Below are 108,628 nucleotides of genomic sequence, written 5' to 3' on the forward strand. Positions count from 1 at the left end.
ATTTTCTGTTTCCTCTCTGAGGCATAACACATCTTTGGAAAGAAGCGTAAAGGAGACCTGGGGGCCAGGGCTGTGGTCTCTCTGGGATCTTGCCTTTTCCCCAACCTCTTCCTTCATCTGGTGGAGTTTAGCGGTAGGAGACCTAGGTGAGGACAAAGCTAAATGAAGAAGGAGGAGGAGGAAGAGGAGAAGAGGAACAACAACAAACTCATTTTTCCTGTGTCACTCACTGATTTGGAAACTAAGACAGTGATTTGCTCGAGGCCCTCGCATGAGTCAGTCGGAGCTTTTGATTCCGATGCCTCAGAGTCTCGTGCCCTTTACATGTGATCAGCAAAGGGTTGTGCAACAAATGACTGGGCTTCCATTCTGAGTGTCAATGACTCCCCAATAACAGGATTGACAGGCGTCCTGGTTGTGGGTGTTTGTTTGTCTCTGAATTGCCTTGTGTTTTGTTTTGTTTTGTTTTTTTAAATATATTTTATTGATTTTTTACAGAGAGGAAGGAAGAGGGATAGGGAGTTAGAAACATCGATCAGCTGCCTCTTGCACACCTCCTACTGGGGGTGTGCCCGCAACCAAGTTACGTGCCCTTGACCGGAATCGAACCTGGGACCCTTCAGTCCGCAGGCTGCCGCTCTATCCACTGAGCCAAACCGGTTTTGGCTGAATTGCCTTGTTTTTGACAGGCAAGGATGGATTCCACATTTAAGTTCTAGGCATGGGACATGCCTGCACATGAACACCCACACGGGGGCCCGCCCCTTTCCTGCAAAAGGTCTTGTGAGATTAAGACTTTCTTCTCCCACCCACTCTCATACCCATGCAAACCTTAGGAATTGATAGGCCGTGAGACCGGATGTTGCTCCTGTGTGTTGTAAAAAGTTGATTGTGACCATACCTAGTGTGCGAAGATGAAAGCAATAGGGCAGCCCTGACTGGTTTGGCTCAGTAGATAGAGCGTCAGCCTTCAGACTGGGGGGTCCCAGGTTCGATTCCAGTCAAGGGCATGTACCTTGGTTGCAGGCACATCCCCAGTGGTGGGTGTGCAGGAGGCAGCTGATCAATGTTTCTCTCTCATCGATGTTTCTAACGCAATATCCTCTCCCTTCCTCTCTGTAAAAAAAAAAAAAAAAAAAAAAAAAAAATCAATAAAATATATTTAAAGAAAAAAAGAAAGCAATAGGGCAGAAAGGCCATCACCTTCTCACACCACAGGATGCAGCCAAGCGATAAAAACACCCAGTGGAAGCTGACAAGTGCCCAAGCACATGACAGGAAGGTGGCGCCCAGCAGAAGGTACTGCCCAAGAGGGCTTGCAACTTAACAGTGCAATCACAAAGCTAGTTGGTTCCACTCTGGGTTAAATGGCTTCTCGGGAGCTGGGGTTGCATGCAACAGGTTGGGGCCTGTAGGCACCCTAACACAGGTGGAGTAGGAAGAAGCTATGAGACTGGTCATTCAAGCAAGCTTTCCTCCTTCTCTTCCTCCTCCTCTTCCTCCTCCTCACCACAAACACTTCAGACACCTGGCTATTTCTTTCTGCATTCTAAGTAACCTGTCCTCTGCTCTCCGCCTCTGCTCCACCTGTTCAGTAGCTGCAGCCTCCATCCCCACCTGTCATTCTGCTCCTGCCCGACTCCACTAGGCTCTCTCTTTATTTTTCTAAACTCAGTACTAATGAGAAAATGCCCTGGGTTTAGAGATCTTACTTCTTTCCCTAAAGGGTTAGACCGAAGGGGTTACCTCTAGAATAATATGAAGAAATGAAAAGGGATCTTTAGCTCAGAAAAGGATACAAATGGTTTCTGGGCTCCCCCATTTGCTGTATGGTTTCAGGCAAATTACCCCACCCCTCCCTGTCATCCGTGCAGGAACGCGGTGAGGATCCAGGAGACAAATGTGAGGCACTTCGTTCAGGGTGTGGTTCAAGTCAGCATCCAACACATCGTCTTCGTCATCATCGTTCCCATGAGCAGCTCTCACCCCGGACCGGACCGTGAGGTGGTGACAGAATGCAGCGAGCCCAGTTTCTCAAGTAGTTAGTTGTTCTCTTTCCTTTTCCTGACACACACTCGTTCCCTATTCAGTCACATCAAAACAAAACAACTCCCACCATCTTGGGTGTCCCCTGGAGAAACGGAGGGATGGGGAGGGGTCTTTGAGTGTGTATGGGGTCCAGGGGTGGTCCAGTCAAACTTTTTGACTCGAGGGCCACAATGGGTTCTTAAACTGGACCGGAGGGCCGGAACCAAAGCATGGATGGAGTGTTTGTGTGAACTAATATAAATTCAAAGTAAAGGAGCGGAGGGGAGAGCAAGAGAACCCTGCGCTCTTTCGGCTCCGCGGGCCAGACAGAACAGCCGAACGGGCCGGATCCGGCCCACAGGCCGTAGTTTGCCCATGGCTGGTAGGCCCATCTAGGACAGGGATGGGGAATGTCTGAGGGTAGGAGGGTGTTTTGGAGGTGGGAGGGGCAGCAAGCACCCGGGGCTGTATAAGGCCAGAGAAGTCATTTGGTCTGACCCTGCCAAGGGAACTGCAGGTGGAACTCGAAATTCAATAAATCTAGGAGCTTTTTTCATACCAACATCAATTCATATTAAGTGAATTATGTTACGCGGATGATGTTATAAATATCCAAATGGCCCTTGGCAGAAAAAAGGTTCCCCACCCTTTTTTTTCATGACTAGAATAAGCTGTAGAATCAGTGTTTCAGGTAGGTGCTAGGGTGACTAAGTGTGGGAGGCTTCGGGACAGGTAACCTGAGCAGAGAAGAAGAAAAACTGGGGAGCTGAAGTTGAGAAATGGGGTGTCTTAAGCATAAAGAGGGGAATGATCGTTTTGCAATATATACATATCTTTTGAATCGTGTTGCCTACCTGAAACTAATGTTATGTCAGCTATATCTAAATTTTTTGGAAGTGAAAAATAGAATGTATTTATTTGGGACCAAAGGAGTGAAGTGAGCCAGGTAGGAGAGTGGTGTGTGAGGGGTAGCAGTGCTGTGGGTTTCAGGGCTGAGGGAGTTGGCGCCCTCAGGGTGTGTGACCCTGAAGCGTTGGGACCCGCTGAGAGGAGGAAGGGCGCTGGGGCTGCCGGGGGTGGGGGGGGGGTGGGGGGGTAGAGAGTTAGAGAGTGTTTTGGAGGTGGGGAGGGGCACCAGGGACCTGAATGGCCTGAAAGTGTAGGACTGAGCGTGAGGGTAAGGAACTGAGGACTGGAGGGCCAGGGTGGCCAGTGAGGGCCAGAGGGCTGGGGACTGGGGGCAGGTCAAGGTGGCGGTGCTGGGGTCTCTAGGCTCCTCAGTGCCTGGGGCCTAGGTGGTCTGTGCACTGAGGGGGTCTGGAGGTCCCAGCATGGCAGCCGTCTCTGTGGCCCTGGCCAGCGAAGCATCAGCCTGCGCTGGGAAGGGTTCAATTCCCAGTCAAAGGCAGGTATCCGGGTTGCCGGTGGATCCCTGCCCCAGCCCCCCAGTTGGGGGCGCCTGCAGGAGGCAGCCATTGATGTGTCTTTCTCCCTGTGGGATTGATGTCTCCCTCCCTCCCTCCCTCCCTCCCTCCCACTCTTCCTAAAAATCAGTGGAAAAAATATCCCTGGGTGAGGATTAAAAAAAAGGATCAACCAATGAATGCATAAATAAGTGCAACAACAAATAGATGTTTCTCTTTCTCTCTAAAACCAATTAGTTAATAAATAAAAATGTTAAAAAAATTAGAAGAAAAGGAAGGGGAGGGTGTTTGCGGGGGGGCGGGGCCTGCGGGCTGAGGGAGCCTCCAGCGGGCGGGGCGGATAATGTGAGGGTCTCCGGGGTCCCCAGGGTCTCTGAGCTGATGGGAGTCTCAGGGTTCCCGGGGTCAGTGGACTGAGTGGGGTGTCAGGGGTTCGGGGTCAAGGAGTCTGCACGCTAATGGGAGTCTCAGGGTCCCCGGGGTCAGTGGACTGAGTGGGGTGTCGGGGGTTCGGGGTCAAGGAGTCTGCCCGCTGATGGGAGTCTCAGGGTCCCCGGGGTCAGTGGACTGAGTGGGGTGTCGGGGGTTCGGGGTCAAGGGGTCTGCGCGCTGATGGGAGTCTCAGGGTCCCGGGGGTCAGTGGACTGAGTGGGGTGTCGGGGGTTCGGGGTCAAGGGGTCTGCGCGCTGATGGGAGTCTCAGGGTCCCGGCCCCGGACGCGCCCGCCCCCAGGCGCCGCCCCGCTGACATCAGTTCCGCCGCCGCCGCCCCGCGGCCTCCTTCCCGCCGGCGCTCGGAGCCCGGGCCGCGGAGCGAGGGGCCGGGAGGCGAGGCCGGGCGGGCGCCGGGCCCGCGGCCGGCACGACGGAGCCCCCGCACGGCCGGCCGCAGCGGTTGGCGGCGGCCCCGGGCCCGCGGCGCGGGAAGCGGCGGCGGCGGGGCGGCGGCGGCGACATGGAGCCGCGGGAGGTGAAGGACCGGATCCTGGAGAACATCTCGCTGTCGGTGAAGAAGGTGAGCGCGGCCTGTGCGCCCGGCCGAGCCGTCAGCCCCGCCCTTCCCGGGCCGCTCGCCGGCCGGGTCCCCCCTGTCGCCCCGCTCGGGCCCCCGCCCTGCCCGCCGCGAGCCCGGCCGATGCGGCGCGCGGGGCGCTCACGTGAGCGCCGGGCTCCGGGCTATTTTTAAAGAGAGAGTTGAGGTCAGCATCCTCGGCGAAGCCCTGGGAGGACCCCGCGGCAGCATCGCCCGCATCCCTGCATCCTCGGCCTCCTCCGCGCATCGCACGGTCTGGGCAAAGGCCGCCCTCGCGGCCCGGGGCTCCAGGTTCTGCGGGCAGTGCCTCGGGTCCCGGGAAGTTTCCTGGTGATCGGCAGTTTGGAAGGGGCTCCTCGGAGCTTTGCTTGCGAGCCTGAGCACCTGGGGGTTGCATTTTGTTTGGTGACTCCCAGGACCTAGCGACACCACAGACACCGTGCTGTGTGGGGCTCCCTGCAGTTGAGACCATTGTCCCATTTCCAGGTGGAAAAAAATATTACCTATTGCGGGGCATGCGACTGTAAGCGGGGGACGTCAGCTTCTTTGAAAAAGGGCCCCGTTCTCGAAGGTAGAATGCACAGTCGCTTAAAACCAGGCTGGAACTGACAAGCATTTCAGGATGTCGTTGGATTTTATTTTTCACCGACTTGAATTCCTCGATCACCTGTCTGAGAAACTGGGGGGAGGGGGGGGTGAGGTGACTTGGGGTGGAGGGCTCATCCGAGTATTTTATCACTTCAACAAACCAAAGGAAGAAAGTTGATTAAATCAACCGTTATATTTAAATAACTTTTCCCCATTTAAATGCCTCGAAAGTAACATAGGCAAGCAATTTTACCTTTCATAAAGGTCCGTGTGGCTTAAAAAGAAGAATCGAAATGCTCTTACTAAAATACTCCTCTAAAAAGCACAACTGAAAGTTACATTGCAGGCATCCAACAAAAGTTTCATTTATTTCATTCCCCCCTGCTTTGCTAATGCAATTGGGGTGTAGGTTTTGCTTACCCAAGGAATGCAGAATGAGCCAATACTCTGTTAAAACGCAATACGTCTTTCGTAATGGAAGGGAAAGATTGCTGACTTGACTCTTCTGATCTGAGCTGGTTATGGCTTCAGGCAGGCCACGCGTTGTGTCTTTGGATTTCCAACAAACCAGTGGAGAAAGCCTGGGGTATCAAGGCGGGGGACATGGACACTTTGTCGTCCGTGTAAACGTGGATTTATTTGAAGGCAGAGACACGCTCTGTAAATCAGAGTAAATTATGAAGGCGTTGTCGAAGTTCTTATCATTGTGTGGGTTTGGACAGGCACATTTTATTGAGCTGTCACGAACGCCAGACGATGCAAGTCGCACACGAGAAACCAGAAACCCATCCCTGGGTGCATCGCAAGGGGAAGGCCTGACGGACTGGCATCGAGGTGAAGGGCAGGGATTCTGGAGTCTAGCTGCCTGGGTTGAACCCCTGCCCTGCCCGTTAATAACCCTGTAATCTTGGGTAGGTTCGTCAGCCTCTCCACACCTCAGTTTGTTCCCCTGTGAAGCGGGGATAAAATTAGGGTTGCTTTGAAGACTTAAGGAGAGTGTGTATGTAGAGTGTTCGGCATGATGCTTGGACCCAGTCTCAATAAGTAAGTTGTCTTAGTCTGTTTGGGCTGCTATAAAACAACACGCACGTACTGGTCACAGTTCCCCTCCTCCAGGCGGAAGACCGCTGATCTCTCCCTGTGTCTTCACATGGGGGGAGGGGCGTGGGAACTCTCCTGGTTTCTTTGGTAAGGCTGCCACCCTCATGACCTAGCACCTCCCAAAGGCCCAACTCCTAATACCACCCCATTGGGGGTCCGGATTTCAGCCTCTGAATCTGGGGGACACATGTTCAGTCTGTAGCTAAGGGGTCGTTATTTCTGTTGGTTTGTCATGGAGTTAGTAATTCCTGACTTTTGTAAGATCTGAAGACGGCCAAGTGCCTCGCCACCTGAAGGTTGTTATACAACAACCCTCGGGACGTGTCGCCTGCTTCCTTTGTGTGCCGTGTCTCAGAGAACTATTTGATGATTCTTGCACCATGAGGTGCATCTGGTTTCCTGAGGATCTGCTTCTCGTAGGAATCGGTTGGTTCGGTTGCAGCAGGAGGCGGTGTGGGCCGGCGGTCTTGGGGGCAGATCTGCCCTGGAACACCAGTGTCACTTCAGTTTGTTATCCAGCCCGTGAGAGTGGCTCCACCTTTTTCTTCCATCCACCACTGGTAAAATGGTCACAAAGACAATGAGATGTGGGCCTGCTGGTGTGGCTCAGTCTACAGCATAAGTGGTTGTCAATCTATGAATCAGGAGGTCCCAGTTAGATTCCTGGTTAGGGCACATGCCCAGGTTGCAGGGTCCATCCCCAGTGTGGGGTGTGCAGGAGACAGCTGACCAATGATTCTCTCTCATCTTCCTCTCTGAAATCCATAAAAACATATAGTTGTTAAACATTTTTTTAAAAAGAAAAAATGAGATGTGTATTTCTGCAAAAAAAAATTGTAAGGATCCACTATGTATTACTGTGTTTGGAGAGGGTAGTTTAGAGCTTTTTATTGAAGTAGAATATACCTACATCCTGTATATCTGGGTGAGTCCTCACAGCGTGAAAACATTCACCTATGCAGCACCTAGATCAAGAAACAGAACATAGCCCCCCTCCCCGGTTCCAGGTTCCCCGCCCAGCCACTTCACCCCCAAGTGTAGGTAACCCCTCTCCCCAAGCACTGTTGTCGAGTTCAGCTATTTTCCCACCTGGATTCTGGGATGGTGAACATGCACTGTAACACCAGAGAGGTGAAACAGCTGTTATCCACCGGGATCCGAGGGAGCCTGTGTTCTCGGAGGCAGGATTCCCGGGGGTTAAAGAGAGAGACGAGTTGAATAGGGAGCGCAGGTAAATGAAAATGGTCACCATGAAAGCAAGTTCCACGTGTTCTCAGAAGGGAGAGAGTAGCAGAAACATCCCAGGCGCAGATAACAGAGCTTGTGGTTGCTGATTTGTTCATAGTTCAAGAGAAACATCCAAATCAAAGACAGTTTGCGTCGGCATGTGGTGCTAACTAAATAGCATCCCCTCCAGGGGGAAGGCAGTGGTTTCCATCGCAGTTTTGCTGTGGTGTTGAGGACCGTGTCTGCTGATGCACGTGCCGTATGAGGAAAGGCTTTGTGCTGTGAGAGGCAGCCTCTTCCCCCACCCCCACCCCCCGACAGTTTGCCCATTGGTTGGAGGGAGAATTTTAAAAATCACTAGGGCAGCCAAAACCGGTTTGGCTCAGTGGATGGAGCGTCGGCCTGCAGACTGAGGGGTCCCGGGTTCGATTCCGGTCAAGGGCACGTACCTTGGTTGTGGGCACATCCCCAGTAGGGGGTGTGCGGGAGGCAGCTGATCGATGTTTCTCTCTCATCGATGTTTCTGACTTTCTATCCCTCTCCCTTCCTCTCTGTAAAATATCAATAAAATATATTTAAAAAAAAAAAATCACTAGGGCAAGGAGAAGCCTCAGAGGAAGAGGCCTTAACTGAGTTGACAAATTGGTGGAATTCAGAGAAAGAGAAGAAGCTGGCATTCAAGGTAGAAGGAGCAGCCTAAGTACCCCCAAGGAAGCGGGGGTGTCTGGTGGACTTCTGAGGACAGCGAGGAGGCGGACCAGTGTCCGAGGGCGCGGCTTGCTGTGGCTGGAAAGTGCTCTCCCTGGAAGCTGTACAGCACAGTGGATACCAGCCAGGTGTCAGAGGGCACAGACCTGGATCTGGGTTTGTCACTGACCATGTTGACCTTGGCCAGTGGACCTCAGTTGGCCTCAGCAGTCACAACTTCCTCGTGGTGTTGTAATGGGAATGAAATCACTGGAGGTAACGCACTGAACGCATTCAGCAAAAGCCTAGCACGTAACAGGGCCTCAATAAAATGCAGCTGCCATCTTCACCTGCGAGTGTCTGTGTGAACTCTGCATGTGCTCTCATGCAGTTTTCAGGAAAACTCTTTTTTTAAAAAAAATGTTTTTAATGAGTTTAGAGAGAGAGGAAGGGAGGGGGGAGAGAGAGAGAAACATCAATGTGAGAACGGAACATTGATCCATTTCCTTCCCTCTGCACCATGACTGGGGACCCCAAACCCACAACCCGGGCACATGCCCAACCGGTAATTGAACTGGTGACCTTTTGGTGCACAGGACAACGCTCAACCAACTGAGCCACACCAGCTGGGCAGGCAAAGTCGTAACACTACACTTTTCTATTTTTTGCAAGCTCAGGGTTTGTCAAACTTCTTAAAAGCCCAGATGGTAAATATTTTCAGCACATACGATTGTTGGCGCAACTACTCAGGTCTGCCCTGGTAGGAAAAAAAGCAGCCTCAGACAGCCCATACATGTCTGCGTTCCAGTGAAGCTTCGTTACAGCTCCAGGCAGCAGGCTGGGATGGGCAGGCCGTCCTTTGTATGTGTACATGTGTGTTCACATGGAAAAAGCCTCGCCGGGGTAGGTTAGGGATCCCGTTCAGAGACATTGGTGCGACCGGTCCAGTTAACCAACCTCTGTTGTAACTGTGTTTGAGCACCTTTTGTGAGGCTTGTGGGATGAATGTGGACACTTGTCAATCCCGTCATACGTCGTGTATTTAGGTTTTCAAAAAGACATACTGATCACTTCCATATGTCCCCACTGTCCTGGGCCCTAGGAGGGAGGGTCGTAGCAAGCGAGGCAAGTAAGATCCCTGGGCCTCATGGAGTGGATATTCCAGGAGGAGGAGAAATGAGTAGACAAACCTCTACAAAGATGGTTTCAGCCTGGCCGGCGTGGCTCAGTGGTTGAGCATCAGCCTATGAACCAGGAGGTCACCGTTCAATTCCCGTCAGGGCACATGCTGGGTTGCAGGCTCTATGTGGGCCATGTGGGAGGCAGCCAATCAATGATTCTCTCTCATCATTGATGTTTCTCTCACACACACCCCCGCGCCCCGACCCCCGGTCCTCTCTGAAATCAATTAAAAAAAAAAAAAAAACTTATAGCCCTAACCGGTTTGGCTCAGTGGATAGAGCGTCGGCCTGCGGACTGCAGGGTCCCAGGTTCGATTCCGGTCAAGGGCATGTACCTCGGTTGCGGGCACATCCCCAGTGGGGGGTGTTGCAGGAGGCGGCTGATCAATGTTGCTCTCTCATCGATGTTTCTGGCTCTCTGTCCCTCTCCCTTCCTCTCTGTAAAAAATCAATAAAATATATTAAAAAAAAAAAAAAACTTATAGCCATAACCACTTTGGCTCAGTGGATAGAGCTTCGGCCTGTGGACTGAAAAGTCCCAGGTTCGATTCCAGTCAAGGGCATGTACCTTGGTTGCGGGCACATCCCCAGCAGGAGGTGTGCAGGAGGCAGCTGATCGATGTTTCTCACTCATCGATGTTTCTAACTCTCTATCCCTCTCCCTTCCTCTCTGTAAAAAATAAGTAAAATATATATATTTTAAAAACACACACAAAAAAACTTATAAAAAATGATAGTTTCAGACCGTGACAAGTCTTTAGCAGGAGAATGTGATCAGTAATTGGCCAGGGAGTTTGCTGTGGATGAGGTGTCAGTTAAGACCTGCCTAAGGAGGTGGCATTGCATCCAGCAAGGGGCACTGCCGAGGACAAGAGAATGAGCAGCTGTTTTAAAAAGCACACAAAGAGCTCGGAAGTGTATAAAAGGAAAAGTAAGCCACCCCTGACCTCCGTCTCCTCAGCCCCAAGTCTGCTCCCCTGGAACAGGGTAAATAGATGAATTTTGATAAAGTCACTGCCCTTCCGGGAATGTTACTGGCCTGTGACAACCTTCCCTCGCCCAGGGCAGCCAGTGTCCCGCCCACCTCAGTGTGACTGCCCCTCCCGCCCAGAGCGAGGTTGTTTCTGACCTGGCACAGCCTTTGTTGGGCAGGGGGTCTCCGGTCGGGTCAGCTGGTGAATGAGCAGCAGCTCACCCATCTAGCCTGTCAGTGCAGTGTAGCGGGGGGGGGGGGGGGGGGGGGGGGGGAGGGGAGGCTTTCCCCATTCCCATTTTTCCACTCCTTCAGACAGCTTAGGTCTGCCAGAAATTAACAATTAGTCAGGGCAGCTCATTCTTAGACAAGGCCTGGTAGTCAGATAAATGTGGGAGTTATATTGACCATTTGGTTTCAATCAATAGTTCTGTGCTCTCTGGTTTCATGGAAAAACTCTTAAGAGTTTTAAGAATCTTAAAAAGTCACTGGACCAAGCTCTAAAGAAAATGAAATCTACACACGCATTTTATAAACTGAAGGCGAAGGGTCGGGCTGCTTCTCCCCACTTCCTCTTTCCCTGCCCGAATCCTGGCATTGGCAGCCGCTACCTCTCCATGCCTCTCCTCTCGCTGAATAGAGGCTGTCTAGTGAGGGGTGTGAGGGGCCAGAGACCCCCAACCAGGCAGCACAGGCGTGTGCACCTGACCCCAGGTGACCCCACCCAGGCCTGGCGTTAGATGCCAGGGGAGAAGTGTGAACGGCCCTGCCCATTCCATTTTAAGATGGTTCTCCTTTTACAAAGTGCTTCTCTAACATTAGGTTTCTGTTTGAAGCCTTGTGACTGTGGTCCTCCCTCTTTCTTTCTTCCTTCCTTTCTTCCTTTCTTTTTTTTAATATATCTTTATTGATTTCAGAGAGGAAGGGAGAGGGAGAAAGAGAGAGAAACATCAATGATGAGAGAATCATTGATCAGCTGCCTCCTGCAGGCCCCCTATTGGGGACCGAGCCCACAACCCAGGCATGTGCCCTTGACCGGAACCGAATCCAGGACCCTTCAGTCTGCAGGCCAGTGTTCTGTCCACTGAGCCAAACCAGCCAGGGCTCTTCCTTTCTTTTTAAATATATTTTTATTGATTTCAGAGAGGAAGGGAGAGGGAGAGATAGAAGGATCAATGGTGAGAGAGAATCATTGATCAGCTGCTTCCTGCACACCCCTACTGGGGATTGAGCCCACAACATGGGCATGTGCCCTTGATCAGAATCAAACCCGAGACCCTTCAGTCTGCAGGCCAACGCTCTATCCACTGAGCCAAACAGGCTAGGGTGGTCCTCCCTCTTTCTCTGTTGCCTGGCTCTGGCGTGAGGCCCATCCAGATGATTGGGGGCCTGGCAGAAACTCACCTGCCCTTGGGGTTGGACATAGACAGGTGGCCCCTGTCAGTCAGGGTGGGCTACAGCTGTCTCTCTGTAGTCACAGTTACCACTCGGAGTTCCAGGTGGAGCAGTGGCGAGTCCCACAGGCTCCCCCACCCCCCCAAAAGAAAACCAAACTCATCCAGGTGCAGCCCATCCTATATACTAAAAGCCTAATATGCTAAGTGTCCAGTCAACTGGTTGGCCGTTCAACCAATCAAAGCATAATATGCTAATGATATGCTAAGGCTGCTCAACCGCTCGATATGATGTGTACTGACCACCAGGGGGCAGATGCTTCGACCGGTAGGTTAGCTTGCTGCTGGTGTCTGGCCAATTGGGACTGAGCAAGACGGGCTGGACACGCCCTCGAGCCCTCCCTCGATGCTTCCCCTGCTGGCTAACATCCCCCATCCCTCCCTGGCCCCAATTGTGCAGGGAGGGGTGTGGTCCCTCCGTCTGGCCTGTGCCTTCTCATAATACGGGAGCCCTTGGGGGATGTTGGAGAGCCAGTTTTGGCCCCATCCTACAGGCCAGGCCGAGGGACCCCACTGGTGCACGAATCTGTGCACCAGGCCTCTAGTTATGAAAATAAATTCCCAGCAAAACTGGAAATCTGTTGCTGGTGGACAAAAATGTTAGGCCTGGAAACTAATGTTGAGTAAGGGGTGGAGGGCAAAGTCCTGTTTTTATGTGGAGAGAAAGGAGCTGGTATGGGGAGTGAGCACTGTGGGAAGAAGGAGGCTGGCATTTGTAGTCACTGTGGGCTCCTGGGTGGGTCATTCTCCCCCCTTGAGTCTTTGGTGCTCCTCTCAGGCATGAGGACTTTCCACCTTGGCACCGGAGTGGTGCCACTGCAGCTGGCAGAAGGCAGTGGGTCTCTGCTCCCTTTGGATAAACAGCTCTCCTGGTGGCCTTGCTGCTGCCAACGCCGGGTGTCACTTGGGACCTGGAGCCCCACGTGCAAGGTGGAGTGACCGCCGCTGGGTCCAGGGCTCTCATCCTTGGTTTGGGTGGACTTTCCTTCCCAGCCCCATTCTCCTCCTCCTGCTGCTCACTGCTGGTGCGAGCATCCTAGAATGTCCTAGAACGTCCTAGAACTGTGAGTGGAGAGTAAGGACAGCTTCTGGGCGAGTCCATTTGGCTGGAGCTGAAAGGTCGGTCATCCATCTGTCAGTTATTATAACCACCCGGGGTCCTGGGAGCCTCCTCTCTCTCCCTGGCACAGTGGCTGGCCCGGCCACACGGACATTCTCCCCGTGTTATGTATTTGCAGTTTATCTTTTCCCCCGTTGCTTTGAAGTGTTGACAACATTGTAGAAATACACAAGGAAGAAAGTGTTCATTTCCTATAATCTCCCTTCCTCCCTGGGTCATTGTAGTTGGAACTAAGATTCTGAGAAACCCCGTAATGTTTGAGAACAAGGAAGAGACTATTGTAGAGTTGAAATCCACAAAAATCTCAAACCTTAATTTTTGTAAGTTGTCAACCTCCATTTACACTTCACCCTAAGTTCTTTAGTTTTGGTCTTAAACTACCATTGGAGGCTGAAATGTCCAAACACACTGGGGGTCGGGGAGTAATAATGCCAGAGCATCCTTCACTTGAACTTGCTGCTTATGCACCTGCTGTTCATACCCATTTCCTCCATCCGGCTCACGGCACACTTCCCGGATGAGGCATGATCCCTGTTTAATACTGAGGGAAAGGAGCTTCGGAGCTGTAACCTGCCCAAGGTCATAGCCTTCATGACGGGCGGACCTGGGCTTGAACCATGTTTCTGGCTCTTGCCCTTCCCGTGTCTCTGACCCTTTTCCATCTCCATGATGTTTGTCTTGAAATCATAACCGTAGGCCAGTCTTGTAGGTAGGCCTCCATATTCATCGAACAGATACTTGGTTGAGTGATTGTGCTGTGCTGAGCTCTCTTCGAGTCCCAGGGATCAGCAGCGAACAGAACCCACCACGTCCCTGCCCCCTTGGGGCTCACACTCTGGAAGGAGAGACTGACCTTAAACAGATCACAATGTCTTCGGCGTAAACCGCAGGCCCTCCTCATGTCCTGTAACGACCGCGATGGCCTGGCAACCCTGGGGGTTTCGTGTGCTTCCTGACTCCGTGCTTACATTTTCAACCTCTGAAGTCTCGGGCTGCATCGCACAGGCCTTGATGGAGGCCAGGGTCCCCCGTGTCCATGGGGTAGCTCTGACCACACCCATCTAAGCTTGTGCTTTAGACAGAGTCTGGGTGGGGAAGCACGCATACGGTCATGCAGTAGATGCAGCAGGGGAAGGGGGAAGTGAAAGATGAACACAGAACCAGTGAAGGCTCCAGGCTTCGAAAGACTGATTAAAACGAGGCTTTGAGAACCCCGCACCTCCCTCCCCCCAGTGCCAAGGGTACACTGAATATGGAGCGCTCGGAAAGCACTGCAGGGTTTCTGCCAGCCCCTGCTTCCACCCCAGCGGCCAAAGCATAGAGTGGAACCGGAATAGAGCCGGGCATGCGTGTTCTTTCAGGCCTTGGGTTGGCCGCTGGCCCCTGGTGTTTGCCTCTTGGCAGAGCCTCCTGCCATTCCCTCCCCACTCTGAAGGGAGTCCTGGTTCCTCCTCAAGAGGTCAAGGCCCTTGCGGAGTTCAGAGGCAGAGCAATCCTAGAACCTGGGGCCGGACACGCCCCTTCCAGGAAGGAGAAGCATTCGTCTCCTTTTGGACTCCAAATTCTGCCAAATGACCCAAGAGATCTGTGCCCAGCCAGCCAGCCCCCTTCTGCTGTCATTGTTCCAGCGCCCCAAAGGAAGCATAGAAAAACGAAATCCAAGTACCTGCTTTTCTCGGCCTTTCCCCTGCGTGTCTTTCCACAGAGCTGCCAGTAAGAGAGCTGCCAGCTCCCCAGCCAAAGGCTCATGCGCCGTGACCGGGGAGGCTGGGAAGAAAGCTGGACTCAGGTGTATGAGGGGCGAAGGAGGGCTCATGAGCAGTGACTGGGGAGGCCGGAAAGAAAGCTGGACACGGGGGTATGAGTGGCGAAGGAATGGTTAAGATGCACTGATTTCACCCGACTTACTTGAAGAACAAAGCGGGCCCATGGTAAACAACAGCACATGCTTCGTGACGGCTCCGCGTGTGGGGGTGCCAGCCAGCCCAGGATGTCACCCAGCCTGGGCACCAGTCCATCCTGGGCAGGGGCATTGGCCGAAGGGCCGTGTTTTTCATGACCAGGACCTCTGATTGGCTCTCATGCAGGGGTGGTTTCTGAGTTCTCTAGTTCTAATCACTGTAATTGATTGTCACTGGGCGTGAAATACTTTCCAGGCTAACGTGGGTGGGCTCTCAGGGATGGTAACGTTAGGACAGTAAGTCAGGAGCACTGTGGTTGCCTGGGTTGGTGGGGCAGTGGGCACCCAGCAGCCAAAGCCTCTCACACTCATGTTGTCTAGGAAGGAAGCGATTAGGACACTCTGGCATTGTCCCTCACCCCCCAGCTCCCATTTTACAGAGCCCTGGGGATGGCCCACGGCCGCACTGCTCCGCCCTCCTCAGGAAGGTGTGGGATGTGCACTCTGCAGATGGTTCCAGCAGGTGCCCTGGCCTTGCTTCGTCCCCAGGTGGGATGGAAGCAGAGAAGCTCCCTCTGTGGCGTCTGCGCACACCTGGCCAAGACTGCAGTGAAACAGAAGGACCCAGAGGCCAAGCCAGGAGCTGTGAGAAGTCGCTTCACCGCCCTGGGCCCCGATCTCCCGCCTGCAAAATGCGGGTCTGGCTAAGCTTCTCAGCACTTTCAGAAGTCAGAGTTTCATTCACTGATAGCCCGTCTCTGCTCACACCCTGCGGCTCAGGGCATTCTCACTGAATCAGTTTCCTCGGGGAAACTCCGCTTAGCAACTCAGTGGTTTCTCCGGGCTCTTCTGCTCTTAGATCCTGAAAGTCTTCAGCGCGGCCAGCACCGGCCTTGTCTTAGATTCCAGTGGAGAATCTTCACAGAAACGCTGTTGGCATTGGCCTTCCAGCCCTCGGATCGTGGGAAAGAGGCATTGTTGCTCTTAGAAGCTTTGCTGGAAGACTCCAGCCTGCCCGCCTTATTTGTTTATGTATTTGTTCACTTGTGTCCGTTGATGTGGTGGCCACCTGAAGGGGACATTGGGGAGCTCCAACCACACCAACCCTCCTGCAGCTGCCACGGACATGGGTGGGCCCTCTTAGGGTCCTTCTCCCTGAGGGAGTCCAGGCATCAAGGTTTGGGGACATCCCAACCTGAAAGGTACCGCAACAGCATCCCGTGGAGGCAGCCTCGGGGATTAGGTGGCCTAGAACACGCATGTCAAACTCAGGGCCGCATGCCTTGTTTATTTGGCCCGTGTTAGCCTTTGAGTGACATGCTTGGCCTAGAGGGTCCTGCAGCTCAGGGTGGCTCTGCGTTTGAGCTGAGCTCATGCAACAGGGCCATCATGGATTTAATTTTTAAAAGAGCTGATTTCCAACCTGGATGGTATGGCTCAGTGGTTGAGCGTCGACCTATGAACCAAGAGATCATAGTTCGATTCCCAATCAGGGCACATGCCCAGCTGCAGTGGAAATCCAAAAGCAAAAAAGACCCCAAATGAAGGAAGGGTGGACTCGATCCCAGGTAGGGGCCGTGCAGGAGGCAGCTGATCAATAATTCTCTCTCATCATTTATGTTTCTTTCTTTTTTAAAAAATATTTTTGTTGATTTCAGAGAGGAAGGGAGAGGGAGAGAAAGACAGAAACATCAATGGTAAGAGAGAAGCATTGATTGGCTGCCTCCTCGTGCCCCACACTGGGGATTGAGCCCACAACCAGTCATGTGCCCTGACTGGGAATCGAACCGTGACCTCCTGGTTCATAGGTTGATGCTCAACCACTGAGCCATGCCGGCCAGGCCGTTTATGTTTCTATCTCTCCCTTCCGCTCTGAAATCAATTAAATATGTGTGTGTGTATGTGTGTGTGTGTGTGTGTGTGTGTGTGTGTGTGTGTGTGTATAATATTATGTGTGTGTGTGTGTGTGTGTGTGTGTGTGTATTTTTTTTAAGAGCTGATTTCTGGTCAGGTGGCAGCCCACCCTTCCTTCATTTGGGGTCTTTTCTGCTTTTGGATTTCCACCGCCTAGACTCGGCCTGCTGCAGCTGTCCTAAACTTCCTATTGTTTAAATACATCCGATGGCGTGGAGCCACTAGGGAGGCCGCTGCTCCTGGCAATGCCTCCCCGGCAGCTTCCAGAGGTCCGAGCCCTCTGTGTACTGCGCTGCGTAGTGGTCGGCCAGTGCTGGGTGGGCCTTTGCAGCCCTATGTCCTCCAGCCGAGCAGACTCTCCTGTCGTTGGGGCGGGGACTTAATCCTGCTCTGTGAATGAGGGGGACGCCCCACAGTGCAGCCACTGAGTAGGTAGCAGAGTTAGATTCCAGGTCTCCCATCTGGAATCTTACTGGGCAGCCCCACAGCCTCTTTAGTCTTCCCTGGGAGGGAGAAAGGAAGTAGGGCACCTGTAGTGTCTTATTTTCATGTGGCCGCTTCCACTCTTGGAGTTCTCGATTAGGGACGCGTTCTGGAAGGGTTTCTTAGTACCAGCCTAGGCCTAGAAATGGACTTGTGGTTGTGTGTCTGTAAGAAAGAGGCAGGGGGACCTAGCGGGCTGGGCGGTGGCGGCTCAGAGCACAGAGTGGGACTCGCCCTGATTAACATGCTCTGAGTCAAGCACTTCTGGCTGGAGCTGCCACCCACATTTCCCCGCAGCACGGGGTCTGGCACAGTCGTGCCGGCCAGTCCTCCCAGCGTGGGCCAGTCCTCCCAGCGTGGGCCAGTGCTCCCAGCGTGGGCCAGTCCTCCCAGCGTGCTGGGCAGGGAGCACCGTCCTCCTGGCTCTGAGTCGGGTGGGCTGGCCCAGCTCCCCTCCTGGTGCCCAGTGCACCCAGAGCATCAGGGGCGGGGAGAGAGGAGCAGCTGGGCCAGCCCAGGGTGTGGTCTGAGAACAGGCCTGGGTTAGGGAAATCACAGCTCCTTTTTTTGTTACCACTTTACATCTTAATCCTTCTTTTCATCAGCTGACCTTGCTTATTTTTATTTTTTTATATATTTCTATTGGTTTCAGCAAGGAAGGGAGAGGAGGAAGAGAGGGAGATAGAACCATCAATGATGAGAGAGAATCATTGACTGGCTGCCTCCTGCACGCCCCCTACTGGGGATCAAGCCCGCAACCCGGGCATGTGCCCTTGACCGGAATGGAACCTGGGACCCTTCAGTCCGCAGGCCGACTGAGCCAGGCTGGCTGAGGCTGACCTTGATTATTTTTAGATGCTCCTCGGCTGAGAGCCTTTTCATGCTCCCACCACCAAGCACACCAGCCCCCCTGCATCTGGGCTCTCATGGGGGCCATCCTGTCTTTCCCGCCCAAGGACTTGACTTTCTCACTCCACCCCCATTTTCTTGCCATCTTTTTGGCAAAACTGCTCAGAGGGCCGTCTCCTCTTCGTCCTTCCTCCCTTCTTCCTCTCTGCCCCCCCCCCCCCAACCCAAAGGCAGTACTTGATAATTTACGGACGTCCCGCGGGCAGCTCCTCTCATCTCAGGGACCGTCTTGTGTCTGCTACACCCCCATCCCTTCGCTGTTTTGAAGCAGAGGCACCCATAACATCTTCAGTCAACGCTGCTCAAAGATGAGGATGTTTTCCTCCCCTAACCCAGCCCCACAGTCACACCTTAAAAACTTTAATACTAATCTTTCCTCGATACCATCAAATATCTACTAAGTTTTCAGCTTCCAATTGCCTCATGGATCTCACTTTAAAAATACCTCCTGTGCTGGAAGCAGGATCCGAGTAAGCTCCGCCCCTTCTCGACAACCCCTCCAGGCTTTCATCCCTGCCCTTCGCTCACATTGCTTCGCCAGGGTTCCCAGGCCCTCCCTCTGTCACCTCCCTCTGTGACCTCCCTTTCTGGGAATGTGACCCCGATGGACTGATCATCCCACCCTTTGGAACCTTCCTTCACTTGTAAAGGCCAGGTAGCACATGTTAGTTCTTCAGGCCATACAGTATCTGCTGCTGCATCTGCTCCACTCGCCGGGCACGGCTCGAAAGCAGCTGAAGAAAATACAAAACCAGTGGGCGTGGCTGTGTTCCAATAAAACTATTTACAATCATAGGAGGTGGACCCCTGGCCACAGTTTGCGGACCCTGCTCTGAAATTCTCTGGACGGGAAGGAAACACTCAGAACCACTTGGCAGTCTGGTCAGCAGCATGAACTCCTTCCCAGAGTGGGGAAGCTCCTCCCGGGGCCACTGCGGCTTGCATTAGCCAAACCACACTCACCCGCCCTGGGAAGGGGCCCGTGTGGGGCAGGAGGAGGGAGCGGGTAATGGGAAAGCTGTCTTTTTAAAAATATAGGTGTATTTTTAATTGGTGTCAGAGGGGAAGGGAGAGGGGGGGAGAGAGAGAAACATCAATGATGAGAGAGAATCATCGATCGGCTGCCTCCTGCACACCCCACACTGGGGATCGAGCCCGCAACCTGGGCATGTGCCCTGACTGGGAATTGAACCTCGACCTCCTGGTTCATAGGTCGATGCTCAACCGCTGAGCCACACCGGTGGGGCCAAGTTGTCTTCTTAAAGATGCCGCCCTGGCTTTTCTCCTTGTTCCATCTTCCAAGAAGCAGAGCTGCAGGACAGTGAGCTCATCCACCTCGGCGCTTTTTAGTTCCTGCGACTGTGAGAGAGGGGACTGCGTCTCCCTTTACCACACATGAGAGCAGACCATAACATTTTATATATATTATTCATTTAGGGGGTCTTTGACCCGGCATAGGTGAAAACAATTTAAAATCAGGCTCTGCCACTTACTAGCTCTGTGACCTGTTTTATGGGGGTGCTGTGATGATTACAGTAAATAGTCTTTGTAAAGTGAGTCATCGTTGCTGCTACATTTATGAAGTGTTTGCAAGGAGTCATGCACTTTGCTATGATATAAGGAGTATCTGAAACCTCACAACAACCTAGGGGAGGGTCCTATTACTAAGCCCATGTTACAGAAGAGGGAACCGAGTTTGGAGAGGTTAGCTAACTTGCCCAAGGTCACACAGTGAGTGGGTAGCAGAGCCACATTCAAATCCAAGTTGTCTGACCCCGGAATCCACGCTCTTAACCATCTGCCTCCTTCCTAGTGCATCTAATAAGCACTCAGTAAGTGATGGTGGTAATTCTAGCCGGTTTCAGCTCTACCAGGAGGCGGTGTATGTAACCGCAGAGTAATTTGGAATAGAGGTGGTAATTGTACTTCCCCGCGGAGTCGTGTTCATTCTCCTCATTCCATTCCTCCTGTTGCTCAGGAGCCCTCATTCATTCCATCTTGCTCTCCTCCCACTCCTGGCTTTCTCAGAGCCTGCTGGTCTGACTGGTGCAGTGAGTGGCCACCTGCTGAATACCTCTGCTGTTTGCCTTGATGTCATGCATCGCCGACCAGCTCTCCAAACAGGAGCTCGGGCTGTTGACCCTGATCCGTAGACGTCCCCCTTCTTCTTCCTGCTCCTCTCTAGGACTCTGCTGAGTTGCAGCATTGATTCAGACTCTCCTCGTCCCCTGAGATCATGGGAAATCTTTATCAACCTGCGGTGAGAGCGGCTGAAGGACAGGCCTTGGAGCCGCCTGCTCGAGGACGGAGAGCAGATCAGTCCTGAGAGCAGAGCCACCATCCTGTCTTCTTACCTGAGCTTACGTTTGGCCAAGTGCTGTCTTCTTAGTTTGACGAAGACTGTGGGTTCATTATTCCTCATGATCTTGGTTCCTGTCTGTTGAGCACTGGCTGTTTGCCGGGACCTGTGCTAAGCCTTTTCCATACTTTATACCGTTCTCTCCTCCACACCAGCGCTGCTCAGTGCTTTCTGCAGTGATGGGACGTCTGTGTCTGCTCCGTCCAACAGAGTACCCACCAGCCACACGTGGTCTCTGAGCATTTGAAATGTGAATAGTGCAACTGAAGAACTGAATTTTCTTTTTCTTTAATTTTAATTAATTTAAATAGTTACATGTAACTAGTATGGAGAGCTTCTTTTAACCCGTTTTACAGGAGAGGGTTAGAGGGTTAACCCATTTTTAAAATGAGGGTTAGAGCCCAGCCAGCGTGGCTCGATGGTTGAGCGTCAACCTATGAATTAGGAGATCACAGTTTGATTCCGGGTCAGGGCACATGCCCCGGTTGTGGGCTAGATCCCCAGTGGGGGGTAGGGAGGGGGCAGCTGATCAATGATTCTCATCATTGACGTTTCTTTTTTCTTTTTTCTTTTTTTTTAAAATATATTTTATTGATATTTCACAGAGAGGAAGGGAGAGGGATAGAGAGCTAGAAACATCGATGAGAGAGAAACATCGATCAGCTGCCTCCTGCACACCTCCCACTGAGGATGTGCCCGCAACCAAGGTACATGCCCTTGACCGGAATCGAACCCGGGACCCTTCAGTCCGCAGGCCGACGCTCTATCCACTGAGCCAAACTGGTTTCGGCTCTTTTTTTTAAATAAAAAATATATTTTAGTGATTTTCCACATAGAGGAAGGGAGAGGGATAGCTAGAAACATCGATCAGCTGCCTCTTGCACACCCCCTACTGGGGATGTGCCCGCAACCAAGGTCCATGCCCTTGACCGGAATCGAACCTGGGCCCCTTCAGTCCGCAGGCCAACCCTCTATCCACTGAGCCAAATCAGTTAGGGCTCATCAGTGACATTTCTATCCCGCTCTCCCTCTCCCTTCCTCTCTGAAATCAATAAAAATATATTTAAAAAATAAATAAATAAAATGAGGGGTAGAGAGTTCAGTAATTTGCTGCAGGAACTCAACTAGCGTGGACCCAGGATTCCTGCCCAGAGCCCTGCTCTTCACCACCATGTCACACCCCCTTCCCATTAGACTTTTTGCAGAAATTGTTTTCTGGTTACAGACTGTCCCCTAATTCATAAGACTCTGTGTGTGTGTTGTGTGTGTGTGTGTGTGTGTGTGTGTGTGTACGCGCAACCCACCTGGAAATAAATGTGCAAGACCTGTGTACAGGAAGCTGTAAGACTTACCAAAGGAGAGGGAAGAAAAGCTGTATAAATGGGGGGAATTCCACGTTCTTGGATAGGAAGACTCAGTACCTTTTCTCCCACAAATAACCTCTGGATTCAATGTAGTTCTACTCCATATTCAAAGGGGATTGTAATGAAATTTGATTCTAAAGAATGTGCCCGAATAGTGTAAACAGTTTTGAAAATGAGTAATTTTGGTGGGGGCGGGGGAGATGGACTTGTTCTGCACACATCAAAATAATGAGTAAAGTGAAAATAATTAAAAGCAGGGACTGCCACAGGAGTAGACAATGGACCAGGTGAGCAAAACAGCCTAGAAAGCTGGCGTATTAAATCGCAGATCAGTAAGGGGCTGTTAATAAAGGTGGAAAGTGGCCCTAACCGGTTTGGCTCAGTGGATAGAGCATCGGCCTGGGGACTCAAGGGTCCCAGGTTCGATTCCGGCCAAGGGCATGTACCTTGGTTGCGGGCACATCCCCAGTAGGGGGTGTGTAGGAGGCAGCTGATTGATGTTTCTCTCTCATCGATGTTTCTAACTCTCCCTCTCCCTTCCTCTCTGTAAAAAGTCAATAAAATATATAAAAAAAAAAAAAAAATAAAAAAATAAAGGTGGAAAGTGGGTTATCCATCCAAAAAACAAAGCTGGATCCTCACCTCATGTCATAGATAGAGAGCTAAGCATTTTTTTAAAATCCTAAAACTATAGAAGGATAAAGATACTTTTGTGATATTAGACTGGGGGAAATGGGAAACTATTAAGGAAAATATTGACAGATTTGACTACATAAAAAAATTAAAATTTCTCTATAGGAGAAAACACACCAAAAGCAAAGTTTAAGTGTCAGTTGAGACTGGGCAGAAACAAACAAACAAAACACCCCAAAACAAGAAACAGTGCAACAAACAGGGTTAAATTCTTAACGAGTAAAGAGCTGCAGCAGATGGGGGCAAAGGGGACATGTAATACTTTCAACAATAATGATTTTTTTAAAAAAAGAGCTGCAGCAGATAAGCAAAGACCAGCAGCCAGGAGATTGGGCGGAGGTTATGAATAGGCACTTCACAGAAATGTGAAATACAAATGGCTAATAAAGCTGTCCGACTGCATTAGTGAGCAGAGAGATACAATTTAAAGCAGTTAAGTACTGTTTTTCACCGATTAGAGCGGCAGAAATTAGACTGATTTCATCCTGTGTTGGCCAACTTGGTTGGGGTGGAAACTGACCCACCTTTTAGACAGGCGAGTGGCCGGCTCCAGCCACACTGTGAATGTGCGTGTTCTTCAGCTCCGCACTTCCACACGCAGCACTCACCGGGCAGAATCACCCACACAGGGATCCACCCATGCTCGTCGCAATATTTTGTGTAATCTCGGAGAATTGGAGCCAGTAGCCATGTCTAACCATGGTTAAAGCATGCTACCTCCCATGGTAGAATACAGTGTGGCTATGAGGAAGAATACAGTGGGTGTGGATGTAGTGATATGGAAACATACACCTGCTGTATGGTTAAGAAAAAGCAGCTTTCAGAACAATGAGTACAGTATCATCCTATTTCACTTTTTAAAATCTGTGCATGGCCCTGGCTGGTTTGTCTCAGTGGATAGAGCATCGGCCTGCAGACTGAAGGGTCCCCGGTTCAGTTCTGGTCAAGGGCACATGCCCGGGTTGCAGGCTCCATCCCCAGTAGGGGATGTGCAGGAGGCAGCTGATCAATGATTCTCTCTCATCCCTCTCTCCTCCCTTCCTCTCTGAAATCAATAAAAATATATTTAAAAAATAATAATAAAAAATAAAATCTGTGTATGCAGGGAAAGGGTTGGGCGGACACACACACACAAACTGTTGACAGTGAGGAACAGGGAGCAGGTGGCTTTCATATTTATATCCACTTCCATGTCACTTGCATTTTTAGGGTGAGCAAATATTGTTTCCAGAATTTTTTTTTTTTTTTTACTGTGAAGAGACTACTTTAGTGGAATAAAACATGCCGAGCTCCGCCAGGACACAGCCCATGCTAATGCGGGAGCCAAGGAGTCTTTTCTTGCTTTAGTAGAAAAATAATAATCTGCACATCACCAGCATCTGTGGTTGGCTTGATTTGAAATGCACATAAAAAAGGAAATCGTTGTGTTTATAGCTTACCCACATTAGTCAGCGGAAGGCCTTTGCTGCTCCCAAAATAACACTCAGCTCGGCCTGTTCCTAGTGCCTTCCCTAAAGCAAAGGCATGGTTCTCACCGCTGTTCCTTCCATGGGTCCCGGGTCTCGCACTTCCAGGGAGGGAGCCAGGGAAGCAGACCGGCCCCTCTGGCACCACCCCCCACCCCCCTGCAGCCCAGCCCACAGCAGCTGGCTCAGAAATAATTTTGTTTAAGAAGATAATTTATTTCAGAGGAAGGAAGAGGTAGAGAGAGATAGAAACATCAATGATGAAAGAGAGTCATTGATCGGCTGCCTTCTGCACGCCCCACACTGGGGATCGAGCCCATCACCCGGGCATGTGCCCTGACCGGAATGTGACCTCCTGGTTCATAAGTCAACACTCAACCACTGAGTCATGCCGGCCAGGCAGGAATAATTTTTTTTAAGGTATTTTAACCTGAGAAAGGAGTCTGCGTTCTAGCCATGGCTCCCTCATTCAGCTAAACATCATAGTGCAGGTGGCTTCAGTCACCTTCTCTGTTTAAAAATAAATAAGTAAAAATTTAAATCGTGCCCAAACCGGTTTGGCTCAGTGGATAGAGCGTCGGCCTGCGGACTCAAGGGTCCCAGGTTCAATTCCGGTCAAGGGCATGTACCTTGGTTGCGGGCACATCCCCAGTAGGGGGAGTGCAAGAGGCAGCTGATCGATGTTTCTCTCTCATCGATGTTTCTAACTATCCCTCTCCCTTCCTCTCTGTAACAAATCAATAAAATGTATTTTAAAAAATAAATAAATAAAAAATAAATAAATAAAACGTGTCCATGTTTTCAAGTGGGAGAGTGAGTGTGGCTGCTTTCACAGCGAAGAAGACGAATCAGCCGGTTTTGTTCTTTAAGGTAGGGAGTTGCACTAGATCTCAGAGGATGCTTCTAGCTCTAACGTCTAGCCCCTGGCCTCAGATCTCCTTGGATTTTGAAATAAAATGAAAACAACCCCCGAGGCGGTGTGGTTCTCGGTAGTCAGGTGCACGGAAGACTTGGGCCATTGCCTCCAGGTTGTCCTGTGGTTTTCACGGGCTCACTGCTCTTCCCATTCCTTCTGGAAACCTCTCCTCCTGGGCTTGGTTTGCCTGCCTCTCGGGACGCAGGGCAGACCCGAAGGACTGAGCCTCCCCGGCCAGCAGGGCTGCGGGCTCACTCGGGGCCACGGAGAAGAGACTTTCTGCGGCGCAGCTGGCCGGTGGCCTCTCTCCAGGAGCGCGTGCTTGCTGGTGTGGTTGATGCATCTCGCCTGCCGCCGCTGCCTCCACTGCGGCTCCAGAAACACTTGAGAGCACGTTTGTCCAGCGCCAAGAGCTTAAACCTGAGCTGCGCGAATGGGGTGGTGCTCCTCCATCGTGTCCTTCCCCCTGGCCACGCCAAGGGCAACAGCAGGCGAGAGAATGGCTGAAGGGAAGGCGCCAAGACGGCTCCTGGGCTTTACTGGGAAGGGGCTCCTGCCTCCTGACTGGTTGCAGAGACTCAGTCCAAATGCCTGGGCTTTCGCCCGGCTGGTGTGGCTCAGTGGTTGAGCGTCAGCCCGTGAACCAAGAGGCCGCTGGTTCGATTCCCGGTCAGGGCACATGCCTGGGTTGCAGGCTCAACCCCCAGTAGGGGGCATGCAGGAGGCATCTGATCAATGATGTTTCTCTTTCATCGATGTTTCTATCGCTCTCGCTCTCTCCGTTTCTTTCTCTCTAAAAATCAATAAAGACATGGTTCTTAAACCCACAAATTAAAAAAATAAATAACCCCCACAAATATCTGGGCTTTCTTCACCTTAACTAAGCGGGTCGAGCTGCCCTCCCCTTCGCCCGCCGGGTGGCGTTTGCTCAGAGCGGCACTTCATCCCGCCCGCTGTCCACATCTCGTATCAGTCCACCTGAGGACAGTGTCCTTCTTGGTTTAGGGCTTGCATGAGCCTGGCATGTTCCCAGGTCCATGTCCAGCCTCGTCAGGCTCCTCAGGCACATCCTTGCCAGAGACTGGCACGGAGACCGTGGCAGCCGGTGCCCCAGCCCATCAGCCCTGCGTTTTTCCAGAGGAGCAGCTTGGAGCAAGGCCTCCGGGTGGCACAATCCAGGGGTGGGGGCATTTACACTGGGCACGGGGGTTCGTTTAAGTGGGTGATAACATCCTAGGTAGCAACCCTGGGGCTGTGTAGCTCGGTGACCCAGGCTCAGACCCTGGTCCCACCTGAGACCTCTGCATGGACAGTGACCACCTCGCCTGTTGTCATTGTGCAAAGCCCCTGGTAGTGCCTGTGGGGCCTGAGCTGCAAGGACACAGCCTTGGTCTCTGGGCCCTGCATTGCAGGACGGCAGCAGTGCAGGCAGACCGAGGCGGGCCCCTCTCTCGGTCACCACGAAGACGCCATTCGACTGGTTTTCTCAGCCACCGTGTCGGTTCCCGGACTTCTGTGGCCTCCTCTGTACCCATCTCCAGTTAAGATGGTTGTTCCCCCTTCAGTTGCAGAGCTACTTCGCTGCGTGTGAAGATGAGACCCCTGCCATCCGGAACCACGATAAGGTGCTGCAGCGCCTGTGTGAGCACTTGGACCACGCCCTGCTGTACGGGTAAGCTGGGCAGCTTCTGGGAAGGCGGTGGGCACCACAGGGCACGGCCGGGCCACGCGCGGCCTCCGGAGAGAAGTCCCCAGCCTCGTCCGCCTTCTGTGTCTCCTTTCCCTTGGCGGAGAGCAATTTGTCCCGCTCTGGGGGCCGCAGGCTGTGGTTATCCGGGCAGATTGTCCCTGAGCAGGCAGATGGAGGGGGAGAGAACGAGTAGGTGAAATGGGAAGGCACGTTGCCTGTGGGTCCCGCCGGGAAGCCATTGCTCTTGGCCTTGAGCTCAGGACTGACACAGCTGGTGGGCCCGCCGGCGGCACCTCCCCGGGAGCCCGGCCCAGGTCCACAGCTCCTGTCCTGTTCCTCAGGCTGCAGGACCTCTCCTCGGGCTACTGGGTGCTCGTGGTGCACTTCACCCGGAGGGAGGCCGTCAAGCAGATCGAGGTGCTGCAGCACGTGGCCACCAACCTGGGGCGCAGTGAGTAGTACAGGTGGATGCTGGGAAGGGCCAGCTCCGCTCTGCCTGTGGGTGGCCCGGGGCTTTGGTGCGGCCTCCTGGTCAGCCCTGGGAGCCAATTACCATGTGATGTCCAGAGGCAGTGGGGCCCCCAATGCCAGTGCCCTCCAGAGGCCCCTCCTCCTGCGAATGTCAGTCTGTGGGCGCGTGGAGGGCGGGTGAAGGAGAGTGGGATGCTGGAGAGAATCCCAGCTGAGCACAAGATGGTCCCGCTCCCCTGCTCGGGTGAGGCTCAGTGTTAGCCTGCAGGGTCGTGCAGGATCCTTGCATTTATCAACCCCCTGGAGTTTAAAATCTGCCCGCTTTGTCCAGCTTCCTGGGCAGCCACAAGCTAGGGGCTCACCGGGAAAGTAAAGATTTCGGGGTCGTGGCCCTCCAGGAGGAGGCGAGGCTTGCGTGGTCCCCTCCCCCGCTCTGTCTCTCCTTCCTGCCCATGCCTGGCAAATGCACGGCGCCCTGGCAGACCTTCCTCCCAGTGACTCCTGCCCTTGTTTGCAGGCCGGGCCTGGCTGTACCTGGCCCTCAACGAGAACTCCCTGGAGAGCTACCTGCGGCTGTTCCAGGAGAACCTGGGCCTGCTGCACAAGTACTACGTCAAGTGAGTGTCTGGTCTGTCCACGTAGCCCCCGAGCTGCCCTGGCGCCTCGTCCCACAGGCTCTTGTCACATGCAGACACCGTGGTGTGCCACCTCAGAGGCCCGGCCTGGCACTGCCCGCTGAGGACACGTCAGTGACGGCCACAGGGCCCTCCGAGCCCGGCCTGTGCGGCTTTGGCCAGGAGCTCTGGGGGCTCCTGTGTTTGGTGCTCGGCCTCCGCCTGGTCCTTTCCCCGGGCCTCAGACAGGACTAGAATGTGCAGCCTTTGCTGGGGTGGCTGCGGGATCAGAGTATTTATAGCAGCTGCTGCGAGCCAGGTGGGCCTCATGCCACAGGCCCGTATCTGAAGACACTGGCGGGAACTTGCTGTGTGGCCCAAACCCAGCAGGAGAGTGCTGGAAAGGGGTGGGAAGCTGCCTCCAGCCGGGCGCCCTCAGGGAGAGGGGTGTCACATGTCACATTTCAACACAGCGGGCTTGTTGGCGAGGGAGGGCCGAGCTGGAAAGCAGACCAGCACCCCCACTGTCCGCTCCGTGTCTCACAGGAATGCCCTGGTCTGCAGCCACGATCACCTGACTCTCTTCCTGACCTTGGTGTCTGGGCTGGAGTTCATTCGCTTCAACTTGGACCTGGTGAGACCCCGTGGCTCTCCCGGCTTTCGGGGCAGAGGAGTGGGCGGGTGGGCACGTGGTATCCATTTTCAGGCCCCTCTGGGGAGTCTCCCGGTGTGACCGGGCCTGGGCCACGCCTTGTTTATGCAGGTGAGGGCCGGGGTCAGGGTCTGCAGTGCGAGTGAGAGGATGGGTGTGATTCTCTCTTGGCCCGAGGCCAGATTTCCTGGTTTGGCCGACTCCTTCCGATCTCTGTCCCGCCTGGGAGAACAGCCACGCTGCCTGGATGTGTAGGACATGCGTGTTTGAGGGGGACATGGCCGACTCATCCCTGTGCCTCCTGGGGTCCTGGAATTGCCACCGGCTCCAGCTCCCGGCCTCTCTCCTACATTCACACACTAGAGATGTTCGGTGCCCGCCCAGATCGAGTCAAAGGGACCCATGGCGCCTCGGACGCAGCTGCCCCGTCCGAACCCAATCCCCTTCCTGGGTCCCTGCCCAATTGGCACAGACTGAAGAGGAGGAGGAATTAGGGGAAACGAGCAATTCGAATAGTGAGAGGTCAGAGATGGGCTAGAAGGCCTCGCTGGTTCCTGTCCTCTGGGGCCTCAGGTCCAGCTCTCAGGGCCACACCCATCACATTGCTCTTTAGCAGCTGGTTTCTGCATTTAGTACCTTAAGCCCACTGGTTTCCCACAGAAAAGCTAGCACGGGGGCGGGTGTGACAGGCAGGCCCATGGCTCGCGAGCCTGGCCCCAGCGGAGGCCGCCACCCAGACCTGCCTTTCTCCTCTCGCCTCAGGACGCCCCCTACTTAGACCTGGCCCCCTACATGCCCGACTACTACAAGCCTCAGCACCTGCTGGACTTCGAGGACCGCCTTCCCAGCTCGGCCCACGGCTCCGACAGCCTGTCCCTCAACTCCTTCAACTCCGTCACCTCCACCAACCTGGAGTGGGACGACAGTGCAATCGCCCCGTCCAGCGAGGGTAGGTGGCCGGGCAGACAGGAGCCAGGCCTCCGCGCTAAAACCCATTCTAGAGCCACTTGCGCCTGGCAGGGTGGCGTCTCTCTCGGCTCCTCCTGGTCTCTAGTCCTGGTCCAGTGGCTGAAGTGAAAGTTAAACAGGGTCAGCCATCTCTCAGAGTCAGCCTATCTCCGAGTCCCTGTGGAGGCTAAGAAACTAACTCTGGGGGGAAAAGAAACTAACTCTGGGGGAAAAAGAAACTAACTCTGGAGACAAAAAGTCTAACAGTCTTGGGACCGATCTTGGGAATGTTAGACCCTTTTCTAGAAGTCTATAGCCCCGTGCCCCGGGGCAGTTTTCCGAGTGAGGAGGGATTAGCATGTGACCAGGAGACTTCCTCTCATCGCAGGGGTGAGGTCACCCGCCCCAGGTTTTAGGCAGAAAGAGGCTAAGGAACCACTGGAAGGAGAAGAAAGCCAGGTGGATGCCAAGTTTAGGGGAGAACCTGCCAGCATGTCTCAGGAGTCCCTCCTGCACTGTTAGTGTGTCCGCGAGGATCGCACGCGTCGCATCAGAGACTGAAAAAGGTCACCGCCTCTGGAGGTCATCTTGTTGTCTAGATCCAAAAGCTTACCGAACAGCCTGGCTCCTCTCAAGCCTTAGGGTTCATGTATTTTTTTTTATTTATTTTAAAATATATATATTTTTACTGATTTCAGAGAGGAAGGGAGGGGGAGAGATAGTGTGAGAGAGAGATAGAAACAACAATGATGAGAGAGACTCATTGCCCCTCACTGGGGATCGAGCCCGCAACCCAGGCCATGTGCCCTGACCGTGGATTGAACCGTGACCTCCTGGTTCATAGGTCGATGCTCAACCACTGAACCACGCTGGCTGGGCTGTGTTCATTTATAAAACTGGCTGTTTCCTCGCCTCCAGGGAGGGGATCCAAGCCCCTGGGACTCACTAGAATTGCATCAGCATTGAGGCCTTGACCTTTTCTTTATTGCTAATTGTGCCATGAGCCATGCATGCCCAGGGAGAGGGCAGTTACTGTCAGACTGGCTGTTAGCAAGACTTGCATTGCTCCTTGTACAAGTGGACGGAGGGTCAGGCTCACGGGCTGCCTCAGAGAAGGCAGAGGGGCACCCCAAAGGAGCAGCCCCGCCTTGTCTCAGCTGCTGGTGTGGAGGGAAGGAAGGCTCAGGATAGAAAAGACGGTCAGGAGCAGGTGGTCCCACCTTCTCTGCTGGAACCAGGTTCCTGGCCCCGGACGTCTTCCCAGCTCATCAGAGGTCACTGGGGTCCGAATAAGTCCCCTGAGGTTGGCTGTTAGATAAAATGTAGAAAGTTTAACTTTTCCTCTTGTCTTCTCCCATGTCCCTGCCCTGTTGCCCCCACCCGCCCTGTCCTCCCACTTCCTGCTTCTAATCGTCAGTTTTGTCCCCGTTTTTGTAGATTATGATTTTGGAGATGTGTTTCCAGCAGTGCCGTCTGTACCCAGCACAGACTGGGAAGGTGGGCAGAGTCTTACCCTCGTTTCCTGTTGTTGCCACGTTTCCATGCCAAGCTTGCTGCATGATTCAAAATCAGCTCGATACTTATAATCATGTCAATGATCGTACTAAAGCCGAGCCTGGTGTCCTGATAGATGGAATTCTGCAGGAGGAGAGCTCCACCTCTAGCCCAGGCCCACGCCTCCTCCCAGGGCAGGCCTCCTGCCTGCGCTGACCTGCCGCAGCTGCCTTGTGGAGTCACCACATGACTGCCTCAGGGACACAGATCTCCCTTCCTGCCTCCAGCGCCGCTCCATGCACTGGAAGTGCGCGGGGAACTGCCGGCCTTGGGCACTCACTGGGTGCACACTTGTTCTAGAAAGAGATGCCTTTGAACGTGTGGGTTGTAAGTTCCTGTAGGTCAGACGCATTCCTGTGTCAGAAGCATCAAGAAGCAGAGGCAGAGGGCTTGATTCCTTCAGTCCGTTCTTAGTGGCTTCCTCTCGGACATTTTTGAAGGAGATTGAGGGAAATTGCCCACATACAGATGAAACTTCCTATGGAGAGATTCTCTTAAATTTCAAGGCAGATTTAAATACTCACTCAGCCCACCCTCCCACCGTGTCCACTAGGTGGCAGTAACACTCAGCATTTTCCTGCAGCCGGGAGGCAGGTGGAGGCCCACTTCTGGGCTTGTGAAAATTTATGAAGCTATTCTTTACATTCCCCTGATTGCTCAGAGCGCAGGGCATGTTCCTGACGTTAATGCGTCCTCTTTAAATCTGAGGCCATAACCAGACCCCGTATTAAAGACCCTCTTGCCCTGTGGGTCACTTCCGTCCAGGGTGGGGTGGGGCAGCCTCTGAGGGGGAGGGGCAGGCGCTCTCCCACTGCTCCGGAGCTGGCCCCTCGTTAGTAGAGCCGTGATCTCGGAGTAATGGATGACAGACGATCTTTTCCCCAGTAACGTGCGGATGAAATCGCTGAAGTTCGAGGGAAATAAGGTGGCACTGGGAAAAATACATTACATCATCTGCCAAGAGCGTAGCATCAGAGTCCCACTCACAGTAAGAGTAGCGTGAAGTCCAGAATTCCATCCTGACAGCACCTGTCCTCTCAGCCTCTCTTCTTGCAGCAGGCGTGCTGGGCATCGACGTTCCCCTCTGGTTCTAACAGCTAACCCTCCTGACCCGCTACTTGTTGCCTGTTGCAATGCTTGACCAGCGGGGCCTGCCCGCCCTCTGCAGCCCTGCAGAGCCCTGTGGGCCCTGGGTGGGGGTTGGGCGCTGTCCCATGGTCCGTGGCTCATTTACAGGATTGGTCGGTACCTCAGCCTTGACACCCACCGCGTCCGGTGGTCTGCTTGCTCACCTCTTGGGCTTTTCCCAGGAGCAGCTGCAGATCTCCAGGGCCTGGAACAAGACGCGGGGCTTTGCAGGAACCTTCTTTGAAACCGAAGGGCAAGGTTTTCTGCATTGAGAACTAGGGCACTGTGGTCCCAGGACGTCAGGAGAAAGTCTCATCTATTGCTGGTGGTTTGGGGGTTTTTAAATATATTTTTATTGATTTCATGGATGGGGAGAGAAACATCCATGATGAGAGAGAATCATTGATCGGCTGCCTCCTTCACGCCCCCTATTGGGGATCGAGCCCGCAACCCAGGCATGTGCCCTGACCGTGAATCCAACCGTGACCTCCTGGTTCATGGATCGGTGCTCAACCAGTGAGCCACACCTGCCAGGCTATTGCTGGTGTTTTTTCTGGCACGGCTGGCAATTGCTTTTAGCTGCCTCCTTTGCCCTTATATTAAAAGACAATGTACTTTTCGGAAAATATGGGTGGCGTGCTGTGTCAGCAGGCAGCGGCCAGCGGTCTCCGAGATCCACTAGGAAGCTGACGGCAGCCTGGCCCTTCGGGTGAGGCTGAGGGTGGGCAGCATGCTTGCCCGTCTCCGGGGCAGATAATGGCCAGGAAGATGTGTACAAGGTGGCTAATGGAGCGTGAACGGCCCGTGTCGCCTGCCATTAACCTCCACCAGCCAGGCCTCGGTCTCTGCTTGGGCAGCTCCCATCTGCCACCAGATGAATGTCCCGTGTGCTTTTCCTCGCCATGTCCTGTTCTGGTGACCCGGGGTGGATGGGTGGGTGGGGTAGACCAGGTCCGCTCTGGAGGGGCAGCAGCCTCCCCTCCCGTCTTCTCCCGGGGGCGGAGGCTGGGTGACAATGGACCCATATGCAAGCTGAGGCTTGAGTGAAATCGAGTTCTCAGCACCCCCCTTACAGGAGCCCCTGGTCCTGCCCCTGGAGCATGTGGGTCGTCAGGGAGAGAAGCAGCCACTGAAGGGCCCACGAGGCATCTGTGGGGGCAACCACTCGACACACCTTTCTTGTCCCCTCCACATCTCCTCTCCTGGGCTCTGGCTCCTTCCCTCTGCCCTTCCCCCTGCCCCTCACCCCTCAGCCTTTGCCCTTCACTCTGCACCCCGCATTTTCTCTGATCTCTGTTCTCTCTTTTGTTCCTTCTTATCTGCCTCTGTGGGGGATCCTCAGAGGACTTTGGCTATCTCAGCTCTGCCAGTGCCTTGTGGTGCTAAAGAGGCTGCCAGGCACCCCTCTAACCTCTGATGAAGGATTAAACTGAGAGGCGTGCAGCCCGTTCCTCTGCGGGCACCAGGGTCACCATCCTCGAGGGCTTCAGCTTGGAGCTCTTCCCTCCAATTTGGCCACGTTGCCGTGGCTCTCAAGGGCTCCTGCTGGTGGTGATGGTGGTGGTTCCTCTAAGTTGCTCTTAAAGCACAGATCCCATGTCCTGTTGGGTCTGGGCTTCTACGCTTGGAACAGGGCCACCCCAATCAGATTTCCCTGGGAGGAACTCGCCCGCCTTCCACATGAGGAAAGGCATGCTTTGGGGGCCCCAGAGGGTGTCTGACGGGCTGTGTCCTGTTTCCTGTTCTTCCTCCTCGCAGATGGGGACCTCACAGACACTGTCAGTGGCCCCCGCTCCACTGCCTCCGACCTGACCAGCAGCAAAGCTTCCACCAAGAGTCCCACCCAGCGCCACAACCCCTTCAATGAAGAGCAGGCAGAGGCCGTCTCTTCCTCCGACACCACCCCTGTGCACACCTCCTCTCAGGGGCAGGAGCCGCACCCCCCGGAGCTGCTGGACGCCGGCTCGGAGCTCGAAGTCATCAGGTCAGCGGGGAGGGGGTGAGCATCACTCTTTAGTCCAGAGAGACAGTTGGGCATCTTCTTAGAGACGAAGTACCCTCTCTTTCCTTGGTGGTGCTTTCAGCAAGAGGAATAGCAGGCCCGGAAGACCAGAGGCACTGGCTGGTTCGAGTCCAGAGCAGCTTGAGCCGCTCAGACCTGGGGTCCCCTAGCCAGGCCCACTGCAGCCAACGTGGGACCAAAGAGTGGGTGCCAGGAGTTTGAGCCCAAAGACTTAGAGTACATTTCTGGTTGAATTGTCCGTGATGGGAAGTGAGGTCAGCGCAGGGCCCACTGCCCACATCCTAAGGGAAGGGCTCAGTAGCGGGACCATCGGCCTGACCAACCATGGCCTGTTGTTCCCTAGAGCACAGCTAGCTGCCCTGCAGGACCTGCTCAGGGGCCTCTGGCTGCTGCCATCTGTGCCTCCTCGGGCTGGCCCCTGCCTCTGCCAGCCATGGGGGAGACCTCAGGGGCCGAGCCGCTGCTGCCCCCAGCCAGGACCCTGCACCCAGCACTGCCCGGGACCACTGAAGCTCTGGCCATGCCCTCAGAGGTCACACACCCAGGATCACCTCTTTTGGCCCCACCCATCAACGTCCCTCAGTGCCTGGTGCTCAGATGCTAATTTCTCCCCTCGCCTCTCTCCCAGGGTCACCAAGAAGAAGAAAACTGGCAAGAAGAAGAAGACCAGATCAGACGAGGAAGCCAGTCCACTTCGCCCAGCCTCTGCCCAGCACACTGGTGCCAGGAGGGGGGATGGCGACAGCCGGGTCAGCAGCCCAGGCCTTGGGCGGGGCTCACCAGACACCACCTTGGCTGCCCCCCAGGAGAAGGGAGAGGGCCCCAGCAGCGCAGCTGAGAGCAGCGAGCGCTCGGAGCCCAGCCAGATGGGCCTGCTCATCCCTGAAATGAAGGACACCTCTATGGAGCGTGTGGGGCAGCCCCTGAGTAAAGTCATCGACCAGCTCAACGGGCAGCTGGACCCTCGCACCTGGTGCTCCCACGTCGAGCCTCCAGACCAGCCCTTTCGGACCGGCTCTCCGGGGGACACCCCGGAGAGACCGCCATTTTGTGACTTTAGTGAGGGGCTTCCGGCCCCAATGGACTTCTACCGCTTTACCGTCGAGAGTCCAAGCGCTGTTACATCAGGTGGCGGCCACCATGACCCTGCAGGGCCTAGCCAACCGCTGCATGTTCCTGGTGGCCCTGCGGCTGCTGGCCAAGAAGAAGAGGGAGGAGGAGGAGGAGAGGGACAGGCGCCTCCGCCCCTAGGGGCCACCCTGGGGGAGTCTCAGGAACCAGAGACCCGGGCACCAGAGACCCAGGTACCCCCCGTCAGGGAGGGGCCTGGGCCTGAGCCAGAGTCTGGGACCCAGGAGGCTCTTTGCCAGCTCAAGCGAGACCAGCCCAGCCCATGTCTGAGCAGCGCGGAGGACTCTGGGGTGGAGGAGGGGCAGGGGAGCCCTTCTGAGATGTCCCACTCGGCGGAGTTCAGGTGAGCAAGGCAGTGTGCGCTGGGGAGAGACTCTCCCAGTCCTTGAAGCAGGGGCCCGGGGTCTGTCTCCCAATCAACTAATAACTCCTGGAAGACCCAACCCCGGCTGGGAGGTAGGAGGGGTGTGGTCCTCCGCTCCTTCATTTGGCTCCTGGGTGGGGCAGAGCCACTACAGCTACACGCCTCTGAGGGCACCGTCTCTGGGTGTCTATATGCCCTCTGGGTACCTGTACGCCCTCTGGGTGCCTGTACGCCCTCTGGGTACCTGTACGCCCTCTGGGTGCCTGTATGTCCTCTGGGTACCTGTGTGCCCTCTGGGTACCTGTATGCCCTCTGGGTGCCTCTATGCCCTCTGGATGCCCTCTGGGTGCCTGTACGCCCTCTGGGTGCCTTTATGCCCTCTGGGTGCCTGTACGCCCTCTGGGTGCCTTTATGCCCTCTGGGTGCCTGTATGTCCTCTGGGGGCACCATCTCTGGGTGTCTATATGCCCTCTGGGTACCTGTATGTCCTCCGGGTGCCTGTACGCCCTCTGGGTGCCTGTATGCCCTCTGGGTGCCTGTATGTCCTCTGGGTGCCTGTATGCCCTCTGGGTGCCTGTATGCCCTCTGGGTGCCTGTACCACCTCTCTGTACATGTATCTCCTCTCTGGGCCTGTTTCACCTCTCCTGCCCCTGCCCCTGCCCCAGCCTGACACCGCGCCCTCCCCACACTTGTCCCTCTCACAGAGTAGACAACAATCACTTACTCCTGCTGATGATCCATGTGTTTCGAGAAAACGAAGAGCAGCTCTTCAAAGTAAGTCCCAGCACAGCCCGGGCAGGGTGGGGTGGGCCACCGAGCAGTCAGAAGGGGAAGCGTGCTGCCCGGGGCTGGCGGGCAGGAGCCACCGTGCCTGAGCAGTTTCTGCTTCACCCGCAGATGATCCGGATGAGCACAGGGCACATGGAGGGCACCCTGCAGCTGCTGTACGTGCTGCTTACAGACTGTTATGTCTACCTGCTCCGGAAAGGTGCCTGCCGCCCCCCTTCCCCAAGCCTCCCCCCCCCCCCGCCGTGTCCCTCAGCTGCCTGGTGTGTGGTGATGAAAATACACTCCACGGAAGGTGTTGCCAGCAGGCCCAGCAGCCCCAAGACATGAGCCTGGGCCTCCTCTTCATCCACACCCATGTTATTCTCCATCATTTCAGATCCCGGGGCCCAGGCGGGTCTCCTGGAGAGAAGGGCCAGGTCTTAGAAGATGGGCAGGAGGAGGGAAGAGAGGCCACTGTGGGTAATAAGCATTGGCATTCCTCTCTCAGGGGCCACAGAGAAGCCATACCTGGTGGAAGAGGCCGTTTCGTACAATGAGCTTGACTACGTGTCGGTGAGTTCAGGGTCCGCAGCTGCTGTTTGCTGAAGGCCCAGCCATACGCAGAGCAGAGCACGCCCCGGGGTTGGGCGCCAGCTCCTCTCTCAGAGCAGCTTCTGTCCATGGTGCTGGGGATAGGAGCCAAGCTTGAGGGTGCCTCTCCATCCATCCCTCCCTAGCTCGGGCCAGGGTCCCAGGCCTCTGGAGCTTTACCTCGTGGCGACCCCAGGGTGCGCTTCCTCCCCGCCCCCCAGGCTGGCCCTCAGTCTGGCTGTGGCTGCCTCTTCTGGCAGCAGCCAGGCCCGTGTGCATGGGAGGTGTGGTCTCTGGCAGGTGGGCCTGGACCAGCAGGCGGTGAGGCTGGTGTGCACCAACCGCAGGAAGCAGTTTCTGCTGGACACGGCCGACGCGGCGCTGGCTGAGTGAGTGACACCCTGCCTTCCGCTGAGCTGGAGGATCGGCCTCGGCCACTGGGGTGGCCGTGCCCTGGACTCCTGCCCTCGGATGGAGGGTGGGAAGTGGCATAGGAAGAAGTGGGGACAGAGGTATATTCCCTCTGGACCCTGCAGTCTGGTCAGAGAGGCAAGGAAATAGACAGACATGGCGACTGGTTGATTCGTGGTCAACCCAGGCGACTACAGAGAGGAAGGGTGGCATGAGTTTCAGCAGGAAGAAAGCATAGCCACTGCTGGGCCGCGGCGTGCCCCCAGACTTCCACACGGAGCCTGCGTGTAACCGGGTGGCACTGGTGTTCGAGTCCTGCTGCAGCCCCTTGCCAGTCTCCCTCGCTGTCAGAACCCGAGGCCCCTTGGCCATTGGGAATGGGTAGGCCTTTTCTAAGTCGCCACTAGGTGACTGGCCTGCTGTCCCGTCACTGCCCCGCCCGCTGCCCTGAGCTCTGGTTCCAGCCAGGTCCCTCCCCCAAGTGTCTGTGAGCCCGGCGGGGGCGGGGGGGGCACGTGCCTCTGACGGCAAACCCCACTCCCTGTGCAGGTTCTTCTTGGCTTCTTTGAAGTCGGCCATGATCAAAGGCTGTCGGGAACCCCCGTACCCCAGCATCCTGACCGATGCCACCATGGAGAAGCTGGCGCTGGCCAAGTTCGTGGCTCAGGAATCTAAGTGTGAGGTAAGAAGCTGGGGAGGCGGGGGCAGGGGCTGAGGGCCTGGGCCTGGGGCATGTCCTTGCTCTCAGTGGGCCCCCAGGTGCTGGCCGGGACCTCACCGCTCTGTCTACCGCCCCCGCCCCAGGCAGCCGCTGTGACCGTGCGCTTCTATGGGCTCGTGCACTGGGAGGACCCCACTGACGAGTCCCTGGGCCCTGTCCCCTGCCACTGCTCACCCCCCGAGGGCGCCATCACCAAAGAAGGCATGCTGCACTACAAGGCGGGCACCTCCTACCTGGGCAAGGAGCTCTGGAAGACGTGCTTCGTGGTGCTCAGGTGGGAGCCCGCAGCTCTGGGCAGGCTCGCCCTGAGGTTGTGGGTTGACAGGTTGTGAGCTCTTTGCAGCAAGTCACTGAAGGGAACCGAGGGGGAAACTCCCCACAGGGCTTAGGAGGAGACATACCCAGGACAGTAGGGCTTCTCTGTAAAGCCAGCCTCCTTGGGGGCCACCCAGGGCTCCCACCCCGGCCACCCCAAAGAAGCCCGCCTGGAATGCTGCAGGCAAAGACCTGGGCAGGGCTGCACCGAGCTCCCAGGTTGCTGTCCCTCTGCAGTCCTTTCTTCACCCTCCCCGCCACAGAAGACAGGGCCCCCCCCCTTCCGCTTGGCCTCTGGGGTTCAGGGCTCCACCCTGTGGGAGTCCCTGGAATCTGGGCTCCACCTGGTCCCGGGCTGGGACAGGCCTCAGCCCTGCCCTGTGTGTCCCTGCAGCAACGGGATCCTCTACCAGTACCCCGACCGCACCGATGTCATCCCCCTGCTCTCGGTGAACATGGGGTGAGTGTCCTGGCGACGGGGCTGGGGAGGTGGGGTCTGGCATCGCAGCCTGAAGGTCAAGGCTCTGGCTGAGCTTGGGGCCCGCGCTCCTCTTCTCCCTGAGACAGCTCCTGGCTCTCCCTCTTGTCAGCTTCGCCTGCCCCTCACCCCGCTGCATCCAGCAGCCCTGACCCTGTGCCCTGGGTCCTGCGGAGCTCTGAGAACGGCTGGGACCCAGGGAGGGGAGGAGGGAAAGCTCCTCTCGGGGAAGCAAGAGCTTCTTGCCTGGAAAGGGTCTGGTCTGATAGGGGCAGCCCCCCAGCCTGATAGGGGGCACTCCGTTCCCTGGGAAGCGCCTGCCCTGATGGGGACGATGGATGCACACATACTTGGAGGAAGCGTCAGGCCTAACAGGGAACATGAGAATCTGCACTGATTCTGAAGGCCGGAGCTAAGAGCTGATTCTCACCCCTCACGTGGCCATGTTTAGGTTCTAGAAGGATCTTGGTGATTCTGGACATAAAAGGTGTCCACAGGATGGAGTGGGGCTGCCCAGCAGCTTTAAGCCTCTCCTGAAAGCCAGAGGGGTCTGGACTTCTTCCGGTGTCCTCCGCCCTAAGACTGGGCAGGCCCTGTACCCACAGGCTTGAGCCACACCCAGGGGCTCCCACCCCGAGCCACCCCTGCCTCCTCGCTCCTGTTTCACCCCTCCTCCTCTGGCCCAGGGGGGAGCAGTGCGGTGGCTGTCGGAGGTCCAACACCACGGATCGGCCCCACGCCTTCCAGGTCATCCTTGCCGACCGGCCCTGCCTGGAGCTGAGCGCCGAGAGCGAGGCTGAGATGGCCGACTGGATGCAACACCTCTGCCAGGCCGTGTCCAAAGGGGTGAGCTGCCCCTGCCTCCACCATTCACCTGGCCTCCCGACCCCGCTCTGTGTCCCTTCCCTAAACCCACACCAGTCATGGAGCAACCTGTGGGGACCAAGACAGGTTCCTCCAGGGACAGCCCAGGAGCAGACCCTGGTACTCTCATGGTCACCCCATCCCCACCTATAGCCCTGAGTGGGCGGAGCCTGCCTGACTTCTGGAGGCGGGGCTAGGGCTGGCTGGACCCCTGGATGGGGAGACCAGCTGCAGGAGCTCCAGCTTGCTTCCTGCCCCTCTGTCAACGCCCTTCAGGTCATCCCCCAGGGGGTACCTCCCAGCCCCTGCATCCCCTGCTGCCTGGTGATCACCGATGACCGCCTTTTCACATGCCACGAGGATTGCCAGACCAGCTTCTTCCGCTCTCTGGGGACAGCCGCGCTGGCCGACATCAGCGCCGTCTCCACGGAACCGGGCAGGGAGTACTGTGTCTTGGTGAGTCCGGTGTGGGGTGCTGGAGGCAGGCCCTGCAGAAGGAGCCCTGTGTCTGCTGACCGGGGCCCCGCTCTCCCCAGGAGTTCTCCCGGGACGGCCAGCAGCCCCTCCCACCCTGGGTCATCTACCTGAGCTGCACATCTGAACTGGACCGATTCCTGTCTGCACTGAACTCTGGGTGGAGAACCATCTACCAGGTACCCAGCTGCCCGGGGCCCTGTGGAGCGAACCGTTCCCCACGGAGAGGAGCCCTGTGTGGCACAGACCGAGGCAGGGGTTGGGGGCCTGGACAGACACGAACATTAGGACCAAAGGCTACCCTGCCTCCCAGGGAGTCTGGCACTTAGCGCCCTCCCTGGCCTTCTTGGTTCCAATAAAACAGCACAAATTGAGTGCTGACGGTGGGGCTGAGGCTGAGCTGTTCCAGGTAAGGTAAGAGGACACTCAGGTGCGCAGCCAGCTAGAGCACAGGGCCTGCCAGGTGGGCGCCCACCCCAGAGCCGGGCCTCCCCCGGTGGAGGCTCGGGGCGTTACCTGGTCTCAGCTTCAGCCCCTCCTGAAGGGCACAATTTAGCTGGGCGGACGAGGCTACCCTGGTGTGGGGGCTCCGTGGCCCTCATGCTCCCTGCCGCCCGGCACAGGTGGACCTCCCCCACAAGGCCATCCAGGAAGCCTCCAACAAGAAGTTCGAGGACGCCCTGAGCCTCATCCACAGCGCATGGCAGCGCAGCGACAGCCTCTGCCGCGGCAGAGCCTCCCGGGACCCCTGGTGCTGAGGCGGAGCTGGCCGGTGTCCTGGGGGGCAAGTTCAGGGAGGTGCACGGGGCACACACACGGTCACCATGGCGGCGGCGCGCTGCTCAGGGCCAGGCCTCCACCCGTTCCACAGCCCACTTCCACCCTGGGCGGCAGAACCAGCGGGCGGGGCCTGAGACAGGGTCTGTCCCTCCCTGTGATCCAGAGTGGGTGCGCAACACCCTGGGCACCCTGCCCAGCAGGTGGGCACTGGAAATGCGAGGGGCAGAGGTCTGAGCCCTATGGGCTCTGTAGTTGCATAGCCTCCTCCCAGGGCCACGCCTCCGCCCACGCCGTCTCTTTAGGATGGCGATGGGAATAATGTCGACCCTGAGGGAGCAGAAGGATGGGGAGGGGAGGGGAGGATCCCCTCTTCCTCTCGGCCCGGGCAGAGGCTCAGGCGCCCTGGGGGCCCGAGTGTCTGGCCATCCTGTTCATTTTTGAACATATTCCTGGCCGTGCAGGGAAGCGGAACACGGAGTTCTTAGTGCATGTCATCTCCTCACTAACCCGTCCCACGCGCACTGCTACCTGCCTTCCAGGGCGGGGCCGGGCGGACTGGCCCTCCCTGGCTGCCAGGAGGCCCTGCATGTCCGTGGGCCCCTGCCCTTGCCTCTCCCTGAACCTGGCAGTGCCGTGGACCCAGGAATCGGGCTGTGTCCTTGCACCGGGAGCAGAGGGGAGGGAGGCGGGCGTGGAGAGGGGCAGAGCCCACCAGCCTGGCATCCACGTTGGAGCCTCCTGACTGTTCTGCTTGGCTAGAGCCAGGCCCTTCCCGAGAGCTTGTCAAGGGCCCTCTTGGGGAAGGAGTCGGGTCCGGGTTTTGTTTTTTAAAATAAAATAGATATGTTATATTGCCAAGACTTGTCACTGGCCCTTTTTGACCAGGATGGAGGTGGGGGACCTCCAATCCCTCTTCCCAGGCCCCTCGACCCTTCGTTCTTCATTCCACAGTGTTCCATCAGACATCGGTGCCAGCAGTGGGAACCAGACCCCCTGGGGCCCTGGGGCACTGGAGTCTGGAGGAGCCCAGGCCTGGGAGTTTCACGGCCTGACCTTTGCCCTCGCTCCCGTTTCCTGCAGGGGCCAGGGGTGGGGTGGCCCCAGTCCCAGGCAGGTCTCCACAACCAGAAAGGCACGCCTGCCCGCCCCCTGGCCTCCCAGCCACGGGGGTAGATGCCAGCCACTCCGGGTAAACCCGGGAGAGTTCACACTGTTCCCGAGGCCTCTTGTCGAGCTGCTGCCCCAGGGGCTGGCTAGAGGATGCCAAGCCTACCAGGCTGGGGAGCCATTCACCACTGCCACCTGCAGGGCCTCACACACACCGGGAGGAAAGGGGTAGGCTCGGGAGGGGGTGGGGTGGCAGCCACCGAGGCAGGGTTCCAGGCAGGGCGGCTCTGCCTCCGGTTTTGACACTGACACCAGCGCCTAGGGTGATGCAGGGTGGCCCTGGCAGGAGAGAACTGCTCTGAGGGCAGAGGTCAAGTTGAGCAGCCTGGCACCTGGCAGCAGGGCCGGGGGTGGGGGGGTGGGGGGTCCCTTCTCACCAGGCACAAAGAGCCATTTCCTGCAGGGGCTCCTCCAGAAGCCACAACCCAGGAGGGGCTCCACTGGGAGGAGGGTGGGCTGAGGGACAAGTCCCTACCAGGTAAGCGGCCAAAGCCACTGGTCACTCCTTGAGGTCTCCTACCCACCCAGGGACCCCGGCAGGGGCAGTGTGGACCACCTTTGCTGGGTGCTTTTCACACATCGCTGATCCTCCAGAGAAGCCCTGCCGTGGGCATGGGTGCCCCCCTTTTACAAATGGAGAGCTGAAGCTCAGCGGGGAAGTGATTTGCCCAGGTCACGTTCTAGCACAGCTGGGAGTCCGGCCAGTCCCCTCCTCGGCTCTCACTGACAGTGGGACCGCAGACTGCAGGAGCCAGACTGGAAGGCTGAGGCCCGGAAAGGGGACCTCACACAGCGGCAGGGGTAGGAGTGGGGCTGTTGCTGAGTTGCCCAGGCAGACTGTGGCCAGGAGTCCCCGGGGCAGTTCCCCGTGCCCAGGGCTCTGCTGCAGCAGGACTGGCTAAGCCAAAGGTGGGGCAGCAGCACCAGCCCTTTGCCCCAGGGACCACAGGGAGGGCTGGAGGACAAGGGGCAGGAGAAGGAGTCTCAGCTGATTGGCACCTTCTCCCCGCCCCCAATCTCTTTCTGATCCAGGTGACCTTTGCCCCAGATCCCAGTGTTTAGGTCCGCCCCAAGCCAGGAGGTGTGGAGAACAAAGGCAGCTGGGATTGGTCAGAACCCAGCAGGGGTGTGTCCCAGGCACCCACAGCCCAGGCGCTGAGCGTAGCAAGTGGACTCCCGAGATAGATCAGCAACCGCCTGGCAGCTGCAGGCCTGTCCCACCGGTCCCTGCCCTCCAGACATGGCCCCAGGGCCCCTCGATCCCTAGCCCTGTGACCCTCCAGGGGTACAGGCAGCCTAAGCGCCACCATCCCAGGGTCTGTGCCATGCCCCTGACCCGGGCACAGCCGGCTGCTGGCACAGAAGACTCGGGAGCGGTGGCCCCGGCTGTGGACCTGGTGCTGGGCGCCTCGGCCTGTTGCCTGGCCTGCGTCTTCACCAACCCCCTGGAGGTGGTGAAGACTCGGCTGCAGCTGCAGGGGGAGCTGCAGGCCCCGGGCACCTACCCTCAGCCCTACCGGGGCTTTGTGGCCTCCATAGCCGCCGTGGCCAGAGCAGATGGGCTGAGTGGCCTGCAGAAGGGGCTGGCCGCCAGCCTGCTCTACCAGGGCCTCATGAACAGCGTCCGCTTCTATTGCTACAGCCTGGCCTGCCAGGCTGGCCTCACCCAGCAGCCAGGTGGCACCGTGGTCGCAGGTGCGGTGGCTGGGGCACTGGGAGCCTTCGTGGGGAGCCCTGCTTACCTGGTGAGTGCCTCCATCCTCCATCATCCCGTGACCCAACTCCCGCCAGGGCTCTGAAGCTTCCCAGGCTGGCCTCCATGGGTGGGGCAGGCTGGGTGGGGCTGCTCCCTGGAACATCCCTTCCCAGGACTGAAATCTGCCCCAGGACCTTACCCCATCCTCTGTCCCCTGGAGTCCCCACCCGCAGGTCCTGAGCCAGGGCAGGGGCGGAGGGTAGCAGGTGTGCTGGAGGTAAGCAGGAGTTGTGCACTTACGTGGCTTGTAAAGTTAAGAATAAAGCTTCTAGCCCGGTCAGTATGGTTTAGTGGTCAAGCATCCATCCATGAACCAAGAGGTCCTTGGTTCGATTCCCAGTCAGGGCACATGCCCAGGTTGCAGGCTTGACCCCCAGTGGGGGACATGCGGAAGGCAGCCTTTCAATGTTTCTCATCTCTCTATCCCTCTCCCTCCTTCTCTCTCTCTTAAAAAAGTCAATAAAAGCCCTGCCCTAACCGGTTTGGCTCAGTGGATAGAGCGTCGGCCTGCGGACTCAAGGGTCCCAGGTTCTATTCCAGTCAAGGGCATGTACCTTGGTTGCGGGCACATCCCCAGTGGGGAGTGTGCAGGAGGCAGCTGATCGATGTTTCTCTCTCATCGATGTTTCTAGCTCTCTATCCCTCTCCCTTCCTTTCTGTAAAAAATAAATAAATAAATTTTTAAGTCAATAAAAACATATTAAAAAATAAAAAAGAATAAAGCTTCCATACCCGTCTGGTATAGCTCAGTGGTTGAGCATCAGCCATGATCTAAGAGGTCACCTATTCTATTCCTGGACAGGGCACGTGCCCAGGTTGTGGGCTCCATCCCCAGTCAGGGGCGGGAAGGAAGCAGCTGATCGATGATGATTCTCTCTCATCCATGTTTCTATCTCTCTATCCCTCTCCCTTTCTCTCTCTCTAAAAATCAATAAAAAACATTTAAAAATAAAAAATGAATAAGTACTCTCTCTATAAAAAAGACTTAAAAAAAGAATGAAGCTTCCTGGAGCCAGGGCCGGCACTAGGCTGGATGTGGTACCACGGTCATCTCCCCCCGCCCTCAGAACAGCTTTTCAAAGGTAAGCAGACACAGGAGGTGGTGCAGACCCAGGCCAACTCTGGAGACCCCCCAACCGTTTCACATGCCCCCTAAGCTGCAGGTGTGGGCTCCTGGAGGTCCAGGTACCCGGTGGGACTGCTCCCTGGAACATCGCTGCCGGGCCTGCACTCTGCCCTGGGCGACCAGGAAAGGGTGCCCTCCACCCACACAGCTCAGCCAGGCTCCCAAGACTGGGCCCTGAGCCCTCCATCACCTCTCCTCTCACAGGTCAAAACGCAGCTGCAGGCCCAGACGGTGGCCGAGATGGCCGTGGGGCACCAGCACCACCACCAGGTGGGACTGTCACTCCCCAGAGCTCCCTGGGCTGGGTGGGCTCCTGGGCGGGCAGGGGCTGCCCAGTGACCCTGTGCCCTCTCCCCACAGAGCGTCCTGGGCGCCGTGGAGACCATCTGGCGGCAGCAGGGCCTGGCAGGTCTGTGGCGGGGTGTGGGCGGGGCTGTGCCCCGAGTCATGGTTGGCTCAGCTGCCCAGCTGGCCACCTTCGCCTCTGCCAAGGCCTGGGTGCAGGAGCGACAGGTGAGGGGCCAGGGACACAGACACACAGGAGTGAGGAGCCACCTGCCTCCTTTCTCTCTCTCTGCCTGGGCCCAAGTCACACCTCAACATCTCCAGCTGGACTCTCACAGGGAATCCCAGCGAGTGGTGACAGACAGGGCCCCGTAGGACCCCTGGGCCCAGCAGAAATGGGGGGCCAGCAGTGAGCCCTGAAGGTGTGAGGGACCTTGTGGGGGAGATGTGGGTGGGGAATGGCTGGAGGGGCCCTGTCTTCTCCCTTCCCCCAGGCGGAGGGAGGCTGGTGGGAGCAGCGGCAGGTGTCAGCACCTGTGCTATCCCCACAGTGGCTCCCGGAGGACAGCTGGCTGGTGGCCCTGGCCGGAGGCATGATCAGCAGTGTAGCGGTGGTGGCAGTCATGACCCCCTTCGATGTGGTCAGCACTCGGCTGTACAATCAGCCCGTGGATGGAGCTGGCAGGGTGAGCAGGGGACCAGGTGGCGAGGACACACACACACACACACACACACACACACAGCCGAGACACACAGACATGTGACATACATGCAAACGCATTCATTCAGCTTGTGTGCGGAGCACCTGTGACCCAGGCATGTGCTACGCAGTCTCACATCTGGATTTTATTCCATCCTCACACCCACCTTCATTTTCCTGATGAGGAAACTGAGGCTCAGCGATATCAAGTGACTTGCCTGAGGTCACCCAGCTGGCACGTGGAGGACCCTGCATTGGAATCCAGGCCCGACCCCACGGCCTGGACAGGTGCCCGCCATCGTGTACGCTGGCACAGCTGTGCCCAACACACAGGTGCCCTCCACAGGCTGAGTTAGGGACGAAACCCACCTGTGTGCCACTAGCCAAACTGAGCCCCTGGCTGGGGCTGGGGCTGCCTGAAGGAAGAAACTCCTTTTAAAATGTTGCCACCTAAAGGTCCTTCATTGTGTAATTTCCCTAGCTTGCAGGGGGGGGGGGCCTTTTCTGAGGTGCCACAGAAGCCCTTCCACACAGACATACTCTGGTGTGCCAGCCAGGGCCCCACGGCCCCTGTAGTGACACCCACCCTGTGTCTGTCCCCAGGGCCGGCTGTACCGGGGCCTGGCTGACTGCCTGGTGAAGATCTGGCGGCAGGAGGGACCCCTGGCGCTCTACAAGGGTCTGGGCCCCGCCTACCTGCGCCTGGGCCCCCACACCATCCTCAGCATGCTCTTCTGGGATGAGCTCCGGAAACTGGCCCGTTAGGGCGGGGCCAGGGCACCTAGGGCATCCCTCACCCCACATCCTGACAGCCCGTCACCCCGCTCCAGCTGGGAATGGCCATCTCTCATCAGTGACAGGCCCAGGCTCTGCCCCAGGTCTGGGGAGAGTGGACAGCTGGTCAACCCAGCCCCGGGACCCACCAGCCTGCTGCGAATCACCACCTCTGCTCTCCAGAAAGTCCTCTTCCCTTCCTTCTCTGCTTGGGGGGCCTTGTCCCAGGGCCGTACTCACCATTATCATGACTGCCCCGAGCGAGCGCAACCAGGAGCTGGGTCACGCACCTGCATCAGCTGCTTCAGCCTGAAACAACAGTGGGAGGTGACAAAGCTCTCACCAAGGAGCAAGCCGAGGCTCAGAAGGGTGGAGAGCTTTGATCAAAGCCACACAGCGTTGAGATGGCAGAGCCAGGACTGGAGCAGCCCTGCCCAGCCCAGAACTGTGCCCCCTTGGCAAGGACCAGGACGTGGGGCGGAGTGTCCCCAAGGGATCACTGCACACAGGAGGAGACCCTGGCTGCCCCGGAGGCGTGTCATCTCCCGTGGCAGTCGGCCAGGGCCGCCGGAACAAAGTGCCTCAGACCGGGCGGCTATAACCACCAACAGTGATTTCTCCCAGTTCTGGAAGCTAGAAGTCTAAGATCCAGGGGTCGGCAGGGTTGGTTTCTTCTCAGGCCCCACTCCTTGGCTTGAGATGGCTGACTTCTGTGTGTGTCCTTCTGTGTGTGGCTGTGCCCAATCTCATAGGACCAGTCATATGGGACTAGGGCCACCCTAGTGACTGCATGTTAACTGAATCACCTCTGTAAAGACCCTTCTCCAACTACAGCCACACTCTGAGGTCCTGGGGGAGGGCGGCGTAGGACTTCATTATAATGAATTGGGGTGCAGGGGGGGACACAATTCAGCCTGTCACATCAACTATGGCTCTACTGAGGCCCTCCCAGTGCCCAGCATTGCGGGCATTTGCACAGATCCTCATGGCGACCCTGGAAAGGAGCCCTCAGGATGCCTGTGTTTCGATGGGGAGACTGAGGCCAGGCTGGGGGAGTGACTGGCCCAAGTGGAGTAGCAGAGCCAGGCATCCTCCTCTGGCGCTTCTCCCAAGCTGCAGCCACACTCCCCGCGTGGGTGTCCATAAGGCCGCGCTGACCTCTGTGCTTCAGAGGTGGACACCAGGCCCCTGAAGGGGAGGCCTGGCTCAGGCCCAGCAGCCTGAACTGCCTTCCCTGCCAACACTCGAGTCTTGGAAAAGCTGCTCCCCGGGGCCCGCCTACCAACACTCCAATAAAGTTTTCTATTTTCTTTACTTCATTGAGTCTCCTCTGCAGCAGCCTCTGTCTCCCCGACCCCTGAACCCGAACCCCCCCCCCCCCATTTGGCTCTCTACCTCAGTCTCCCCAACCCCTGGCTACTTCAGTCTGGGAAAGGAGGATCCAAAAGCCTTGGGCAGTCCAGCCCCACCCCGTCTGGCCCCCCGGGAAGCCTGCCACCTAGTGGACACAGAGAGGATAGTCAAGGCGGCTGCCAGTGGCTGAGGGGGTGGGGCCCAGAGCTGGATCCCAACCTCAGGCCTTGTGGGGGGATATATGCCCCCCTCCAGACTTGGGCTGAGAGTAGAGCCTGACCTCAGGAATGTAGGGGAATACGGTAGATGCCCCCTTCCAGATTCTGGGCTGAGAGGACAGAGCCCAGACCGAAGGCTGGGGACAACAGATGACAGGACAGAGAGGCCTGGGCTTCAGGAAGCCACTGTGTGGCAAGCCCTAAGGGAGAGTGAGAAAAGCGGGCACCAGACTTGAGCAGGGACAGAGACCAACCCCAGAGATGCCCCTTCGCACTCCCGCTCCACTCCCTGCCCTCCAGCCCTGGGCCTTTGACCCCTCCCACCTCCCTCGCCTCCACCGGCACCTTTGCCCTGTGACGTCAGCCCCTCCGGAGCAGACCTGGCCCGAGGCTGGGCTGGATCTGGCTGCCATGTTCTCCCTGCCGGCCCTCCCCTCCTGGCTCCCTGGCCTCTCCTCCCTCGAGTGGGGCTCCAGCCTCCTCCTCGATTCTGTCCTGAAAGGTGAGCGCCTCCTCCCGCCCGCTCCAGGGCCTGCTCCGGGCACCCCACCCCTAGGTCTCCCAGCCCTAGGCTGCCCCTCCTCTAACCCTACAAGCACGCCCACTCTCCCTCCCTCCCCTCAGGCCTCATCGGGGCCTGCGGAGTCTCCGTCCTGAACAGCCTCCTGAAGGTTTACTTCTTCGTGGGCTGTGCCAAGTGAGTGCCCACCTGCCCGGCCCACTCCCAGCCCCTTTCAGGCCCCTGGACCCCCAGCTGTGACTCTGGTCTCTGAGGGAGGACTGGGGGCAAGAGACCACCCTTCCGGCCAGGGAGTGTGGCCAGGGACCTGGGCCCCCCTCCAGGGCCCAGGCTGGTGGTTCAGCCACTCTGCCTACACCCCCTCCGCCCCCACAGCAACCCGGAATGGCGGCTGGAAAAGGAGCGGCTGCAGGCCCGGTGGGCCTTGCTGGAGACCGCGCACCTGCCCGGGCTGGCCCTGATCCTGACCCTCGTGGGGCCCCGGGTGGCCTCCCTGGTGGTGCTGGAGTTCTCCCTCAGGGCTGTCTCCACGCTGCTGTCCCTGGGCAAGGTGAGGCCCAGGGAGGTGGTGGGTGCGCACTGCTGGCCCGCATGCTAGATCGTTTGAGTGCCTCATCCCATGATCCTCCCAACCACAGGGGGACGGTCTGTGGCAGCCCCATGTCACAGGGGGGCAAACTAAGGCTCAGAGAGGGTAACCCACAGGAAGGGGAGTCAGGCTTTAAACCCAGGTCTCCAAGGCTCCGAGCCACCACCGTGCTTCAGCAAGCACATGGGTCCCAAGTGACAACCAGGATGGAAATTAGGCCGGAAGAGATGATCCCACGAGGCAGTGTTCCCTCTTGGGGAATGATCCCAGGGGTTCCTTTGGGGCCCAGCCTCCTCTAGACTGAAGCATTTGTACCCTGCCAGCCCTCGGTGTCCCGGTGGTGAGGGGACCCACCGTCGCGGCCCCTCTCCTGCCCCCTCCCCCCCAGGGCTCCGGGAGCGCCGAGAGGCTGCAGCTGTACTTGCTGGGCCAGTACTCGCTGGGCTGTGGGCTGACCTGCGGCCTGAGCTTCCTGCAGGAGGGCGCCCCTCACCGCACGCTGAACCTGCTGCTGGGCCTCGGGCTGGCTGCACTGCTGAGCGGGCTGGCCCAGCGCCTCCTCCGCCACGCCTGCCGCCTCTATGAGCTGCACAGCAGCCAGCACTACTGCGGGGTCTGCCTGGGTCTGCTGGCCGGGGCGTGTGACCTGCCCTGCCTGCTGGGCCGCGCCCTGGTCGTGGCTTTTGCTGTAGGCGACCTGGCGGCCGTGGCCCTCATCAACCAGGACTTCCTGACCACCTCGGAGGCTGTGCGCTTCTGGACGCCGCTCACCATCTGCTACACCCTGCTGGTCATCTACATGCAAGGTGAGGGCTGCAGGGGGGCCCGGGCATCGCTGGGCATCCACATCCTGCTGTCTGACAGCCCAGCACTGTCCTAGATCCCCGGAGGCTGACAAGCTAGCCCCCACCCCTGCCACCCCAGGGCGCCTAGCCTGTGGCAGAGGCTACGTGCCGTGTGTGGTGGGGCAACTCAGAGAGGGGTGCAGCGTGCCCTGAGGAGATGGTGCTGGAATTGGACCTTGAAGGGTAGGCAGGAGCCCCTGAGAGAGGTGAGGGGGACATGACCTTGTGCGCCAAGGCTCAGAGGTGAGAGAGCATGGCAGCCTCAAACAAATGGAAGAAGCTGAGTGTAGCTGTCACCCCAACAGGGGCTGAGGCCGATGAGGTTCACTGGGGCCTGATGGAGAGTCCTCGTGAGCCAGGCCGGGCAGGGTTTGGGCCGGGGGGGGGGGGGGGGGGCGGGGTCTGGTCAGATCTGGGCTCTAGGAAGAGGCTCCTGGCTGCAGAGTGGGGATGGGCTGGACAGAGTGAGGGTGGCCGGAAAAGGAAGGTCCGTTGGGCCGAGAGCAGCAGGTGCAAAGGCACTGGGGTGGGAGTGAGCTTGGCGTGCTCGCTGAACAGCAAAGAAACCCAGGTAGCTGCGGGTTTGAGTAAAGGGGAGCGAGTCAGGGATGAGATGAGGTTGGGCGCGGGCACCGGTCCCATCCATCCAGCAGGGCCTCACAGACAAGATGAGGAGTGTGCAGCTTATTCCAAATGCGGTGGGAAGTGCTGGCGGGTTGCAAGCAGAGGAAGGGCTTCTCTCACTGATGCGTTCGCAAGGTCATGAGCTGTTGAGTAGACACTTGAATTGTTGGGTCAAGAACAGAAGCCAGGAGCCCAGTGAGGAGGCTGCTTGGAGAGACGAAGGTGGCCGGGACCGGGGTGGGCAGTGGAGTGGCGAGGCGACTTGGGTGGGAATCTGCTTGGCAGAGTGGACAGGCTTCCTAAGGGGTGAGACGTAGACGTGCAGGAGAGGAGTCGGGTGCTCTGTCCTGAGCGCAGGAGGGGCACACCAGCAGGAGACACAGGCGAGCAGAGAGGCCTGGGAGGCAGAGGGCCTGGTGCCTTGGGGGGCTCTGAGAGTGGGGGTGGGGCCAGCAAGGGAGAGGGGCTGCAGGGGGAGGGAGGGGGAGACTCGCACTGGGAGGGGGGAGCAGGGAGGTCCAGCCCTGATCCAGCTGCACCTGGTTGGGGTGCCAGTTGCGGCAGGTGCGCTGACAGGCGGTGTGTCCCACAGAGGAGCAGCGGCAGCACCCTGGCCTGCAGAGCCAGGTCCAGACGGTGCTGGTGCGCATGGGCGGCCTCTTTGTGCTGCTGCTGACGGTGGGCCGCTGGCTGGACCTCCTGGGGGTCCTCATCTCCCTGCTGGGCGAGCTCTGGTGCCTGGTGGGCGTCCGCACTCTGCTTGACCTCTGCCAGATACAGGTGGGCACCCCACCCCTGCGTCCCCTACACAGGGACACCCTACCCTGCTCCAGACAGCCTGGAGCCTCCACAGGCCCAAGCTTAAGAGGAGCTGGGCCCTCGCTGGTTTGCTCAGTGCTTAGAGTGTCGGCCTGTGGACTGAAGGGTCTTGGGTCCGATTCCAGTCAGGGGCACGAACCTCGGTTGCAGGCTTGACCCCCTGTCCTGGCTGAGGCATGTGCGGGAGGCAACCAATCGATGTGTCTCTCTCACATGGATGTTTCTCTCTCTCTGTCTCCCCGCTCCCTTCTACTCTCTCTAAACATCAATGAAAAAAATATCCTCGGGTGAGCTGGGGTGGGGGCAGGAGCTCGGATCCCCTCTCTCACCTGGTGTTAACCTATGACCTGTGCCCCAGAGGCCCTGAATAGGAGGAAGGCCTTGGATAAACAGAGGCCTGAAGTCCCCCCAGGGCACGGGGCATTGGTGGGGTATCCCCCATCCTTTCCTCCCCACCTTCCCTCAGGAGTTTCCATCCCAGAGGCCTTCCGTGTCAGCTCCAAGCCAGCCCCAGCCCTCAGCACCTGCCCAGACCCAGGGGACGGCCCCTTCCTGACCTGCCCCACAGAGGACTCTCGGGCCCACCCAGGCTCACCTGGAGGCCTGACACAGCACGGTGCCTGGAGGCAGGGGGACAGGGTTGGCCCCACCTGGAACTCAAACTGGAGCCCCCTGAGAGGGAGGGGAGGGTTTGGGGTTAGGAGGGGGCACCCCGGGGGCCACCGGGTTAATCCTTTACTCAGGGTGGGCAGTGGGCACACAGCCCTGAGACTGCCCCAGGGGCTTCCCCCACCACCTCCCCCCTCCTCTCCTCAGACAATAAAGATGTTTTTCTCACCCTGTGGCTGGAATCAGGAGCGGGCAGCGGGGAAAGGCTTCTCCCACCACACAGCTTCCTGGCCGGGGCGGGCTCCTGGGATGTGTGTCAGGAGTCGACTATCGAGGTGGCTGAGGAGGTGGTGGGTGGCGGCGGATGGACACATGCACTAGCACCCACTCGCATCTTGGGTGGACAGTGCTGTCCTGTCCCATCCTGGGCTGAGGCACAGCTGGAGGGGACACAGTACTGAAAAGGCCTCTCGGTGCCCTTGGGTCCCCACCAGCACCTGGCTTGTCTAAGACCATGAGGATGCTTCCCGTCCCAGCTCTGTTCGGCCTCGTGTCCCCTGCTTTTCCAGCATGTACAGAAGAAAGGTTGAATACCGACTCCTCTGCTGGCCAGCTGTGTACCCTTGGGTAGGCTGCTGTCCCCCTCTGAGCCTATTAGAGCAACTACCATGGGTTGTGTGCTTTCTTAATAACCTCATTTCATTCTGAGATCAGCCCCAAGGGGTTGGTACTGTTACCCCTTTCTACAGATTCAGAAACTGAGGCTCAGAGAGGTTAAATAACTTCCTCAAGGGCACACAGCTAATTAGTGGCAAAGTGGCCCACCCCCAGAGCTCAAGGGCTTTGCATGCTTCCTGCTACCCTCTTCTTGTTGAAGAATTGGAGCCAGAAAAACTAACAGGTGGGCATGAAAAATATGGCAGGTCCATTCCTGGCAGGTTCTGGAATGTGGTTCTGGCCACCTTTTGTCCGGGGTAGCCGGAGGCTCCATCAACAGTCCTGTTCTCCTGGCCCAGACTCCCAGCCCCACGGGGCAGCTTGGTCCCCTGGGGACTGAGCTGGGGCTCTTTCCCAGCAGGGGCCTCATGGGGCAAAGGAGACGGCCAGCCAGGGCTTCCAAGGGGTTGCGAGGCAGCTCTGGGGCAGCTGGGATTGAAGGCTGGGGAGGGTTCTTGGAGGATTCCAGGCTCCGACCGGTCTGACTTCTCAGCAAAGGCCGCCATGGTCAACCAAAGGCTGCACTGGAGCAGAGAGTCCAGCCTAGGATTTTTCACTCTCCACCTTGGGGCACCCCTAGGACACAGGGCAGGCTGGCCCAGGCTGGATGGGGGGGTTCCAGCTGACTCCTCCAGGAGTGGCCACCTAACTCACAGCTTGAGCCCCATCTCTGACTCCTTGCTTTGTCCTGCCCCAGGAGAGGCCTCTCGGCCCCAGAGTAGCTGAGGTGGGGACAAACCTATGGGTCCCTCCACCGCCAATATAGGACCCAGCCCCCCTCGGCCTGGGAGGGCACTCAGCTCCCTCTGGGCAGGAAACTTGCCCCAGTCTAGGAGGAAATGGCTCAGTTCGGTGGGCACAGGGCCAGCCCCTTGCTGGACCCAGACTGGGCACCAGCTTCCAACTGTTCTGATGTTTTTTCTGGGAGGTTCCCTGACCTTCTGGCCCCATATAGCCTAGCACCCAGTGGGGAAGGGCTGGGAGGGATTGGACTCGAGGTCCTTTCCTTTTTATGGGCACAGGGACCATTTTCCAAACAAAACCTGGGCCACATGGACTGGAATGGGATTCTTTTCTTATCTACTCAATTATTTTTGTGAAAAGTCCAACAAGGGTATAAACATTAGATCACTCTAAGAGAGGCATTTAGCAAATCTACATTCCAGACTCAGAGAAATAGGGCCTAAGTCTAGAGGGCAGCGGAGATGCCAAAGGGATGGCCTGGAGCAGGGGCATGACTCTCGGACTTGATCCCACAGAGACCACGAGAGCCCAGACCCGGGCCCTGACCAGCATCCTAAAGAGGTGGGAGACCAGAGCGCCCACTCCCTGCTACGTGGGCATGATGGTAACCCCTGGGGCAGCTGGGATTGGGGCGAGCCAGCCACCTCCCTCCTGAGCCCCCTCACACACACACACACACACACACACACACACACACACACACTCTTCTGGCTTTTCTGAGCTGTAGCACTGTCCCTCAGGGTGTCCCGCATTCCTTTCTCTATTTATTCATTCACAAGTAATTACTGAACATCTGGTAAGGGGATAGAGTGATGGGGGCTACAGGGCTAGGGAGGGTGTTTTGTTATTTGCAGCTGCACAACAAATGACCCCAAAATCAAGCAGCTTAAAATAACAGACATTTATTGTCTCACTTTCTGTGTGTGTTGGGAACCTGGGTGCAGCTTGACTGGGTCCTCTGGCTTAGAGTCTCTCACAGGCCACGGTCAAGATGTTGGTGGTGCCCTAACCAGTTTGGCTCAGTGGATAGAGCGTCAGCCTGCGGACTGAAGGGTCCCAGGTTTGATTCCAGTCAAGGGCATGTACCTTGGTTGTGGGCACATCCTCATTGGGGGGTGTGCAGGCGGCAGCTGATCGATGTTTCTAACTCTCTATCCCTCTCCCTTCGTCTCTGTAAAAAATCAATAAAATATATATTAAAAAAAAAAAAAAAAAAGATGTTGGGGAGGCTGTGATGTCATCCTAAGGCTAGATTGGGGAAGGATCCAATCCCAACCTCACTCCCATGGTTGTTAGCAGGATTCACTTTTTTCCTGGGCTGCTGGGCCTCGGGCCTCGGTTTCCCCTGTGGCTGTTGGGCTGGGGGCTCCCTCAGTTCTTGCCACATGAGCCTCTCTATAGGGCAGCTCACACCCTGATGGCTGACTTCCCTCCAACAACCAAGCAAGTGAGGGGGAGAGAGAAGAACAGCAGGACAAAAGTCACCGTCTTTCTGTAACCCAGTGTTAAAAGCAACCTCCCACTGTTTTTGCTGTGTTCCATTGGTTAGAAGCAAGTCACCCTTGAGAGGAGGGGGTTAGACAAGGGTTTGGCAGAAAGTGGGGATCCCCGGGAGCCACCCTAGAAGCTGCCTTCGACAGAGGGCTTCATTGAGGAGGCCTGAATGGACCGAGGGAGCCAGCCAAGCAAAATCTATCGCTGAGGCTATCACTGTGGCTGAGTTAGGCCCCCCGGGGTTTCTGAACATTTCTCTATAAACTCGACCTGTTCGGTGAAGGGGTTTGGAGGCGGACCACCTGGGTTTGAATGAAGCTTACGAATGGACGTGACCTTGAGCAAGTTACTCTCTGTACCTAGGTTTCCCCATTTGTTGAGAGGACTAAACAAGATGGTGGACGTAGGGCACTTAACCCAGAGCCTGTCTGTGGCCTCTAGTGCCCCTCACCCAGAAGGGACTGGAACTCCGCCTCAACCACACCTTTCTGATGTGAGTAAGGAGACAGGGAAGGAGGCACTGGCTCAGGCAATGGAGCAGGAACCGATGGGGCGGGGGGGGTGGGGGCGGGTTTCCCACCCAGGCAGAGAAAGATGAGCACATTGGCATTTCACCTGCAGAGAGCTGTCAATAGCCAACTCTCCTTGAGGAGTGACAACCCCGTGCTGTGCATTTTTCTTTCATTATCTACCCCCCGCCCCCACCGCCCCCCCGCCCCCACCCCAGCCTTCAGAGCAACCTTGTGAGGAGTTGATTATTGTTTTCTCCCAGGAGAAAACTCAAGGTTCAGAGAGATTCGTGACTTGCTCAAGGTCACAGCACTAATAAGTGAGGGAGCCAAGATCCAAATTTAAGTGGGTCTGACCCCAAAACCCAGCTCACTACACTTTACAGCCTTCTCACGTGATTTGCATTATCAGCTGCTTAAGACCTACTTGTGCATTTTGTAGGAATTACTGAGCCCCTCCCATATGCCAAGCACTGAGCTGGGTGCTGGAGAGTAATCAGACACGCAGCCCTGTCCCCCTTCTGTGGGGAAAGCGTGTTAGTACAACCCCGCAGCCTGGGGACATAGCCATGGGGTGGAGATGACTCCTAAGCCCACCTAGAGGCATCAGGGCAGGCTTCTCAAAGGCGGTGATAAAGGTGCAGAGTTTGCCAGAAGGAGGTGATCCAGACCCATAGGTCTCACCCGTCTTCATCACGATTCCACTGTAAGCAAAAGAAACACACTTTTCACTGGTTGGGGAGAGACGAGGGCGGGGGGGGGGGGGGGGGCGCGCGGGGCGTGGTGGGGGAGGAATCAAGGAAAAAGAGAATGCACTGGCTCCAGACATCCACGGGAGGATTTCAGGCATGGCTGAATCCAGCAGCTTCAGTGATAAAATCTGTTCCTCTCTCCTTTTTCTCTCATCTTTGCTCTCCTGTCCTCCAAACTGGTCCCAGTGTTGACAAAAAATGGTGTCAAGCTTGCATCCTGACAGCCTGGAAAAACATTGCTTCTTCCCCCAATAGTCCCAGCCAGGCACTGAGAGTGGGGGTGAGGTTCCCCACATGGAAATGGGATGCTGTTATCAGAATCCGGGAACGTGATGCTGGCTGGCAGAGACCACGCCATCCCTTAGATGCTCTAGCAGGACCAAGTCTCCTCCTTGCCTTCAGCACATCTCTCCATCTCCCCATAATGTCCTGAAAACTCTCCTTCCTGTATGATGGGAGAAGGAAAGGAACTCAGCCCTGAACAAACACCAGGCATATCTATCCGCATTCATCCTATCAAATCCTTACCATGGAGCCACAGGGCGGTACTGCTACCCCCAGGTTCCAAGAGGAAACCGAGGCTCAGAGAGAAGTGCCTTGCCCAAGGGCACAGGCTGGGGGATGGGCACAAGGCAGAGCTGAAGTCACTCACAGATACTGATGTTACTCATGTCTGTGCTTGGCCACCCTGCCCCTGCCACAGCATGTGTGTGAGCGTTGCTCCCATTTCTCTGTACTGATGCACCCCTAGCCAGCTCCCCCTTCCCCCCCACCCTGTAGGTGCTCAGGAAATAAGTATTGAACTGACCTGACTCCCAGCAAGCCGAGTGGAGGATGAAGGGAGGGGCAGGGGCAGAGCCAGGGCTGGGAGGCCCGGGGAGGGGCTGTTTGCTAACGAGTGGGTAACCCCCACCCGACCTGGATGTGTAGCTTCCTGCAGCTGCACACCTGGGCCGCGCCAGGCTGGGCTTGGCAGCCTGCTCTGACCTGGCCCCGGCGGAGCCTGTCAGGGGAAGGGCAGCTAGACAGATGCTTCCCTTCCTCAGCCTCTGGGCCCCGAGGACTTAAGCTCAGGGAACCCTGTCCCTGTCCTGGCATCTAGCTGCAGAGCCTATGGACCTGAGAGCTCCGGAGACCTGGCGAGGGTGATGGGAGAGAGCCAGTGCTACATTCATGGAGTGCGACTCCCACCATGGGTGAGGCCTCTGTGCCCGGGGGTTCTGCTAAGGCACCGAGAGGGAGCCTTGGAGTGGCAAGGACTTGGCCAAGGTCACAGCCAGCACCAGAGAGCTGGGAGCGAAGCCCAAGTCTGACCTCAGAGCCCATGTTTTCCCTACTGCCTCCCCTTCCCCGATCTTCTCAAGGCTCCTCCTCGTCTGGTTTAAATGTCAGCTGCCCCCTCCCCCCGGAGGCCTGCCCTACCCTCACCTGCACCTTGTTCATTCCCTCAGAGCACACCTCACCATTGGTAATTACACGGATGGTATTATGTGTTGATGGCCCCCGCCTCTCTGTAAGCTCCATGGGGACAGGATGGATTGTGTCTGACCCGAGTCCCGCGAGCTCCCCGCCTCCTGCCTAGCTCATAGTCGGAGCCCATCAGTGTTTGTTGCATCAAAGCCCTCCTCCTACTGTCAGCAGCAGGTGCGTGCTCCCCGCAGACTGGGCAGCAGCCAGGGTCCCCCCTGCTTTGGGTCTTGCCCCCACACCTCTCTCCTACCCTTCCCTGCCACCCACGGTCTCAGCTGCCTGAGCCCTAATAGAAGATGGAGCCCCTTCATCAACCGCTTGGAAGGAAGCTGGTCCGAGGCTGGCAGGCCAGGAGGAGGGGAGGGGCCTCTGAGCCGCAGACAAAGGGCGTGTGTTCTCATTCAGCGCACTTCCTGGGTTTCCATTGCAGGAAGCTTGGCACCTGCCGAGGTGACATTGACACCTGGGGTGGGGCGGGGGACCCTTGGCCAGGACGCTCCTCCACCTGGGAGTTGCAGCGGCAGAGGTGAGACAGGTGGCCAGGGGTGCTGGGTGGCAGGTAAGTGGTGGCAGCTGGACCCCCACATCCCCCTATGACCTTTCCTCAAGGTGAGGATGCCTGGGTCCCAGAGTCTGTGTGACCTTGGACAAGGCCTCACATCAACCTTTTGGTGCCTTATGGTCCCCCAGAGGGTGCAGTGAGGTGGCTTGAGGATATCGTGGAGATGAAGGAGGGCAGCTGCATTTTCTGTTTTAAAAGCTTTTGGGCCCCAGAGCACTTGGAAAGGGGGTTCTACAGCCAAAAATGTCTGAACACCCCTGGGTCTCACCTTCCTCCAACGGTCATTCCCATTCCGGTGCCCCGGAGGGAAGCTGTTTTCTTCTTTGTTTGTTTGGTGGTTAATTCTCACGGGAGGATATTTTTCCATTGATTTTTAGATGGGAAGGGAGGGGGAGAGACAAAGAGAGAGAAGCACCAATGTGAGAGAGCTACATCGATTGGTTGCCTCCCACATGCTCCCTGGCCAGGGCCAGGGACCGAGCCTGCAATCCAGGTGTGTGCCCTTGACTGGAAGCAAACCCACGACCCTTCGGTGTGTGGGCCGGCACGCGAGGGTCTTGAGGACTCTGATCATTGGAAACACCAGCCGGGCAGGGAATCTTACTCCGAAGCGGGAGGCATCGTTGCTCAGCCCGGAAGGAGCTGGCCAGGGGCTCAGGCTCGTGCGGGCTGACTCGCCCTCCGCGTCCAGAGCTCTCTGGTCGCCTCTCCAAGCCTCCGCTCCCCAGTCTGAAGGGTGGCAGCCTCAAAGCCCTGGGACCAGCAGAGCAGTGCACCCCGGGCTACTGGTCTGGGTTTGAATCCAGCTCTGCCACTTGCCCCTGGTGTAGCCTGGAGCCTCTTTGAGCCTCGGTTTCCTCGTCTGTGAAGCATGAATAAAGCAGTCCCGCCGCACAGGGCTTTCCCGGGGATCCAACGGAAAGGAGGCCTGGAGGCCAGGCACCCGCTGATGGGAGCCCCACAAACGGCAGCTGCTGTTTCTGCTCTGGGATCGCAGAGTGGCTCTGTTACCGGAACCCCCGTGTTTTCTCCTCGAGTCGGCCTGCCTGCCTGCACTGGCCCAGAAAAACACATGAGCAGGAGTTTGCAGTATAGAAAGAAAAATAGTTAATACTGAATTGGCCAAGGCGGAGACGGGAGCTTATGCTTTAAAAACCTGACTCCCCAATGGTGTGTAGGTTCCAGGCTATCTGGGGCAACATCACAAGACCCTGTGGGTTGTGGTTTTGGGGGTGTGCTGGGAGCTGGTTGGTGGGAAGTGAGGGCAGGGTAATAAGTCATCTCTTCAGGTCTTGAGGACAGTTCCGAGATCTTTCGCTGTGTTTCTCTGTCTCGTGGGAAAGGGGCTAGAGGGGTCGGTTCACCTTAGTGCTCAGGAGCTGAAACATAACTTAGGTCAAGATGAAACCTAACTTTCGCCTGTGTCCTGGCTGTGTGAGCATTAGTCAGGTCCCGGCTACTGTCTTCTGCTGCCGGGAGGTTGCTGATTGTGAGGGCGTGAGGAAGGGGGGCTAGGTCTCTGATCGGTGTGTGATTTCTAGAGCTAGGGTTTAAAACTAAATGTGATCCATGTCATGGGGACCTTCAGTTTCAGCTGTGAGGATCAAATGAAAAAAGGATGACAAAAAGTGGATGAGGGATCTAGGGAGGTGGTAGCGGGGGTGGAGAGTATGGGCCAGTGTTATGGGCACCCCCTATGAGCATGAACCCCTCACGAGCAGCCCAAGAGCCATCCGGGCCAGGCTGACGGTAGCTCCAGGCCGCATAGGAGAGCCAGCCCTGCCTGGCCTCCCCCCAGATGGCGCTGGGTCCAAGTGCTCCTCTGGCCTCAGCCACTGTGGCTTTAATCAAAAGAACAATCTGTTTGCCTCTGAATCAGACCCAGATTCCTTTTCCCAGAGGCCTCCAGGGACCCGGGCAGCCCATCCCGGCCCCATCTCCTGCCCCAGGGCCCCGGGCTCAGCTTCCCTTCCCCACTCCATTATCTACCCGCTCCACTTTGGGGGAAGGTGTGTTGTCAACTGGGCCCTGCCTACCAGGTCTCCTAGAGGGGCCTGTCCCCAGGACCTTGGGGCCCACCTGCTTAAGGGTCCCGACAGGTTGTGCCAGCTCAGGACAGCACGTCCAGGCGGCCCGCTCTGGGGGCCCCCTGTAAAGAAGCGCACGCCCAGCATATAGTACCCACTCTCTGTGTTCTCACTGCCACTGGCACTGGCATCTTTTGTCCTCAGCCTGACCCTGAGAGAAAGGCAGCCATACCCCGGCTTTACAAAGAAACTGAGCCTCAGGAAGATGGAGTGACTGCCCAGGGCCACTGGGGTGAGCGAATGGCCCTGGGATCCCGCTCACCTGACTCTTGGGACCTTGGGAAATTCCAGGCCACACCGAGGCGTAAGCACCCCCTCACCTTACTGGGCAGGTAGGGCCACCAGCCCAAGGGATCTAGGGAGGGGGAGGGTAGAGACCACTCGGGGTGCACACGGGACACGGGGGTGGGCAGAAGGGGAGGCCCCCACCCTCCAGGCCTGGGCCCGGGGATAGGAGGAGGGGTCGCGGGAACAAAGGGAAGGGGAGAGGGCGGCGCGGGGCGAGGCCAGCCAGGTGGGGGGGCAGGTAGGGGGCTGCTTCCGCCCTGCGGGAACCCCGGGCCCCCGCCCCCAAGCCTCACCTTTTATGGTAAAGCGGCCGGGGCGCGGGGCGGAGGGAGCCAGGGGGCGGGGAGGGCGGAGGGGCGGGCGGCCCGCGCTGCTCCGGGCTCGGTGGCTCCGGCGTCGGATCGGAGCCGAGCCGGCGGGACGCAGTGGCCCAGGTAAGCTGGGCGGGGGTGGGGGTCCCGTCCCGCCGTCCTTCCGCCCTGGCCCCGCTACACACTGGTGACAGCGGGCAGCCCCGGGCCGGAGCGCACCCGCCCCCAGCCGGGACCCCAGCTCCCGCTCCTGGGGGGCCTGCGGGACGGGGTGGGGGGCTTGTTCTTCCCTCTCCGTCCCTCGGTCACTGTCCCGGGTGGGGGAAGGGCTGGTGTCCTTGCCGGGAGCCGGCGCCAGAGGCGGGTGGGAGGCGGAAGCTCCCGCACAAAGGACCGCGTCCCGCACATGGATCGAATTAAAGTCCCCGGCGGCGCCCGCGGTGACCCGCCAGCTCCCTCCCGGCTGCCTGCGGGAGGGCGTCGGGTTTCCGCAGCTCCGGGACCTCCGAGCGCCTCTACTCTGCCGGGTCTGGCGAGGGAGGGAAGGGCGCAGGGCTGCCCGTCTCGGGGCCTTGGTCCCCGCCCGGGGCTGGGAAGGGGCGATCCTGGGCGGTCCCCAAGGTGTGTGCTTGTGGGCCTGGGTCCCCCCCAGCCCAGACCTGAGGACCCCGGGAAGAGGCTGGGCAGCGCCTGGATTCCTGCTCTTCGTCAGCTGGGAAGCTAAGTCCTGGTCCCCCCCCACACCCTCCCCAGGAGCCCAGCCCCCAGGGGCCCCCTCCCCTTCCAGGGCTGAATAGCCAGCTGTCCTTCTTGCCCTCAGTACCAGGGACCAAGATCTTGAGCACCCTCTCTCTCATCCGCCCAGCCAGCCGCCCTTTAGGCAGACCTCATTATTCTCACTTTATGAAAATACCGAGGCCCAGAGAGGTTCAGTGACCTGCTCAGGGTCACCCAGCAGGAAAGAGGTGGAGCCCTTGTGAACCCAGCGCTGTGTTCGTCCTTCCCTTTCTTGGGGTGGGAGAGAGGGAGGGGGAACCCCTATCCAAGGCTGCTAGGACCCCTGCAGGGGCTGAGGGGTGCAGTACCTGCCCCGCCTCCAGCTGAGTTTAATTCTGAACCAAGCATAGAACAAAGCTCAGAGGGGGTTCCAGAGTTCTGGGAGGGGGGTTAGCAGGAGCACACAGGAGGGGCCACTACCTGGAGGGCCTGCATCCCCCAGCGGCCCTGCCCCGGGCTGCAGCCTCGCCCCAGCTGGGAGGGTGGCTGGCTGGATCTCAGCCTCCTTCCTTCCTCTTGACAGGAAATGACTTTCCTTCCCTTTGTTCCCACTTTCTCCGCTTACCCAACTGGATCTCAGATCCTGCCGCGAGGGGGGATGGGGTGGAGGGTCTCGGGGCAGCTGGCTGGGACGCTGCCCACAGGGAGCTTTCGCACAGGTACCGCCCCACCCCCCCTCCGCCACCACCACCACCAGGGCGAGCTGGGGGCAGAGGGACTGGAGGAGAGGGAGCCTTCTGCTGGGGCCTGGCTGGCCCCGTGGCCCAGGCTTTGCAATTCCCCAGCTGGGCCCCTTCCCCTAGGGCCTGAAGTCCCTGCAGAAACCGCAGAGTGTGTGTGTATGTTGTGGGGGGGGGGGGGGGCGGTGCAGTGCCCAGCTGTGAACATCTGGCCTCAGCACTGGGACGTATGCCTTGGATGTTTTCTGAGAAACCAGCAGATCCAACTTCCTGGGGTGGAATGGGGGTCAGAGCAGGGTGGGAAGGAGGCAGAGGGCATCCACAGCAGACTCTGGGGACAGCCCAGAATGCACTGGCCTCAAGATAATTGGTCTGGATAGGGCCATTCCGGGGTGAGAACGGGCCTGAGAATTTGGGGGCCCCCATGACGTCCAGGAAAGAAAAGGGTGTGTCAGGTCCAAGGACTCACATCGGATGGTGCGCCGTTGGAATTCCAAGTCTGCCACTGATGCTTGGAAAAGTCACTTACCCTCTTGGGGCCTCGCTGGCCCATCTGCAAAGCGGGGGCGGACGGGCTGTGTGAGAACTGGGTGAGTTGAGGCACAGAAAGCACTGGGCACAGTGGCTGGCACACAGCGGGCGCTTTATCCGCCGGTGCCCTTGTTGTCATTTCTTGGATTGAAATCTCAGATGCCCTCTGAAATTTGTTTATAAAAATAGATAATGAATTTGTAGAAAAGTATAAAACCAAAGACCATGGCAGCCAATATAAGCATATATACTTCCCAGCAGCACATACAAAGCGAGAAGCAAAAGAGAAGCACTTTAAAGAACTTTTGAAGATTTCTTCATATACTGGTTTCTTTTTTGGAACAGATATTTTATTATCAGACTGATCGATACATTTTAACCAAACACATAAACCAACTTACGAGGAATTTGCGAGCATATGGTGTTGTTTTCATTATTATTATTATTCTACGTCAGTCGCCAAGATTGCCCACGGTGGCCAGTTGGACTTTATGTGGAGGGAGGCCTTTGGGTGGCCACTTGGGCTCCAAGGCCACCATTAGGGTCCCTCGATGCACATGCCCTGCCCACCCAGCCCCACTTCTTGAGGTTTGCTCTCTGGGTCCCTATTTTCTCTCCTCCCCACGAACCTGTGGGCTGGGCTTTGAGGCCTTGTCAGGGTGACCCAGCTGGAGAGAGAGAGAAAGGGCACATTCCCCCACGGGTGCCAAGTACAGCCCCGGAGCTGAGTGTGGTTGATTTGCCAGCCTAGGGCCTCAGCTCAGCCTTGGCCGTGGAGACTACGGTCTGCAGAAACCACCTGAGAAATGAAAAGTAAGCTCTCCCCGGTGGGGGTGCCGCCCTGCTCCCAGGTCCATGCTTTGGTGCCTATACCGGGCGCCGGACTGGGGTCACACAGAAATCCCGACACTGCTGATGGCACATGCGGTCACGTAGGGAAGGGGAGGGACAGGCATGGTGACAGTGAGCCAGCGTGCCCTGTGATGGCCTGTCATCGCTCTATGGAAGCAGACAGCTGCCCAGGGAGGAGGTGATGTTTGAGCTGGGCCTCTAAGGAAAACTGAGATGCACCTCGTGGTGGGAAACACTGCCAGGCAGGTAAGGGAGAAAGAGTCGAGGAGGGGTCAGGGGTCCAGGTGGTCAAAAAAGAGGTTGAGGCCAGGGGAATTGGGGACTTTATCTTCAAGGTGGTAGGGAGCCATGGAAGGCTTTTGAGTAGAGGAGAAACAGCCTCACACTCTAGAAAGATTACTCCAGGGAGGGGATTGGAGCCCATTGGGGCACCTGCCGTTTTGGAAATGGCACAGGGTGCTATGCTTCCAGCAATAGAATCAAGCTTTGATGGAATGTGGAGGCTGATGGTCGGGAAGAGGATGCTGGCTTGTGGGTTGGGCCAGAGAGGGCAGCAGAGCCAAGTGGCCAAGAACATGGGCTCTGGGTTCAAATCCAAGTTCTGCTGCTGCATGTCCCTGAACAAGTGACAGTGACGTTCTTCACCTCCTGGTGGAAGGTGGGGCTCCTTGTCTGTAAGGTGGGGATCGCAGCAGTGCCTCTCCCCCAGCAGCGTTGGGGGGATTGATGAGTTACTGGGCAGAAAGCGCTTAAGGCACAGAGTCGGTCTCGGTCTGATGGTTCGGTCCCTGCCCTCTGGAGGCCAGCCCTGATGCTCTGAGCAGGTCAGGCTGTCTCCCTCCCACAGAGGAGCTGGCCTGAACCTTGGGGACTTCAGCTCTCCCAGGAATCGGCACCCCAGGTGAGGGAGGTAACCTGGGGTGTGGCCCCGGGCTGGGAGGGCAGTCAGCTTGCTCGGTGGGAGCCGGAGGAGCTGCTGCTCCCTCACTTCGCAGTGGAGGAAAATTAATCATCATGAGGTGAGCAGGGCAGGGCTGCCCTTTGCCCCCCCAGATGTGTAGGTTCGGGGGAGGGGCATTCGAGACTGTTGGGTCCCACCCTGTAGCCAAGTCACCTGGTGAACTCCTGCCCTCCCCCAGGGACATCGCAGCCCCTTCCTAGCTGGGCTGGGCTGTGTGGTGCGGTGGGGTGGCCGCTCCATCTTGTTAGGAGGAGAAAGGCCCCCAGGGAGGGGTTTGTGTGCAGGTGGAGTGTACCTGTGCCCTGAGCCCACGTTCCACTCCGCCCCCAGCCCTGCCCCCGGAGCGAGGCAATGGCCTCACAGCCTGAGAAGCGGGTCGCCTCGTCCGTCTTTATCACCCTGGCACCCCCACGTCGAGATGAGGCTGTGGCTGAGGAAGTGAGGCGGGCAGCTTGCGAGGCCCGGCCTGGCCGCCCCTGGGAATCTCCTGCCCCCACGAAGGCACCTGGAGCTGGCTCGGCGGCGAGGCCCAGCCCCTGGACACCATCTGGCAGGGCTGCAGCCACGGCGCCAGCTGCCCCCTCTCAGCTGTCCAATGGAGGTAAGACGGTGAGGCCTGGGCTGGAGGGAGACCCGGTCAGAGGTGCACTGAGGTGTGGGAGAGGTCAGGCTCTGAGAATGATCATTCATTTATTCATTCATTCATTCATCGAGCACCTACTATGTGCCAGGCAGACTCTGAAACCCATCTGCCTGGGTTTGAACCCTGGCTCCTCCACTTCTTGAGATGTGAAGTTGACAAGCCACTTAATCTCTCTTCCTCAGCTTCCTACCTGTAAAACAGGGATATGACAGTGCCTCCGTCAAAGGTTTGTTGTGAGGAGTAGATGAGCTGATACATATGTTTAGCCCAGCATCTGTCACAGAGAAAGTGTCAAATATTAAAAGAGTGTTAGCTCTTGTTACTATTCTGGGCCAGACACTTGGGGACATGAATAAAGAGACAAAGTTGTCTGCTTGCATGAAACTCTTTATGCCCTAGTGGGGAAAACAGATAATAGAAACACAAGTGCTGTAAAGGAATAAAACACGGTGAAGAGGTGAGGAAGTGTAACTTTATGGGGTGGTCAGAATGGTGTCTCCACGGAGGTGGTATTAAGCTAAGGCCTGAGTGACAGGGTGGAGCTGGGGGGTGGGGGCGGGGGAGGAGAGCTTGAAGGACAGTGGGGACAGCAAGTGCAAAGACCCTGGGCAGGGATGGGTTTGGCAGGCAGAAGGATCTGAAAGGTGAGGATGTTCTCTGGGGCTCTGCTGTTCTCTTGCTGCATGATCTTAGACAAGCTGTCTCCTCGCTTGGTGTCCTCCTCTGGAAAATGAAAATGTGGTTGTGTATGTGACGCGTCCATTGCAGAACGGATGCTTGGTAAATGACTGTCTTTTTTTACCGTGCTTGGTCTGAGCTGGCCCTGGTAGCAGCGACAAAGGATGACAAGCCGGGGACCCAAGGCAGGGGGGCGGCTCCTTCGCTGTCAGGGCACCAGCTGGAACAAGGAGGTGTCATTTCCATTTCCCAGGGTGGCAGCTGAACCCCTCAGGATCCCCCGGTGCCTAGTCAGGCATCCTGCTAGCCTAGGGCAGCCCTGGGCAGCCATCACCATGGAAACCACACGGAGACCAATAGGCAGTGCCAATTACAGGAGGCCAGAAAGGGGCGAGAGAAGGGGCCACAGGAGCACACACATAGGAGTACGTGGACATCCATGTAGCATGTGTATTCATTAGGATGCAACCGCCTGCATTGATCTTTCCATCCCAACCACACGTCCTAACCACACAGCCTTGTTCAGCTGCTTCTCCTAATAGCAGAACCAGGACCTTGGTGACCCAGATTCACACATCAGGACACGTGATCCAATGGGAAAAAATATATCCCTTATGGGTAGGAGTGGGAGCTCAAGAAATATCATTTATAAAACACTGGCCTGCAGACTGAAGGGTCCTGGGTTTGATTCCAGTCAAGGGCACGTACCTCGGTCGCAGGCTCGATCCCCAGCCCTGGTCTGGGCACATGTGGGAAGCAACCACTCGATGTGTCTTTCTCACATCAGTGTTCCTCTCTGTCTCTCCCCCTCCCTTCCACTCTCTAAAAATCAATGGAAAAATATCCTCGGTGAGGATTAAGAAAGACAGAAAAATCACTTAGGGGCCAAATTTTCCTGGACATTCCCGTGGGTTATGGGAATTATAGGCAGAAGATCCCGGGAGTGTGACAACAAAACCAGACCTTCCTCAGGAAGGGGGGAGTTGGTTGTGGGGAGGGGGTTCCCAGAGACTGCTCAGCCACCTTGTTTGCTGGTTGGGCGACCTGGGGGTTCAGCCTGGCAGGTGTGAGGTAAGTTCTAAGTGAGCAGCTTGGTCATGGGGTCTGACTACGGGCCCTGGGGCCCTGCGAGCTGCTTCAAGCCACCTCCACAGCAGGCTGTCATCTGGTGTCCCCGCAGGAATCCGCCCGCATTTCTGTAGCCCTTTCATCCTGACAAAGCCCCACCCTTCCCCTTTCCTCCCCGCCTCCACACTGGATCGGCCCACCGGTCTCCTATGCCTAAGTCCATTTTTCTCTGGGCTTCTCTTAAAAAGGCTGCTGCCCCTCCTCCTGCTCTCTGGCCCCCTTCCTGCACTCCTGCCCTGAGCCTCGGGGCCCTCTCCTGCATTCCTGCCCTGGCCAGGACCTGTCCATCTTCCGGCCTATTGTCTAGAACCTAAGGCAGGTCCTGGGAGGGACTTCGGCATTCCTGCTGGGTCTCCCGATCCAGCTCCCACTCCTGACTCACGTCAGGTCAGCTCAAGGTTCTCACACTTTAGCAACCTCAGCATCCCTGGGGGCCTGTTCAAACAGCCGCCTGGGCCCCACCCGGGTGTCTCTGATTCAGCAGGTCTGCGGTGGGGCCCAAGAATTTACATTGCTTACGCGTTTCCAGGTAATGCTGACACTCTGGTCAGGGGGCCACACTTTGAGAACTATGGTTTGAAGCAGGTGAGACGTGGAGGCTGGAAGAGCAGTTCTGAGGGTGGCCTTTGAACCGGCAGCCTGGGGAGCTTTGCAGGAGACGTAAATTCTGGGAACGGACCCCTCACCTGCTGGGTCAGGAGCTCCAGGGTGACGCCCAGCCCCCGGCAGTTGAACAAGCCCCCCTGAGTCTGTGGTGGGGTGCTCACAGGGCTGGAACAAGCTTCCCATCTGTACAGTCCCCTCAGCCCTTGGGACAAAGGAGAGGGCTTCGTTATCTGTATCCAGTGGATGGGATCCTGGAGCCTGGAGGGGAGCCAGTGAATTAGCAGAGAATGGACCAGGCCCAGGGCTTTATGGGCAGGGCCCAGGCGCTTTCCCTCTTTTCCATGAGTGTCTCAGGCAGGACACGGGGCGGCCCGCCTCGCTGGGGCTGGCCTATCGTGTGCCTCTGAGACAGGAGGTGGGTGGAGTGCCTCCACATCCCTTCTCCCAGGACACTTTTTAAATAAATATATATATATATATATATATATTTTTTTTATTGATTTCAGAGAGGGAGAGAGAAACATCAGTGATGAGAGAGAATCATTGATCAGCTGCCTCCTGCACGCCCCCTACTGGGCAGTAGAGCCCACAACACGGGCATGTGCCCTTAACTGGAATCGAACCCACGACCCATCAGTCCACAGGTCGATGCTCTATGCAGCCGTGGGCAAACTACGGCCCGTGGGCCGGATCCAGCTGTTCTATGTGGTTCTCTTGCTCTCCCCTCCGTTCCTTTACTTTGAATTTATATTAGTTCACACAAACACTCCATCCATGCTTTTGTTCCGGCCCTCCGGTCCAGTTTAAGAACCCATTGTGGCCCTTGAGTCAAAAAGTTTGCCCACCCATGGTCCACTGAGCCAAACCAGCTAGGGCATTAAAAAAATATTTTTATTGATTTCGGAGAGGAAGGGGGAGAGAGAGAGAAACATCAATGATGAGAGAGAATCATTGATCAGCTGCCTCCTACACATCCCCATTGGGGATCAAGCCACAACCCAGGCATGTGCCCTTGGCCAGAATCGAAGCCGGGACCCTTCAGTCTGCAGGCCAACACTCTATCCACTGAGCCAAACCAGCTAGGGCCACTTTTTTTTTTTTTTTTTAAGAGAGAAGAAGAGAGACAGAGAGAGAGAGAGAGATGGATTGGTTGCCTTTGCACCCCGACTGGGGACTGAACAGCAACCTGGGTATGCGCCCTGATCGGGAATTGAACCTGCCACTTTTTGGTCTACGAGATGATGCTCCAACCGACTGAGCCACAGGGGTCAGGGCCGGGACATTGTTCCTAGTTCTCACCCTGTAGGGCAGTGGCAGGATTTTCATGGGCATGTCCAGCAGCCCCACACCACAGCTTCTCTCCTGGCCCCGGTCCCCTCTTCAGGGATGGCTTGGAGGGTGGGAGTTCCTGGGAGTCAGTATTGCTGGATCAGGAGGGCCTGGGGCTGAGACAGGAGCTCCGTGATTTGCCAGCGCCCTCCTCCCTCCCTGCCAGGAGCCCCGGAAAGGCTGTGCGCATGGACTGAGGACCACGCCCTCGATGCCACTCCTGTGCCGTGTGTCCGCATGTTTGCTGTTGGATCAGGGTGTGCGTGTGTGTTTAATGAGACTTCCAAACATACACCGAGGTGGAGAGAGCAGTACAAGGAACCCCGTGTACTCCACGTCCTGTTTCAGCAGTTGCTAAGACTTCGCCACTTTTGTTATATCGATCCCTTTCTTTCCTTTTTGAAGTATTTTAGCGGAAACTCCAGTTACCAGGTCATTTCAGCCCCTACTCTTCAGGATGCATCTCTAAATGCAGCTTTTTTTTTTTTTTTTTTTTAAATCATAACCACGAAGCCAAACAAAATCAGCAAGAATGCCTTCTGATTACCAGTACACCATCCATCACTAATTTGCCCTGGGTTGTCATAGAATGCCCTTTAGCTGTTGGGCTGTAGTGGAATGAATGCGTTCCACGGGGTCTTGCCTTTCTTTTGAGCTGTATCGTCTAGTGGGATTTTTAGCTTTTCCTCGCCTGCAAAATGAGACCTAAATGAGATGATTCATGCTTTGAATCAGGATCCAACAAGGTCTGTACAAATGCTGTCCAATAAAAGTAACGTGTGCCCGGCCAGTGTGGCTCAGGGGATGAGCTTCAACCTGTGAACCTGGAGGTCACGGTTTGATTTCTGGTCAGGGCACATGCCCCGGTTGTGGGTTCAATCCCCAATGTGGGGCATGCAGGGGGCAGCCGATCAATAATTCTCATCATTGATGTTTCCATCTCTCCCTCTCCCTTCCTCTGTGAAATCAATAAAAATATATTTATATATATATATATATATACATATATATATGTATATATACACACATATATATATATATATATATATATATATATATATATAGTGAATCACAAATGTAAGCATCTTATGTAATTTAAATTTTTCTAGGATCCACGTTGAAAAAAAGTAAAAGAATTAAGTGATATTACTTTTCATAATAGATGTTATGCCACCCAATATAGAAAGACTGTCATTTCAGCTTGTGATCCTCATAAAGGTGGTTATGAGGTAGTTTACATTCTGTCCTGAGTCCCCCAGCCCATCTCGGTGTGGGCTTTTCACGTGCTCCATCGCCACCTGTGGCAGGAGGCAACTTTATAGGACAGGACAAGTGTAAACACTGTATGTGGTCCTTTCCTCTAAAGTCTCTTGATTCTAAAGATCTCTCCCTCTTTCTCCCCGCCCCCGCAACTGACTGGAGGGTCAGGAGGGAAGCTGTAGTGTGGGTCAGAGTCTCGCTGCCCCAGGTGCTGCTGGTCCAGGAGCCAGTCTTTGATTTTTTTTTTAATATTTTTCATTGATTTTTTTTTACAGAGAGGAAGGGAGAGGGCTAGAGAGTTAGAAACATCGATGAGAGAGAAACATCGATCAGCTGCCTCCTGCACACCCCCCACTGGGGATGTGCCCGCAACCAAGGTACATGCCCTTGACCGGAATCGAACCTAGGACCCTTGAGTCCACAGGCCGACGCTCTATCCACTGAGCCAAACCGGTTAGGGCAGGAGCCAGTCTTTGAGAACCACGGCCTTCGTGGTTGGTGTTGCTTGTATCCCCACAAGGGCCTTCTAACAGGGATTTGTGGCACACTAGCACCCAGGTTGCGGGAGGAGGCTGCTTTGACAGATACTGTTCTCTGAGCCTGTGCCACGTGCCAAGGCCTTGCCTGCATCATCGCATCGTTTTCATAACAACCCTAGGCAACTGATACCCATTTCCCAGCTGAGCAAACTGAGACCCGGAGAGACTAAGTCTTCTGCCGGAGGACATGTTGCATCAAGCCAGTGGCAGAGTCAGAGATGGACCCCAGGCCTGGGTGCCCCTGGACCTGAGTCCTCAGCCACCACGCTGTATAACGCCCTCTTCCGCTTGCAGGCCGTTCTCTTCCGCCTCCTTCCCAGGATGGCGAGGATGCTCTCCCGGACCTGGACCTCCTCCCACCTCCGCCGCCCCCACCTGCTTACCTGCCTCCCCCTGATGACGAGCCCCCAGCCCCGGTGGGGGCTGAGCTCATTTCTGACTTAGAGCAGCTACACCTGCCCCCACCACCACCACCATCACAGGTATGCCAACCCCTGATCGCTGGCGGAGCCCCGTGGGCCAGGGGAGGGTGGGTCTGAGTTTTCTGGGCCTTTAGGGATTTTTTTTTTTTTTTTAAATATATTTTATTGATATTTCACAGAGAGGAAGGGAGAGGGATAGAGAGTTAGAAACATCGATGAGAGAGAAACATCGACCAGCTGCCTCCTGCACACCTCCCACTGAGGATGTGCCCGCAACCAAGGTACATGCCCTTGACCGGAATCGAACCTGGGACCTTTCAGTCCGCAGGCCGACGCTCTATCCACTGAGCCAAACCGGTTTCGGCGGCCTTTAGGGATTTTAAGCCTGGAGATGGTTTGGTCCGTTCTCCTGTTTGAGGACAGTCCCTCTTTGAAGCTGTTTGAGGCTGTAAAAATGATTGTGCACCCCTTTTCCCCATCAGGCCCCCCTTCAGCTCTGAGAAGACGTTCCCCTGGGTCTAAACCCACATCATCCCTTATGCTACATATGAAGCCCATTTAAAAAATATGTATTATATATATAAATAATTTCAGAGAGGAAGGGAGAAGGAGAGAGGTAGAAACATCAATGATGAGTGATAGTCATTGATTGGCTGCCTCCTGCACACCCCCCACTGGGGACAGACCCTACAACCTAGGCATATGCCCCAACTGGGAATCGACCGGTGACCTGGTTCCTGGGTGGACACTCACCGCTGAGCCACATGTGGCTGGGCTGAAGCCCATTTTTATTTTTTTATAATTCTTTATTGTTGAAAGTATTACATATGTCCCTCTCCTCCCCCGCCCATTGACCCCCTCCAGCCCGCCCCCGTCCCCCTGGGGACCACCCAGAACCCATCCCAGGCCCTCAGCACCCTACTGTCTGTGTCCATGGGTTGTGCATATGTGCATACAAGGCCTTTGGTTGATTACCTCCCACCCACCCACCCTCCCCCACCTTCCCTTGAGGTTCTGCACTCTGTTACATGTGAAACCCATTTTTAATCCTCCGCCTTTAACAGAGGCCACTATAGAAATGGGAGGGGCTCCGGACCAAGGAAAACCCTGATTCTAGGAGCTTCCTTAGAAGGGGAAGGGAGTGGCTTTACTGGTCAGGGGAACCTGGGCTCCCGCCACCACTGTAACCTTCCTGCCGAGTGACCTGAGCTGGGTCACTTGCTCCTCTGGGCCTCGGTTTCCTGCTCTGTTCCATGGGGCTCCTTGTGCCGGGTGCCACCAGATCAGGAGCGAAACTGAGAGGGCGTGTGGGGTCCCCCCTGGATGACTTCTCTCCTACCCCCCACCTCCTGTGTCCCCACAGTCCCTGGCAGAGGGGCCTCCATCCCAGCCTGGGCCCAGTCGACTCAGGCCCGCAGAGGAGGAGCTGCCGCCTCCCCCAGAGGAGCCTGTTGGCTTCCCGGAGAGAGAGGCGTCCACAGGTAAGGGCCCAGGGCTGGGGGTCCTGGGGGGGTCCCCGGGGGCCCTCAGGGGGCTGGCCTGGGCTTCCATGTGGGAACTAGGACAGCAGGGACCACCAGTGTCTTCCCCAGCTCACGGTTTAGTGACAGGCCTTATAGTTGTACATCAACTTTTTTTTTATTTTTATTTTTTTAATATATTTTATTGATATTTTACAGAGAAGAAGGGAGAGGGATAGAGAGTTAGAAACATCGTGATCAGCTGCCTCCTGCACACCCCCTACTGGGGATGTGCCCGCAACCAAGGTACATGCCCTTGACCGGAATCGAACCCGGGACCTTTCAGTCCGCAGGCCGACGCTCTATCCACTGAGCCAAACCGGTTTCGGCTTGGCAACTTTTTTTTAAACTGTTTCTCCTTTAGCACTAAAACCCACTTAATGATCACCAGATTTGCTCTGATAGCAAAAACACCTTGAATTTTTTTCACCATGTAATTTTTGCGTACAGAAGACCCTCACCTAGGACAAAATAGAAAGCATGGAGGGTACACGGTGTGCCCTTCCCTCTGCCCGATCCCCGCATCACCCTGTTTCCTTCCCGACAGCCTCTGCTGTTAACATCTGTATAGTCTCCCAGATGTCTTTTATGTGTATGTGAGCAAACACAAATATGGATCCACTCCCCCCCGCCCCCATTTTTCCACAAATAGGAGCAAACTCCATGCTGCTCTGCACATCCTTTCCTTCGGGCATCTTCGAGCTCGTTCCACAGCAGAACATAAAGTGGCTCCTTGCTCCTTTTCTCAGCTGCATAGTATTCCTCAGCGTGGCCCTACCATGTGCATGGAACCATGCGCCGATGAACAGGCGCTGAGGTGCTTCTTGCTGTGGAGAATAAGGCCGAGGTCTTGCACGTGGATCATTTTGCCTGTGTGCAAGTTCGTTAAATAAATTCCTGGAAGAGAAAGTGCTGTGGCCAGAGGGGGGTGCATTTGTGACTTAGATAATTTTTGCCAAATTGCCCTTCATGATCGGCCCGATCTACACTCCTGCCAGCAGGTCTGCGTGACCGCTTGCCCGCAGCCTCTCCAGCACTGCGTGTAATTCACTTTATAAACAGTATTAAGTGCTTGCCATGACCCAAAGGCCTTCGCCACGCCAAGGTTCTAAACTGCTTCTCCTCTGGTTTCTTCTAGTGTTCTTAGGTTTCATTTCCCACATCTTCCACACGTTTGGAATGAGCTGGGTGTAATGTGTTATGAGGGAGGCCTCCCCCCACTTTCATTTTTTTGCTGATGATAACCCAGTTGGCCTGACACTGCATCTCTTTCCAAAGGCCGTTCACATTGCTTTCTATTGATCCTCATGACCCTCCCCAGGAGACCAGGTCACACGAGGGCCCCCAGGGGCTCCAGGCAGAGACCTGGCACTCTGGGCATGTGCTGGGTGGTGACCAGGTACAGTGCTCCCAGGCTGGGCAGGTCATGGCCTGTGTCCCTTCTACCCCAGACGTCTGTGCCTTCTGCCACAAGACTGTGTCCCCCCGAGAGCTGGCCGTGGAAGCCATGAAGAGGCAGTACCACGCCCAGTGCTTCACGTGCCGCACCTGCCGCCGCCAGCTGGCCGGGCAGAGCTTCTACCAGAAGGACGGGAGGCCCCTCTGCGAACCCTGCTACCAGGTAACCCCCCCCCGCCCCCCGCAGCAGCTCCCCGGGTGCCAGGCACTGAGCTGGGCGCTTGGGAGATGTTACATTATTTCATTCACAACAACCCTGGGTGGTAGGCACCACTGACCCATTTCACAGATAAGGAAGCTGAGGCTCGGAGGGGGAGGAGCTCAGCCAAGGTGTATTACTCTCCTGTGACTAACGTAACATTACCACAAACTTGGTGACGCCAAACAGCAGACACTTCACCCTCTTATAGTTCCAGAGGTCAGAAGTCCAAAATCAGTTTTACTGAGCCAAATCAAAGTGTTGAGCTCTACCCCCACACCCACCCCAAACTCTAGGGGAGAATCCATTTCCTGGCCCTTTCCCACTCGGCATTCCTTGCATTCCTCGGTTCCTTTGTCCACTTTCAAAGTCAGCAGGGAGGCATCTTCCTTCAGGATCATATTTCCCGTGTCAAGTCTCCCCCGGGCTCCCTCTCACAGGGACTTCCGATGACATTTAGGGTCCACCTGGATAACGCCGATGCTCTCCCCATCTCAGGGGCCTTAACTCGATCACATTGCCATTCGAGGTAGTCACAGGTTCCGGGGCGAGGACCTGGATATCTTTGGGGTTGTCACTCACCTCTCACACCAGGTCACACTCGCGACGCTGATGGAGCTCGGGTTCTACCCCAGGCCCATCTGGTTCTGGGGCCTGCCTGTGGTCTTGCCGCTCTTACCTAGAGCCATGAGGTTCTGATGCATGATGTAAAGGGGGAGTCGGGGTCACCTCTGGGTTCCCGATACAGTCTGGGAGCACTGGTTTGGGTGCCAAGGTATTGGAACTGCTGACTCTGCGGTGGGGTGTGGTGTGCACACCACGCACAGACGCATCACCTGGATATGCAGAGGCCTCCCTTGTCCTCCTGAATTGGCAGCATATATGCATAAAAGGCCCCTACAGCTGTTCTTAAAAGTAGAGCGTGGAATTTGACCTGGTAATCTGCATCTATGCATAAAAGACCCCTACAGCTGTTCCTAAAAGTGGAGCGTGGAATTTGACTCTGAGCTTCCAGGTGGCCAAAGGGAAAAGGGAAAGAGTTTCAAGGTTTATTGTCCATAAGAAACAAAAGCACCAGTTTCTCTCGGCACTCCTTTTCCTGACTCTGAGATTGAAGAGAAGTTTCTTCTGTGGGTCCTCGTGGACACTGGCCTCAGCATTTCCTAGCAACAAAACATGCAGCCATCACTTCGTGGCAGGATTCCTCACTGTCAGCCAGACACAAGGCCAAGCGTGGTCCATTTTAGGGAGCAATGGAGGTTTGGGGCAGTAGTTACAGGTCACTTGCGTGGATTTGAGCTCCTCCCCTGTACCCCTGGCCTTCTGGGTCAGCCTCAGAGCTGGTGTGAAGCCCCTGTGCATGGAGTGGGCACATGGGGGGAATGGCTCTGAGGCACGGGCCCTCTCTCCCAGGACACCCTGGAGAAGTGTGGCAAGTGTGGCGAGGTGGTCCGAGAACACATCATCAGGGCCCTGGGCCGGGCCTTCCACCCAACCTGCTTCACGTGTGTGACCTGTGCCCGGTGCATCGGGGATGAGAACTTTGCCCTGGACAGCCAGAATGAGGTGTACTGCCTGGACGACTTCTATCGGTACGTACGAGGGGGTTCTGGGCTCTGGGCTCTGGGTAGGGCAGGGAGGACAGGGTGGGACTGAGCCTAAGTTCTGGGTTTCCTGCAGAAACCGGGTCTGCCTGTTCCACACCCTCTATCTGGCCAGGTACCTGATTGCAGCTACCTTTTTTTTTTTTTTTTAAATATATTTTTATTGATTTTTAGAGAGGAAGGGAGAGAGAAAGAGAGAGAGAAACATCATGGATGAGAGAGAATCATCGATTGGCTGCCTCCCACATGCCCCCCACTGGGGATCGAGCCCACAACCCGGGCACTTGCCCTGACCGGAATCGAACCCGGGACCCTTCAGTCTGCAGGCCGATGCTCTATCCACTGAGCAACACCAGCCAGGGCTGCAGCTACCTTTTTGAGCACCTACACTGTGCCAGGCAGTGTACTGGGTTAGGCCATTTCATCCTCAAAACTAATCCTAATAAAAGAGCAATATGCAAATTAACGGTCATTCCGCTACACCCACAAAGCCACGCCCACCAGCCAATCAGGAGCAAATATGCAAATAAACCAAACCAAGATGGCTACGGCCACAGAGAGCAGGAGGGAGGCTTGGGTTTCCCTGGCGATAGAGGAAGCCAAGCTTTCCCCCTGCCCTTGCCAGCCTAGGCCTCCACTCAAGGCTACAAAGTTTCAATGATAGAAGATACATAAATCCAAACAGAAATGGCAGCAACCACGGAGCTGGAAAAAGCAGGAGGCTAGGGTTGCCCGCGGTGATGGAGGAAGCCAAGCTTCTGCAGCCCTGGCTGGCCCAGGCCTCCGCTAAAGGCTACAAAGTTTCAATTATAGAAGATACATAAATCCCAACAGAAATGGCTGCTGCCACGGAGCAAGCAGAAGGCTTGGCTGCGCTCCAGGCTACAAAGTTTCAATTGTAGAAGATAAATAAAACCCCAGATACCAGGGGCTCCACTTGGGTCGCCGGTGGGCGTGGCCGGCCTGCAAACCACCACAGCTCCTCGTCCAGGCCGCCCCACGCCCCAAGGGAACTCCCACCCTGATCCAGGACACCTTTCAGGGCAAACCAGCTGGCCCCCACCCATGCACCATGCCTCTATCCTATCTAATAAAAGAGTAATGTGCAGATTGACCATCACTCCAACACACAAGATGGCTGCCCCAATGTGGACACAAGATGGCCAGCAAGGGAGGGCAGTTGGGAGGGACCAGGCCTGCAAGGGAGGGCAGTTGTGGGCGATCAAGCCTGCAGGGGAGGGCAGTTAGGGGTGACCAAGCTGGTAGAGGAGGGAAGTTTGGGGCAACCAGGCCTGCAGGGAAAGGCAGTTGGGAGGGACCCAGGCCTGCAGGGGAGAGCAGTTGTGGGGGGGACCAGGCCTGCAGGGGAGGGCAGTTAGGGGCAAACAGGCTGGCAGGGGAGCAGTTAGGCATCAATCAGGCTGGCAGGGGAGTGGTTAGGGCAGGGGTGGGCAAACTTTTTGACTCGAGGGCTACAATAGGTTCTTAAACTGGACCGGAGGGCCAGAACAAAAGCATGGATGGAGTGTTTGTGTGAACTAATATAAATTCAAAGTAAAGGAGCGGAGGGGAGAGCAAGAGAACCGGATAGAACAGCCGGATCCAGCCTGTGGGCCGTAGTTTGCCCAAGGCTGGGGTAGGGGCTGATCAGGCTGGCAGGCAGAAGCGGTTAGGGGCAACAGGAAGGCAGGCAGGCGAGCAGTTGGGAGCCAGCAGTCCTGGATTGTGAGAGGAATGTCCGACTGCCCATTTAGGCCCGACCCTGGTGGGCAGTCAGACATCCCTCGAGGGGTCCCAGATTGGAGAGGGTGCAGGCTGGGCTGAGGGACACACCCCTTCCCCCCGTGCACGAATTTCGTGCACCGGGCCTCTAGTATAGTAATAAATTAAGAAAGCTTAATTGAGTCAGGCCACGAAGTACACATACATCACTTCCTGTAGGGCAGGTACTATTCAGGGTTCCATTTTACCAAATGTGGAAACTGAGGCATGCTACAGGTAAGTGCCCAAGGTCTCCCAGCTGGTGAGTATGGAAGCTGCAGCAAACTCCTGTCAACCTGAATTTGGGGCCTTGCCCTCAACCTCCAGATTACAGTGCCTCCCTCAGAGCTGGAGCCTTCAGAAGCAGTGGCGAGCCCCAGTGGCATGGCTCAGTGGTTGAGTGTCAACCTATAAACCAGGAGGTCAGAGTTCGATTCCCGGTCAGGGCACATGCCGGGCCTGCAGGCTCCATCTCCAGTAGAGGGCGTGCAGGAGGCAGCCGATGAGTGATTCTCAAAATTGATGTTTCTATCTCTCCCTCTCCCTTCTTCTCTCTGATATCAATAATAACATTAAAAAATAATAATAAGCCGAAACCGGTTTGGCTCAGTGGATAGAGCGTCGCCCTGCGGACTGAAGGGTCCCGGGTTCGATTCCGGTCAAGGGCATGTACCTTGGTTGCGGGCACATCCCCAGTGGGAGGTGTGCAGGAGGCAGCTGATCGATGTTTCTCTCCCATCGATGTTTCTAGCTCTCTATCCCTCTCCCTTCCTCTCTCTGTAAAATATCAATAAAATATATTTTAAAAAATAAATAAATAAAAATAATAAAAAATAATAATAAGAAGAAGAGCCCTGGCCGCTTTGGCTCAGTGGATAGAGCGTCGGCCTGCAGACTGAAAGGTCCCAGGTTTGATTCCGGTCAAGGGCATGTGCTTTGGTTGCGGGCACATCTCCAGTAGGAGGTGTGCAGGAAGCAGCTGATGTTTCTCTCTCATTGATGTTTCTGACTCTCTATCCCTCTCTCTTCCTCTCTGTAAAAAAATCAATAAATAAAATATATTTTTTAAAAAAAGAAAAGAGAAGAAAAAGTAGCATCCTATAATACAAGACAAATGAAATGGGCCCTGGCCGGCCCCCCACCCCACACCCCCAACTCACATGAGAAGTCTCTGCTTTCTCAAACGCTGACGTTCCCCAGCCACTTCCTTGCCTCGAGCTAATGATACCCTGGGAAGCCGGGTCTAATTACACACGTCTCTCCACCCGCTCCTGCCGGGAAGAAATCGGCATTTGCGGTTGTACTCCAGGTGCAGTCACATAGCAACAGGTCTGAAATAGCACTGGGTGCTGAATGAGAGCCAGCCCCCGTCCTGACAGCTAATTTCTGTGGTTGGCGCGAGCTCCTCCCCAGCGTGGGTTCCTTTCCCTCTAGGAAATTCGCCCCTGTGTGCAGCATCTGTGAGAATCCCATCATCCCCCGAGACGGGAAGGATGCCTTCAAGATCGAGTGCATGGGAAGAAACTTCCATGAAAATTGCTACAGGTGCGAGGTGAGTAGAGCAGTGATTTAATGATGCTGCGGGTTCTGTTCGCCACCGCCTGGGCCCTGGGCTGGGACAGGTTAGGTCGGGCTCGGCTCTCAAATTGCCCCCTGCCCAATAGCAGAAATAAATAACAATGGAAATAAGCCCTAGCTGGTTTGGCTCAGTGGATAGAGTGCTGGCCTGTGGACTAAAGGGTCCCCGTGTTTGATTCCAACCTGGATTCAATCCCCAGGAGGGGGCGTGGAGGAGGCAGCTGATCAATGATTCTCTCTCATCATTGATGTTTCTAACTCTCCCTCTCCCTTCCTCTCTGAAATCAATAATATATATATATATATAATTTTAAATGGAAGTAGTTACAAATAGAGTCTATTAATCAAAACTCCTTGGATTAATGATAGAAACGAAACCTGCTTTCCGCAAGAAAGGGAACCAGGGGCCCAGCTGTGGTGGCTCAGTGGTTGAGTTTTGACCCATGAACCAAGAGGTCATAGGTTCAATTTCTGGTCAGGGCACATGCCCGGGTTGCAGGCTTGATCCCCAATAGGGGGCCCGTAAGAGGCTGCCAACCGATGTTTCTCTCTCACAAATGTTTCTGTCTCTCTATCCCTCTCCCTTCCCCTCTCTCTAAAATCAATAAAAACAGCCCAGCCAGTGTTGCTCAGTGGTTGAGCTTTGACCCATGAACCAAGAGGTCACTAGTTCATTTCCTGGTCAGGGAACATGCCCGGGTTTTTGGCTTGATCCCCACTAGGGGTTGTGCAGGAGGCAGCTGATCGATTGATGATTCTCTCTCATCATTGATGTTTCTCTCTCTCCTTCTCCCTACAAATCAATAAAAAACATATTGGAAGGAAGGAAGGAAGGAAGGAAGGAAGGAAGGAAGGAAGGAAGGAAGGGAACCATGGGGAGGCTCGTGGTGACATCATTAGTGATATCGTTAGGGAGCTCTCTCTCCATTTCTCGGTTCTGCCTTTTTTTATGTGTTTCCTTCATCTTCTCTTCCTGTGGGCTGGCATCCTCTGTAAGGACGGGGATGCAGTGCATGGGAAGGTTTATGTCCTTTTAACTTAGAAACCACATCCAGGATCGATCCCATTCAACCCCAAGAAGGCCTCTGATTGGCCCAGTGTGAGTCACATGCCTATTCTGGACCAGTTGTAACTGGACAACCAGGGGGTCCAGGCTGCCTGTCACTACTTGAGCCAATTAAGCAGAGACAGGGTTGAATCGTATATGAGCATTTACTCCAGTACTGCCGGCAGTACGGGAGAGCAGCGGGTCATCCACAAACATCTGCTCTGTGCCCCCCCATAAGCCAGCTGCTTGGTAGGACAAGGATTACATGGGAGAGTAAGAAATACAGGCATTGCCCTAACTGGTTTGGCTCAGTGGATAGAGCGTCGGCCTGCGGACTCAAGGGTCCCGGGTTCAATTCCGGTCAAGGGCATGTACCTTCGTTGTGGGCACATACCCGGTAGGGAGTGTGCAGGAGGCAGCTGATCGATGTTTCTCTCTCATCGATGTTTCTAACTCTCCCTCTCCCTTCCTCTCTGTAAAAAATCAATAAAATATATTTTTTTAAAAAAAGAAATACAGGCATGGGGAAGTAGGCAAGGTATAATGGTTACAGGTACCTGGCAATGTGGGCTGGGGGGGGAGGGGGGGTCACAGAGGGCGGGTGCTTCTGGGCACCTCAAAGACAGGAATACAGGCAATAGGGGCTGGGGGTTGCAAAAAGAGAATAGACTGCATTCCGATGTGAGCTCCCAGGTCCCAGGGCGCACAACTCTCAGCCAGGTGAGAATGTGCTTTCTCTAATCAGAACAATCACGGTTACCAGATTTATATTTCTTACAATTATAGCGAGTCCCCAATATTCTATTTCTGCCCCTAACACAGTCACTGGCCAGGGGCTATGGGGCCAGCGAGGCAGAACCATATGAAACAGGAGTTGATACCACTGTAGGAAGGCAGAAGAAAGGGATGCAGGGCAGACCCACACCACAGATGTCCCTACTGGGTGCTGGGAAAGAGCCCGGTTAAATCAGCGTTGGGACTTCCCTAGCCGCTTTGGCTCAGTAGATAGAGCGTCGGCCTGCGGACTGAAGGGTCCTGGGTTGGATGCCGGTCAAGGGCACATGCCCAGGTTTCGGGCTCAATCCCCAGTAGGGGATGTGCAGGAGGCAGCTGATCAATGATTCTCTCTCATCATTGATGTTTCTCTCTCTCTCTTCCTCTCCCTTCCTCTCTGAAATCAATAAAAATGTATTTTAAAAAAATTAAAAACACATAAATAAATAAATAAATAAATAAATAAATAAATAAATCAGCGTGGGGACTAAAAAGGCAGCGATGGACTCTAACCAGGGTGGTGGTAGAGGAGGTGATGCTTACGGTGGGTCTTGCAGGATAAGAGTTTGTCAGATATTCAGAGAGGGGAAAGGACGTCCAGAAAGAGACCAGGCCTGTAAACACCCACTTGGGCATGAGCAAGCCTGAAGGATCCGAGCAAGTGTCTGGAATGCTGCATGTGGGAGGGTGTGGTCCGGGAGAAGGAAAGGACCCCATGTTCCATGCTAAGGAGTCTGGGCCTCAGGCTGCAGGCAGGGATGAGGCTGAGACGGAAGGCTGGCTAGAAGCTAGTGCAGGCGTCCCAGCGAGACGTGCCCAGGGACTCGCACGGGTCCCCACACTCAGAGACGTTGAAGCTCTGCTGTTACCATCATTTCATCCTTCACGTTTGAACAAGGGCTGTGAATTTTCATTCCCTTCCCCCCTCCCCCCCGGGCCCTGCAAATTATATAGTCAGTCCTGTTGGGGAGGCCCTAGGAGTCCTCCCCTACCTCCCACATCACCTCCATGTCCCCGAGGTGTCTGTCTGCTCTGGTGATGGCGAAAATGGTAGCAACTTCTATGGGTGTCACCTAAGTGGGAGCTCCCAGGGCAAACCTCTTATCAGCCAGTGAGTAATTCTTATTCATGCAGGAGCTTGGTCGGAAGTTGACAGATTGCTCCATAATCATGTTGTCTTTGCTGCTTAGAGTCCAAAGCCCCACTGATAATGCATCTTGAAAGAACGATGAGGAAAGTCGAGAGCTGTTATCACCCCCACAGCCCTCCTAAGGTCCAGGGCGGATTCGCATTTCCCTGAGCTGGTTAGTGAGCAAATAACCCCTCCCTGCATGTCCTTGGTCAGCGTGGCCAAGGCTGCCGGCCGTCCCGGGCTGCCGTCAGTTTGGACTCTAGCAGTTACGTTTCCGACGGGAAGGCTCAGACCACGGCGGCCTGGAGCTGATCGGGGTGCTGTTGTTTCTCTGTCCACATTCCTCTCGTCAGCCCTGTTCAGTGTGGTCCCCGTTACTGATTTCCATTGCTGGGAGGGGAACAATACTCTTGTGCCTGGGTCATGTTTTTTAATTCATAAACTGTTTTCGTGGACATCGCCTTATTTAATCAACTATGACGTTCTTGCGAGATGGAAGTTATTGTCTCCATTTAAGATGGGGAAACCGAGGCTGAGAAAAGTGGTTCTAATCCTTGTTCGCCTGGACCAGGTCTAGCCAGCTGTCCGCCACCCCACAGCTCCTTCCCAGGCCGGGTGACTCGGTCCCAGTGGAGATGTTTCCTCACTTGATTCTAATTTAGAAGAGGTCACATGTGCCCCTTTGGGACGGTACGTTTGGCGCTGATGCTCTCAGAATGCCAAGCAAGCGGCCGGCGGGAATAACAGGGCTCCCGGCACTGAATAGTCCTTGAGAGACTCCAGGTGCAGTTGCAGAAAAGAGACGCACGAGGGCGCCCTCTGCTGGCCTTGCTGGGTCCCAATGGCACCCATGTGCCCAAAGTTGTCTCTGTGGGGACCAACTGATCAATGCAGCTTCCTGAGGATGCCAGCCATGCCCTGACCCGAGGCCGCGGGCATTCCTCGTCCCCATTACTGCTCCCCAGCATGTGCCCTGGTGCAGCTCAGGTGAGGTAGGGGCTTACGAGAGGGGTGGGCTGAGCAGGCTGGGCTCCAAACCCCCATCTTCCTGGTCTGACATCCTTCGGTGATTTGAAAAATGGGGATTTTAAAGTGTGTGCCATTGTTGAAGCTGTGCAGGAAGTGGAGCGATGAAAAGCCCTCTGGACCCTGAGTCTGGGACCTGGGGCAAGCCCCACCCCTCCCTGGGCCTCAGTTTCCCCACCTGTGAGGTGAAGGCCGGGACTGGGTATCGTTATTCATTCAGCAGCTGTTTATAGTGAGCCCGCGGTGCGCCAGCTCTGGTCTGGGCAGGATCCAGCAGGAAGTAGGATTACTACCTCGCAAAGGTTACATCCTAAGGGGCTGCTGGGTGGTGGCTAAGCCTCTTCTAGCTCTTTCCATAACCCCTCAAGGGACGTCTCCCAGTGTCCTCAGCTGTCCCCTCAACTGATGCTGCTCTCATCACTCACAGCCCCCCATGGGGGGGAGCCCCGTGTAGCCTTGTCTTCCCTGATGGAGACCTGGCCCAGGTGAGCTGGGGGGACAGGAGTGAGGAGCCGCCTTCCTCACCCTCAGGGAGGCTGTTCACTCAGTTCATCTCATCGGCAGATGCCGGGTGAGCCGCTCCCTGGGGAGGCTGCGTGCTGCCTCCGGCCTGGGGCCCACCGGAATGTCTCTTGTCCCCACAGGACTGCAGGGTCCTCCTGTCTGTGGAGCCCACGGACCAAGGCTGCTACCCGCTGAACAACCGTCTCTTCTGCAAGCCGTGCCACGTGAAGCGGAGCGCTGCGGGGTGCTGCTGAGAGCACCCACCGCTAGCCCCGGTCGGGGTCCCTTCCCTGACTCAGTTTCCCTTCCTGGCCTGCTCTTGCACAATTTCCTTCTGAGCCCCTACAGGGACCAGCCCATCACGTCTGGGATGCAGAGCTGAGCCGCCCCAGCCCCAGCCTCCTCCCAGCTCGGCGGTGGGTGGCTGTAGATGGTGCCCCTCGGACTGTCACCTCTTCCTTCCATCCTCTGGGCGCGGGGCGTCTCTACACCATGAGCATCGCACCTGGGTGCTCATGTCCGAGGCTCTGGTCGCTCTTGTGTGCTGGCCTTGACCTCCCCCATTTCCAGGAGTGAGTTGGGTCGAGTTTTGGGTGGCACCCTGGGTCCCTAGCAATGACACTTTAGCTGTCCCATAAGGGTGCTGAGATCAGCCCTGGTTTGCAGGACTGAGCCGTTTGAGTAAAACTCCAAGGTTCCTTAAAAAGCGCTTTTTAAAAAATTTAAATGATGGGAAACATTCTTTGGATTTTTTTTGGGGGGGGAGGGGTGTTGTATCTTAATAGGAAATGTCTCCCATTTGTTCATAAATGTACGAGAATGGGACCCGGTGGTGCATGGCCATGGACTTCTCACCCGGGGGACATGGGGCCCAGGCCCAGCTGTGAACCTAGGACAGGGACAGGAGGAAAGGGTGACATGTGCTGACACCCAGGGACGTGGGCCACGCTCCACCCTGCCGCCTGGTGCTCCTGTGGGCGAGGCTGCTGACCTTGACCGGGTGCCTGTTTGCCGGGGAACAGGGTGCAGGTGCTCTGGGCGCTGTGCACACCCCCCCACACCCACACTCCTCAGGACAGTGCCGGGGGGGGGGGGGCATGCCCCTTCAGCCCCTTGGTTATCTCCCCAAGTCCCACTTGGACCCTCCCACCCAGGCTGTCCTGTGACCACTGCCTCTTCAAGGCCGCACCTAGAAGATCCTGCTTCCCTCTTAAGGAAAATCACTTTTGTTGCTTTGTGACGTCTGAGGCATTGTAGGACGTGAACAGGTTAAGATGTGCTTTGCTCCCTGGGGTCTTGAGGCACCACAGGCTCCTATGAGGCTGTCCCGGGCTCCTGGCTCCAAGAGCTTGTCTGCAGAACCCCCTGGGGGCTTCAGAGCGGAGCACAGCTTCTTTCCTGAAGCTTGGAGGAGGGGGGGTCCCAAACTCCAGGGCTTCACACACCACCTCCACAACGGTCATAATCAAAGACCTCACGTCCTCTCATGTCCTTAATATTCTCTTTAAATCAACATACTTTTTTTTTTTTTACTCCCAACTTTAATCTCATGCTAAACAATATATCCACGCAGTCACCTGTTGATGTGCTAGTTCTATTTTTTTTCCTATTATACATGGAAATAAATGCATAACTATTAGAAGTCCGTCTGTGTTCCGTCTAAGATCTCGCCTAGCACCGAAACCGGTTTGGCTCAGTGGATAGAGCGTCGGCCTGTGGACTGAAGGGTCCCGGGTTCGATTCCGGTCAAGGGCACGTACCTTGGTTGCGGGCACATCCCCAGTGGGGGGTGTGCAGGAGGCAGCTGATCGATGTTTCTCTCTCATCGATGTTTCTAGCTCTCTATCCCTCTCCCTTCCTCTCTGTAAAAATATCAATAAAATATATTTTAAAAAAAGAGAGAGAATCAGGCAAAAATCAACTCTAGCTTATAAAAAAAAAAAAAAAAAAAAAAAAAAAAACTCGCCTAGCTAGACACAAACCTTTGGGAATAGCCCTGGGACAGTGCTCATTTAGGCGTCTGCTCACAGGGGCGCGAGTGTAAATGCATCCTTCCCTGCAAAGTGGGGCTCGGCTCAGCAGATCGGGGAACCCATGGCCGGCAATGGAGACCTGCACCAGGCAACTCACAGCGTGTTGCTCCTGGACACGGGCTGCCCAGACGGGGGTTGGCTGGCTGCAGGGTGTCCAGGGTGGAGCCTTATGCTGTGGGGGGGCCATCCAGGGCCACCAAGTCTTTTAGCAGAATCCACACCCACCCTCAGGATGTGCTCACTGCGCACAAACAGGGCCACACTCGTACACCCACACCAGGGTTTGCTGGGTGGGTGCAGCTCCCGAGAGAAGGGTGCATGGCAGGAAAGAGCACTGGACCTGGGAGCAGGCAAGTCAGATCTCAGACCTGGCACTGACACTCACTAACGTGGACTAGCTCTGAATCCTCTGAGCCTTGATTTTCTCATCTGTAAGATGGGAACAACTTTAATAATAATATCTGTCATGTAAGGCTGCTGTGATGTACAGAATGTTGGGCTGGTGGGTAGCCCTAGCTGGTGTGGCTCAGTGGATAGAGCATCAGCCTGCGGACTGAAGGGTCCCGGGTTCGATTCCAGCCAAGGGCACATGCCTGGGTTGCAGGCTCCATCCCCCGTAGGGGATGTGCAGGAGACAACCGATCCGTGATTCTCTCTCATCATGGATGTTTCTCTCTCTCTCTCCCTCTCCCTTCCTCTCTGAAATCAATAAAGAAATATATTAAAAAAAAAAAAAAAAAAAAGAATGTTGGGCTGGTGGGTTGCTGACTAGTGAACCGAGTCACCTGCTCCCTCTCGGGTGCTGGCCAGCAGTACTTGGTCATCACTCCTTGTATCAGCATGCCTCAGTGGCCCTGCTGAGGCCCATCCATCAGAGACATGCCCCAGGCAACAAAGTGGGGTTCGTTGTGCTTGGTGCTGCACACAGCCCAGTTAGGAGGGACTCACAGGACTTAGGCAGGTGCTGAGGAATTTGGAGGGGAGTTAAGGAAGTGGGGGTTTGCTCCGAGTGGGTGCTCTCCGGAAGCAGGGATAATGCTGATTGAGAAGCTTTTTTTTATATCTAGGGTGTGGCCCTACAGCTGTGCTTGGTGGGGAAGCAGCAGTGCTTGGAGGAGGGGGTGCTAGTCATTTTTGCAGTTGGCCCAGCGGCGGCTACAGTGAGCTCACCAAGGCCCAACTGAGGGCCAGGCCAGCTCCCTGCTGTCAGGGGCCACTGGCTTGGTTTTTCCTGCCATTAAATTGTACCTTTGTGCTGTGGTTCCTCATGGCCCCGCCTGTGTCCGGTTGGTTGTTTTGGAGCAGCCTTGGGCAAACTATGGCCCGCGGGCCAGATCCAGCTGTTCTATCCAGTTCTCTTGCTCTCCCCTCCGCTCCTTTACTTTGAATTTATATTAGTTCACACAAACACTCCATCCATGCTTTTGTTCTGGCCCTCCGGTCCAGTTTAAGAACCCATTGTGGCCCTCGAGTCAAAAAGTTTGCCCACCCCTGTTTTGGAGGGATGCTATCTGTCTGGATGAAATTCTGGGGGTGCTTTTGTCTTCCAGGCTGCACGTTTATACACCACTTCATAAAGGGGACACTTCTGGCGGGGGGGGGGGGGGGGGGTTCTGCAGTGAGAAATAAGCCAGTCACAAAAAGAAGTACTATATGAAAAAAGAAGGAGTTCCTACCATTTGCAACAACGTGGATGGAGATGGAGAGCATTATGCTAAGTGAAATAAGCCAGTCAGAGAAAGGTAACTATCACATGATCTCACTCATTTGTGGAACATAATGAACAACATAAACTGGTGAACAAAAATAGATCCAGAGACAGAGAAACATCAGTCAGAACGTCAAACCTCAGGGAAGGTAGGGGAGGGTGGGGGTAAGCGGGAGAGATCAACCAAAGGACTTATATGCATGCATGTAAGCCTAATCAATGGACACAGACAACAGGGGGGTGGGGGCATGAATGGGAGGTGGGGGGTAATGGGGGAATAAGGACACATATGTAATACCTTAATCAATAAAGAAATAAAAAGTCAATAAAATATATATTTTTTTAAAAAGAAGTACTGTATGATTCCACTTAGATAAGGCGTTAGGGGTAGTCAAATTCATAGAGGCAGAAAGTAGAAGGTCCTGTGTGGAGAGCACTTTGGGAAGGTGGGATGGGGAGTTGTTTAAGGAGTACAGGGTTTCAATTGGCAAGATTAACAGTTTGGAGATGAATGGGGAGATGGTTGCACAATAGTGTGAATCTAATGCAGGGGTGGGCAAACTTTTTGACTCGAGGGCCACAATGGGTTCTTAAACTGGACCAGAGGGCCGGAACAAAAGCATGGATGGACTGTTTGTGTAAACTAATATAAATTCAAAGTAAAGGAGTGGAGGGGAGAGCAAGAGAATCGGAAAAAACAGCTGGATCTGGCCCGCAGGCCGTAGTTTGCCCAAGGCTGATCTAATGCCACTTAAAAATGGTCACATGCTACATTTTGTTATGTATATTTACGACAATTAAATATGTATATTTAATGCTCAGGGACAGAGAGGGCTGATAAGGTGATGTAGGAGTCCTGAGAGGGGAGACAGGTACCCCTGATTGGGGTCCTAGGAAGGCTGGCCATGCAGCCTGCAAACCCAGGGAGATGCTGACCTGGGCTACCGGGCACAGCCACTAGAGGGCAGCATGGGCTAGCGAACTGGGCATGCTTCTCCAGACGCAAGAAGGGAATACTTCCTGCCCTCCTACTGTGATTGCAATGAGGATGAGAGAAGAAAACAAACTGGAAAACTGTGGTCTTGCTGCGACCAGAATACACCCTCGTGGAGGGAGACCTGTGTTGGTCTGTCACCCGTCCCCAGGGCCCCCTTACCTGAGGCCACACCCAGGTGTTCGAAGGTGTAGTTCACGCCAGCATGTGCCAGCCCGTCCATGGCAGCTGAATGCTGCTCCCCACACTGCTAGGAGCACAGGTGATGGAAATGAGGACTTGATGGGGGGCACACAGGGGACAGGAGAAGGCTGGGCTGATCTGAAAATATCCCAGGGACCACATTGTCAAAGAAATGGTTGGTCTGATCTATTTAAAATACACTTCTCATAAGGTGAATAGCTGCTCATTAAAAACATTCACAATCTATGATGTAGGTACTATTACTGTCCCCATTCAGAGACAGGGACAGTGCACATCAGAGAAGTGGGGTAACTGCCCAGTCAAAACTACAGGCCTCTGCCACCAACTCAGGTCACAAACACATACATTCTGGAATGTTCCAGATGCCAACATCCAGCTGAAAAAACATCATAACTGCCTTGCACCCTTCCTCTTAAATGCTGATGCTTTTAGGGCCGCCTCCCGCTTGCCCGTGAGATGAACTTCCCCAATTCCTTCGGAAAGGACTTTGCATTCAGAGTGTGAGTCATCCTAATCTCGTGACCGGTCATCAGGTTAGAGACCACGGAGGGCACCCTCTTCATGACCTTCCTGCTGCCCAGGAAGCGTGCGCATCGGTGGAAAGCTACACGCTGTCCACAGCATACCTTCCTGGGTGTTGGGCCCCAGCCTGGCGCTGTCTCTGAGCTATGTTACAATGTAAACTGTGGGCCACTGGTCAATTCTGTCCCGTCTGGTAAACAGTCCTCCTCGGCCCCTTGTGGAGAAATCACTTTCGTCCCATTGGCACGTTCATTTCAATATTCCTGACCTGTACACGCGCATGTTCTTCTGTCGCCCTTTGGAGCTAGTCGTTTATAACATGTCCACCCGGTTCCCCTGGGATAGGGGTGGGGAACTTTTTCCTGCCAAGGACCATTGGGATCCTTATAACATCGTTCTTTTAACATAATTCACTTAATGTTCATGTTTGTTGCTATGAAAAAAGCTCCTAGATTTATTGAATTTCCAGTCCCGCCTGTGGTTGCCTTGGCAGGGCCGGACCAAATGATTTCGAGAGCCTTATATGGCCCTCGGGCCAGACGTTCCCCACTCCTGTCTTAGGAGTAAAAGGAAATGTGTAACACGTGTTGATTTTATATCTGTATGGGATCATGGCTTGACCTCTTTTTTGAAAAATGTAGTGCTTCCTTCATCGATGTGTATGGATGGCTCCTTTAGGCCAGAAGAGGTGGTGTTTAGGAGCCTGAAGAAGCAGCAGGCAGCCCGGTGGGCGTGGCTCCGTGGTTGAGCATAGACCCATGAACCAGGAGGTCACGATTCCATTCCCAGGTTGTGGACTCGATCCCCAGTTGTGGGGGCGTGCGGGAGGCAGCCAATCAATGATTCTCTTTCATCATTGATGTTTCTACCTCTCCCTCTCCCTTCCTCTCTGAAATCAATAAAAATATATTAAAAAGGGAAAAAAAAGAAGAAACAGGCAGGTAGCAGCGCCTCCCTCTCCCCCCCCCACCCCTCCCCCACAAACAGTCTCTGAATGAGGGGGAGGGTGGCTGTGCTCAGGTGGATGGGACAAGGTTTTAGTACACCTCGGCGCTCTCTCTGATTGAGCCTCTCACCAGCTACTTGACCTTCAGACAACCCTTTAGGCCTGAGGACAGTAGAAACTGACTTTTATTTCCTGAGTTCTTGTGTGGGGTGAGGCTAGAGAGGTCGGGTGATTGATTCTTCCTGACAAGGAGCAAGTTTCAGCAGGGTTAGGTAGCTTGCCCGTTCAGGTTCAGGTAACCATACTGCCTGCCGGGGAGGCCCGGTGATCTGCCTGCCCCTCAGGGGGCCACGAGGGCCACACTCACAGCTGCGGGGGGCTGGTCCCCGGGCTTCTCCGTGCCTGTCCCCTGGAATTCTCCCAACACCTCTGCGTGGGAGGCTCTGATCATCCCCATCTTGCAGGTGAGGAAGCTGAGGCTCAGGGAGAGGCTATGCCTTGCCCACAGCCAGTGGCCACCGTGGGACTGCACCCTGGGATTCCTGACGCTCAGTCTTCAGGGTCTGGTCTGTAATGGCCCGTCCTGCTCCCCAGCGAAGGTGCCGGGGCGGGGAGAGGTGGGGCTTATTCAAACATTACCCTTAAGCGATCTGGGCTCCTTAGTCACAATGATGCCGACAGCAATGACCACAGCAACCATTTCGGGGGCAGGGAGATGCCCAGAGACATGATCTCATGAAGTCCTTGAAGAAATTACTTCTGATCCACCCTTCAGGCAGGGAGATGAGGGCTCAAGGTCACACCCCTCGTGCCTCTAGCCCTAGCCTATGGCAAGGCACTCACCTCCCAGGCTCTTTCCTTCATCTGAGATAATGACCATTATCAACACGTGGAAAGAGATTAAATAGCATCTGACTAAATGCAGCTGTGGGTTTCCTGCGTCCTTATGTAAGATGTCACGGAAGGGGAACTGGAAGGGTGTTAGGAAACCCTGTGTGATCTTTTGCAACGTTTCTGTCAATCTAAAAGTATTCCAAAATTAAAAGTTTATTTTAATGAAAAGTAACGGAATAAAGGGGAGAGCCTGTGATCTCCAGGAGACGCTGTCTCTCACTGATTCGAAGACAGGACTAGAGGAGGCCATCACATACTTATCTGCAAACTGGGACGCGGGAGAGAAAATGTCTGGAAACGGGGGAGGGGGTCCAGGGATAGAGGAGAGGGCAGAGAGGGGGAGACGCGGGACCCAGCCAGTCTCTGCGGATTCCTGACTGTTCCCAGGAACTGGAGCAAGCCCCTGGTGGCCCCGATGGCCAAGGTCAGGCTGCCAGTGTACACCAGAGCTTTGGGGCTGGCGTTCCCTAACCCTGGTGGCCTCCCGAGCGTGGGAATGCTGGGGTGGGGGAAGTGCTGGGGCTTCCCTCCACCCCCGCAACCCATAGACAAATGCCAAGTAGGAGGTGGGTGGTGAAAGGGCTCAGAAAATCAGGATGACTTTTCGCCAGGGTAGCTGGCAACTTTTCTCCCCTCCGTAAACAGAGAAAGGATTCCTGGGGGAAACATAATACAGCCCAGGAATCTGGAGCTGGCCCTTTAAGCAGTGGGATCTTGGATGCTTCAAGCCCACAGGGAGAGACTGGCCCAGCTGGAGAGAAACCCGAGAGGCATCAGCCTGAAGGCCCCACCAGCAGGCAGCCCTGCGGGGCCAGGGAGGGTTAAGAAAGCTGTTTGGGGCCTGTGAGTCATGGGCCAGGCAGCCTGGGGCTGTGGCATGGCTGGAGCCCAGCTGGAACCTCCTCGGAAATCTACACCCCTCCCACCGGCACCCCCTCCTCCGGAGGGCAGAGCTCAGGGGTGGCCTCACACCGGGGCCCACGTGAGAGAAGCAAACCATGGCTCGCTCCAGCTTGCCTGGAAGCTTCCACTTCGTCATTCATTCATAACTTATTTATTGACCCCTTCTGTGTGCCAGTCACAGCCCGTGGCACAGCGCTCGGTTGAATGAGGAAGAGGAACAAAACGGCCTCTGCTGGGGGCGCACACGGCTGGCAGGTCGGAAGGGGAAGGCAGTGGGGAAAGTGACGTCTAAGTTGGGCCCCACGGAGGCCAGCGCTCAGCCGGCTGATGCACCGCGTGGAAAGCCGGCGCCCGCACAGCTGAATGCCGCTGGGGGTGTGGGAACCACCAGGGATGAGGTGCAGGTGCGGCAGCAGCAAACCATCCAGGGCCTCTTAGGCTGTAGGACTGTTTCCCAGAGGGCAATTCGAGGTGAGGAGCCCCAAGTCCTGGTAGAATTCCAGAGCCCGGGAGCCAGTAGAACGGGGAGTCGGCTGCACGTTCTTGGAGAAGTGGATTCTGGAGCCCAGCGAGGGTGTGAGACCTGCCAGGCTCACACAGCGGTTAGTAACCAGACCCAGGTGTCCTGCCTTCAGAGCAGGGCTTTTCCCACCCCTGCCACTCTCTCTCTCTCTCTCTCGTTTTCCGAGACCTACTTGCAGACTTGGCCACCTGCAAACATCTCAACAGGTCTACACGGAGGTGGCGGGGCGTGCGGGTGAATCAGGTCAGTGTTATGAATAGACAGACCCAGGTCGGATGGTCCTGCCTGGTGCGGAGGCAGGCGGCAGGCTGCCTGTAGGGGTGAGAGGTGACTCGCCCCAGATGCCCCAGATGGAAGAAGTGAGTCACTGGGGCTCACACTTCCTCCTTCCTCTGGGCTTTGATCTCAGCTCCCTGAGGGAGGGGCAGCCTGGATTCCTGGGGGCAGCCATCCTGCTCTGCTCACACTGCCATGCTGGCTGGCTGCACCCCGAGAGCCTCCACCCTCCCTTTCGGAGGCCCTGGTAACTTTCCGTTCGGGCCCTGTGGTCTGACTCAGGCTGGGCCCATCACACGGGACATTGGCTGCAGGAAGTCATAAGCTTCCCTGTCTTACCACCGAGCGTGGCCATGCGATTCACTGCCCTGTGCCACGTCCCCTCCGCACCCAATATGGCAAAGAACCCAGGGCTGCCCAGCCAGTGAACAAAATAGCTGACCGCAGGGTGGATCTCCTCGGAGACCAGGTCACCAGGGAGCCCCTGGACTGAGGACCAGAGGTGATAATCCCAGTGACTATCAGTGATTGAGGGCCTACTGTGTGCCCAGTGCTAATGCAGCCAGCAGCCCCAGGGTGCAGAAACGTTGCTGTCCCATTTTATAGAGAGGAGAAGGGTGTGCCGCATGGGGAGAGTGAATGACGGTGACATCCGGGCAGCATTAAGGACCCACTCGAGACGCATGTCGTGAATTTAAAGTGAGACGGTGGGCAAGGTGGAGTGTTTTTCTCCAGCCACATCTGGCCACCCAGGTGCAGGGGGAGAGCTGGCTTTGACCAGTGTGGGGGTTTTGTCAGGTGAGACTGGGGATGCCAGGTGCGAGGAGGGCTGTGGCCGCGGCGAGCGACTGGGTGGAAGGGCGGTGAGGAATGAGGGGCTGAGGGACAGTGACAAGCAGTGGGCCCGTGATTGCTGGAGGCGAGGTAGTCGAGGGAAGGAAGGAGGTGAGGGTCAGAGGTCAGGCGGTGCAGGCACTGGTCATGGGGCTCTGAATATTGGGGTGCCATTGCGCTTAGGATGTGGGTTGTTTGTTTCATGTTGCTTGTGTCCCCAGTGCAGGGGCTACACGGAGGCCCTCAGTGAATATTCATGGAGTAAATGAACGGAAATCTGGGGTGGGGTGACTTAAAGGATGTTTTATTTTCTTTCTTTTTTAAAAAATAACTTTATGAAGATATAATTCACATACCACAAAATTCAGCCTTTAAATTTTTCTTTTTTTATCAGTAGTTTTTGGTAAATTCATAGACTTGTACAGTCATCACTATATCTAATTTTAGGACATTTTTATCGACTCAAACAGAAACTCTAAACCCATGAGCATCACTCCCCAGCTCCCCTTCCCCCAGCCCCTAGCAACCACTAATGTACTTCCTGTTTCTATGGATTTGCCTATTCTGAACATTTTTAGAAATGGAATCATACAATACCTGGTCTTTTGTGGCTGGCTTCTTTCACTTAATGCCTTTTCAAGGTTCATCCATGCTGTAGCTTGTATCAGCTCTCCATTCCTTTGCATCATTGGATTCTATCCCATTGTCTGAAGCATCTTGCTTATCAGTTTGTCAGCGGATGGACCCTGGGTGGTTTCCATTTGGGGGCTATTGTGAATAATGCTGCTGTAAACACGCCTGTTCAGGTTTTTGTGTGGACATATTATTTCTCTTGGGTATGTCATAAGAGTGGGATTGTTGGGTCAATATTTACATTGTTATGAATTGGAATGAATTTTTTACAATTAGCACATAATGATTTTACAATACACCCATTTTCTAATAAATAATTTTTCCGAAAGGATCAGCAGAATCCATAGGAAAAAAAATAATGGCCCAGATGTTGAGATAGGGAAGAATAAGGATCAGCCAGGAGCGGGGACGGAGGAGGCCAACACCCAGGTTGGTCTGTGACTTTAAGCAAATTACCACCCTTCTCAGAGCCCCACCTGTGAGTGGAGACGGGGCCAGGTGGGCAGGGCAGCCTCGGAGGGCTGAGCTGGAATGAAGACCACTCCGGCCCCTCCCAGCTCTGACAGCTCAGGCTGTGCAGGCAGGTGGGTTCCACACCTGGTTAGAGAGGCAGATTAAGGACATGATCTTGTCTTCTCTCCCTGGAGGATAAATACCATAATATTTGTTGTCTAGGCAACAAGGCCAAATTAAACCCAGAATGCTTTAGGTCACACCCTCTCCGATCCCTAATAGAGATGAATCGCTATTTAACTCTACGGGCCATGCATCGCTCTCTCTCCACCTAAGATGTGCACACATAATCCCAGGCACCTTGTTAATATGCAAATGCTGAACCAATAGGTCTGAAGTGGGCCCTGAGATTCCGTGATTCTAACAGCTGCCCCGTGGCGTCAGTGCTGCTTGTGCCCAGACCAGAAATTTAAATGGCAGTGCTCCAGCTTTCCCACCCGGGGGGTCTCCAGTTGCTGCCATTGTTTGTGAGGGAACTCTGACCCCCTTGGATGTATTTGGATGGACCTCTTTTAGTTGTGTGATGAGTAGATGAACGAAGCATGTGAGGAGAAACAGTGTCACTTACTCCTTTCAATAGTCCTGTGAGGTTAGAAGGTTGTCCCTATGTTGCAAATGGCAATGTTGTGGTGTGCTCTCCAGTCTGACTCTGAACCCGGTGCTCAGGGCCCTGCTGCTCCCGGGAGCCACCCCTCAGCCGTGGCCATGGCAACAGTTACTAGCCCAGGTGGAAAAAGGGTGTCAGATATCGAAGCCCTGAGATCTGCTCCTGCAGACATGCAAATTTACGTGACTAAGATGTTCCTTGGAGCATCATTTATGACGGAGAAAAGCTGGAAACCCCATGGCGCGCCTTGGAATTACTAAGAGATGACCTAAAGCCATACAGCCGCCTTCCTGTTAACTTTGGTCACCTGCCATTTCTTCCTTGGTTTTCATTACTGGTTGTTGGTTTGTTTCTCCTCTATGTCTGTCTCCTCCACCTGCATGTCAATCCTTTGAAGGCAAGAACATGGCTGGGTCCTTATCTCCTGAGAGCACTGCATTTGAAAGAATGGACCCAAATATTCTTTTCTTTTCTTTTTTAATATATTTTTATTGATTTCACAGAGGAAGGGAGAGGGAGAGAGGGATAGAAACATCAATGATGAGAGAGAATCATTGATCGGCTGCCTCCTGCACGCCCCCCACTGGGGATCGAACCCGCAACCCAGGCATGTGCCCTTGACCGGAATCGAACCCGGGACCCTTCAGTCCGCAGGCCAACGCGCTATCCACTGAGCCAAACCGGCCAGGGCTGGACCCAAATATTCTGAGAGCGCGAGTGTAAAAGCAAGTTGCAGAATGGCATATACATGGACTGATTCTGTTTTTGTTTAAAATGTCGGAATGCAGGTAGAGAAGAGTTTGTAAAACCAGCTATTAATTATCTCGGGCATTGGGACTGTCGATCAGGTGTGGTGATCCCCATTTTTCATTGTTTCATTCTGACTTTTTTACTATGTGCATGCATTTCTTTAGAAATAATAAAAATAAATGCTTTCAAATTGTTAAATTGAGTTTAGAGAGAAACATTGATTTGTGGTCCTACTTATTTATGCATTCATTGGTTGATATTTAAAAAATATTTTTATTGATTTTAGAGAGAGGGGAAGAGAGAGAGAGAGAGAAACATGAACGTGAGAAACAGCAATCAGTTGCCTTTCATTTGTGTGTTCCCAACCTGGGACCAAACCTGCAACCCAGGTATGTGTCCTGACCTGGAGTCAAACCAACTTTTTGGTGCACGGGAAGACGCTCAACAAATGGAGCCACTCCGGCCAGGCATTGGTGGATTCTTGGATATGCCCTGACGAGGGATTAAACCTGAAACCTTGGGGTATAGGGATGACACTCTACCCAATTGAGCTACCCAACCAGGATAAAAAAATAAATGCAGCCCTAACTGGTTTGGCTCAGTGGATAGAGCATTGGCCTGTGGACTGAAGGGTCCCAGGTTCGATTCCGATCAAGGGCATGTACTTTGGTTGCAGGCACATCTCCAGTAGGGAGTGTGCAGGAGGCAGCTGATCAATGTTTCTCTCTCATCGATGTTTCTAACTCTATCTCTCTCCCTTCCTCTCTGCAAAAATCAATAAAATATATATTTTTTAAAAAATAAATAAATAAATGCAGTTTAATCATCCAGATTCCTTTTGATGTATGCAAGGATGGGTATAAAACAGGGGTGGGTAAACTTTTTGACTCGAGGGCCACAATGGGTTCTTAAACTGGACCGGAGGGGCCGGAACAAAAGCATGGATGGAGTGTTTGTGTGAACTAATATAAATTCAAAGTAAAGGAGTGGAGGGGAGAGCAAGAGAACCGGATAGAACAGCCGGATCCGGCCCTCGGGCCGTAGTTTGCCCCCGGCTGGTATAAAAGGATATTTATTTCAGCACTACTTATAGAGGCAAAAATAATTGGAGATTACCATTTGCCCACTTTAAAATATGTTTTAAATTTTTTACAATGAACATGGCAATGGACTGAATGTTTATGTCCCCAATTTATATGTTGAAATCCTACCCCCTCCCCACCCCCGCAAGGTGATGGTATTTGGAGGTGGGGCCTTTGGGAGGTGATTAGTCATGAGGGCAGAGCCCTCACACGATGGGGATTCTGCTCTTCTAAAACAGACTCCAGAGAGCTCCCTCACCCCTTCCACCAGGTGAGGACATGGCAAAAAGACATCTGCCTGTGAACCAGGAAGAGGACCTGGTCAGGCACCGAGTCTGCCAGAGCCTTGATCTTGGGTTTCTCAGTGTCCAGAACTATGAGAAAATAACTTGGTTTATGAGCCACCCAGTCTACGGTATTTTGTAATAGCAGCCCGAAGGGACCGAGACAAACACGTATTTGTTTAAATGAAACGAAGACAACAAGAGGGCAATGTGTAGGCTGGCTGGCTTACAACACAGAGCGGCCAGCTGCAGCCTCCCTCTGGCCCACGGTCCAGGTGCCACTGAGCCTACTTAGTCTTTTCCTCTCCTACCACAACACGTGAGCAGTGGAAACAGTCTCTGACAACTGTGACCGGAAGTGGAAAATAGGTGATCTGCTTTAAAGACCAAATGCCCAACTCTAGCCCTGGCCGGGTAGCTCAGTTGGTTAGAGATATACCAAGGTTTCCGGTCTGATCCCCATTCAGGGCACATACAAGAATCAACCAATGGCCTGGCTGGTGTGGCTCAGTGGTTGAGCATTGACCTATGAACCAGGAGGTCATGGTTTGATTCCCAGTCAGGGCACATGCCTCGGTTTCGAGCTTGATCCCCAGTGTGGGGTGTGCAGGAGGCAGCGGATCAATGATTCTCTTTCAACATTGATGTTTCTATCTCTCCCTCTCCCTTTCTGAAATCAATAAAAAAAATACATTTTTTTAAAAGAATCAACCAATGAATGCATAAATAAGCAGAACAACAAATCAATGTTTTTCTCTCTCCCTTCCTCCCTAAAACCAATCAATAAATTTAAAAATATTTTTCGTAGCCCTAGCCAGTTTGGCTCAGTGGAAAGAGCATCAGCCTGCGGACTGAAGGGTCCCAGGTTCGATTCCAGTCAAGGGCACATGCCTAGGTTGCAGGCTCCATCCCCTTTGTGAGGCATGCGGGAGGCAGCTGATCAATGATTCTCTCTCATCGTTGATGTTTCTATCTTTCTCTCCTTCTCCCTTCCTCTCTGAAATAAATAAATAAATAATATATATATATATATATATATATATATATATATATATATTTAAAATGAACTTCAGAATAAGAATAATATTTTAAAAATATTTTTTTGTAAATGCCCAACTCTATGCTGGTTCCTTAATAATAATAATACCAGAGGCTTGTCCCTCAGATCAGTCTGTCACTTCCCAGCATGTGAGTTTGTCTCTGGATGCTGGGGTCTCTGGCTCATGGACTCCCAGCTCATCCTGACCATACATTCAGGACAGGAGAAACAAACCCCTGAGTGGGGACCTGAGGTGTGTTCTCTGGGCATTGTGGGGAAATAAGACCCAAGTCCCAAGTCCAGCTCTCTCTGTTAGGTGACATACCTGCCTCGTTATCCCATGCCGGCTACAGGCACGGTGGTGACCTCCTTTGACAGTGATCTCCCCGACGAATATCGGTGCAGCTGTGGCCAGAACACTGCCTCCTGCCTTCAAAAAGTTGACAACGTATAGTCACAATTTAAAAGAGACCAGTGCCTCCGAATGAGGGTCCTATAGAGACTAAGAGGGCCCTGGAAAGCTTCTATTCTGGGGTTCCCAGTACAATACCAAATGAAGCAATGCTAAAATAGGTTTGTAAAAATTATAGTACATTTTATTTTATTTCAGAGAGGAAGGGAGCGGGAGAGAGAGAGAGAAACATCAATGATGAGAGAGAATCATTGGTCAGTAGCCTCCTGTATGCCCCCTCCTGGGGATGGAGCCTGCAACCTGGGCATATGCCCTTGACCAGAATTGAACCTGGGACCCTTCAGTCCACAGGCTGACGCTCTATCCACTGAGCCAAATCAGCCAGGACTATCAGTACATTTTACATGCTTCATTAAACACATGAACCCTTTTAAGACACATACAAATCACAATGCAATTATGCTTAGTCACAAGATTGTAGGAATTATAAAAATATTCGTGCATGACAGACCACAGGCTGTGTGACCTGGAAATGGGATGCAAGATTAATGCCGAAACTGGTTTGGCTCAGTGGTTAGAGCGTCGGCCTGAGGACTGAAGGGTCCCGGGTTCGATTCCGGTCAAGGGCATGTACCTTGGTTGTGGGCACATCCCCAGTGGGAGGTGTGCAGGAGGCAGCTGATGGATGTTTCTCTCTCATCGATGTTTCTAGCTCTCTATCCCTCTCCCTTCCTCTCTGTAAAATATCAATAAAATATATTTAAAAAAAAAAAAAAGATTAAGGTCATCTGATGGATGTCTTTCATTCCTGCCTGGGTCCATCGGCCATTGAAAGAAACATCTAGATGAGAGAGACACATCAATTGGTTGTTTCCCGCACGTGCTCCAACTGGAGCCGGGATCGAACCTGCAATCCCAGGTACATGCCCTTGACCAGAAATCAAACCCGAGACTCTTATTTGAGTGGACCGACCCTTATTTCAGTGATTTCTAACCACTGAACAACCAGCCTCGGCTTAATACACCCTTCTTTACCCTGAGCTCCTAACAGTTGCCCATATTTTTTCTGAGTTTTGCTTTCATACTTAACATCTGGATAGCTTTTTTCCCAGTGTAGCGAGAGAAGACCCATGGCAAGTCTTTCCCAGTGGGTAGGGATTATCGCAGGGCCGTCTCCTCACCAGCTCGTCCTTCGCCACGGTGGCAACGCCACACGTCGCATGAGTCCCGTTTCCCATCGGTGCGGATCTGCTCCGGGACTCTCCCCTGTTCTACCAGGGGGGCTTCTCTTTCTATGGTTACTTACTGCTCATGAAATACGTTCGACTTTCCATGAAAAACAAACGGACCCTACTCTCCGGAAAACCTCTGAAACTCACTCACTCACTGAGATTTGTGATTGCTGATGGTGTTGAAGTGATATCCCTCCCAAGGTGTCTTTCTAATTTAACAGGGTTCGCAGGTAAAGCAAAAGGAAAGAAGGGCTGGCAGTGACATTTCAGTTGAGGAAGCAGCCACGGAGCGGGGGTGGAGGGAGGAGGCGGCCAGCGTCAACGTGGAGGGGCCCCTGAAATCATGCCACCCAGGAGGAACACCTGTGGGACCCACCCGCCGGTCCTGGCACACAGGTCAACATTTCACAGCATTTGGGACGGGTAATTTGAGGAATTTATTTACTTCTCTAATGGACCAGGGGGAGACTGGGGAGGGGAAGACTAGAGAAGTATTTGGTTGGCCCCTGCCATTTATCCCGGATTCCTGGCGTCTGGGGAACTTGCATCCATCCCTACTTGTTGACCCTGATTCTTTCTCCAGGTACACATTCAGTCCTTGAAACTAATATAGCAGGGAGAACTCTAGTGGTGAATTGTTATTATTATTTTTTAGATGAATGGCTGTCTACGTTAGTAAAAACAGACAAAGCACTAGACTCTGAACCCTAAAGACCTGAGTTTGAGCGCTGGGTCTGCTGCCCTCAGACCTTGCTGGAAGTCCTCTTTTACAAAGTTAGGGTAATGCTGCTTCTGTGAAAAAGTTCTAATGAGCTGGATATTGGAAAGGGCTTTGTAAGCTGCAAAGCTCCTGTCAAATGTTTGCTCTATGGTGTCTGCCTAGCCCTCCTCATGAATGTCAGACCACATGGTGACTCTGCAGGGTCTCTCCTAAGGGAGGAAAAAAGACATATTTGAGTTTAAGTTTTATAACTCACTTACCCTAAATAACACTGGGCTGAGTCACAACACATGAATTACAGCCTGGACATAGCTCGTTGGGAGCATTCCACAACATTTTTAGCCAAAAAGTTGTTCATTCCTCAGCGTCCTGCCTCTTCTGCATCCCGCCCCAGCCAAGGGCTGACTCAGTCTTAAGGGAGAAGGAGCGTGAATCCAACAAGCTAGTATTTAGCATCTTCTTACATTCTTGCACAGAGCCAGGTTTCTTTAGCGAGGGAGAGCCCCACCACTGGAGGTCTTCAAGTCACCCAATCAGAAGTTGTCAGAGATGTCAGTGGGACTCAGGCGTTAGATGAGAGGTTGGACTAGATAAACACCAAGATCCTTCCTAGTGTGAAGTTCTGTGTGGAAGGCTCCCTGCCCTCGAGAAGTGTGCCATCTAGTTAGGAAGATAAGACGTGAACAACAGGAACACGTGTAGGAAAAAGGCCAAGATGAGTGACATTGGGGAAAATGCGATAGGACCTCAGAGACCAGTGGGGACTGGAGAGGGATGCTTTCTTGGAGGTGAGTCTTGGAGGCGGAGCTGGAGCTGGCAGGGTGAGGAGGATTGGAAGGGGGAAGGGGAAGAGAAAATACATTGTGGGAAGTGGCAACAGACAACATCAGCAGGGACTAGGAATTCAATGCAACAACCATTTCCTGAGAGCATCTCCGGGGCAGATTTCTTCTTTTCCTGAAGACGTTCTGAAATACCATCTTGGTGCCAGTCCAGTGACTTCCTTCAAGACGAAACTGGCTGGCCCTAACCGGTTTGGCTCAGTGGATAGAGCATCAGCCTGTGGACTGAAGGGTCCCAGGTTCGATTCCAGTAAAGGGCATGTACCTTGGTTGCGGGCACATCCCCAGTGGGAGGTGTGCAAGAGGCAGCTGATCGATGTTACTCTCTCATCGATGTTTCTAACTATCCCTCTCCCTTCCTCTCTGTAAAAATCAATAAAATATATTAAAAAAAAAAAAAAAAAGACGAAACTGGCTGGTTCTAGGGGCAATGAAGTGGGCTGTTCTTTGTTCCAGGGCAGTGAGGCCCTGCAGTAAGTTGGAAATCTGACCCACGGGTGGCCCGTCAGCAGTCAGCATTGTGACAAGATTAGGCTTTTGGGTTCAGTCTTCCTTCTGTTCCTCGAGCCTTTTCAACCCTTTGCAATAGATTGTCTACAGAATATCCACTTCTGTTTGAACTACTCCGATTATATTCTGGTTTCCCTAACGGTTCTCACTAATAGAGCATCTAACAAATGCACAACTGAACATGTATATTGCATGGCGATAGAAGTAGTGACTGGGCACCCTGAAGAGGCCCAGCCCTACCCCAGGCACCCCCATTGGCGTAGCACTGAGACTGGTCTGGTGGGGGGAGGGAGGTGGCGAAGCTGAGAGAGTGAAGGCTGGGGAGACTCCCTGAACTGGGTGCCTATTGCCAGACCTTCTAGGGGCACTGGAGCCTACGTTTCAGTGCGAGATGTAGACAAAACAGGAAAATAAGAGGTTGCAGGCAGAAATGAGAACAAGGGCAAAAATAAATAAATAAATAAATAAATAAATAAATAAATAAATAAATAAAGTGAAAGATATAGGTACTGGGGGGGGTGTTGTTTTCTTGGGGGGGAGCGGGTGTTCTTGATGGTCACAAAGAGCCTAAGGAAGTGCTGTTTGAGATTTGATCAATGTCAAGAAGTCATCCATGTGCAAATCCTTTGTTTAATTTTGTTGTTGTTAATCCTCACCCTAGGCCCGTGGTCGGCAAACTGCGGCTTGCGAGCCACATGCGGCTCTTTGGCCCCTTGAGTGTGGCTCTTCCACAAAATACCACGGCCTGGGTGAGTCTGTTTTGAAGAAGTGGCATTAGAAGAAGTTTAAGTTTAAAAAATTTGGCTCTCAAAAGAAATTTCAATCGTTGTACTGTTGATATTTGGCTCTGTTGACGCATGAGTTTGCCGACCACTGCCCTAGGCTAATTTTTCCATGCCTTTGACCGTGAATCCAACGCTCAACTCTTCCATGCAAGGGCTGACACTCTAGCCATTGAACACCAGACAGGCGATATGCAAATCTTGAGGCAAAGCATTCATTACAGGCGGAGTACACAGCAAAGACCTGTGGTGGGAATAAGCGTTGCGTATTTGAATCACATTGCAAGGTATGGTGACTGGTATGAGGTATGTGGGTTTAACCCATTGAGGCACTCCCTTGGAGCTGACGATCAGAGTTGTTGTTCCACTTATTTATGCATTCATTGGTTGATTCTTGTATGTGCCCTGACTGGGGATCGAACCTGCAACCTCGCATATCGGGACAAGGCTCTAACTACCTGGCCAACGTGGGGCAAGGTATCTTCTAAGCCCCTCATATCACACTAGATCAGCATGTACTGGGTCGTTTGCCAAGGAAAGTTAATGAAAAGGACCTACAGTTAAATCGACTTGTAAAATTGTAGAGGATTACATTAGAAGGTTCTCTAGCCTAGAAGTGAGCCAACTTCAGCCCCAGGCATATCTGGCTCACTGCCTGTTTTTTTCTATAGTGTGAGAGCTAAAAATGTTTTTTTTACATTTTTTAATGGTTTTAAAAAACTGATAGGAGAATAATGTTTCATGGCATATGACTATTATATTAAATTCAAAATTCAGTGTCTGTAATAAAATTTTATTGGATCGCCTCCACACTCTCTTATTACATTTTGTCTGTGGCTGCGTTTGAGTTACAGCAGCAGAGTTGAGTGGTTGCCATAGAGACGATATGGGCCACCATGGCCAAAATAGTATTATCTAGCCTCTTAAAGAAAAAGTTGGCTGAAGCCTGGACTAGCTCCCATTCAATTGGGGAATTGAAGCACAAAGAGAAAATGTCCTGAGATCACAGTCAGCCAGCGGCTGAAATGAGAACTCTGTGGTGCCCTGTGAGTGCTCTTTTCACTACACTATTGCATAGAAGCAGATAAACAAGTTTCTCAGTGTGTTGGGACAATGACCGCTTGGTCCTTTAATATGCTTTATCTCTGCTCATTCTCACACAACAGGCCTAGTCTAGGTTTCAGTATGGGCGGCTGCGTCTGTAACCTGCAGAGGGCAGCACTGATGCGGGTGACTCCAGAGTGCAATCTCTTATCCGAGAGACAACCAAGATAGAATCAATAGACATATTGTCCTGTCCTAAAAGAAGAAAAAGGAATAAAGGGCCTGAATTGCTTCTTTTTTTTTTCTTTTTAAATAAGAGAAAGTTTATTTAGAAAGTCACTGAGGTAGAAGTAGTGAGTCATATTAGAAATGGGCTCAAGAAACAAATTACAGAGGCAAAAACAGGGCCATTGGAACTTAGGAGAAAGGTAAAGGGAAGTCACCTGGTGGAAAGAGAATGCGGACGGGCATGCTCCGGAGAGAGAGAGCGCTGGGCCTGAATTGCTTTTGATGTTTTGATGATCTGTATAAACACTAGTGTAGATATAACATACTTTCAATTTTTGTTTGTTTGTTTGGATGCCAAAGGTGAATTCAAGCACAAAGCATCCCCACATCTAGCTAGAATGGGAGGTACAGAAGCCAAATCGGCAACAAAAGGAAGCTGATCATTTAAGACAGAAGCACCCACACCTTTAAAAACACACACCTCTTTTTTTTTTTTTTTTTTTTTTTTTTTTTTTTTACAGAGAGGAAGGGAGAGGGATAGAGAGTTAGAAACATCGATCAGCTGCCTCCTGCACACCCCCCTCTGGGGATATGCCCGCAACCAAGGTACATGCCCTTGACCGGAATCGAACCTGGGACCCCTCAGTCCACAGGCCGACGCTCTATCCACTGAGCCAAACCGGTTAGGGCCACACACCTCTTTTCTGAGTATTGGGAGATCACGGAGAGGAAATTAGTTCTCTTAGACGCTAGGGACCGCCTTAAGTAGGTGAACTGGAGCTGTGCTCATGACCCAGATTTGTCCTTGTTCTGCGTGGGCTGGAGAAGGGGGTTCCATCTCTTCAATTTGGGGTGTCTAATAATAAAACGGGGCTAGTGGAGCTTGCAGCCTAGTATCAACGAGGTGACTTATGAAGTATAATTAATGTTTGCAATGGGCTTTTGAGATCCTTCAGATTAAAAGGTGCTCTGTGCAAGATGCAAGGTGGACTGAGGGCAGATATATTTTGTGGGTGTCACCACTGTTGTTGTTTACTGAGTCAGTGGGGGGAGGGGAGGAGTAAGTAGGTTAAGACCAGATGGCACAATCCTTCAGCATGACCTAGAACTGGGCCCCAGGAAATCTGTATAGGCAGACTATCACATCAGCTGGTGTAGAGAAATTTCTCTGAGAATGCATACATCCCCCCAGGCACAATAGCTATGGACAAAAGGGGCCTCGTGCTGACCGGACAAGTTCAGGGAAGGCCTGCATGGCGGTCTTGCAAACTCAGAGACCTAAAGTCACCACAAAGGAAGGTCTGAAATTAAACTTTAATTAAAAGCAGTTATGGTGGGTAGTCACCTCCTAGGCTGGTATCTTCACTGACAAGGTCAACCTGAGCCTATCTGTCTTTTTGCATCTATAATAACATACTCTTGAAATGTCTGGGTAACTTGTAACTTCCCTATTTCTGGACCCCCTGGGGCACAACCTAATGTGCCTAAGCTCCAGGACAGATACCACAAATTCCTTCATTGTTATGTTAATTTTCCTGCACCCACCTAAGTATGTGCCTATCATTTTACTTTTTATCCAATCCCAGGGGTTTCCCTGATTAGCTTTCTCCTGTTTCTCTAGTCCAGTGGTCAGCAAACTCATTAGTCAACAGAGCCAAATATCAACAGTACAACAATTGAAATTTCTTTTGAGAGCTGAAAACCGACTTCTGGCAATGGGCCACGAAGTTTCAATTGCACTGTACGTGCGCGCCCGCACGTGGTATTTTGTGGAAGAGGCACACTCAAGGGGCCAAAGAGCCGCATGTGGCTCGCGAGCCGCAGTTTGCCAACCACTGCTCTAGACTATCACCAATGGATTTCATGTAACCCACCTATGTCCCTTTCCTTTGATTGCAATGTATAAATGTAGATGTAACGGGCCATTCTCCGGAGCATTATCTCAATTCATTGTGGTTCTGCTTCCTGGCATATGTCGACAGTTTGGCTCAAATAAACTCACAAAAATTCTTTACAGGTTTCAATGGTTTTTTACGTTAACATTTAGCTTCATGACACGTAATCACACCTAGAAGAAATCTTGTGGACCTAATTAGAAAAATACATATGGCACTTCCGGCCTTACCAGGAAGGGGACTGGGTTGCATGACTCAGCAAATTTCTTTCCTCAGCTTGAGCTTGACTTCTGAGGTTTTCTGAGATCTGAGTATTTTTCCTAAGTAATCCTAAAAGACCTGGTGCTGGGTAGCAGCAAGAACTAGGCTGGTTGCCTAATTAAGCGTCCCCATACTGCACACTTAAAAACACTTATAGGAATCCCAATGAGCTCCTACTGTATAATTCCTAAATTTAATCCTAAATTGCTCCACTGAATCCTCTTGTATGACCTTGGTTAATTATGTACTATCTAACTGCCAGTGATAATGATGAAAACTTGAAAAGGATGGCATGAGTGAGTGGATTCTCTTCCTGTAGGTATTCCACCAGGTCCAAAGATAAAGGTTTCTCCTAGGAATAAAACCTCAGCATATTGGAAATTGCTGTCAAACTCCAGCAATTAACTATATTACTTACTTTAGTCCCTGGAATGCTAAGAAAATGGAAATGCACTGAATGGGTTTTTTTTTTCTTTTCTTTTTCTAAATATATTTTTATTGATTTCAGAGAGGAAGGGAGAGGGAGAGAAAGATAGAAATATCAATGATGAGAGAGAATCATTGATCGGCTGCCTCCAGCATGTGCCCTTGACAGGAATCGAACCGGGACCTTTCAGTCCTCAGGCTGATGCTCTATCCACTGAGCCAAACCGGCCAGGGCAGGTTTTGTTTTAGTTATTTTTTTCAGCCAGAATTTTGGTCCAAATCAGTCCTATAATATGTGGGAACACCATATAGATGTATCATGAATATAATCCAGTATATTTGGGGTATGTTAAGAACTCCTCAGAAGCCCAATTGCTGTTGCTCAGTGGTTGAGCATCAACCTATGAACCAGGAAATCACGGTTCGATTTCAGACAGGGCACATGCCCAGGTTGCGGGCTTGATCCTCAGTAGGGGGCATGCAAGAGACAGTCAATCAATGATTCTCTCTCATCATTGCTGTTTCTCTCTCTTCCTCTCCCTTCCTCTCTCAAATCAATAAAAATACTTTTAAAATTAAAATTAAAATAAATATTGAACAAATGCTTAATTAAATGAACCAGGGATGTTTCACATAAAGATAAGTAAGTTCAAATATTTAGAGGACTTCTCATCAAAAACAGACAAATAAACAAAACTGGTTCTATTTTTCTTCAAAAGGCAGAACTATAACCAACGGTTATAAACATTCAGCATATTTGTGTAAATAATTTCAATTTGTCCAAATCCAATATAATGGATGCTACACTTTTCAAAGTAAGAGAGAAGATATTTTCTTTCAAAATGTAGCATTTTGGACCTCCCAAGGCAGTTGACTTTCCACCACACTGGTAATTGATACACTCATACCATCAGAAATACATCTCAAGTCAGCTAACTGGCTTGTTAAGGAAAAGGTCTTTTGTTCCTCAGCTATATATATACATATTTAATATATTTTTACTGATTTCAAGGAGGAAGGGAGAGGGAGAGAGAGAAAGAAACATCAATGATGAGAGAGAATCATTGATTGGTTGCCTCCTGCATGCCCCCTACTGGGGATCAAACCTGGAACCCAGGTATGTGACCTGGACCAGGAATCGAACCCCTGACCCTCTTGTGCGCAGGCCGTGCCCTAACCCCTGAGAACACCTGCATTTCTGATATTCCATTCTAAGGAGACAGTCTTCCTCAATCCCCAAAGGAATCACTACCAGTATGACAGAGTAACTGATGGAAGTACAGTGAGTATTGAAACAAGGGAAAAAGTTAGAGACTAGTCTAAAATTAGCTGGAGAGAGCAATATTTCATGAGTAATTAAAGTATATAGCCCTAACTGGTTTGGCTCAGTGGATAGAGCGTCGG

At 54.5% G+C, this 108,628-nt stretch overlaps 4 protein-coding genes across 7 annotated transcripts; all 4 read left to right on the forward strand.

The window, feature by feature from the left end:
* The first annotated feature begins 4,285 nt into the window (after window positions 1-4,285).
* PLEKHM2 (pleckstrin homology and RUN domain containing M2) lies at window positions 4,286-41,654 on the forward strand. 4 transcript variants are annotated; one of them, XM_080657740.1, is made up of 20 exons: window positions 4,286-4,466; window positions 26,385-26,491; window positions 26,851-26,960; window positions 27,498-27,597; window positions 28,141-28,228; window positions 29,009-29,195; window positions 30,632-30,691; window positions 33,635-33,875; window positions 34,528-35,373; window positions 36,100-36,169; window positions 36,293-36,383; window positions 36,672-36,736; window positions 37,055-37,143; window positions 37,715-37,847; window positions 37,970-38,160; window positions 38,596-38,661; window positions 39,366-39,525; window positions 39,820-39,999; window positions 40,080-40,196; window positions 40,641-41,654. In XM_080657740.1, exons 1-20 carry the CDS (start codon window positions 4,407-4,409, stop codon window positions 40,773-40,775), a joined length of 3,096 nt encoding a protein of 1,031 aa, XP_080513866.1. In that variant the 5' UTR covers window positions 4,286-4,406; the 3' UTR covers window positions 40,776-41,654. The 4 variants fall into 4 exon arrangements, with proteins under 4 accessions (XP_080513866.1, XP_080513868.1, XP_080513867.1 ...); XM_080657741.1 differs by having other exon boundaries at window positions 4,287-4,466; window positions 33,635-33,860; XM_080657742.1 differs by lacking the exon at window positions 30,632-30,691.
* Window positions 41,655-43,127: 1,473 nt separating this feature from the next.
* On the forward strand, window positions 43,128-47,924 carry SLC25A34 (solute carrier family 25 member 34). Its single transcript, XM_080657965.1, has 5 exons — window positions 43,128-43,709; window positions 45,051-45,116; window positions 45,207-45,359; window positions 45,683-45,817; window positions 46,435-47,924. The coding sequence occupies exons 1-5, from the start codon at window positions 43,290-43,292 to the stop codon at window positions 46,594-46,596; spliced, it is 936 nt and encodes a 311-aa protein (XP_080514091.1). The 5' UTR covers window positions 43,128-43,289; the 3' UTR covers window positions 46,597-47,924.
* A 601-nt stretch (window positions 47,925-48,525) lies between these two features.
* Window positions 48,526-52,409, forward strand: TMEM82 (transmembrane protein 82). Its single transcript, XM_080655140.1, has 6 exons — window positions 48,526-48,678; window positions 48,801-48,873; window positions 49,072-49,246; window positions 49,674-50,091; window positions 51,347-51,534; window positions 52,040-52,409. Exons 1-6 carry the CDS (start codon window positions 48,588-48,590, stop codon window positions 52,127-52,129), a joined length of 1,035 nt encoding a protein of 344 aa, XP_080511266.1. The 5' UTR covers window positions 48,526-48,587; the 3' UTR covers window positions 52,130-52,409.
* An 8,745-nt stretch (window positions 52,410-61,154) lies between these two features.
* On the forward strand, window positions 61,155-85,771 carry FBLIM1 (filamin binding LIM protein 1). Its single transcript, XM_080656028.1, has 8 exons — window positions 61,155-61,239; window positions 65,248-65,518; window positions 71,395-71,582; window positions 72,886-73,003; window positions 74,494-74,663; window positions 76,113-76,291; window positions 79,499-79,616; window positions 84,267-85,771. Exons 2-8 carry the CDS (start codon window positions 65,269-65,271, stop codon window positions 84,378-84,380), a joined length of 1,137 nt encoding a protein of 378 aa, XP_080512154.1. The 5' UTR covers window positions 61,155-61,239; window positions 65,248-65,268; the 3' UTR covers window positions 84,381-85,771.
* The last annotated feature ends 22,857 nt before the right edge of the window (window positions 85,772-108,628 follow it).

The sequence above is a fragment of the Plecotus auritus genome, assembly GCF_963455305.1.
Source record: "Plecotus auritus genome assembly, chromosome: 2".
NCBI classification, from domain to species: domain Eukaryota; kingdom Metazoa; phylum Chordata; class Mammalia; order Chiroptera; family Vespertilionidae; genus Plecotus; species Plecotus auritus.

Bases quoted from the DNA above. Each gene is read 5' to 3' on its own strand.
- PLEKHM2 (XM_080657740.1), top strand. From the start codon at position 4,407: ATGGAGCCGCGGGAGGTGAAGGACCGGATCCTGGAGAACATCTCGCTG. The intron at 35,374-36,099 runs GTGAGCAAGGCA...TCCCTCTCACAG, and splicing joins TCCCACTCGGCGGAGTTCAG to AGTAGACAACAATCACTTAC. The intron at 36,384-36,671 runs GTGCCTGCCGCC...TTCCTCTCTCAG, and splicing joins TGTCTACCTGCTCCGGAAAG to GGGCCACAGAGAAGCCATAC.
- SLC25A34 (XM_080657965.1), top strand. From the start codon at position 43,290: ATGCCCCTGACCCGGGCACAGCCGGCTGCTGGCACAGAAGACTCGGGA. The intron at 45,117-45,206 runs GTGGGACTGTCA...CTCTCCCCACAG, and splicing joins GGCACCAGCACCACCACCAG to AGCGTCCTGGGCGCCGTGGA. The intron at 45,818-46,434 runs GTGAGCAGGGGA...GTCTGTCCCCAG, and splicing joins CCGTGGATGGAGCTGGCAGG to GGCCGGCTGTACCGGGGCCT.
- TMEM82 (XM_080655140.1), top strand. From the start codon at position 48,588: ATGTTCTCCCTGCCGGCCCTCCCCTCCTGGCTCCCTGGCCTCTCCTCC. The intron at 48,679-48,800 runs GTGAGCGCCTCC...CCCTCCCCTCAG, and splicing joins CCTCGATTCTGTCCTGAAAG to GCCTCATCGGGGCCTGCGGA. The intron at 48,874-49,071 runs GTGAGTGCCCAC...CCGCCCCCACAG, and splicing joins TTCTTCGTGGGCTGTGCCAA to CAACCCGGAATGGCGGCTGG.
- FBLIM1 (XM_080656028.1), top strand. From the start codon at position 65,269: ATGGCCTCACAGCCTGAGAAGCGGGTCGCCTCGTCCGTCTTTATCACC. The intron at 71,583-72,885 runs GTATGCCAACCC...GTGTCCCCACAG, and splicing joins CACCACCACCACCATCACAG to TCCCTGGCAGAGGGGCCTCC. The intron at 74,664-76,112 runs GTAACCCCCCCC...CCTCTCTCCCAG, and splicing joins TCTGCGAACCCTGCTACCAG to GACACCCTGGAGAAGTGTGG.